The sequence below is a fragment of the Phyllostomus hastatus genome, unplaced genomic scaffold (assembly GCF_019186645.2).
Source record: "Phyllostomus hastatus isolate PE091 unplaced genomic scaffold, TTU_PhHast_1.1 phas_scaffold_1066, whole genome shotgun sequence".
Taxonomy (NCBI): Eukaryota; Metazoa; Chordata; class Mammalia; order Chiroptera; family Phyllostomidae; genus Phyllostomus; species Phyllostomus hastatus.
The window spans coordinates 34,046,990-34,185,707 of NW_025334004.1; the positions used below are offsets into that span (position 1 = coordinate 34,046,990).

A 138,718-nucleotide genomic window follows, 5' to 3' on the forward strand; every position below is an offset into this window, starting at 1 on the left:
CATCATTTAACTGGAAATAAAATAAATACACAAAATGAACTTTAAAAGACTGTAAACTTACATTCGAAAAACATTCAAATACCCCTTTCAAAAATAAATTAAAGTTTCCTGAGTGGAGAGACATCTCCCGTACTTGGGTAGGAGAACTTAAAATTATGAGGAGGCCAGCTCCCTCCGGTTACTGTGTACATTTCCCGGGATATAAATAAAAAGGAGAATAAATTTATTTTTTTCTGAAACCAAACAGGTAGATTCTATGTTTCATATGGAAACTACTACAAAATACTGACAAAAAATTTTTTAAAGGAGAGCAATTAGGGGAGACTTCCTGGGCATTAAAACTATGACAAAGGTCCCACAATTAGGACAGCGGAATATCGGGACATGACCCACAGACCGACAGAAGGAAATGGAAATCTATAAATAATCTCAGCTCCATCCGGGCCCTGAGCACAGGTTAAAGGCAGTGTCCCTCACACTTCTGGGGACAGTGTAAGCTGTTTCAGTGGTGTTCGGGCCGTGGCGGCCACTCGGGAAGCTGGACCACCCCCACGGCCCCCACCACAGCGCAGTGCAGCTGGGTCTGGAGGTAAACACAGGAACTCGAGAATGGCAGAGAAAGCCAGAGCGACTCCAACCCGGGAACAAGAGACGCTTTTCCATTTGGAACGCAAATTCAGAAGCCGTAAAATGAAAGATTGATAAGCAAAATGGCATACTTCTTAAATTGTTTGGTACAAATCACTCTAAATGAATTCAAGATAAATAGCGGGCGGCGAGGAAATATTTACAACTTCATTCGTAAAGAAGAATGGCGAGCTAAAGCGACAGGTGGGTGTGTGCGTCGCCCGGGGGCGGGCACAGACAGCCGCGTGGGGAGGCCAGGGAGGGGGCGGGGGCTGGGCGGAGGGGGCCGAGGGGGCCGCGAGGACATCTGCCGCGGCGTCGACAGTGAAAATGAGGCAAAAGGTGACAGGAGGACCCCCTGCTCACCTTTCAGACGAACAGTTCGTGCGCTTGACCAGGTGGGGGGCAGGTGCCGCAGGAGGCCGGTGGCTGCTCAGAGCCTCTGCCCCACGGGGGGGGGGGGGGGGGACAAAGCACCTCGGACAGTGGCGGGAGCCCACGCTTCCGGCCGAGTGGGGCACTGCCAGCAGTGAGCGCCCCTCGAAGACACAGGCCCCGACCCCGGAGCCGACCTTGGCCCCGCTGGCCGTGCTGGGAACAGAGGAAGCCGCTCAGGGAGGAGGGCCCTGCACCCCAGGGCCCTGAGGGTGGGCGGCCAGGAGGCTGGAAGCAGGATGGGGGTCCCTGTGCGGCAGGAAGGGGCGGGCTGTCCGATTTCAAGTGAAAAAACAAAGCGTGTGCGAAGTGCACGATCACTTGTGTCTTGGGAAGGAGCCCAGAAAGGGGGGGTGGGGGGGCACGGCTCAGACAGAGTGGCTGGAGGGAGGCCCCGCCCACCACTCGGGTTCACGATTTTCCAGTTCAACCGTGTGACTGTTTTCCACATCGAGAGAACACGGTTCAGAAAAAAAAATGAGGAAAAAAACCCCAAGCCATAACATTGACTTCAAACAGAACTACATGGACCCAAGTTCACAGCAAATTTATAATGAAAATCACACAAACAATTCAAATTATCTTTTAAATAGCATACTTTAAGTGTCCACCCGTAGTGCGATCTATTCCGAGGACGGCATGGAAAAACTTTCGAATTCTAATCAGGCGTGTTGGGAAGGCTCACGGCGCGGTGGCCGTGAACTTGTGTGCGGGGCTCGGGAGCCGCAGGTGCCCGGTGTCCCAGCGGCAGTGTTGGGCTGCGGCAGTCCTGGGGGGGGCGGGGGGGATGGGGGTCAAATTCGAGGGGCAGAGGGGCGGAGAAACTGGCGAGGCTGGCTTCGAGTTAGAGCTGTCGCTGCGGCCCGTGATTTCAAAGGCAAAATGTTTAATTGAAAACACGAAATTCCATCTTTCTCCAACGGAATGTGTGTATGTCTGTGTTTTTGTATGCACGCTCCTCTCCCTGTCCACAGAAGGGCATCAGGGCTCCCGGGAGGAACGGCTGACCCCACGCCCCGAGAGGGACCTGCCGGTGGACCCGGGCGCCCCCAGCCCAGGGCCCCGCCCGCCTCAGCCAGCCCTGGCCGTGTGCCCGGCCCCAGCCCACTCTCAGGGGTTCCCGGAAGGCACCGCCTGCCCTCGCCCACGTTCCTCAAAAACACGCCTGCACTGCTGCCCGGCACCGACCCCCTCGCTCGCTCGGCCCCCGTCTGGGCGGCAGCGCCAGGACACACGCGGTTTACGGGCTCACCACGAAGGTGTGTACGGCCCGGGAGCAAGACTCTTTCAAAGGGAGGTGATGCCTTCGATGACTGCCGTGCCCCGGACGGTCTGGCACGGGCCCTTTCCGGCACGCGCAGAAGTGGGGCGCCCGGGGCCCCCCGTTGAGTGAACGCACCCCAGGGCCTGGCGGGGCCGCCTCCTGCAGCCCCCTGCCCCCTGTCCCTACTGCTGTCGCCCCCCCAGGCTGCACTCACTGCGCGCCGCCCGGAGAAGCAGAATAAAGTCACTGGGCTGGTGACTGGCAGCAGCAAGGACCCCAGGGTGACAGGTGACGGAGGACAGAAGGCTCAGACCCTGCAGGAGAGACCCACGCGTGATGTTCCCCAGAGACGCCGCTGCAGGTCCCTGCGGATGCCAGGGTGGGGCGTGTGTCCCCGCCAAGCCACAGGGACCCCTGTGTGCCTGGGGACTGGCACTGGGCTGTCTAGAGCAAGAGGGAAAGAGGCCAGGCCCCCACACTTTCCCCTGCGGCTGGCCCCTCAGGGTGCTCCTCGGGGGACCGGCCAGCCCGGGGTGGGGGCGCAGCTGCCTGTCCCTGTGACCCAGGCCTTCAGACCACGCCCTCCGGCTCCCTGCTCCCCCAGCCAACCCCCAGCCCCGCTCTGCAGAACTCCGAGGCCCCGTCTGGACGGCGATGCCTCCCCCAGCCCCCAGCCCTGTCCCTGGGTGAGCGGGTTCTCGATTCTCAGAGGCCGGGGCTGGACACCTTCACCAGCGCCGTCCCTGCAACCCCAGCCACGGGCCAGCCCCACCCTGAGCTCGGGACCCTGCCTGGCTTCGGCTGCCCCGGGGCAGGCGGCAGGCGGTAGGCGGCAGGCGGCAGGCCCACGTCCTCCAAGGGAGGGGCCTGGTCGTGCCACGGGAGCTCAGCCGATCCGGGCTGCCCCACAATTTGCACCCCCCCCTGCACCCACGCAGAGCCCGAGCTCTCGGGCCACGGCTGCAGGCGGCAGCCTCCCTGGTCCTGGCTTTAGTCTGACCAGGAGGTCTCAACGTTCCTCTTGCAGAAAAAAGAAATCTTTCCATCAATGGATACTTTGTATGCCCTGCTGCAGGCGCTGTCAGTGAGGGCTCCTGGAGACGCAGGTTTGGGCCCCTCCCGTTCCCGGGCCTTCGTCACGGGCTGGTATCCCGAGGCCCTAAACTCGAGGACACAGCAGGAGGCAGGCTGACCCTGGGCAGCGGGGTCGGGCCCTCGGTGACCCAGGACCCAGCGGACCCCCAAGGGCCGAGCCCCGTCTGCAGGTGCTGGCCCGGGCCCTGCTGGGCATGCGCCAGGCTGCGGGCCGGGTCCCACGCTGCATCTCCATGGAAACCGGTCCACCCGGCACAGCGGCAGCTTCCACGACAACCGGGAGAAAATTTGGGAGCAGAACCGTGGGGCCGGCCGGTGCGGAGCGCGTGGGTCCCCCTGGCCGGCAGGAGAGCCGCCTCCCGGGGGACGCAGACGCAGACCGGCCCTCACCCCGTGTCTCTGCCCAGGAAGCCGATCGGCCCCGAGACTGGAAGACGGGGTCGGGGCCCCGGCACCCCCAGCACCCCCGAGCCAGCTCCCAGGGCTGCTCCGAGACCCCACGGCGGCGGCCGAGGGGGCTGAAGGGCCCCCCCACCGGAACCTTCCCTCCTTAGGTCCCACCCACAGGGCCAGGGCTTCCCGCGCTGAGGCGCCCGGGCGCCGGCCACGTGCCAGGCGGGGCCGGGCCTGCTCTGTGGGCACCGGCCCGGGGTGCCGACTGCTGTGGGGTCGGAGGTCGGGAACTGGGTGGGGATGGGGAGCACCCAAGGGACCCAGCTCAAGGTCTTGTTCCGGATAAGCCTCTGGGGTGTTCGGGGGTCGTTGTCCTCTCTCCTCGCCTGCACGGGAAAGCCCCCCCAATGAAAACCAATTTTAAAAGCCTGGCTCCGCCCAGGTCCGCACCGCAGGGGGCGCGGGGAAGCCGGGTTCAGACACGAGGGGGGGCCAACGCCGAGAACCTAGAGGGTCCCTTCAGCCACCTCCCCACCTGTCGGGGCGGACCAGCCGCCGGCCACGTCCCCTCCCGGGCCCCACACCTCCTGGTCGCGGATCCCCACCTGCCCAGCCCTCACTGGCAGGCGGCATGAGCACTGGCCCACGGGTCACCGGCAGGCTCCTCCCCTGAGCTCCCCGGCCCCTGCGAGGAGAGCTGCTCGGAGGAGCCGGCTGGGAGTGCAGCCCCCGGTCTCCAGGGCTGCCCTGGGGCCCCGCCTCTCCGTCTGCTCCGCACCCCCACTGCTGCGGGGACTCTCACAGGAAACCTGCGTGGAGGCAGGCGGGGATCACCCTGTTCCCAGCGTCAGCGAGGCCCCCGGGGACCTCAGTCCCTCCCCAGGAAGCGGCCAACCCCGCACAGCGCCCACTACCTGCCCCCAGGGGCCAGGCCGCCCAGGGACCAATGCCCGGGCACTTTCCAAAGCCTCCACACCAGGAGCTCAGGAGGGGAGGGGCTGGGGGGGGCCGCAGGCGTGGGGCCCTGCCGCGCCCCAACTCTGTCCCGACTGTCCCCCCTCCTCTCTGGCTCCCTCCCCAGAGCGGGGTGCGGATGGGAAGGAAACCAGGTGGGGGAGGGGTTTCCCAGAGGAAGGAGGGGGAGGGCGGCAGCCGGGGTGTGGGCCGCAGGGGCAGGGGCAGGCCCAGGGGTCCTTCCGAGCTGCAGGGGCCCCCGTGCGGGTGGACGACCGGGTGGCAGCCGGCCGGGGTCCGCCCCTGCCCCACCCCGTCCTGGGGAGCAGCAGGAGGGACCGGCCGGCTGCCTCCGGGGCTGGGGAGGGACGCAGGTTGGTCCGGTGATGACCAGTGAGGGGCGGGCCGGGCTCCGGGCCCCCCGAGCGAGGGAGCGAGCGCTGAGCCGCCCCCCGGGAGGGGGGGCTTCTGCCCAGCCCCACACACTCTCGTGGGAACCTGGTCTCCACTCCCACCGCAGCCACGCGTGACGGTGGAGGTGAGCACACAGCTGAGAGGCCGATCTTCTTTCCGGATGTATTTTCATGGTTTGATACGGATTTAAATGGACTTAACTACCTCCCCAGACAGCTCTTCCTAAATGTTTTAATTTTAAGACCTTCCTGGCTCAACACAGCATGTGGTGCGTAACCAGGTTGTAAGTTCTCTCCGCCCTCTCGGCCCCGGTCTGGAGGGGACGGGACTATACAATGGTCACACCCCTGCGGGGTGACGAGGTGCAGCCGCCCGGCCAGGCCGGCCCCCTCCCCGCTCCCACTGGTGGGGGACCGGCCCTCCCTGGGTCCCCGGACGTGCCCCCTCCGTGACCTGTCCCCACCCTTCTGCCCCACGGGCCAGGTGCCGGTCACACCTGGGGCAGCCCCGGCCCAAGCTCCCCTCTCTGGGCTAAGGATGTCACTCACACCCTCTCTGGGGCAGCCACGTCTCACTGGCCCGGCTTCCCATCAGCCCCCACGAGACAGGAGGGGCCGCCCAGGGCCCCCTGCTGGCCACCCCGCTGAAGGCTCCCTGGGCCCAGCCTCGCTGAGCGCGGTCCAGGCCTGGAGAGAAGCGGGGGCCGGGGGTGTGGCAGCTCCGCGCCCCGGAGCCCCAGCAGGCATGAGGATGGGACCCCCAGGGCCTCGTGCGCCCCGGGGTGGGGGGGTCCACCCTGGCTCTCCCCTCCTGGTGTGACTGCTTCGCTGAGCAGCCACCTCCCTGCAGCGCCCCCGTCCGACTGTGACGGGGGCAACCCCTATGGCGGCCTGGGGCTCCCTCTGTGGGTCTCAGGGGTGGGCAGCCTGACACGGTGGGGGGACGTCTGCCAGGCGTCCGCGTGGGGAAACCGAGCCCCCCTTGCCGCCACAGGAGCCCCCCCCCCGGGTCCACGGGGCCCACCTCCCCACCCCACCTCCTCTCCTGGAGTTGCCCCCAGACAGGCGGGCTGTGTCTCTCTACTCCCGCCCCCGACAACCTGGGCTGCGGCCTCGGGGGGACTCGGCGTGGGCCCCGTCCAGGCGCCACACGTGACCCTGTCTCTCTGCCCCCACAGCGCAGACCGGGGGTGTTGGCAGGGACTCGGCCGCAGAGACCCCTCCGGGCAGAGGACGCTCCCCGTCGGTGACCCGGGCTTTGCCGTCCTGGCCTCTGGGCCACCGGGGTCGGGGGGCCTTGGAAGAGCAGGTCTCGTGAGTCAGCCGGGGGAGAGCCCCCCGCCGGCCGCCACGCAGAGCCCCCCACCAGCAGGCAGAGCGGGCCGCGCCCTGCTTCCCGGCACTGGCGGCGTGGACGCGGCGGCCGAGTAGCCGGGCCTTTGTGGGCCGTTCCGGTGCCGAAGCATGGCGCGAGTTGCAAAGTGATGATGCCCAAGGCAGAAACATTTATTATGTGCAGGGCCGGAATAAATATTGCTTTTACATCCCGACAAAACCTAAAATTCTAGGATGTTTTGTGGGCCCCTTTTATGTCTCCCTGTTACGGCTGTCGTCCGGCGATTTGGCCAGAATTTACTGGCAGTCACCGTGAGCCACAGTGACGCACGCGGTCCCCGCCGCTGGACAGAGTCGGCACGCGCCGGCCCCGCTGGCCCAGAGGGCGCCGCTCGGACCACAGCCGCCGACTCGCGGGGGCCACTTCCCGGGAAGCACCGACTTCCGCGAGGGGCCCCGATGAGATGGGGTTCCTCTGCTCACGGCCCGGAGGCCGGGGCGCCCCACAAAGTGGGCGAGTCTGCCAGCGCGTGTGGGGGCGGAGAGCACCCCAACTCGCTCGGCCTGAGCCAGGGAGGTTGGGGCGGGGGCGGGGTGCTGCCCCGGCACCGCTGACGCGAGGGGTCGGAGGTGGTGAAAGTGACTCCGTCCTCCCCACGCTCTGCCGGAAGGCGCCGTGCCGTGCGCAGCACCTGGGACGCCACCTCTCGCGGGCTCACCGGGGGAACTAGGGGAGCACCACGGAGACACCCGTCTTGGACAGATGCGACGAGCCACGCACCACACACCCTCAAGCCAGCGCCGCGCCCTTGCGGGGTGGGGGCCAGAGAGCGGTCTGCCCCCCTCCTGAGAGCAGCCACGCTGCCTCACGCCCCCCATGTCTGTCTGCTGGAGCTCCGGGACACCTCCCAGAGGACGGTCTTCGCTGGGCCCAGATGGGGTCCCCGGGGGCCGGCTCCCGGAGAGGGGCTCACAGAACAGACATCCGGCGAGGGGCACGAGGAGACGCGGGCACGGGGGCCCCCCACCTGCCCACCAGCAGCCCCCGGGGTGGGGGGAGGCTGTCTGAGCAGGGGTGGTGACCGGAGGTGCAGAGAGGGGACTGTTTGCAGCCGTACGGGTGCCCGCCCCAGGCGCTGCCCTGGGCCGTCTGCACACACGCGTGTGCACACACCACACACACGCGTGTGCACACACCACACACACACACACACACACACACACCGTGCTGGCTCCGCACGGTTTCGCTCAGTCCTGGGGCCGTGCTGTCGGGCACGGCCACCCAGAGGGGACGTCCTTCTCCGTGGCCGTCCCACACGGCCCTCCCGCGACGGAAGTGTCCGGAACGCCCACTCACGGCAGCTGGCCCAGGCGGCCTCACTCTGCCCCCCAGAGAGCCCCAGCTACAGGGCCGGGGACGGGACCGGGAGAGAGAGGGCCCTGGGGGCCGGGCCGCCCCCAGGGAGCCCCTCCCTGAGGGGACCGCGTGGGTGGGGGGAGGTGGCGGGACAGCGCAAGCAGACAAACTCGGGCCGGAGCCGAGAGGCGGGGGCGTCCTCCAGGAGACCTGGCGCCGACCGGCCTGCGCCAGCACGGGGGCCGTTTCACGCACGCCTTGGGGGGGGGAGGCCGGTGCCCACGTGGGGGTTCGGGCGGGGGGAGCTGCTCTCCAGAGCACGGCCCCGGGTCCGAGGAGGCCCCGGGGGCAGCAGGCCAGCCTCGGGCTGACCCGCAGCTCAGTGGCGGGACGGGCTCGGTGTCACAAGTGGGCACGCACCTGGGCATGCACCTGGGCATGCACCTGGCCACGCCCCGCACACAAGCTGCACCTGCGTGGGGAGAACTCGCTGACTCGTGGCTCCAGAGCCGTGCAGACCAGGGTGGGGGTGGGGGCGACTATGGTGTCTCCCTGGGTGTGTTTCCGGTCTATGCCCGGCAGGTGGGAGGACAGTCCTGGGTGGGCACTCAGGTCACAGCCACCGGGGGCCCGTCGTGAGCGTGTCAGGAGGCCAGCTGGCCCTTCCGGTGGGTGACAGTGGGGGTGAGGAGGGACCGGCTTCTTGCCGAACGCCAGGGGCCCCCCGAGGCTCCTCACTGCAGCCCCCCGACACCCCCGCCCCTGGGGGACACTTCCCTGAGCCCTGAGTGTGACGGCCGCCCCTGACGTCCACTACCATGACGTCCTCCCGGCGGGCCCTCGCTGGCCGGCCTCCCAGTCTCACCCATCACAGCCGGCACCTCCTCCCACCCAGGGTCCCAGCTCCCTCACCGGGTGGCTCCCGTCCCCGACCCAACCCTGCTGATCGGAGCTGGGTCTGCTTCCCTAGACGCCGCCCCCGCCGCAGGGACACGCCAGGTGCCACCCGGTGGGCCGCGGCCGCACGGAGCCAGGGCCCCCGAGCCCAGGAAGTGACCCGCCGACAGCACTGACACTGAGACCAGGCGCGCCTCCACAGAGAGACAACCCCCCCGGCCCAGCTCCGTCCTGGCACATGGGGCAAACGGGGTCCCATGGGGGGGACCGCACTGAGGCGTCACCGTGCAGGAGGGACAGACAGTGCGTCTACATCATTCGGACACCCCGTCAACCTGGGAATGAGCCAATGGGTGCTCAGAGACTAAGGGGTCAGCCAATCACCTGGGACGTTATTCCACCCAGCACCCGCGAGCCGGAAAGTAAGATTTTCCTGTGATTAGGACTTACCTGTCCCGTAGGCACAATCGTGTGTTTTGTGACTTTTTCAAAATGGAGTGTCTTTAGTTATAACGCAATTTTGCCACTTACGGTTGTGTTGGAAGTGTCAGCCACAGAAGCGCGTTGGTTTAAAATATTTATTACTTAAAAAAATTTAAAATTTTTTTATACAAAGATGATGAGAAAAGTCTCATGCACACTCTGGGCATACAATAAAAATAACTCAAATACCATTTGATGGTTTTGTACAAAATAAATCTTTCTCGGGGGGACCTCGGGCAGACAGACAGCGCGGCCCCTGCTCCGGGCCCGACGCCCGGTGGGGGAGAGCAGGCGACCGCACCTGGGCGGGGTCCGCGGGCCGGGGGTCCTGACGCTCACAGATGTCGCTATGACGATGGCAACGGGCTCTATTGCTACTACTCAGAACCGGACCGAGACGCACGGACACTGGAGTGGGACGCGGGGGCTCCTGAGGACCCAAGGGCACACACGCTCGCTCGCTCGCTGCCCTCGGGGAAGCTCCAGCCCCCCGGCCCCCCAGCCCCCCAGCCCACGCCCGAGAACGCCCCACGGTGGCGTGGCCGGCGCCCCTCCTGCCGAGTCACAGGTCTGCGGCGGGCCGTGATCCGCGTGTAGTACGAGTCATTTGCATAATTAAAACAACGAAGGGGTGGACGGGTCCTGGTGATCAGACACGCGTGGGAGTCTGCACGTCGCACAAAGGAGCTTCAGTGTGAAAGGGCGGCCCGCTGAGGGCTGCGCGCCGGGCCGGCTCCCGCTCCCGCCGGCTCCCGCTCCCACTCGGTCTCACCGCGCCGCCCACGCCCTCATCTCATCTTGCGCAGCCGGAGCCTGTTCTCCTTGTCCCGCCTCTTCAGCGTCAGCACGAACTGGTTGAAGAAGTGCTCCTGGTCCTTCCTCTTCGGCACCAGCCGGAACCTCTGGTCCCGGCCGTGCTTCTCGGCAAACTCCTTGAACGTGGTCCTGGAACACAGGGCGCCCCTGAGTCTCCCGAGAGAGAGCCGGGGGTGGGGAGGAGGGAGGAGGGGGCTGCTGGGGTGGGGAGGGCAGGGCGCTGGGCTGGAGGGGCGGCTCCGGGCCTCCAACCCCAGCCACCCCCCAGCCCTAGGCCGGGCCGCTCCCCCTGCCCCCGGCAGGGCCCTGACCCCTGTGACTGAGGGACCTCCCCCCTCGGCCTGTCTAATCGGACCCTACAAGTTGGCCCGGCCCCCGGCCTCCTCGGCCCCCTCTCGCTCTGAGCCCGCCACTGCCACTCAGGCTGCAGGGGCCCCTTCGGCCCCTCGCTCTTACCCACCTGCCTCCCCGCCTCGGGTCTTCGCACGCCCCTCCCTCTGCCCGGGAGAGCTGTGTGTTGGCTCCGGGCCCACATTCTACCGGTGCGGGGAGAACACTAGTACCAGTTAGTGGGTGGAGAACACCCACCAAAAGTCCAGAACAGTGACAGCGGGGGACAGTGATGAGGAGGGCAGGCACTGCCTCCCCAGGCTCCTCCTGCGCCCAGGCAGCCCCCGCCCCAGCCTGCGAGTCACCCCAGGGGACGCCGCCAAGGGCCCCCGTTCAGAAAATGACACCAAACCTCATGGAAGCCCAAGGCCTCAGCCCTCGGCCAGGGCCAGGCCGTGCCCTGAGGCTGCGGCTCCGGAACTGGCTCCCCGGCCCCACGGTCCTTTGCCCCCCGCCCCCCCCCCCGGTCACCGGGTGAGGGCACCCGGGGAAGCCACAGGGAGACCCCACCCAGCCTCCCATCTCGGGGGCTTCCCCGCAGAGAACCGGGGCTCACGGATCATTGAAAACACGTGCTGTTTGCCATAAGGGACATTCATGCTCATTCCCGCACTCGGAGAGTGTCTGTCCTTCGAATTCTCGAAGGTTTTATGAGGGCTGCGTGACCACGGCCAACCCACACTCCCCAGCTACCGACCGGGCGAATTAACCAATTATCAACGAAATGTGGAAACCTGCATTCACAGAGAGCAAGCATGACTAAGGTCCACTTAAAAACTAATGTTGCATTTATGCATTTTTATATTTAATAAAAGTGCATAAATGTCCATTTAAAGATAATACCCCAATCTAAAAAATGCATCAAAAGCAATCATTTCATATTATTATGGTTTTAAAATTCTAGAAGTAGTGCATGTTCATTATTTTAAATATCAGTCAATTAAAGCTAATTTTAAAGAACAGTTCAGCTTAGGTGCTTTATCCTGGTTACTAATGGCTACTGTCCTACTAATGTGTTGTATTTCACGCCCGGTAATTTGGGATGGGTGTCGGCAACCGGACCGCGGGGGTCCGTCAGCTGCGTGTGGGGTCTTCAGTTCACGCTCAGGCGTCAGGAGCCAGGGAGCTGGGGTCACGCTGCCGTCCTCCATTTTGTATCTTTGCCCCTTAGGTCGGAGGTCAGACCGCCTGCCAGGAGGGCCGCCTACCGGTCAGCTAGCCCAGGGCCGGACGAACCAACAGGCGGTCTGTGCCTTGGGCTCGCCGGCAGGTCCCCGTGCCCGGTGGACGGGGACGGGGTCACTGGCTGACCACACGGGGGAGGCAGGCCTCTCCCCGGGGTCCCTGAGATCACACCCCTGTTGTCTGTGCACAGCTGGGTCCCGTGGTCTAACCGAACACACTGGACAAGGCCCCCCTTACAACAGCCGGGAGTCCCCAGCCCCGGGCACTGCCGGGCGCATTTCTCTCTACCTGGGGGACACTTTCGATTCTTCCAGAAGCTTCTTGAACTCTTCTTTGGCTAGCAGCAATTTACTCTTCTTTTCCTTGTACTCTTCCTTTATCCTCGTCTTGACAAACTGCTCGAATATCTGGAAGCACACAAGAGACCCGCGTGGGGAGGCTGCGGATCAGGACCGAAGCCTCGGTTTTCGAACCTGCGACTCGGCGAGACCCGGGGTGGCCTCTCTCTCATCAGGGGCTGGAGCTGCAAGCCGCCGCCGCCTCCCGAGGTGTCGCTGCCCGGACTCGGCTGGATGCCCCCACCAGGCCAGTCTGCGCCGCGCCGCCCCCCACCCCCACCCCCGACCGCAGGCACCGTCCCAGGACCCCACGGAGCCGGTTTGGGCGTGACCGCCGCCGCCGCCGCCGTGAAGACCGGGCAGCGTGGCGACCGCCGCCGGGGTTCTGCTCCGGAGCCCGAGGGCAGGCCTGCGGTCAGGGCCTGCCCACCCTCCCGTCGGAGAGCCAGCGGCACCAGTCACACGGGGAGGACGGCCTTTGTCCCGGTCAACTCTCACCTCAAAGTCATTGTCATCCCAGTCCACCCAGCGTCCAGCTCTGCCCACGCTGGCCTCCTCCACAAAGACCCACGTGCAAACGTGGGCTCCTGGGGGGCTCAGAGCCTGGCCCTTGGTCACTGCACGCCCCCGTCTGCCAAGTGTGTGCATGGACAGCCCTGCTCCTGCCCAGGAAGGACACGCACACCTGGGCAGGCCCAACCCGCGGCCCCCAGCGCACCGCGACACGGCGTGTCTCTGGCGTGGCGGCTTCGGGAGACCTCCCCGCCTCGTTAGGCCGGGAGGGCCCGCTGTTCTAGTGCCGGGAACGGGGCCCCGGAGACCCTGGAGCCATCGCGGGCGGGGGGGGGGCGGGGAGAGCTGCCCGGCCCCACGCCCGGCGAGCCTGGAGGGCGTGACGAGGGGCGTGACGGGAGACCACCTGAAGGTGCGCAGACGAGAACAGAGGAGTGAAGACCCCGCGTGCGGCCCCGCGGGGCCACGAAGGGGCTGCCTGGTGCCGACCCCGCGGGCGGCTGTGGCGGACGCTGGACTCGGACGAGGGCGCTGGGGGTCTGCCGTGGGGGCTCCCGGCTCTGTCCCTGGGTCCGGAGTGCGTCGGCCGGGGCGCAGCCCCCGGAGGTCGGAAACAAGCCTGCCGGGCGCCTCCCGAGGGCCCAGCAGCGTGGCCGGGCGTGCGCGAGCAGCCCACGCGTGTGTTTAGGTGGGAGCACGATGGGGTGACGGGCGGCTGGCACCTTCAACACGCGTGGTGACGTGGGCCCCCGGCCGCCTCGTGGTGTCACGCGTCTGAAGTGCGAGCGCAGGGCCGCCCTCCCACCTGGCGGGTGTGGCTCCGCTGCCGGTCGGAGTTCCGCTCCATCAATTCCAAACGCGGAGGGAGGCCCCGCCGGCTGGGGCCAGAGCGGAACGGACCGACCTGCTGCCCCCGCGCCCGGACCGCCGCGCCGCCTAATGGGGTTCCGCTGCCCCCTCCCGCTCGGCCCCGCCGTGTCACTGAGGCGGCTGTGACTTCACGTCACAGGTTCGTCCCTCCTCGGCCAGTCTATGCCGGTTTTACTCAAAGTGGAGCGTGACCGTTCAAAAGACGCACTGTGGGCTCTGGTCTCCTGGTGGCCTGCTCTAGTGCGCCGTGTCACCATGGAGACCGGTCTTGCTGCACGCCCTTGACCCCGAGCTCCGTCTGGGCTCATGCGCCTCCCCCCCGCCCCCCAGGAGCCCTCGCCTTCCGGGGCAGCGCGCCGCTGGCAGGAGGCCCTCACAGACGCCGCCTGGGGTGCTTTCACACACGGATCAGCTGCGTTCTTTGAACGGGGGCCAGCGGTTGCTTCCCGCATCAGTCCAGCCTCAGGCCCCACCCTGCCGCTCCCCTCGCTCCCCTCGGGTGGGGCGGCTCCTCCCGCACGCCGGCGTCTGCGGACGGGACTCTCAGGCCTCAGCCGCCCGCTCCCGCCCTTCCTCCTCGGGCCTCGGGGCGAGCTCCCGTCTGCAGACGGCCCGGGGTCCCCCTGGGTGGTTCTCGGGGGCGTCAGACGTCTGTCTCCAAGCAGTGGATTCCGGTGAGAGTTGGCATTCCTGTCTGCCCAGTCCACCCTGTCCGCCCTGTCCGCAGAGCACACACCCAGGGGCAGGCGGGACGTCCCCGCCCCCCAGGAGGCCCCGCCCCGTCCCCCCGTAGCGCTGGCCCCGCCTGGGCACGGCTGGGGAGGCCCAGCCGCTCCGGGCTCCCGTAGTTAGACCGGGATGGCCTTGCCCCCAGGCCTCGGGACGGGGGGGCCCCGCCCCACGCAGGAGCCAGCTGCATTCAGCCAACACACGGAGTCGCAGGCGACACCAGCGTCTGAGAGACGTGACTTCGAGTAACCCCCCGGGGCCTTCTTCGAAGGCTGCGGGGTCTCCCTCCTCAGCTCCCTTTAGCAGGGCTGCGAGCGGCCGAAAACACCGCAGACTGGAGAGAGCTGCGCTGACCAGGACCAACCGGTCGGCGCTCGCAACCCCCACCCCCGGGCTGATGGCCGTTCGGCCCCAGCCAGTCGGCGCGCGGGGACGACGGCACCCAGGGCTCCGTCACCGAAACAGACGGGCTGCCTCTTGCGTGGCCTCATGGCTGAACGGTCGAACTCTCTGAGGTTTAACAGTTCCACAAAAGGGTGGACGACCACCAGCGGTCACGGTCTCCCACTCTCCCACTGTGGAATAGCCCACGAGACCCTGAGCTCACACCGAGCCCGGCCTGGGGGGCTGCTTGGATGCCACGTGCGTGTCGGCCCACAGGGTCCCCACGACCGATGACCAGACTGAAGCAACACCGTGCTCTCCGCCCCCTGCTGTCTGGGGGTCTGAGGGTCCGAAGGTCACCGCACGGCCGTGGCCACGGCGCCCTCCCCAAAGTGGCCTCCTGGCTCCTCGGTTTCCAGGGGTGTCTCCCGGCGAACCACCCTCTTTCTGAGCCCGGAGGGAGAGGAGGAGGAGACACAGCGACCCGGACCCTTCCGGAATGGGTCTCGGGACCCTTCTGGAATGTGCTCCACGGGCCACCAGACCCCGGCTGGGCTGTGCGGCCTCCTCCTTGTGCTGTAGGTCCCGTGGGCACAGGGTCCCTCTGGCCGCCTGCCCCTCTGGGAACCGCTTCTGGCCCGAGACCCGGTCTGTGAGCGAGCCACAGCGGCCCCGCCAGGCCGGACTTTAAAACTGGGCCTGCGACCCCATCCTGGCTTTTCCGGGGACGCCCTTTCCTTCACCTCGGCGGCCGCGGTCCCCCGGGTCCCCTCCTGGTCGGCGCCAGTGCGGCCGAGCTCGGGTCTCTCCAGCACAGTCGGCCGGGACGCGTTCCCCACGCCGTGACCCGGACGACCTTCCCGTGCGCCGCGCAGACCACGGACCCCGGGCCGTAGCGCCCGTCTGCGCCTGCCCACGGACCACACCCCCCGTCCGCCCGCCGCGCTCCCAGGACGCGTCCCTCCCGCTGCGTCCCCGCCAGGCCGCCCCCCCTTACCTGTTTCCGCTCCTCCGAGTTCAGCAGGAGGTAGCGGGGGTCGAACACGATCTTGTGCAGCTCCTTCTCCCAGGTGGAAAAGGCGGACACCTGCGGGGCACATCCCACGGGGCCGCCGTTAACGCCTGTGCTGAGCCCGCACCCTCGGGAACGGTCACTGGGAGGGAGGGAGGGGCCGCACGGCTGGACAGTGTCGCGCACGTCCGGCTTCCGAGAGGTCGTGCAGGGAGCCCGAGGAATCTGCCGCCTGCGCTCGCCACACCGGAGACCAGCCCCCCGGCCCCCCACACACACTTCCCGCCGCTCCCACGCCTCCCTGCGAAAGCAGCCCCGTTGGGAACCGCCCCCTCAACGTGTTTGTCGGAACAAGCAGCGCAGCGGCGACCTCACTGGTGTGGCACTCAGCTGAGGCCACCTCCTGCCTGCGGGGACACCCAGCTGTGGTCTCCCAGCTGCCCCTCCTCCCACGCCGCCTCCCCAGCCACAGCCCCCACCCTCCAGGCAGCTCCCTCTCCGGCCCTCGCACTGCGCCGCCATGCAGCCCGGGCCCCCGGGGCCTGGCCCCGTGCCCTCCCCACCTCGCCGTGGCTGCCACCCAGCCAGCCAAGACGCCTCCAGCCAGCAGGACCCCCTGCCCTGAGCACCCACCCCAGCCAGCAGGAGTCCCACAGATGGCACCCCATGCCCAGGGTGTCCCCCACTCCTCCTTCGATGCACCAGCAAGGGCGGCCCTTCCACAGGGGGCGGGGGGGGCGGCCAGGGTCCCAAGCACAACCAGAGCCAGTCGGAGCCTGAGACGAGGGCCAGGCCCAGCTCCCGGGGGGCCCGTTTCTGGGGGAAACAGATCCCGAGGAAGTAAAGGGGCTGAGCGAGCCCGGTGGGGGCTGCGAGGTGAGACCACGGACGTCCCGTGAGCACCAGCTGCCCACGGCGACGGTCTCCTCTGTCCACTTCCGTCCTCCAGACCGAAGGCCGTCTGGGGCATGTGTGGGCGCTCGGACCCCAGGAAAGGCCGGGGCCGTCCAGGCCAGCGCAAGTGGGTCAGGGGGTCAGGGGGCCAGGGATGGCCCCTGCCGGGCCCTGACCCAGAGGGTCCACGGTCAGCCTCCCCGGGCGGGCACCCGGTTAAAGCTGGGGGCACGGGGCTCCCCTCTGACGCCGCTGGGGCAGCTGGGGACCCCGTCCCGGTCCAGGGCCCCTCTGTGGGGCTGCCTCTCGCACCAGCCTCCTCGCGGCCGCCTGCCTGACGGGACCAGGGGCCCGGCCAGCGCAGCTGCTGGCACAGCAGGGAACATGGAACCCGGGTCCCGGGCGCCGGAGGGGCCTGACTCACAGCCCAGACACAGGTCCGGGTGCTTCAGAAGCTGACGCTTCCCACCAAAGTTGACCCCCAGACCCGCTGCGCTGACGGGGAGCCCACGGGCCAGGGGCTCCGCCTCCCTCCCTCCCTCGGGCGAGTCCCCAGCTCCACCGCCAGGACTCAGGCTGGACCCCCACCGGCAGGGGCCCTGGTCTCTGAGCCGCCCAGTCTGCCTGCCAACTCCGCCATCCCCCGCCCCACCCTGGCCCCGGGACCACGCACCTCCCCCCACGGCTCGGCCCACCCCCCCAGGCCGCCCTCGGACTCCCCCCCCCCCGGGACTCCCCTCCGAGCACCCGCAGCCCCCGACCAGCTGCTGCCAAAGCCGTTTCTGACTTTGACTCGCGGCCTCACGCTCCCTCGAGGCCTCGCCCCTCCCTTCCCCCAGCCCCCCCCACCCCCCCCCCCCCCCCCCCCCGCTCCGGTCGGCAGGAGGCTCGGGCGGATAACAAACACCGTTCTTGGTAATGAGCGCCCGCGCCATCACCCTCTTTGCCCAGTCTCCTGGAACGCCCTGCTGTGCGTCTTCTGGCTCTGGCTCCACAGCTCCCGGCCCCCGAAGGAGCTCCAGGGGGACGCGGCCCAGAAAGCAGGAGCCAGGCTGGTGGGGGGGGCGGGCACTGTGCCCCAGTTTGACCTGGACAGTGAGGCAGCGTTGCCTTCCAGGTCTCCTGGAGGCAGCCCCGAGGCGCGGATGCAGCCAGCGCACCCCGGAGGGGACCCCGGGCACCCCGGGGACTGGCACGTGGAAGGGGAGAGGCCACGAAGGCCCAGGACCCCGGGGAGGGTCACGGGGAACACGCCGGACGGGGCCTGCCTGAGGTTTGCCTCCCTGGGGACAGGGCGCGGGGGTCTACGTCCTGGCCCCCACCCCTCCCGGGACGAGCGTGGCCCCTGGAGACGTGGAATTCCGAACCTAGAGGCGGAGCTGGGTGTCCTGACGGTGGGCGCGCGGGGAGCACGGGCCCGGGACACCCCGACTTCCACCACTCTCCTCCCAGTGCCCACGGTGTGTCTCCGATTTCAGGGTTTTTTTTTTCTATTCTGACGGATAAATAAAATTGTACAGTTGCTCTACGATGCACTTAGCCGGCTTAATTGACTCTGAAGGCCATTCCACACGGGGACCGTTGGAATCCATCCGAGGAATCGGTGCGCCCTCTCCGAGAGCAGACTGTGTCTAACGCTGACGGAGAGGTGCCATTGCCGGAAAGCTGAACCGCCGGGGGCCACGGCGGCCGCCGAGCCGGGAAAGTGGAGAAGCGGGGGGAACATCCATCCCGGGGAAGAGCGGTGAGACTCGAACGGTGAGACTCGAACGGTGACGGAGAGCAGGCGTCCAGCTTCTCACAGATCGGCGCTGGCGGAGGAGCTCTCGGGGCCTGCACGCACGTCGCTGCCGGGAGGGGCCCGGCACGAAACGCCGCCTCCGGCAACAAGCCGGCTGCCGGGGGACAGCCGTGGGCCGCAGGGAGCGGCCCAGCACTGACAAGGAGGGTCGCACGTCGGTGGGACCCCCGGAGTGTCAGCCAGAAGGGCCAAACTGGGGGATACACTGACTAAATGCAGTTGCAGGGCTTTTGAACTGACCATGTATGCCCTCCCCAAAACGTTTTCCAGAAACATTGTATCCACACCTTAAAAAATGCTGGAGAGGGAAAGGGGATACAAGCTTATGAATTAGGTTAAGCCTTATGAAATTGACTATTGTGTATTGAAAAAATTATTGTTCAGCCACATGTAACGATAGTTTAATATTTGTTACGCTACAAGATAAAAATGTTCATTCTGGACTTTTTTTAAAAACTCTGTTATTAAAAAACAAAGACTGGAAGAAAATGAACCCAGTTGATACAATGACTGTCTCTTAGGGCAGCATTTCAGGGGATTTTTTCTTATTTATACTCTTAATATTTTGCAAGTTCTCCATAATAAGCATGCAGCACTTTCGTGCATAATTGTGTGAGCAGTGGTCACATGTGTCTTGTGAGACTTCGAGCAGTTGCCATGGGAACGTGAGGCGGATGAGCTTCCCAAGGGGCAGAGTCACCGTGCGGAGCAGATGCGGTGGGCGCCCGGGGCCTGCGTCACCCGCCCCTCACGTCCCTCAGGTCCAGGGCCACCTGTCCCGCCGTCTGTCGCCTGCACGTGAGGACCGCAGAGCCCTCCCAGCACGTGTCCTGCCCACGTGTCGGGGCAGCCCCAGAGAGGGGACGCGGCTCACCCCTCACTCCCCAGGGGGGGCCCTCTGGCTGCTTGGGGGAAGGTGCCACCCGCCCATTAGCCGCAGGGCCCCAGCAAGGAGCCTCTGCTCCCTTTGCCCCCGCTTTCTGTGACCCCACAACCTCAGGATGGGCTGCCCCTCCTAGCGCCGGTGGAGCCCGGGGGGCCCGGCCAGGCCAGGTGTGCCACACTGGAAGCCAAACTCCAGGGTCTCGCCTCCGCAGCCGGCCACAGGGCCAGCGAGTCCCCTAGGGGCTGCCCGCTGCCGGGACACAGGCCAAGGGTCCCCACGGAGGGGGTGCTGGGGGGACCGGCCGAGTCCCCGAGTGAAGAGCTAGGGTTCTCGGGAGGTCTTTCTGTTCCCGGGCCCCGGGCAAGTCAGACGCACTCCCGGGGGGTGCTTTGCAGGAGGAGGAAGTTCGCAGCGAAGCGTCTGTGGTGCATGTACCTGACCGGCAGGGCCAGACTCACACAGCCCGCCAGTCAGCCAGCCGAGCTGGCCCCTCTGCAGACCGAAGTTTACAGGAGAGCCGTGGCGTGGGTTGCACAGTAAAACAAAAACAGAACAAGCCCCCCCGCGCAGCCCGCAGATGTGCCGCCGGACCGCAACGCCGGGGCCCCTCCTGCAGCCCCGGTGCCCCCGGCATGCGCCGCTCGGGCGCCGCGCCCTCCGAAACGGCTGGACACCCGCAGCACCCAGCCTCCTCGCTCTGTAGCCGCAAGAAGTTCCAAGCTGAGGCCGTAAAAAACCCTGTTAATCTCCCAGTTCATTAAAAAAGTGACCTTTCCGTGCCTCGTTTCTAAGCAGCTAGAAGTCTGGCCGGCTCCACCGCCACCTGCCGTGGGCGGGAGATGCCCATCCAGTCGCTGGCACACCTCATGGAGCCGGGGGGTCGGGGTGGCCGGCGGCCCTGCTCTGTGCCGCCGGCCCCTAGTCCAGGCTGGTCTTCGCGCTCTGTGAGCGGTGCAGGTGGGCTTCTCCTGAGACCCCCCACGGCCTCTCGCCCCTGGCGGAACGCGGCCCACGGCGGGCTGCACGCTCCCAGGCGCCTGGCCGATGCTCGCGGGTAAGGCGGGATGGGAAGGGACGTCAGGACCTGCGGTTCCACCGGTGCCCGGGTGGCACCGTGGGACACGGGGGCTGTGGGCTGGGGCAGCCGGGGCCCGGGCGGCAGGCAGAGGCAGGGGGCCTGGCAGGGGAGCGGCCCCGGGCCGGGAAAGCCAGGAGGGGCAGAGCAGGGCGGCCACACGGTGGTGGCCAGTGGGGACACTGTGTTCGTGTGAACCTCCCAGACCACAGGGCCAGTCTGAGGGCCACAGGACACGCAGCCCCACTGGGCGGCAGGGAGGGCGTCTAAACGGGTCTCGTGGGCTGACACCCTCCGGGACGTCCAGAGAAAGGGCGTCCAGGGCTCAGCAGGGCGTGGCGGGGTGACAGGAGCCCCCTGGCACACCAGCCCCTCCCCGGCTCTTTTCGCCCTGGCTGGCAGTCCGCTCCCCGGGGGTCGGTGGGTTCTCCGCCGTCGAAGGGGGCGAGGCTGCGTGTTGTGGGGACAGAGCTGGGGCCCAGCAGAGGGGGGCACAGGGAGAGGCGGGTGGGGCTCGGCTGCCCCTTCCCACCTGCCCCCCCTCCCTGCCTGCCCCCTGCATCCGCACGCCACGCTGCAGGACGGGCTGGACCGGGTCCTCGCTGCGGCCCGAGAACTGACGTGAGGGCCGGGGGCGGGAGGGGCCACCACAGCACTCTCTAACATGAGAGTTTGACTTAATAGACACGTCTGGTTCCAAAGCCCTGTCTCTGAAAGGAAAAGTGGCCGCCGTCCATCGGGAACTCTGCCTGTGTGTGCTCCCTGCGTCCCCTACTGTCCCCTGCCGTGCACTTCCGCGTGACCCGGCGCCCGAGCTGACTTAGGGGAGCACGCTGACCCGGGGCTTCCAGGGCCCAGGTCCGCCCTCCCTCCCGGGACCAGCAGCCGAGCGACCAGCGCCGCGCCTGCCCCTTCTGGGTGCGTGAGGATCGCAGGTGCGTGGACCGTGGAGGCCACAGGGGAAGCTCCGGCTCTGGGGTCAGGGACCGGGGCAAACCCGCTTCTGACCCACCACAGCCAGGGCCTCTCGGCTGCCCTGCGCCCCCAGGGCCCCGCCCCGTGCAGGGGCGGTGCACTCAGACCCCCGCTCTGGGGGCGCACTCCTCCTGGTGGCCCGCACCCCAGTTCCCGCGGCACCTGCCGGGGTGCTGAGGGCGGGAGCTTGCTTCCGGGCGCCCAGGGCACTGAGCCGCGGGCCCATCCCCACCACCACCACCGCACACGGGGCCCCGTGGCTGCCTCCGCCTTCGGTCTCGCTCTGTGAGGAGGTCCAACTGGGCCAGTCTATCACTTCTGCTCCTTTTACACCCAAAAGCCAAAGCAGGAGATAAAAGTCACTGGAAAGAGATTCGATTATAAAATGTTTTTTCCCCCATTAAGCTCCAAGTGAGATTGAGCAGTCGATTGCAGTTAAGGATCTTAGAAACCAAAACTAGTCGGAGTAACCCAGAGATGGGAGACCCTACTCTGTGAGTGAGGAAACCACAGGGAGGTCCCACTGTGGGGGGAGGGGAGGCGGCTGGAACCTGGCCGGGCGCCCCAGGGGTCTCAGCCCAGGCAGGTCCTGATCCCCGCCCCCCCCCGGCTCTGCCACCGCCCCACGCCTCCACACCCTCTCCCGCGGGACGAGAGGCGGGGGCTCCCCTCCCCCTTCCTCCGGCACCTGAACTCCATGAGGCCTGATCCCGGGAACTCACCGAGGCCACAAGGCGTGTCTGGGCTGTGGGGACAGCCACTCGGTTGCCCCCCCGCCCCCCCCCCCCCCGCAGAGCCCCGCGGCGCCCGGACCCTCACCCCTCTCTCCAGGAGCATGTCTCGGAAGTGCGTCACCCGCTCCTCCAGCGGCGGGAGGATCTGCGGCGGCGGCGGCGTCCTGGGGCCCCGGTCCTTCCTCTCCGCGTCCTCTGGCCCGGGACTCGTGTGACCTTCCGTCCTTGGGGGCACAAGACACACAGAGTCACACACGCACCCCTGGGGACCCCACGGCCTTTCGCAGCAGCCGTCAAACCCCGCTGGGCGACCGACTCCTCACGCGGCGAAGACTGCGGTTCTCTGGAAACTCGACCCCAGCGCGGCCGACCCAGCAGAGGGGCGGCGGCTTCTGCGGGCGGGGGGCTGACGCCGAAGCCCCAGCCGGGGCGGGGGGGGGCGGGGGGCCCCCAGGGGGAGTGGGGCGGGGGAGGCCCCCCCGGGAAGGAAGCCGAGCGTCTCCGTTTCGCTGCCCTGACGCCGCCGTCACCCAAGGCGCCGGGGCGAGCCTTTCGCTGGCACGGACCGCCAGCGTGCACCCCCGACCCCGCTGTTTCGGGGGCAGCCCCGTTTGGTGCGAGAGTGTGGGGACGCTCAGGGGGACAGGACCCCAGCGCCGGGCAGGGTAGGGAGAGCGCCGTCCTGAGTTCTGACCCGAAGTGTGGATTTCAGTGACAACAGGGACGCCGGCCGCGACCCCAGGGCTCGGACGGTCCAAGTCCCTCCCGGACCCTCACGGCCGGGCTGTCTGACGCCCGTCTAGCGCGGTGCTGCCACCAGGGGGCGACGTGGCTCCCGGGGACGTTCGGTCGTGTCCGGAGACACCTGCGGTGGTCGCAGCTGGGGAGGGGCCACCAGCAGCACGCAGGAGCAGAGGCCGGGGTGCTGCCGAACCTGGGACACATGGGACGCCCCCTCGTGTGGGACACGGGGCTGAGGGGCCACCGGGGACTCTCCGGGCTCGGGCGAGGTGGGTGTGGCCGCCGCTGTGTTTGGGCAGGCGGGATGGGACCGCTCAGGGCCACGTGGTCACTCAGACGCCATCAGGGCCAGGGGCGTCCCCTGCCTCCTGCCACCCACGAGGACGTGGCCTGTCCGTCATGGTCTGTGCAGGGCACCGTGGAAACCCACTGGGCCGGGCTGGGCACCTGCCGAGAACACGGGTTCCGTGGGGACCGGCAGCCCTGGCCCCCCAGGGTCTCCCCGCGCACCGGGCCGAGACGTCACACCGGGCTGAGACGCGGGTCAGTCCAGCCCACGACCGCTCGGCCCGCCGGGGAGTCTCGTTTGCGCGCCGACGAGTCGGAGCCGGAGGACTCGGTTCTTCGCCGCTGACGCGCTTCTGCGGAAGTTTGGGAGAAGAAACCCCCCGTGGACCTTCTGTGTGTGTCCCAAAGAGCACAGTTAGGGTTTCTTTGCGATAAATCTTCATCCGTTAAACACAGAAACGCGGGGACCAGACGCGCGTGGTGTAACTGGAAGGAGGCGAACAGGAACGCCCCCACGGGCCCACGGCGGCGGCGGCGGCGTGTTGGCGCTCACGGAACACGGCATTTTGTCCCGAGGCCCCGGGCGCCTTCCGGGCGGTGGCGGGGCGGTCCGTGCGGCGAGAGGCGGCCAGCAGCCAGCGCGACCCCGCTGACCATGTTGCTCACATCCCCCGGTGGGAGGGCTCCGGCGCCGTCAACGAAAAGCCGGTGCGAACACCCCCCATGGAGCCCAGGCGGCCCGAGGGTGGGAGGCAGCACCCCCCCCATCACGCTGTCTGGGCACCCACGTCTCACCGACCTCTCGGGGAGGGGGACGGTCTCCCGGCTCGGCAGAGCCTGCGCAGGCGGGTGCGCCACCGTGGGGGACGTCCCAGCTGCCAGTGCGGGTGGGAAGGGGCTTCGTCCCGTCCAGCCTTCCCCACCCTCGTGGGGCCCCCAAGCCTGGGGCCGCGGGCCGGGGTCCCTTCACCCCGCCCCCCGCGCCCCCTGCCTCTGCCCCCACCGTGCACGGCAGCGAGTTCCAACCCTTGTGCCCTCACAGCACACGCACTGGTCGAGAAACCTCTGCGGCACACCGGAAACACGCCATGTGCGGTGCCGACCTGACCAAACAACAGGTGTGGTCTTCATCCGTCCACACTGGACGGCGATGGTCGTGTTGGCTGCGGTCGCCGTTTCTTCATCTGACACCGGAGGGAAGAGAGGCCGGCGCCCCTGGCTCCGCAGTCGTGGGGGTCCGAGGCCAGCAGGTGACGCCGCCCTCCAGGAAGGGGCGGGGCCTGGAGTCCGGGCGCAAGCGCGTGTCTGGTGTTTAGTCAACCACGCGGGTGCACCCACCTAACTGGCACCCTGGTAATAGCTCTGCACAAGGAGGCTGGGGAGCTTCCTGGCTGGCGAGCATGTTGGGGTACCAGGAGACGGGCACCCCAGCTCCATGGAGACAGAGGCTCCTGCCCCTCCCGGCCCCCCGCCTGGGCGCCCCGCCCTTGGCTGTTCCCGTGTTGCCCCCTTTACGACAGCCCTGGGACTGCCGGTGTGGCACTCGCTGAGCTCTGGGGGCACCCAGTGAGTCAGGGAAATGAAAGGGGGGCCACCCCGAGCACAAGTGCAGGTGGGCTGGTGTCTGAGGGGGGGCGGGCTTGTGGGACGGAGCCCTGACCCCCGGGGTGCGCGACGCTGCCTCCAGGTGGTCAGCGTGAGAACTGAGGGGGCCGTGGGCAGCACAGCCAAGAGCCAGCCCGAGGCCGGGACTGCGGTGGCCGGCCGAGCGTGGGTGCAGGTGTCCCTGTGCCCCCCACGAGGCCGCGGCCGTGGGCCGGGTCAGGCCGCGGCCGGCTCGCGGGTCGACTCCAGCTCAGTTTTCCTTCCACCCGGCGTATCGCAGGCAATTTCCTCCCTAATGCGTTTTATGCCTGATTTCGTTCCGGCATTTACTCTGCGTGACACACTTTCGCTGAACGCCCAAATAATTCCATTCTCCGAAATGAATCCCAAGTTCCCAGCACACAGCACATCGGGGAAGCGGGTCTGAACTCCGCACGGACACGCGGGCCGAGACAGGCCGCACCTCGGGCGCCGCACGGAGGGGGAGACAGCGGCTCCCCCTGCCCCGTCAGCAGTCCCGGGCACGTGGGGCGTCTGCGTCCCGTGCGGGACCCGGCAAACAGCAGACAGCGAGCTGCTGGCACGGCGCTACTGGGCGGCTGACAGTGCTTCAGGCGTGTGGTGGCCCGTCGTCGCGGTGACATGCAGGAAGGTCTCACAGGGGCCCGGGTGGTTTGCACGACTGGCCTCGTTCTGTCTGTGCGAGAATGCCCCCGGTGGGTGGGAGTTGGGGGGGGGACTGGGGGTCGAGGGGCACAGGCGGCACCCCCACAGGCCTTGTTGCCATGGCGCCCGTTTCTCAGATGGCCACGGCTAGTCACATCGGGAGCCTCTGCCGTCTCATTGGGCAGATGAAACCCTGAGGTCAGCGTGGATTTGGCCCAAAATCACAAGGCAAGCGAGACAGGGCTGGGGCGTCCACCAAGAGCTGCCCGACCCCAAACCCACCCCTCGCCCAGGGCGGGCACCTCCTGGACCTGGGGGCCCCGTCTGCTCCCACGGGGCTCCGGAAGCCAGGGCCGCGGAGACACACCTGCCAACCCGCTGGGACTCGGGCGCCCGGAGTCACCGCAGAGACAGACCCCGAGGCCTCCCCCGTCCAGTGAGCCCCGAACCCTGCTTTGTCAGCCAGCAGGGGCTGGAGGACCCTTCTCTCTGCACTCCGCCGAGGGTCCCGCCGAGGACAGGCGGAAGGGGAGGGCGCAGGCACCTACCGGTTCCTCTTGGTTCTCACGGTCGGGTCTTCGCTGCCGTCCTCAGAACCGGAGCCATCGCTGTGGTCGCTGGGGTCGGCTGAAAGAAAGCCGGGTTAGCGCGGGGGCTCGGCCACCCACGGCCGCTGTGGCCAGGCTCCGGGGACCTCCCCGCGGACTCACCGGGGAGCCCAGGACACAGCTGTCCCTTCAACACCTGCCTCGAACCTGCAGCTGAGCCTTCTCCTGGCTCACTGCCTTGCACTGCAGCCCAGGGAGAGCTGGTGCTCCCCAGGGCACGGGGCCGCCCCAGCCGCTGCCCCCCATGAGGCAGCGAGTCCCCCACGGGGGCCGGAGGACGGAGACCTGAGGGGGGCACCCGCCCCATCGCGCCTCGGGACACGGGCCCTGGCTGCGCCCCTCCGAGGGACCCCCAAACCCGGGCCCCCCCTCCGTCCACCCCGCCGCAGAATCAGATTCCTCCCGCGGGCTGCACGCCCCGAGCTGCCGTCTCCGTGTCTACTTCAAAGCGCCAAACAGATAGTGAAGACCGCGCCCCGCCCCCACCCCGAAGAGGCAGCTCTGTGAATGTCTGAGGAGCTCTGGGGCTGAAGGAGTGAGAAGGCGCCTCGGTGTTCCCCGTCCTCGTCTCCCGGGGGGGGGGGGAGGGGAGGGAGGGGGGCGGTGCTACATGGGCCCTGCCCAGCCGGACGGTCTCCGAACGTGTCCCAGCCTCTCGGCGGCCCTCACCCCATGTCCCCAGGGTCGTGTCCCCGCGCAGGCGCAGGGGCAGGGGGCTCGGCACCCGCTCCCCTCTTCCTGGGGAGGCTCTGCCCCGGGAGCGCGGCCGTGACAAAGGTGGGGCTCGGGGAAACGGGGGCGTCAGGCCCAGACTTCGCCCTTTACGAGCCTGCCGACGCCGGCCTCCTGCACCCCCCGCCCGCCCCACCCCCCGAAGCCCCGTGCGCGCAGCTCCCTCTGCGTTTCCTGGCGTCCACGGCCTTTGCACCCGAGTCCTTCGTGTTCGCGCCGTGGGTTCTGGCTTCGGTCGAAGGTCGCCCGTGGGAGGGAAATGGGAAGAATGAGAGACATGCAACACCCCAGGGAGCACCGGGGCTCCTTTGGGTGCAGAAGGCCCAGTGCTCCCCAAGACCAGGGCTCTCCTGGGAGGTCAGGGGGGTCAGGCGGGGCTCCCTGGCCCGGGCGAGAGCCTCTCGTGGCGCTGGGCCGGCAGTGCCAGAGGGTAGGCATGGAGTCTGTGGTCACGGGGGCGCTGGACTGACGGTGCCGTCCGTCACTGTCACCGCAGGGGTCCTGAGCCCCCTGAGTCCTTGTGTTCACGGGCGCTGGCCCAGGCTCGTCCCCTCCCAGCTCAGCCACAGGGGCCAGGCCCCTCCTCAGGGTGCGCCGCAGCCAGCAGTCGGGCCCCTCTGCCCCACCCTGCACTGCCCACCCACCTCTGCTCCCCGAGGGGCCCACGTCCAGTCTGGCTTGTCGCCAGAGTTAACTTCCAGGCCAGTCGCCCCTTCCTCCTTCGCTCCCTCCCTGGGCCAGGAGGGCGGTGGCTGTGCCAGGCCTTTGTTCTGCTCCAGCTTCCCGGGCCCTGAAGGCTCAGAGAGGCGACCCCGCCCCTCTGCCCCGTGCTGTCCTGTCAGCGCTCACTCGGGGACGGATCTAGAGACCGGCGAGGCTCTGCCCCGTGAGTCCTGGCTGACGCAGCACCCCTCCCCCAGGTGGTGAGCACTCCAGGGCATCGGGAAGACCCCGCAGAGCCCACCCACTGCCTTCACGCTCCCCACTTGCTGCCTGGACTGAGTGGGCCTGCTGCCCCTTGGGGGGGTCAGTGCAGACTCTCTGGCGGGGGGCGGGGGGGCCGACTCTCTCACCCGCCTTCTCTGGGGTCACGCCACAGAGACCGGCCAGTGTGGGTGCTGACAGGGAGCTGAGGACGCAAGTCGCCGGGTTCCCTTGCTGTGCAAACCGGCCGCTGAGGCCGGGCGGCTGGGGGGGCCTCTCTCCAACCCTGTTGGCTCTCGGGCCGGCCACTGTGGGGAGCGCGCCCAGCACGTCCGTCCTCCGTGGCCCCCGACCTTGCTGAGCGCGGCCCCTGGCCCCGCCCCAGGTGGAGACCCGTGTGCTCTGTCCCCGGCGAACACAGCGCAGAAAAGCCGCCCTGCCACGGCCACGGCTGCGTGGACCGGTGGGGACCACGTCGGTCCTGCTGGGTGGGGGGGGGGGGGCATGTCGCTGTCACAAGCATTTGTCTTGGGCACAAAAGACTGAGACGTTTGCAGGGCCGGGGAGGCCGGGGAGGCCGGGGCCGCCTCCGTTGGGGAGGGGGCTGGCGACGAGTCCGTGTGAAGGGACCTGGCGGCCGCCCCCGCCCGTCCCCGCCTCAGGCCTGGGGACCCAAGCGCTATCCGGAAGCTTGTCGGGATCACTCGCTCCGGGCGCCGGGCCGGCTGCCCCCATGGAACGTGGGCTCAGGCCCCCCAGGGTGCCAGTCCGTCGTCCCGCACGTGACGCAGGGGGACCCTGGTCCAGGCAGTGAGCCTCCTCTCTTGAACCCCCACCCGCGCGCAGGTGTCCAGGCAGGAGCACACATGCTTGTGTGCACACACACATGCTCGTGTGCACACACATGCTCGTGTGCACATGCATGCAGACACGTGCCCACGGCTGTGCCCACGCACAAACCCAAACCTAACAGCAGCCGAGTGTGGCGTTATTTTGTAGAGTTAATTTATTTTGCTTCCTTTGAAAATGACAGAGTGTCGGCCGAACGCTTGCTGGTTCCGTCCCAGACCAGAGACAGGCGTGACTGCGTTCAGACCCACCCTGGCTGACAAAACAGAGAAATCCCCACTGGTCGCAATCTCCCCTAGAGCTGGCTGGCGCTCACGCTCATTAGGGTCAAATCATTCCCCGGGTCCCAAGGGTGGCCGGCCAGGAGAAAGTGCCACGGGCTGGAGGTCGTCAGCGCTGCCGGTAAGCGCTAATTATCCCCGGAAACACCTCAGGCCCCCGCTGTTCTGCACAACCCAAACCAGTCGAGTGGATCTCGGGACCTTAGAAGTTAGCCTTTAAATAGCAACTCTCCCTGCGACAGGGAAGTGGAGAATCGAGGCCATTAGCATACCTTTCAGATTCAGGTTTTAAAAGGACTGGTTTAAGAAAACCTCTCCTGAGAGAGAAGGCCAGGTTGAAGCCCCGGTCACCGTGTGCCCTGCACACTGTCACCACCCGCGTGTCTCCGGCTGGAGCACGGGCGCCGGCACAGGTGGGCGGGAGACAGAAGCACCACGACGACCAACTCCAAATGCCCTGGGCGTCCCCGGGGTGTCTGAGAGGCTCGGGGCTCCACTCCCCCACTCTGTCGGCACAAAATGAGACTTGGGGGTCGCAGAGGGTCACGGAGCATGGACCCGGGTGACTCAGGTCCCCGTCGCTGCATCAGTTAACCGAGGAGGCCATCAGATGGGGGAGGGGCTCAACCCAGGGCTCCTTCCAGACGCCCACGGGCGTCTCAGCCCGGGTCTGCCTGGGGCTGAGGAAACCGACCAGAATACCCAGAGCGACAGTCACAGCCAGCCAGCGGCTTCGGAGCACAGCCGGCCACCGACCCCCTTCCTTCGGTCAGCACCTGGACGGCCGGGGTCTTCCCTGCGGGCGGGGCACCCCGACCACCTCCAGTGTGGCGCTCCCGGATGAGGGCCGCTTTGCTGAAGTCAGCTCTTGAAATTTGTAATATGCCTCCTTCATCTTTGACCCCTGCCCGCCGCCCAGGGTCCCCCCAGGCCGCAAACCGGCAGGTGACTCGTGGGGAGCCTGCAGGGGCGGCCCCGTGTCCCTGGGGCCCGGCCGGTTTGCTCCAAGGGGGAGAAAAAGGACAGCAAGTGTGGGCATGGGCTGCGAGGCGCTACGGTCCTCCTCACGCCGACCCGGCTGCAGGGAGGTGGACAAACAGGGCAGCACCCAGTCGCCTGCAGGACGCAGGCTGAGCAAGGGGCCCCCCTCCCGCCAGGCAGGCAGCCTGTCGCCCGGCGCACCTGCCCTTTCCCGTGGGCTGCGTGGTCCCCGAAGCCCCCCCCCCCCCGTGCAGGGTCTCTGCCCTGGAGCACGGACCTCGGAGACGGTGTCCTACCAGGGTCAAGCCCTCGTCCGGCACGCAGACGTCCCTCTTAGACAGGGATGGACGCCGGCCAGCTGAAGGAGGAAGCGGCCCCAGCTTCTCCCGCCCGAGCGCTAATCGGGCCGGACCCGCTCGGCTTCCGAGACTGGACGAGATCGGGTGCGTTCCGGGTGGCATGGAAGGAGCCTCACAATCCCAGTTCTATCGTCCCTGCACTCGGCTGAGGGGGAGCAGAGGCTGTCACCCCAAACTAGCCTCTTTCAGATTTGGAGTATTTGGAGCTGGTAATTTTAATGAAACAAGTGACTCACAAAGAACCTTTGACCCTCAGTTGCCGAAAAGCCTGTGGCCAGAGGACCTTGCGGAGGCCAGCTTCACCATGTCCGCGGCGGTCAGCATGGACTGAGGGCCAAGGGCGGACAGAGAGGCCCCACTAGGCCCCAGACTCACCACCAAACGCCAGCTTGTCCACCCCCTGCGAGCGGCCCTGCGGCCCAGGAGGCACCACACCGCAGCCCCTCCCTCCTTAGCTCCGAGCAGCAGGCGGGCCCCCGAGCCTGGCCGTGCTCAGGCCCAGGGTTCTCAGGACCCCGGCGCGTGCACCCTGGGCGCCTGCCTCGGGCTCGTTTGACAGGTCGCCCAGCGAGAACCCGGCGAGGCAGGAGAGGCACCTCCTCTCCCCACGGAGCCGGGAGGGCCCAGCCCGTTGACCACGCACCCGGAGTGCCTCTCCTCTCCCAGCCTCGGCTGACCCCGGCCCTCGGGGGGGCCCCCACGCTCGTCACCTCACGTGACGGAAACACGCGGAACCGCCAGCTTCCCACCTCAGCGCAGGAGCCGCGGCCTCAAAGAGCGGCCTTCTCCCCGTCCCTCAGAGCCGTGATCGGGTCAGGAAAGAGTCGAGAACGCCCCCGCCCCTCGCCCCTTGCCCAGCATGCGCTCCCCCTGAATTCCTGGATCCCGTCGGACGCGCGAGGGACGGTTTCGGGCACGGTGGGGCGGGGGGGGAGACGCTGCCTGTGCCCACGTCTGGCCTCCCGCGTGGGCTTTGGAAGACGGGGGAAACGGGAGCTGCTGGCCCACGGGGGCAGGCGCTGGGGGGGACACCCTGGCATGGCTGAGGGCATGGAAGGCTTTCTTGGAGCTAAAAGCTGCACCGAGAAAAGACAGCCAGCGCCGGCCCTTGGGGACGAGGGATCTCTCTGCGGAGAGCGCCACGGACCTGAGCTACTAAATTCTGCAACAGCAAACGCGACCTCTGAGACGCCAGCCTCCCCCCCCGCCCGGCCACCCACCGCCGGGAAGACCCTGCTCCCGGGCGCGCCATCTGGGCACGGGCCCGGGCCGGCTACCTGCTGCGGCGTCCCGCTTGCGCTTGTGCGGCGGGTCCCTGAGGATCCTGTTGAGGTCGCCGCGGTGTCGCAGGTCCAGGGGCCTCTCCCACACGGACAGCTGCATCGTCGGGTTGAAGAAGAAGACCCGGTCGTCGCCCGTCCAGACCACGCACCTGTGCCGAGGCAGACACGCACCTCAGCCACACTCAGGCCTGCGGCCGGGTGCCGCTGGCCTGCAGGTCCCACCTGGGTCTGTCCGGGGCCCCGGGGCCCAAAGACACGGGACCCCCTCCCGCTGCCGAGGGAACCCGCCACCCCGACGTCCGGGGTCCTCCCTGCCGCCGGCCCGTTCCCTGCAGAGCCGGAGGCACCGAGACACCAGAAACCACGCGCTCCACGAGGTCCCCGGACGGCGAGGCCACCCACGTCCTTCACCGGGGGGCACCCTCGTTTTCTCGCCGCGTCCCTGGGCCATTTTCCCGCCGGTTCGAGGCAGCGCAGGGGACGTTCACCGAACCCTGGAAAGAGGCTCCCCATTGGGGGACAGGTGTACGGGGCCCTGATCTGTCCTGACGCTGGGTCGTCTGTGGTACGTCTGCCTTGTCGGGGACACGCCACTTCTGGGCCCCGGCGCTGGGCCCAGAGACGCCCCCACGACACCCTGCACAGGGACGGGCCGGCGCCGGGAGCCCCCAGGGGCGGGAAAGAGTCTGGGCCCCCTCCCGTCCTCACCGCCCAGCCCCTGAAGCCAGGGGGGGTGCGGCTCATTGGGGGCTTTATGGGGGGGCTCCCGGGGGACAGTGGAGAGACAACGACCAACGTGGCTCATCCCCCACTGGACAGGGGGCGCCCAGTGTCCACGCCGCAGGGACTCGCGCACCTGAGCCAGACTGTGGGGGGCAGAGCAGACGCACGCGGGACCCCCGCAGAGAAGCCCACCCGTCCACTTGCTCCGTCCGCTGGGGCTTCGGCTGGACACGGGCAACGTTGATTCTGCGTGTCGCTTCACGCCCGTCGGAAGGAATGCCCCTGCGTTCCCCTCCCTCGGCCCCACCATGTGCCTCCCGGACGGCGGCGGCCCTTCCTCCGTCCGTCCCCACCCCCGGGCCAGGCTCCTGCGTCTGAGCCACTTCAGTCCGGCACAGGGCGTCCGCAGGCAGCGGCCCCAGTCGGTGATGTCTGCGTTTTCCCAGACGAACGCCGGCCTCGCCGCTTCCTCCCACGAGAGGACACGCCCACGAGAGGACACGTGCAGCTGCCGCCTCCAACGGTGGGGCCAGCGGGTGGGGGTGGGGTCCTGCTTCTCCCCGAGCTTCAGTCTCACCCCTGCAGAGAGGGGGGCAGCGTGCCCCACCCGCCCCACAAAGACGCCCTCTGTGCTTCTCCCGGGCGCCCGGTCCCAGGAGCAGGGCCCCCTGGACGACAGGACCCAGTGTTCCCCGGGCCCCACCCCTGGGCTGAAGTCTCGGGCCTGAGGGGCAGCTGCTCCCTTCCCTCCTGGCCTCGCTGCGCCCACACCTGTCTCCAGGGAGGGGAGGGGCCGGCCCGGCAGGTGCAGCAGCCCCGGGCTGGCCTTCCTAATGAGACTGTGATCGGAAGGGAAGCCCCTTCCTGGTTCTGGGGGTCACTGCGGCGAGCTATGGAACCCGAGGAGGGTAGTGGGGACCCCAGACTTGCAGTCAGCCAGGTCGGGGTGGGGGGGCAGGCAGCCCGAGGGCCCGTGGGTGGCTGGGTCTGAACAGCTATCCCAATGGATCAGGGGTGACCAGCCCCCTTGGCCTGCAGAGTCTGTTGGGGGCCGTGTCGGGATCGAATGGGCTGTAGGGCGCTCATCAGCCCTGCCACGGTGTAGGTGTAAGGAGGCCCTCCCGGGGGGTGGTCCCGGGGTGCAGAGCGGTTCTGGGGGCGGATGGAGGGCGGGGGCTGCCGACGCTCCGGACCACGGACCCAGCAGGGAAGGGGCGGTGCCCGCCGCCGCCGCAGACAAGGAGCGGGTCGTCGGACAGGGCCGCGGGGAAGGACGGACGCCCTGCCTGCTCCTCCAGCGTCGCGGGTCCCCGGCCACCTCGGGGCTGCGGGCTGACCGCACCTCCCGCACCTGCCCCAGCTCCTCCCAGCCACATCCTGGTCCCACAACCACCTCTCCCTGCAATAACCTTTCCATCCGGCGTCCGCAGAAGGACGTTTTGCGACACTGAAGATGGGACCCGAGCACAGCGGGTGATTGGAGGGTGGCATTCTCGGAGGCAAGGCGGCCGGAGAGAGTGGGGTGCCGTCGGTGGTCACAGCCACCGGCCCCTCGTCCTGCTGCAGAGGGCCCCCTGCGGCTTGAGGCCCACCGCGATGTCACAGACCCTGGGTCTGATGCGCAGGCACCAATGTTACTCCTTTAATGAACACTCGCAAATGCGCCGCGGCAGAATCTCGTCCCCTAGACGCCCCCCCGCCCCGCGGACAGGGACGAGGCGCAGAGCCGGGCCTGCCGTGGGCTGCAGCTTGGTCTCGAGTCCCAGCCTCACCTAAGGAGCAGGCATTTCCCCGCGGTGACAAGACAAGGCCATTTCTCACCGCCCCCAGGGTCCAGGGCCTCTTACCAGGGGGAGCCGGGCACCGGGGCGGAGGCCACCGGTCTGCTGCCGCGGGCCGCGCCGTCCTGTCCCGCCACCAGGATCGCCGGAGCCTCCTTTCGACAGAGAGAGAAGGAGAGAGCCTTTATCCCTGCATTGGCACGCTGGTCTTCGTCACAGGCAGCAGAGCGGAAAGGAACAGGCCTCCCGGGACAGACCCGCCCGCGGGCGCCAGGGGACCTGGCCCGCTCAGCGCAGCAAAGCAGAGGGTCCGGCGGGGTCGCGGAGAACGTGAGGTCGGCGGTGCCACAGACCATGGGGTGTGGGGGATGGAGCTCCCGCAAAGGTGTCCCCTAACGACCCCGGACGAGCTAAACCCGGCCCGGACACGGCCTGGGGCCTTAGCGCCCTGGGCACAGGCAGGCCCACGGGCTCTGTCTCCGGAGACAGGCTGGCCCCGGGCTGGAGTCACCACCGTGCCACCAAACACGGCTTCAGTGACGCGGAACCCCAAAGCCTCGAGGGGTCCTGCGTGGGGCTGGGGCTGGCCCGTCCCGGTCCCTCGAAGGCAGGAGGGAGTGACAAGCCCAGGTCCTCGCGGAGCCTGGGTGCACCGGGGACCGCCCCTCCGCCCTGGAGCAGCTCGCTGGGGGCAGAGTTAGTTCAAGGGGCGTGGCAGCCGGCAGGGAATTCTGGGTGCGGCTGGGTTCGGAAACACCGTGTGTCTTCATCTCCGTTTAGGAAATGAAGGGTGGTTGAGCACCCACAGAGAACGGAGGTTCGTTCCCTCAAACTAAAAAGGAAGACAAGAAAGGCCCCCGTGTGTCTACGAGAGCCAAAGGGGAGGTGACCCCCAACAGGTAAACCGGTGGTCTGCGCAGACCGTGGACAGCGGGGGAGGGGGGTGTGGCCTGGAGACACCGTCCCCCCAGCCGAGGACCGAGAGGGCTCCTGCCATCGGCACCGGACGGCCGGGAGGTGGGGCGAGAACCCCTGCGAGGAAAACATTCCCCTGGGGACGTGCCCGCGTGGCCGTGGGGTCGGGCCCGCCGGGCTGGGCGTCTGCGAACCCCAGAAACGAGCGGTCGGTTCACACCTGGGCCGCCGCGGGCTGGGGTCTCCCCATGGCCCTCCATGCACTGTGGCGGGAAGCCGCACCGGGCAAAGGGTCTGCAGTGTGGACGAACACCCCAAGTCCGCGGGTTTCTAAGGGCAAGCTGTTCTAGAAGTTCCGGGCAGTGGAAGCTGTCTCTGCTTCCCGTGGTAAAGCAAGGTCCAGAGGAACAGAGAACAGGACGGGGAGCACCCGGAAAGGCCGGGGTTGAACCCACATCGAGACCGGCGTCGGCATTACAAATCCGGTTAGAAAAACGAGGGGCGTTTTCATCACGGGGCTAATGAACAGTAGCGGCCCCAGGAGGGGCCCCGGACCATGGGTGACCCCGCTGGTTACTCGAGGAGATGTGGGGGGGCTGTGACCTGTGACGGGACAGGCCCTGCGAGCTGGCGACCTGGGCTTCTGAGCCGCCGGTCACGGAGGCCTCTCCCCGAGGCCTCGCGGGCAGGAGGCGGCTTCCCGCTGGTGAAGCGAAGGCTAATGGGGCACCAGCTCCCCTTGCGCCTGCGGCGGGAGAACTGAGTGGGACATGCAGAGACCGGTGACAGGGAACGTGGCTGCGTCCCCGCCACGGAGACCGCGGAGTGACAGACCCGGCCTGGTCTCTCCCGGACGGACCCTCCGTCCGGGAACCCCCTGGACGCGCATGGACACGCAGGGTCAGCCTGCACCGCGCCCTCGACGCGAGATGCAGCGGACGCCCGCGGCGCTGCCGGGAGCATCACGGATGGGGACCCAGCCCGAAACCGTGGGGACGGGGATGCCACGGGGCAGAGACCGGCCGACCGCGGCGAAGGGAGAGGGGACGTCGGCTCGGGCCAGAGGCCTCCGCCCGCGTGACCGATCCCACGTGCTGAGTGCACGCGCGGTGGGCGTTTGCGGCGCCGGCTGGCGCTCGGGCAAACGTCAGGAGGCCCCGGACTAGAACGTACTGAACTCGGAAAACCGACGTTTTCTTCAAAAGTCAACACCAGGCACCGAGCACAGCGTCTGCCCGCAGTCCGGCCACTCTGCGGGCACGGGCTGAAATGTGGGGACAAGGATATGGTGGCCCGGGTGACCCCGAGGTGGTCCGAGCAGAGCACCGCCCGGTGAGCTGTGGGCCCCGGGCCCCGGCGGGAAGGCTGGCTGCCCTGTCCACGCTCTGTGACGCTTCCCTCTCCCCCGGGCGTCCCCTGCGGCCTCTGGCTGGACCGTCTCACCCAGGGACAGCCAGGCGTAGTGCCGCCCACAAGCCACCTGGGAAAGCCGGCGGGAGGGATGCACCCCGGGACCCCCACCCCGGGCCCCGAGTCCCGAACCCCAAACCAACCTTGTGTCCTTCGCCCCGGGCCGGGCTCTTCCTGTCCGCGGGCAGCAGCAGGCCAGGAGGGCAGGGCGTGCGGGCCCCGGCCCTGCCTCTCTCTGCGGGACCAGAACAGAAGCTGTTAGCGCCCACCGGTCACGGCGGTCTGGAACACCAAGGGAGGGCGCAAGCTCAGTCAGTGCGCCAACGCCATGGGCACCTGGGGGGGACGGCACCGTCACGCAGCCTGGAGGGAGGACTCACGACCGGCACCCCCCCCCCACCAGCTCCTCGGGGCCTGCTCGGGCCCGTCTACACGCTGCCAGCCACAGCACGCCACCGGGGGCCCGGCCGTCTCGCCCCCGGTGGGCGTCTGTGCCGGGGGGCTGGGGCCACACAGCGGTGCCAAGGGGACAGTTCTGGACTCGGGCCACGCGTCCAGTTGCCACGGAGGCGCTGCATCTGGACAGACAGAAGCGGGCAGAGCCATGGGGCCCCTCCGGCTGCCAGGTGGAGAGACGGGCAGAGGGTGCTGTGCCCACAGGGAGGCGGGCCGTCCACCCGCTGTCCCTGGAGACCCTGCGGGCTCCCCTGTAGCCCTCTGGCCGGGCCGGCTGCTCGGGAGGCCCTGAGCTCGGGCCGGGGCCACACAGGCCGCTTCTCCACACAGAGGCAGCCCCGGCCACCGAGCTCCGGGGCAGCTGCGGCCGCCTCTGGGAGCCCCACCTCGGGGCCTGGCTGTGCCCATCCCAGCTCTGCCTCGGCGAAGGGGCCGTCCACACGGCGTGGGGCTGCGCAAGCGAGCCCGACTCGGGGACCCGCCCTCGGCTCGGCAGTCACTCGTGCTGCTGGGCAGGGCCTGCAGGAGTTGCCCCCAGAGCCCACCGCTTGTCGAGGCGTCGAGGTCGGGGGCACCTGCCACCCACCGGCTCTCTGCAGGCCCCCTGCGGGGCCAGGCCGTCCCCTCCCCGATTCCCGGGTCTGCAGGACGGAGGCGGCAGGCCCCTCTGCCTCCAGCGGAGAAGGAGCAGTGCCTAGGCGGGCAGGGGCAGGAACCCCGCCGTGTGCTGAGACCCCGGCCGAATGCCGCAGGCATGGAGGCACTGCCGGGAAACGGGGCAAGCAGACCCCCGACCCAGGGGCCTCAGGAGAGTGGGCTCCGTCGGAACTCACAGGACCCCTCCCGCAGGGCCCCTCCCGCAGGTGGGGACCCCCCCTCGGGGACAGATGCCCCGCCCCGCGGCGTCCACGTCCAGGCCGCTCTGGCCTCGCTTCCTCCGCACCTGCCCCCTCGACTTCCGTGCTCAGGAGGCCGCGTGACCGGTGGACACCGGGTGACCCGGCCGCCCGGCCGCCCTCAGCCCCGGTGTCTTCTCCCCCTGTCAGTCACACAGGCCGTGAAGCAGTGGGGGGAGGGGCCAAATCAGACCAACAACAGGCTGTCCAGGTCCCCCGCCCCCGCCCCCTCCTCTGGATGGGCTGGGGTCAGGAGAGCTGTGTCGTGGCCTGAGCTGGGCCCGGGGCCTGGCCACCTGCCACCCACGCCCGAGACGGGGGCACGGCTTGCTCAGGCGCCTGGAGAAGCGTCTGGGGCCCGGCTCTTGGGCACCCGCGGCTGCGGGAACCGGGTGGGGAGGCCCAAGCGGGTCAGGCGGGCCGGGTGGGGCCGTGGAGGGTGGGCGTCTGAGGCCGCCAGTGCGGCTGTTGTGAGAAAGAGGGGGGCACCCGCAGGGTGGGCAGTCAGGGGGACCAGGCCCAGATGGAGGCCGGCTGAGACTCGCAGGCGCCGCAGGAGGGGGGGTGGGGGGGTGACGGGGGCACAGGTTGTCGGCCAGCCCCGCAGAGGAAACCTCTGCTGAGTGAAGCACAGGGCGTCTTCAAACATCCAAAAAGCTGCTTTTTAAAAGTTATTACACGCCCTGGCTGGTGTGGCTCAGTGGGCTGAGCGCGGGCTGTGAACTGAAGGGTGGCCAGTTGATTCCCAGGCAGGGCACGTGCCGGGGTTGGGGGCCAGGTCCCCAGTGGGGGCCACATGAAAGGCAGCCACAGACGGATGTTTCTCTCCTTCCCCTCTATAAATAAATAAAGCTTGTTTAAAAATATTAAAATAAAGAACTTACACAGACAAGCCAAAACAGTCTAACGTGTCAAAAAGGCAGCAGACATGTGTCAGCATCTCCTCGCTCACAGAGTAATTCTGAAACTCAGGCTGTTTTTAATTCACTAAAGATCGTGGTCCTTGGTCCCAGTCTCCTCATCTGTGAAATAACCTCCTAAGTGTCTTCCCAACGACTCCGGACCCCAGCAGTCCGCAGGACCCCGGGCGCCGTCGGGGGTCTGCCCTGGAGAAACACGCAGCGGAAAGAGGGAAGGGGCCAGGGCGGCTGGTGAGAAGGTCTCCTCCCGGCTCCCTGCGGGGGCCCGGGCGCATTGCCGGGACGGGAACAGCCCCACGGAGCCGGCAGGAGAGAGGCTGGGCCCTTTCCGTTCTGAGACGCCAGTCGTGACCCCTGACGGGCTGTTCCTGGGCACCAGCCTGCTCTGAAGATCTTTCATCAGGGGGCACATCGCCTCCTAGCCTGAGAGGACCCCCGACCCCGAGACATCCGCACCTCACGACCCTGCAGGTGCCAGGAGGGGGGAGGGGACAGTGGCGGGACTCGCTCCCGGTGGTTGCAGCCCATGGCTGCTGTGGGAAGGGTCTACAGAGAAGACCCCCGCAGCGACCCCGTGTGCGCACTGGCCTCGGCCCGCAGCCAACGGGAGGGGCCGCAGGGACAAGCTCCGCGGACCCGTCATGCCTGGGGAGCCGTGGCCTGGAGCGGATGGCTCTCCCCAGCGTCCGTCAGCCGCCACCCGGGGGCCCCGTTTCTGGACCGGGGCGCCCTCACTCCCAGAGCAGCCCCCACGCTGTCCGCTTCCGGGAGCGGCCGAAGGAGAGTGACGGACGACGGCATTTGTGCGCCCAGCCTCCCCCCCAGCCCCACCGTGGACCCAGTCCTGCGCCGCTCCGGCCGGCAGGGGCCGCCGGCTCACGGAGCGCGCAGAAAAATAGGCTCGTTGAGCTGTTCTCCAGGTCACACGGCGAACCGCCGGGGAGGGCTCCAACTACTTGTCAGTTTAAGCAGCACTGGGCTCCTCTGAAAAATTTCATAATAAGGGCAAAATGCAATTTATGTTTAAGATAATAAAATCGACACGCTCAGGTGCACCGGACGCGGCTATGAATGAGGCCGGCGGACGCGTCGGTCTGCAGGGCCGCCTCCCCGGCGAGGGCCGGAGCTCGGACTCAGGGGACCCTGGGGGTCGGGGGCTGGGGTGGGTGGGTGTGGGGGAGGCCTGGCTGCCGCCGAGGGAGGGCGCCTGGAGCAGGGAGGAAGCCCCTTCCTTCCCCTCAGGCCTGCCCACCAGGGGGGCCGAGCCCAGGGCATGGGCAGCGCCCCGTCCTTGTGACTCCGTCGCTGCCGGGTCCTGCGGCCGAGCAGTTCTCAGGACAGAGCGGGACCCAGCGGCCACCCTGGGCCCTCGCCCCGCATCCCCCCACCCTGCCTAGGGGAGGGTCCCCAGCCCACGCTGCAGGGAAGCGGGCCCCCCGGCGTGACGGGGCGCAGAGGTGGCAAAGCCTTGAGCGACCTCACCGGGACACGAGCAGCTGCGGGCAGTGCCCACCCTGTCACTCGCCGGTTGTGGGAGCGTCCCCCGGAGAGGCACCCTGGGCCTCCCGCAGCCACCCCTGGTCCCACCGCAGGGAGGCAGCTGCCAGCAGGTCCGGAGGCCCCGGCGACCTCCGTCCTTCCCGGGGGCGGGGAGCTGCAGCCGCTGCCGTCTGCCCCGACGGGGCTGCGCTGGGGGCGATGTCGCCGGACTCGCCCACTCCCCGCCAGGCCCTGGACCGCAGGGCCACCGCGGCCCCCACCCGCCGCCCAGCCCACGGAGGCCACCGCCCCCCCCCCGCGGCACCCCCCCCACCCGGGCCCCCTCCCTGTCGGAACCGCCGTCCCCGCCCGCTGGCTCGGGTTCCCACCTCGGGTTCCCGCCGCAGGGCGGACGGCGCGGCGCGAGCCTCAGCGGCTGAGACCAGCTCGGGCCTGTTTGGAAGCAGCTTCCTTCCGTTCTTCTCCTCCTTCGCCAAAGGGGCGGCCTCCGTCCTTCCATACAAACGGCTTTAATTAGCCGCAGGCGAACTCGGCCTCTCACTGGCGCGGGCCGGGAGGCGGCGTGCGGAGCGGGCGGCGGGGCTCGCTCAGGGCTCGACCTCTGACCTCGGCCGGCGAGCCGCCGGGCCTGGCGCCGGGACGCCGCCTGTCACCCACCGGCACACGCATGCATTTCTGTGACGAGGTCGGGCTCTCCTGCGGCACGAAGGGGAGGGGGGGCCGGTGGGTCTGACTTGTGTTTCTCCGTCTCCGGCTTGGAACACAGCAGAGGTTTTCCGAGGAATGTGCATTTTTCATGACCATTTCTTTTGAAAGGTATTAAAAATTAAAGACAGTCCAGCCCACTCTTGCCACAGAGCGTCTGGGAAAAGGAGACCCTTCGTTCCGGAGGAAAGACGCAGACGGAGGCTCTCGCCCGAGACTGTCCGTCCCCCGGTTCTGCGGGGCCGGCCGCCACTCGGGTCAGCGTGTCGTCAGCCGGAGTCAGAACGTCTGGGCCGCAAGCCGCGCCTCCGCTGCGCCTCGACCTCGGACCCTCCGTGCCCGTCGGTGGCCCCCCCGCCGCACCCCGCAGACGGAGCCGAACCCGTCCTCCGCCATCCGCACCTCGTTCTCCGGGAATCCTCCGGGCCGGCCCCTCCCCAGACCCGCTCTGCTGGAGCACCGTCCGCACCGAGCGAGGCCCGCCCTGAGCTGGGAGGCCCCTCCACCCGCCCGAGGCACCCCCCCCCGACTCCACACTGAGCGGAGGGGCCTCCCGGCCCCGGGCTCCACGCCGTCTGTGTGTCCACACTGCGCAGGCCGCCCTCACGGTTCCGGCGGACGCAACCCCCTTCTTGGAGGGTGAACTCCCGGGAGGCAGGGGCGCTGCCGGCGGCACGCTGTCCGCCGAGTACGCACCCAGCGCTGGTGCCCCGCCAGGGCCGGCGAGCCCCTCAGCCGAAGCCGCTGCCCCACCCGAGGGCCGGTCCTTCCCTCCGCCCCTGGCTGGGCCGAGCAGGGGCTGGCTTTCCCGCCACACCGGCTCCGCAGTGGACGGGGCCGGTTCCGGAATCTGCCTCCCTGCCCGCCCGTCAGGGCCCCTCCCCGCTCCGGGCAGAGCCGGCGCCGGCCCCCCGCAGAGCTGCCCTGGAGCCAGCAGCCCAGGGACCCCCTCGTCCCCGAGGAGGCACTGTGTGCGGGTTTCCGCACGGGCAGAACACAGCCAGCGGCTCATCCTGTGTCTGCGAGCGTCCGGAGGCCAGAAGCCGTGTCTTCTCTCGAGTCTGCTCTGAGCCGGCTGTCCCATCGCCACAGAAGAGACGCCGAGTGCGTGTCGGTGCCAGACTACACGCACACGCGTGAGCGAGCGAGCGAGCGGCCGCCCACCGGAGGACGTCAGGGGGCTCGTCGATCTGTCCCTCCCACGCGTGGGGCGGCCAAACCAAGGAGACACGGACGGGCCCACGGGACCTGGACACCCTGTGTGCGTGGCGAGAGCTGTGGCCTCAGGCGGGACTTCCACCGGGGAGCGAGCAGGGCCCCCCCCACCGGACCGTGCGCCCCCGAGGTCAGAGCCCCCCACGAGGAGGGGCGGGGGCAGCCTACCAGCCGGGAAGCACCTGCGTGCAGACGGTGCCTCTCAGACGGCCTCGGATCCAGAGCGTCCAAGTAACCGTCCCAGTTAGAGAGGAGAAGGGCTCGCAGCCCAGTCACAGGGCGAGCAGAGGCCCTGGGAGCAGACCCTGCTCCCGCGGGCACACGCGGAGGCCGCACACACCTGTGCTCAGCAGCAGGGGCGGCGGGACACGCAGACAAGGCCCCTCGGGGAGGCCACCCCGCCCTCCTGGAAGGGACCCAACTGGAGGAGAAGGCAACCCGAGGGGAGAGAGACGGGAACCCACGGGGCCGCTGGTGGGGACGTCAGACGGTCCCCGGCCACGCAGTCCGGGGTCCCCGGGTCACCGCACGCTCCCAGGCGTGCTCCCCGAGCAGCTGAAGACACGTCCTCGACCCCTGTCCACAGGAGTCACGGTCGCCGAGAGGGGACACAGCCCAGGTGTGCGTCGATGGCCGGCGGGCTGGGAAGACACGACCCCGAGGGAACGAGCCACGGAGAGTTACGCCGCCACGGCCAGGAGTGGGGCGGGTGCTGGCCGGGTCCTGGGCCGGCCTTGGAAACGCGGTGCTCTGGGAGAGACCAGACACCGGAGGGCGCCCGGGCGCGCTGGCGTTCAGATGGGGCATCCAGACGGGGGACGCCCAGGGGATAGGCGAGATCGGCGGCTGCGTGGGGCCGGCTGGGGGGCAGCCGGGGAGAGGGGGGCTCTTCTCGGGGGGCGGAAGGTCATAGAACCAGACGGTCATGCGGTGGTGGACGCACCGCCACACCCGGGGGTGCGGCCCCTCGCCATCCGGCCCCTACCCGCACGGCCACCCAGTCAGCGGCCCTGCTCCCCTCCAGGGTCCTCCCCACCCAGCCCACGCCCACCCCCCCGCCCCACACACAGCTCCGATGCTTAGGACGAGGCGAGACCCCCCGAGCAGATGCCCCAGCCCCAGGGCAACGGAGGAGCCCCGGCCAAAAGCTGACGCAGAGGGCAGAGGCTTGAGACACCAAAGACAGTGACCTCGGTAAGGGCAAGGGTCATAGGTCAAGTTCGCTGTCACCCCACCCCAGCTCCTGGTGCAGCGGGCCTGTGAAGGAGGAGCAATGAATGGGCAGCCTGGGCTGTGCGGCCCCGGGCAGGCCCACGCCCACCCCGGGCTGTCCTGGACCCCCGTGTCACCCAGGACGCAGCGAGGGACTTCCGGGAGGCCCACAGAGGGCTCCCCGCCAGAGGGCACCCCGCCGGAGGGCACTGCGCGGGGCGGGCATTCGGCCCGATGGCCTCACCCAGGACGGACCCCTCCCCCGCGGGGCTGGCCGGTCCTCCTCGTGGGCAGGTGTCTGCTGGGTCCCCTCCTCCTGCCACAAGGTTCCCGCTTCCTCCAGGCCCCTCCCCCAGCCCCCAGACACCAGGCCGCCCTCAAGGGCCGCCTCTGGACCACCGGGCCACCCTGCACAGCTGTCTCACGGGCCGCAGCTGCACCCCACAGAGCGCCCCGGCCGCCCCCTGGCCACAGGGTGGGCTCGAACTTCCGCCCGTGCCCGTCGGAGGGCGACAGTGCGTGCCTCAGAAATGCACCCCACTTTCGGTGCCTCCATTCAGCAGACGCTTACGAAAACCTACCCTGCGCCAGACACGGGTCTCGGCCCGGCACGGCGGGGGGAGGGGGTGTGTGAGGAATGAAACGGACGACGTCCCCAGAGCCCCCCGAGGAACTCAGGTCCCGATGGAGACGCAACCCCGGTCCGGTTGCGCCGAGTCCCTTCCACCTGCTGCCCCCGCCCCCCAACGCCGCAGTCCTGCCTCTGCGCCAGGTCCCTGTGGTCTGAGACTTGCTCGGGCCCCGGGGCGAGGCTGAGACCGGCACGGTGCCGGGGGCCTTCCGACCTCCACTGGGTCTCATGCCCCGAATCGTTATATTTAGGGCGTCACACGGACTGTGCTTTCCCTTTAGGGCCCCCGGGTTTGTGCTGGGTCAGAGGAAAGCCCCCTCACTGTGACGCACCGCGGTTCTGCCCCGATTCTCTCGAGAGCCCCCGGGGCCACATTTCCTCGCGTCCGTCCGTCGGGACTCGTCCCGGCGAGGGTGTGGGGTCTTGCCGCGCCTCCACCGGCACAGGCGGCTCCCCTGCTCCCCCAAGCCGCGGCCCCGGCGACCGGTTCACCTGACGGGACACGCCTTCGCCCCCGCCCCCCCACGGGAGCCTGTTCCCGGACCTGCCGTGCCATAGCGTGCCGTGTGCAACCTGTGCCCAAACGTCTGAGGGACAGATGAGGATGGGCGTTATGCGTGGGTGGTACCAACTCCATGTCTATGTAAACATTTACAACTCTTTCATTTAGGCTTACGTGTTAAAAGGGTAACTCTGGGAAGCAACGACAACATCCGTATGCAAAATAACAGCCTGGAATTCGATCGTTGCTTTTACATAGAAAAAAAACATCAAATTAAAAAATTAGAACAAAAGATCGCTTTCCTGGAAGTGTGGACCAAAATGAGGGTGCACATTGTACTCGGGAGCGCGTCACACCCGGCAGAACAGGTTAGTGGTGGGTGTCGCCTGTCGGTCACTCGGGGCAAAGAGCAAGGAGAGGCAGTGGCTGGGGGGGCCCAGGTGTCCCTGAGTCCAGCCACCCCAGGTTCCCACAGACTGCGGCAGGGACCCCGGAGAGCGGCCCTCCTGGGGCCAGGGGTCCTGGCTCGGCCCCCGCGGCCAGGCCAGCTCGCAGGTCCAGCCACGCCCGGCCCCTCACCCTGATCGGCTCCAGGCCCCCCAGCGAGCGCAGCTGGGAAAGTGCCGCTGCGAACCAGAGCCCATGGCAGCCCGTCTGCCTCGAGGGGTGTGGCTGCCCGCCTCGGTGTGGGTGCCCCTCGGCACAGACCCAGGCCCCACGCCCCGGCAGGAAGGCCCACCGGACTGGGTCCCCTGTCCGGACGCTGAGAACGGGGAGCAGAACCAGAACCCGCTGCTGACCCCAAACTGAGGCTGCAGAGAGGACACCCTGTGGCTCGAGGTTAATCAGTGCCCAGAGCACCTCCCGAAAGGGCCTCGGGGGCCTGGCTTATTCCCGGAGATGCCCCCGGGCCGGCTCCCCTGGTCCCTCCCAGCAGCTCCGGTGGGAGGGCCCCCCTGCCCCAGGAACCCCGGCCCCTCCGGCACCTTCACTTCACAACACGGACACCCCACCGCCCAGGGGCCTGCTGTCCTGCCTTGCTGGAGGGGACAGTGAGTCACCACAGCACAGCCCACGGCGCCTGGGGCAGCAAGCAGGTCGTTTGGGGCCGCAGGGGACAGAGGGGGCAGAGGCCACCCTGCCGGGCGCTCACGCTGCAGCCCCACCTAGGGTTCAGGGGCCGTCGCGAACAGCGGCCCTCAGGCGCTCCGGGCGAGACCCTGCCCAGGTGCGGTGGTGCCCTCGCCAAGCCCTGCCAAACGCCGGGCGACCCACACCTCCCAGACCAGTCACGGACGGAACCACGGACACAGTCGTAGGAGTGAACGTCACCGGGTCCTTTCTGCCTGCAGGAGACGGGGGGGGCCACCTCCCCCGCCACCTCGCACGCTGTGTCGGTGGGCGGAGGGAGAGCCCGGGCCCCGCGGGAGACGGCGGTTGGGACTCCGGCCCGGGGTGACACCCGGCTGGGCCCTCCGACCGGCCCAGGGCCTGGGCCCTGGCCCGCCACTCTCCCTGGGGCCCCTCTGCCAAACCCCAGAGTCGCACCCAGCGGCTCGTTCCGTCCCCGGGCCCACCCCCTCTCGCCCACCCCATCAGACCCGGCCTCACAGCCCCTTTTGTGCCTGGTAAGCGGTTCCGTTCAAGGGGGAGTGGAAATGTTCGTCTCACACTTCCCGCTCCGTCCCAGAAGGCCCCTCCGCGGAACGCCGCGGAATTAAGGAGGCGAGTCCCGAGGCATAAATTAGACGCATCCAGGCGACTGGCTGCATTACCGGCTCCTAAAATGTGAAGCTATGAAATCTGAACAGGTTTTCAATTTCTTCTAATGTCAAAAAATGGCAATAAAATCAAAAAGTGAGAGGCAGGCAAGGGGAGCAGGAGCTGGGCTGGGCGAGCCGCATCCCCGGGAAGCCGCGTTGGGCGGGAATGGGTCCCCGGCGGCCTCTCCCAGGGGCCGCCTCCTGCCGGCCCGGGCCTCGCAGCGGCCGAGCTGCAGCTCGGACAAGGAACGGCACCTTCCCGCGAACCGGCTCCAGCTGCAGGGGCCCCACGCTCCACGGCCTCGCCGGGCCGGCGTGGGCCTGGGAAGGGCCACCCCCCGGGACGGCGCTGCTTCCCCCCCCACCCCAGGGCCCCCAGGCGGAGGACGCCGGCCTGCCCGCCTGGTGTCTCGGAGCCCTGCTGGTCCCTGACACGCACAAGTCGGCCCAAGGCGGGGGGAGGGGCCCCCCGGACACGGAGTCAGGACGAGGGTGACGATGTGCGGCCGACGCCGCCCCCACCGCCCACCTGGGGTCTGCAGACGCCAGGCTCCCCGGGGGGCAGGGTGGGTGCCACCGAAAACCTCAACCCTCCCCAGCGCGGAGCATCAGCTGGTGGCTCTGCGTTCCAGAGTAACGTGCAGGCAGCATTTCAACGACACCCCAGGCACCAACTGACCCCCCACCCGGGTGTCCGGCCAAGGTCGGGGAGCCGGGAGGTCCCCGCCAGAGCGGCGTCTGCTGACCAGGAACGAGTCAGCCCAGGAGAAGGGCAGAGTCGCACCGCGGGCCTCTGGGCAGGCGGCCGGCACCCAGGGAGGCCGACCGTGGGCGCGGGCCAGGGGCGCGGAGGCCACACAGGCGGGCCCCCCGCTGCTGAGCCCGCTGCTACTGGGCAGTGCGGGGGAGGGCAGGCGGTGGCGGCCGTGTCCCTCAGCAGTGACCGCGACGGGGAGCAGGAGAGCCCAGCTCAGCGGGGTGGACGGGGCCCGAGGCAGCCCTGCTCCCAGGAAACGAGACGCCCAGAGGACGGGGCTGCGGACGGGGGCCCCCCGCGGGCGGCTAGAGACGAGGGGCAGGCCGGTGCGTCCAGGGAAGACCAAGGGGCTCCTGGTGGCCAAGCGAGGGCGGGTGGGAGAGGGCCCGGGGGCCAGGAAGGGACAGGGCAGGCGGTCCCCCGGACTCTCCCATCCCTCCCCCGGAGGCCTCAGGCGCGCACCCTGGGACCCGCAGCACGGTCAGCGCCGGGGTCTCCCAGAAGGCGTGCTCCGTCCTGCCTGCGGGCATGGGCAGTGGGCCCTCCCTGTGTGCTGGCCCTCGTCAGAGGCCGGGGGGGGCTGCACGGTGACTCGTGGGGAGGTCCCCACCCCCCGATCTCGCACCTGGGGCCCCACCTGGAGCTGGGCCCCGGGCAGGACAGCGGCCGCTTCTCCGATGGAAGGGCCCTCCAGTGGAGGGGGCGTGGGGACGCCCGAAGTCGCAGAGGGGTCCCTGCCGGAACCCCGAGGAGCGGGCCCTGCACAGGTGCCCATCACAACGGCAGTTCCGTGATCAGAGACTCAGTGTTCTGGGCCGGGGCCGTCGACCTGCAGCCCGCAGGCCGCACGCAGCCCGGCACGGCTGTGAGTGTGGCCCAGCACAAAACCGTCAACTCACTTAAAACACGAGGAGAATTTTCTGTGGTTACGCGGTGCAGTGTATTTAATGTGCGGCCCCAGACAACTCTCCTCCTTCCCGTGTGGCCCAGAGACGCCGGGGGGTTGGACACCCCTGTCTAGACAGACGTGGTGACAAATGGGACGTGTGCGGCCCGCGTCCCCCTCTCTGAAGGGTCGCCCCACTCCCGCAGGCCCCCGCAGCTCAGCAGCCGGCCGGGCGCCCGCCTCCGCGGCCACGCAGCAGGCGCCGCTGCGGCCCTCACCACCGCCATCTAAATACGCGTCCGAGGGCGGCAGGAACCGCTCACAGCTCTCGGAATAAATGCATTTAAATCGTTGTGAGCTGAAAGAAGACTTTAAGGCTCAATATGAATTGTCCAAAAGGTGCTCTTTTCCTAAAGATTGTTGTCCAACATCCCAGAACCTGAACGACGAGGCGACGGAAGCAGCGAGATGACAAATACGTCCGCACCGGCGGGGACCGCGTCCAGGACCAGACTGCGCTCGGGAGATGCCGGAGCCCCCCCCCCCGCCCCCCCGCCCCGGGCTGCTCAGGCCAGCGAGAGGGAGGCCGGCGGGGTCCAGGGGCCCCGTTTCTTCCCCGAGTCCTCAGAGGCTGGAGGCTGAGCGTCCGTGGGGAGGGGGCCTCCGGGGAGCAGGAGTCCTGACCCGAACTTGGGGGGCAACGCCGGACGCTTTTGAGCATCTCCATGTTCCCGCTCTGTCCCCCCCTCGTCGCCCGTAACCCCCAGAAGGACACCAGGGGCTGTCGCTGTGACTGTCCTGCAGATGCGGAGGCTGGTGGGGGGCGGGGAGGGGGGCTGTCCCAGTCCCCACTCCGCAGGGAGCGTCAGCCCCTCCGAGCCCCGACCCTGCAGAGCCCGGAGCCGCCTTCCCTTCCCTCTGAGTTAGCCCCTGCTGTGACCCGAGCCGCCCCTGACCACGGGCTCCCCGCCCCCCCCCTCCGCAGGGACGCAGCCAGATGGCCGTGGCTCGGTGGGCTTGTGGGAGAGTGGCCCCCTGGGAGGCACCTACACGGGGGCGTCCCCTCTGCCGCCCCCTGTGGTGGCAGGCTGCTACATCGGCAAGCCTCCCCACGGTGACCCGGAGCACCGGACAACACGCCTGGGCTGCCACAGCGCCGCCACAGGACGGAGCTCGGGGGCACCGGGGGTGGGGGGGGGTCTCAGGTCTGTCCCGGGTGCCCGGGCGTCTACACCCCCCTGGGTGGCTCCCTCCCGCCGCCCCTCCCCCTCCCCCTCATTACTCCTCTCTCCCGCTTTGCTAACTACCCCATCGTGCCCAGGTTACCAGCATATTCTGTTTATTAGTAATAAATTATAGCTGCAGTCAATAACTCATTTTCCCAAAATTAATTTGGCAGCGGCAGCTCGCGGCTTCCCACGGAAGATCGGGGGGCACCGCAGCCTCCGAGTCATTATTCCACGTCTCCCCTCGTTCCTCATCTCCCTCCGGTAAAGATTTACCATTTCCACGAGGAGCGGCTGTGCACTTTAATGTTTTAATCAAAATAAAACGTCCAGAGCCATTTTGTTCAATCTCGCTCTCTCACGCAGACTCACTTGGGGACCTTCTGAGTGCTTGTTTTTGGGCGGTGCCCAGGGCCCGTGCCCCTGTGCTCTGGGGACGGCAGCGAAGGGTCACGGGGGCGGGGGAGGCAGGTGAGGGGCGCTGCAGGGCGGGCTGGGCATGGTGCGGTCGGGCCCTCCCTGCTGGAGGCCCCCAGCCCTCCTCCTGCAAGGGCAGCACCCAGGCGGGCCTGCAGGGCCCGGGGGCCGCCCCAGGCACACAGGCCGGAGCAGGCAGAGCTGGAGTGAGACCAGACCCCCCAGATCAGGACGGAATCTCACAACCCTGGGGTGAGACGGGGGCACCTACAGGTGCAGCCGCCCCAGGATCCTGCTGCCCAGGTCCCACGCTATGCCAGGGGCTCTGCTCATCACCACAGCATCCCCACCCCCACTGCCACAGAGCCCCCACCACGCCACCGTGGCCACCACCTCCATTACCAGCACCGTCATCACCATCACCATCACCATCATCACCATCACCACCATCCTCACCATCATCATCACCACCACCACCATCATCATCACCACCATCATCACCATCACCATCACCACCATCATCACCATCATCACCATATCCATCATCACCATCACCACCATCCTCACCATCATCACCATCACCTCTATCATCACCATCACCATCATCACCATCACCACCATCCTCACCATCATCATCACCACCACCACCATCATCATCACCATCATCATCACCATCATCACCATCATCATCACCATCATCATCACCATCATCACCATCACCACCATCATCACCATCATCACCATATCCATCATCATCACCATCATCATCACCATCATCATCACCATCATCACCATCACCACCATCATCACCATCATCATCACCATCACCACCATCATCACCATCATCACCATATCCATCATCACCACCATCATCATCACCACCATCGCCACCCCCACGACAACTGCTAACCCTTCTGGAGCCTCACCCAGCCTTTCATTTAATTCTCCCGTCTTCCCTCAGCACTAGACACAGCCCCATGTTTCACCCATGTCTCAGGTGCAGGGGGGCTGAGTGGCTTCCTTAAGATCAGACAGTCTTTACGTGATAAAGCTGATTTTGGACTGGCCCCTGGGCCACAGCTCCGAGCCCCAGGCTGCCGGCAGGGCCCTGACACGGCCCCCGCCCACGGCTCTGCTCCCCTCCCCTCCTCCCACGGAGACGGTTTTCGGGTGAAACCAGCTGACCTGCAAAGCGATGCAGAGAACCATGGGGACTGTTTGCATCTGGACAAGTTAAAACCCGCTGCTGAGAAAAGCCACCCGCTGACGACGTGGCCGTGACGGCCACTCCAGGTCACCGAGTGAGCGAGGACGCTCCTCTCCCCGGCTGCTCAGCACCCAGGGAGCTCCCCTGCGCCTGGAGCTCCAAAAGGGAAAGAGCGGGGTCCTTCCTGAGAAGCCAAAGCTCCCGAGGCCACAGGGGCAGCTCCCCCGCGTGGCGGAGCCCGGCCCTCGCCCACGAGGCACCCTGCAGGGACGGCAACACGTGGTTCAGATCAGACCAGGGAACCGTCAAAGAGGGGACCAGGGCTCTGAGAGCTCCTTTTGCAGGCGGGCCCTCTAAACCAGGACCCAGGGCATGGGGCCGGGTGAGACTAGGCTCGAGGCCCCCGGCACCTCACGAGAGAAGCAGGACAAGGGTGCTCTGCTCACAGACGGTCCCCCACCGCCCAGACCGGGGAGGCGGAGCTGGGCTGCGCCCGACTTTCAGCCAACACAGGACACCTGCCAGACGCCCTCTGTGCGCATGGCTGGCAGTCACGGCTTCGGGCCACACACATGGGCCCACACACATGGGGACGGGGCCTCAGCCTGTGGCCTCAGGGCTGGCGGTGCCTGCAGCCCAAGGAGTCCTGACCGGGCCCCTGGCCGCTGGCCGCGCAGGCGCCTCCTGAGAGCAGTGCGGCTGGCAGACTCTACTTCCCTGCTGGAAAGGGATTATGCGGGAGCTGTGAGATGCCAAAGCAGCTGAGCAAACAGATACTCCCTCTGCCTCAGCCCTGCGCCGAACCAGTGTTCCGTTCACTGCTGCGGAGAAGAGTCAGGAGCCCCGTGGAGGTCCCCTTCCTCCCTGGTCATGAAGCGGTGACGGACGACACCCGGCGTCTCTAAGGTCCTGTGCAGGCGGGTGCACCGCACACCCGGGGACAGGCATGCTCCGCCGCCGCCCGGGCACGGGGCGGAGCGACGCCACCGAGACACCGCTCTGCCCCCAGGGGGGCGGCTGCAGGTGCGGCACCACCTCTGTGGGCCTCAGCCCCGCCCTCTGGAGAGGGAGCCGTACCTGACAGCACCCGCCGCGCCTTCCCCGTGGGGCGCGAGCAGGGAGAAGGTCTGGAACCAGAACCGGTCTCTGTCACTGCCATCACTGTTCCTGGAGGGGCCGCCTTTCCGAGCAAGACCTCGACCACCGCCGGACAGCTGTACGGCGGCGTCCTGATTGGCTGAGTCGTTTTTCCAGGCTGGGAGCACCCGGTTGTGCCCACAGCTGAGATGTCCCCGCTGAGCTGACCTCTGGGTCTCTCCCTCCGTCCAGCAGAGCTCAGGCGCACGGCACAAGCCTTGGGGGCTCACGGGTGGTGCGTCCAGGGCGGGCGAACCTCCCCGGGCGGTCAGAGGCTGCTGGTCTCAGCCCTGGGGGGCCCATGTGTGTGGCCCTTCTGCCGTCCAGCGCCCTCCTCACGCCGACTTGGGGACTGGCCCGGGAAGCCGCCCCAGGCGTGCCGTATCCGCACGGTCTCAGAGTCCTTCTCCGTGTCCGGCCCATGACCCGAGGTGAGAGCGTCCCAGCGGCAGGATGGAAGCATCAGTCATCCACGTGGAAGCATGAAGGGCATGTTCATTCGCCCAGCTAAATGCATGATGGGAAACTTCATCCCCGCAGCCCGAGGCATGATGGGAAACATCACTCCTCGAGCCACGTGCATCGTGGGAAATGCCAACCACCCGACCAAAGGCGTGGTGACACCTGCACAGGCCTTGCTAACTGCACGGTGGGAAGCTCCCTCCCTCCAGCGACGTGGCCGCTGTTCAAGGTCAGAACGGTCAGACGTCACCTCATGAGCCCAGCACGACCTGGAGATTCCGGCGCCTCCAGAGTAAGTGGAGGCCAGGAGGTTCCGGGGGCTTCGACCACCACACGCGGACAAGGCTCGGGAGTCCCTCGGGGCCCTCCAGCCGCAGCCTGCGGCTGTTCCCGCGTCCTCCACGGCACCCGAAGCCACGGACGGGGCCCGTGGGCTCACGGCGCACCCGCCGGCCTGTGAGTGCGTGTGAGCAACCCCAGACGCAGAGCGCAGCTCGTCTTGCGAGGACAGTTGGAAGGAGCCACGGCACCGGCATTGGGGGCGGTTGAAGGCGGGACTGTGGGCCGTGGCCAGGTGACCCGGGCCGCAGCAGCTGCTGGCGGTGCCCAGCAGGGGGCGCACTTCCGGACCCCAATCACAGAAGGTTCCGGATGCGCTGCCCACTCGGGGAGAGTTTGACCGTCCGCCGCATGCTGGATCTGAACACTGCGATCGATCCCCCACCAGCCTGAAAACGCCCCTCTCTGCTCCTGCAACGCACACGACCCGGACACCTGCTCCCCGGTCGGCCTCAGCCAGAGGCTGCGTCGGCAACCACAGGGCGTGTGCCTCCAGCCTCTGCATGATGGGAACCTCGTGGGGCTCAGCCTCAGCTCCCCAGGGGCTGCGTGGGAGCCTCCCGTGGCCCGTGGGGCCCCCAGCACCCGGGAAGACGGGGGGAAGAAGGAACACCCAGACTCGCCGCAGAACCGACACCCGCTCGCCGACCTTCCCACGACCTTGGAGGGCTGGTAACACAGGCGGTCCAGGTGCCAGGCACGAGCACAGAAATGCAAACAGAGGAAACAGATACAATTGCAGCGATGGCCCCAGTGATGAAATCACCCCCTTCACGGGAACCTGAGGTCTGTAACCACTCCCCCCACAAGGTGTTTAAACACCATCTGTCCTTCGAACCCCGAGGAAACTCTCAGCAGGGGAGAGCTCAGGCCCAGGAGCCCCGCCGTCTCCACTTGGACTGCAGCTCCTCTGGGCTGCCACCCCCCGCCCATCTGGCCTGCGGCCCCCCGTCCCTCCGTGTGGAACAGGGCGACAGCCAGACACCGCCGTGGAGGCTCCCTGAGCTCCTGTATGCACTCAGAGCACGCCACACAGCACCTGGCCCCAGGTGAGCCCAGAACAAACGCGAGTCTGCTCATCCTGCTCTCCGCTCTGTTTGCCCAGGCGAGGCCTGATGGAGAGAGCAATTTACGCACAAATGCGAGAATTCAGTTCAGCCGGAGCTTAGGGCTGCCGGCGGGGGTGCCGCCTCTGCCGCTGGCGCTGCGCTGGGAACCCGTCGGGAAGAAACGAGACCCCCACCCGCCCGACACCAGACCCCCGAGGGCCGGCGGGAGAGCTGGGCCTCCCGGGTCCCTGGAAGCGCTGGCTCCTGGCGGCGCCGGTGAGGCTGGCCGGTGCCTGTGCAGCGGAGGTCCCCTGTGTGTCAGGACGAGCACCTGCTTCTGCTTTTAATGTAAAACAAACCAAAGGAACCCAGTCGGCCGCCCGTCAGCTGTGGAGCCGGGCGTGCCTCTGAACCCATGCTCCCCGCAGAGCCCCCCCCCGCCAGCTCCCTGGGGCCCCCCACCCAGGGCTGGGGCGGGACGCCAGGGCCCTTGGGCAGGTCCTGAGCTCCCCCGGTGACGCCCGCCAACCCCGCCCCCCATGTCGGTCCCACCTTCACCGCACACCCTCCGCCTGCCCGGGACCCAGGTGGGACCCGGCCAGCCGCCTGCGGGGACACACAGTGCAGAGGCTGCCCTGGGGCTGCCACCTTCGCTCCTTTCCTTCCCGCGGAACCCGGGGTCACCTGAAGGCGCCTCAGCTCCTCCCCCGTCAGTCTCCAGCACCCCCACCCAAGTTAGGGTCCCTCGTTTTGGAAACTGGAGCTTTCCTGTGTGCACTGTTTAATAAAGGGCTGGTGTCCTGGTCACCAGCGTCTCTGTGCCCTGGACAGGGAGAGTCAGGAGTGAAAGAGGGGCGTCGTGCCCCCCATTTAAGAGTTCCCCGAGGGGTTCCCCACTGCTCTGGGCTCTCGGGGCGTGCCCACTGCTGACTGGGGGGAGAAGGGGGCTTCGGTTCTGCTTACAGAGGAATTTCGGACCCTGGAGATGACTGTCCGAGAGGCAGGACTCACCGGGTGCGGCCCCCCCCACCCCCCCGGCGTCCTCGCCTGGCGCCCACACTCCCCTGGCGTTTCTCAGTGCGACTCAAACCTACGCCAACCTCGGAGCCGCTTCACTCAAAAGCAGTGCAGGTCCCGACCCACTAACGCCTTCTGACTGTGTGGACCCCTCCAGGCCTCGAGTCCGAGCTGCCCTGCCGCACCCCTGATTTCCGTGTGGAGGCCCCGGGGCCCACGGGGGCCCGGAATGAACGGCGGGTCCGAAACGACGGTTTGTAAGCCCTCCGTAGCGTTTTAAGTGGGGGACGCGCCAGGAGGTAAGCATGTGAACCGCTGAGAGAAGACTGCCTTGAAGGGCACCTGCGGGTATCGCCGGGCGTTCTGACCGGGCACGGGAAGGAGTGGACGTGGTGGGCGGAGCCACAGCCTTCAGCCCCCGGGGGGTCTCTGTCTGTTGAGGGGGCGAAGGCTCACCTGCAGGGAGGCTGGAGCCCGGGGGGCACAGACCCGCCCGAGGGGACCGTGCTGGGAGGGACCCCTGCGGGGACACAGGCTCCGGGCGGCCGCTGCAGCCGTGGGCAGTGCTGGCTGCGGTCAGAGGGGCCCAGGACAGTCCGGGGGGAGGACGCGAGGCCCGGGCTCCCGAGGCCGGGAAGGGGGAGCTCGAGGCCCCCAGGCCCACTCCAGCGGCCGGCCGGCCGGCAGCCCCCACGCGGCAGCGCGGCCTTCACTCCGGCCGGCCTCGCGCCTCCCCGCGGCTTGTTCTGAGAACCGGGACAAACGGGCGTGCACCCACTCGGGGAACCCTCGGCGGGTTTTCTCCTGCCGTCCTCACGGGTCACGGAGGAGGGAGCAGAGAGCCCCAGCCACAGGCTGGGCGGGGGCCGGCCTCCCTGACACCGAGAGTTCTCCCCGCTGCCCTGGGGCTCCGGCGGGGACAGCGGGACGGTGACCGGCACATGGACTGGGGAACGGCCTGCCAGTCAGCCCGGACACCGGCTTTCACCTCCGCTGACCGCGGCGAACAAGTCCACACTGATGGCTTTTCTGAAAAGATGTGCCTCGTGCCGCGGGAGCTGAGACTCGTGCACCAGACTCGCCCACTCCCTCCCGGAAGAGGAACCCCGGCCAGGGTCGCTAAGGGAGTGCCGGGGGCAGCCGTCGCTCAGGTGAACGCTGTAGCCGGAACACTGCCCGCCGCCCGCCTCACCCACCCCCCCGGGATGTGGGGTGTGCTTGGAACCCCCGCCCGCCCGCGGGTCCCGCTGGCCCTGCTCCCCCTTCCCGTGCTCTCTGGGCCCGGCGTGGAGCTCAGAGCAGAGGGGCCCCTCCCAGACGGCCGGGCTCCTGGGAGGTGGGTGGCACGGAGGACCGACTAGCCGGCCGCAGACGGCTCCGCCGGGCTCCCGTGGGGCTGGGACAGGGCTCCGGGCCTGGACGCAGGACAGAGCTCGGGGCCGGGCTCCCCCGCTCACGTGTGGCCTGTTACCGCCTCTGAGCCGGCACGTGGTCATGCGTCCCGTCTGCTGACCCTTACCTGCGGGCCTGGGCCACTCGGAGAATGGACAGACCAGGGCACTTGGGGAGACAGCCTTCTGCTTGCAGAGAAAACCAGTGCCCAAGCCTCAGCACGGCTGGGGGCGAGGCCACACACTGGCAGACCACCTCGGACACACGCATGGCTCCCAGCCCCCCCGCCCCCCCCAGTATCCAGGCAACGGGTGAGGACGGAGACCCCGGCCGCCCCGGGAGAGGGGGAGGTGAATTAGAAAGTGGGCCCCTCTCTGTGCCTGAGCCCCAGGTGACCCTCTCACTCTGGAGAGTGTCTACAGCTCAGGACAGTGCCGTTTCCAGCACTGTCACCTGGTTTCGGAGAAGGAGCCCAGCTCTCAGACCTACGCGTTTCAGAGGCAATTTGAACAGAATGCATCTTAAGATTTTATCAAGGAAATCATCGTTGGTAATGGTAATTGGACATTTATTTGCTTTTAATTTATATAGATTCTCAGAAGGCACATTTCTTGTTCATTTTTTAAAAATCTAACCACGTCTCTTCTGCGTCAAACGAGTCGAGTCCTGCAGACGCAGAGCTGCTTCTGGCCTGAGAAACACACTGCTGATTGTTAGGGGGTCGGAGCGCCATCTCGACTCGGCGCCCAGAGGAGCCCCCTCCAAACAGGTGAGGACTCTTCTCTGCCAAGAGGCGCCCCGGGGGTGGGGACGCAGGAGACCCCGCCCAGGTGTCGGTCAGCTCACCCCCCCGGAAACCCACCCCCGCCCGCCCATGGACGGCCACCCAGGGCACACAGCCCCCCTCCCCGTGGCCTGCGTCTCCAGTGGGGAATTTCCGAGAGACTGCAACAGGGGTGTCGCCCGCGAAAGGAACACATGTCTGAAACACGCCACACAATACACGCCACACACCCGTTAAAACCACATCTGCTGTTACCGCTCATTAAAAACACATTAGAGTTCCTCGCAAAATAAACTTGTTTGGCACTGTTTTTCGGAGCCGGCGAGCCCCCCGCGGCGCTGTGTGTGGGTGTGCCGAGCTCAGACGGGAGGACGCACCCCACCCACACGGGCGGCCTGGACCCGCCTCCAGCCGTGCTGTGACCCTCGTGGAGGAAGGCATGTGTCTCTCTGCAGATGGCTCGCCGCAGGGACCCCCGCCACGCCCACACCCGAGCACCCGCGAGGCCGCCCCAGCTGACGTCCCCGCAACCCTCGGCCAACGGGAGAGGCCGTGGGGTCACGGGGCGGCCTCGTGTCTCCCCGTCTCTGGCGGCGTGCCGCGCTCTGCAGTCCGTTCCTCCGGGGAAGGCGCAGACACTCGCAACCCCCCAGCTCCCGGGAGAAGTCACGGTCGTCGACAAGGCAAACCCGCGAGAAAGCCACCTCCCTCGGTGCGGGGCGCAGCCGGGTGACAATCAGTAGGGCCCGGCCTTCGGGGTCCGGGCCACGGGGACGGCCACTCCCCTGCAGGGCACCAGCACCAGTCCTCAGCTCGATGAATGATGGGCGACATGCAACCAGGCGCCCTGAGCGCCCCGTGCCTGACAGGCACTCCAGAGTTGTCGCACAGGGTGTTTCTGGGTGGACAGTGGCGGCTGGATTTTGAACGATGCTTGATTCACGTGGGAACTGGCAGTATTGTAACGGGCACAGGTCTGAAGTGTGTCGGCTGCATCCCACGGCACCCCCGTGCTCTCTGCATCCACCCTCACACGCCAACTGCCAACGTGCCCCCGGGACCCCCAGCCCCGCCCGACCCTCTGAGGGTGACGTGGGTGGCGGCTTGTTAAGGGCCGAGATGCAGCTCTTGGCCTGAAGCCCGGGCACTGTGGGCTGGCCCCGCTCACACCTCCGCCGCCGCCCTGCGGACCTGGCGGGCGGGCGGGGCAGCGGGTGAGGCGAGTGCAGAGCGAGGCTGAAACCACCACTGCACCCGTGGCTGGCCCGGCCCCACGACCGCCGGCCACCCCCTCGGCCTGCAGGGGCCCCGCCAAGGCAAGCAGCTCCCGGCGCACCCGGGGCGGACCACACGGACATTCGTGGTGCCTGCTGCCGAGGCTCCCTGTGGGCCACACGCGCTACTGGGGCGTCGGGGGGCCACGCGCCCGCACAGGCGCACGGCACCGAGGCAGCTTTGGGATCGCCCGTCACCGCCTGGCGCCCAGGCGCTTTGCTCCCTGGCCCAGTTTGGTTCCCAAAAAGTGAGTAAGAGGGTTTGTTGAATTCTGAAACAAAGTTTTAAAGTAGTTGTTCTTTCTTTTCAAAATTGTCGTTTGCAGAGAAAGCTCCCAGCGGTGCCGCCCTGCACACGTATGGGGTCCCCCTGCGCTGAGACGTCCCCGTGAGTCCCGCCTGTCCCCCTGCCACCGCCCCGCCGGTCCCCAGTCCTGCCACGCTCTCTCCTGACTTCGTCTTCCCATCGGCCCTTCCCCGGCCGGGATGTTCCCTCCCCGGGCAGCCCCGCGGCGGAACCCCTCACCCCCTTCCAGCTTTGCCAAGAGGCCGTCCCCCCAGTGAGCCTGCCCCCTCGTGCTGCAGAAGCTGCGGCAGCCCCTTCCAGCGCGCCCCAGTCCCCTCTCCTTGTCTGCCATGTCTGTTCCCATCACGCGGGCCACTCCCTCACACCCGCCCCATTCACTGGCGCAGCCGGTCTTCGAAGGTGTGGATGGTCCCCAGACTGAAGACTCGCCGCCTCTCTGGGCAGAGCTGAAGCCGTGGTGGTGGCGTGGGGCAGGGGGCGGCTCAGGGAGTGTCATTATTCACAGAACCGTGTGCTCGGCAAGGCCAGGGACCGTGCACCACACAGTGCCACGTCCCCGGCGCTGACTCGAGGCCACCAGGCAGGCGGTCTTGGTGGACTGGGGGGAGGGGCACTAAAAGTGCTACCACGTGCCGCCTGGCTGAGCCCCAGTCTGAGCAGAACCTGTGGGTGTCAGGTCTCGTGGGCCGAGGGCCACGTGGGTGAGTCACTGACTCGCAGCACACGCAGCACTCGCTCTGCCACCGAAACCCACGAGGCCTGCGGCTCGGGCAGCCCCGAGAAAAAGGTGTCTGGGGACCGCAGGCGACTGAGGGAGGGGAGTCACCCCCCCGAGTGACGTGGGAAGCCACCCGCACCTGCTCGAGCCACGAGTCCACGAGTCCACGAGTCAGCTGGGGAGACAACGTCCCTTCTGCAGCCCAGCGGTCCCACTGCTCCTCTCCGCGTGTCCCCTGCAGGGGGAGGGCTCCCCCCGGGGACACCGCGATGGGCGTCCGCCCCGGGTACCGCGAGGCTCGAGATGCCTCGGCCGCCTGTGCTCTTCCCTGTGAGCCGATCGACTCTGGAGCTGGAGCTATTTACTTATTTATTTATTTATTCATTTATTCATTTCAGATACAGAGGGGAAGGGAGGGAGAAAGCGAGGGAGAGAAACATCAGTGTGTGGCTGCCTCTCAAGTGCCCCCCTACTGGGGACCTCGCCTGCAGCCCAGGCATGTGCCCTGACTGGGAATCGAACCGGTGACCCTTTGGTTTGCAGCCCGCGCTCAATCCACTGAGCCACATTAGCCAGGACGGAGTTGGAATATTCTGGAAAACCTTCCCACCTCCTACCTCCCACCCCAAAGTCCTTGCTGCGGTCTCCCCTAACTCAGCAGCATGTAGGAACCTGCTTTATTTTCATCAGGACCCACTTTTAGACTTCAAAACATGAAGGCACCGTTAGAGACGTCAGGGTTGTCCGATTTCCTGCCCTTGGAGTTTGCCCACGGCCCTGGCACCTGTCCAAGGTGGTCCCACCGGCTCCCGCCAGGAAGGCTGGGCCAGAGGGGCGGGCTCTGGCTGCAGCCTCGGCTCTGCCCTGGGGCGCCCGGAGCCCTCTGCCTGGTGGTCCTGGAGCCAGCGTGCGGGCAGGCGCGAGCCTTCGTTCCCGGTCACAGGGGGGTCCTGGCAGAGCCCACACACCTGGTGCGGGTGTTTCCTGAGCTCCCGGAGACACGGACCCTGAGGACACGAAAGCAGACCCCACGGAGCATCGGCCATGACCGGGCAGGGTGCCCCTCCCAGAGGACAGCCCCCCACGGGCTGCGGCGGCCCCCGGGAAGCTGGGACGCAGGGAGCCCAGAGCTGAGCGCGGACGCTGGACACGGCCTGCCACTGTCCCCAGCGCAGGAGTCACACCCGCAGCTGCCGTCTGAGGGGCAGTTTTGTGCCTCCACTTGGGCACGACCTTCCCTGGACTCGGGAAAGCGAGCAACAGCCCGGCACGGCGTGCCGACACGGGCGCCGAGGACCGGCGGGTGGCACGGGCCCGCGCGGGGGGGGTGCGGGGGGGTGACATGAGCGCACACGTCAGCAGACGCCTCACCTCCCAGAGCAAAGGCCTGTCGAACGTGCTTATCATTCATCATCTGGAGGGAAAGCTCCCTGCAGAGTGGGGCAGGTGGTCGAACAGGGGGAACAACCAGGCGTCTGCAGACGCCACGCTCAGCGGCTTCCGTGTGCCGGGACCGCCCAACCGCGGCTCTGCCAGAACCACGCGCGTGGATGACGGGGAGGGGAGGGCGCCGAGCGGCACCTGCCCGGGGTTGCCAGGCGACCTGGCTCTGGACCTGGGCCCGGCGGCCGGAGGGACTCAGCCTCCGGCTCCCCCTTGGGGGCTCCCCGGGTGCGGCCCCACCTTGAGCGGCACATGGAACCACGGCCCAGAAGCCCAGACCAGTTTCCACAGAACTAGTGTTTCTCCGTGGGCAGACACCACTAGGAAACCAGAGCAAAGATAAGGGGAGATCCGTTCCCACCGCCTGTCCCCAAGAAGAAGACACCCGCCACCTGTGAGCTCAGGGACTGGAGCGGCCTTTCCCTCTGCACGATCGGATTTCAGAAGACGACGCGGCAGCCGTTTCTCGAGAGGAGATTCAAGCAGACGTCCTGCAACTTGACAGCGATCAGTCGCCTCTGAAGGCGCGTGAGAATGTTAAACACCCAGGAAACCGGAAACTTCTTTCACCCCGACGTTGCTGTCCGATGCGCCCCAGGCCGGTGCGACTGTGAAGCCGGAAGGGGGGGCGGCCCTGAGCCCGAGGCAGCCGCGTCCCGGCGCAGGTGGCGCAGCCGAAGCAACGTCGACACCCGGGGACAGAGGCTCCGAGGAAGGGGCCCCACCCCACCCCCGCCCCCCATACTCCCATCTGCTCGTTTTTGCTTCTGCTGCTCCGGCCCGAGGGGACACCCCCAAGGAGAGATCTCGAGGACCGATGTCCGAGGTTCGCCGCCTCCGTCTCCTCCCAGAAGTTCCGTGGATTCCGGTCTTCCACGGGGTCCCCGGTCCACTTGGAGTTTAGCCTTGAAGATGGCGCAGGAGAAGGTCCAGCTTCCTTTGTTTTTCTCTGCGCGTCATCTGGCGATCACATCACAGGGTGCACGAATGTGGAATTACTATGCTGCACGGCTGAAACTAATATAACACCGCATGCCAACTACCCTTTAATAAAGAAACATTTCCAGTCAAATAAAATAAGCGTAATAAGGTTTTTAGAAAAATCCATAAAACTAGCAGCCATCAGAGGAGCGGGCGGGGGGTGGGGGTTCCAGGGCCCCCTCACAGAGGCACCGAGGCACAGGGGCCAGGACGGGTGCGGGAGGGGGCTGCCAGGGGGCGCCCAGCACGGGAGTGGGTGCGGGCTCCATGCGACAGGCCCCGGCCCTGGCTCGGATGCAGACGCACGTCTGTGAGTCAGGAGTTTCAAGTTCAGAGCGGGCAAGTCCGGCCCAGGGAGGGAACCACACAGAGTGGGCGGGGCTCCAGGCAGATGGCAAACGTTACTGACCGTGGGGTGTGGGGAGGTACTGGAAGAGTCGTGGCAGCAAGACTCGCAGTGCTGGGGGGCGAGGGGGCAGATAAATTTAAATCTGGCTCGAGAGGAGACGGCAGCCAGCTCACCTGTGATGCGCCCCCTTCCCGCCCAGCCGGGACTCTGTCCGGGGACGTCCTTGGGTGTGTTGGGGTGTCCTGGACAGGTCTGGTCCATGTGGCCAGCTGGGGAGGGCACAGTTCTTCCCCAGCTCACGGCCACTGAAGTCACGTCCCAGTCGGAGGTAGCTGTCCCTCTGCACCAAGCGTCAGCGTGACGCACGGATGCGCGGGCTCTCGGACCCAGGTGGCCCCGGCCTGCTCTGCCGCCGTCCCCCCTCCCCCGCCACCCCCTCCCCGTGAGCAGGGGACCACGAGAGGCCTGGCCCTGCAGGGACCAGGGTGGGGAGGGCTGGCAGGCTGGGGGCAGAGAGGACCCCATCCAGGCCTGGTTTCTGGGCTCCAGCCGAGAGAGAGAGAGAGAGAGAGAGAGAGAGACAAGGACACTGTGCCGGTATCACCGCCCACGACACCCGGGGCCACGCCAGGAAACAAGCCTGATGTGGTCACACCTCCTCACGGAAGGACCCGAGTTTCTCCGCACGCATCTGCCCGCAGGAGGGCGGCAGGCCCCGCACGCCGACGGAGGGGTATCACCGGTGCCGCCGCCGCCGCCAGCGTGCGGAGCAGGGCCCACGACCCCGCGCACACTGAAAAGCGCGCCGGCGAGACGTAATTACAGGGTCTGGAGCCCAGGGACCGCGGGAACAGTGCTCGCTGCCAGGTTCAGCCCGCGTGGCAGTCCTGCTGAGCTTAACCTCTCTCAGCTCTTTGGCTTCGCCTCTGATTAATTATTTTTGGAAATAACAGCCGGCATCACAGCCTGTTAGCAGGCTTAGCTAACGGATTGGGAAAACACCGAGAGGCCAAGTGTCTCCAGCAACCTCCCTGGGTGGGCGAGCCTTCCCTCTCCTCCCCTCCGTGCGGGTCCTCACCCCAGGGCCCCCGCCCCGCCGCTCCGCAGGTCAGCCGGCCGCCGCCCTGCCCGGAGGACCACACACCTCGGGGCGACCTCAGGCCACGAACAGGGGCCAGCGGGCGAGACGCTCTGGCCCCGAGTTAACCCTGGTGTCCAGACCACGGGCAGGCCGAGGGCCACCTTGGCAGAAGGGAGGCAGCGTGCGCGTTATCAAGTCTGGGAGGCGTGCCTGGCTGTCCCAGGGCGAGAGGGGGCTGCGGGGGCTGCGGGGGGGCGGGGCTGCGAGGGGCGGGGCCGCGAGGGGCGTCGGAGGCTGCTCCGGTCCATCCAGCGGACCGCCTGGGAGCGGAGGTCCCCGTGGCGGGCGGTGTGAGGACCGAGGTCCCTCGGCGCGGCTGGTCCAAACACACACAGCAACCGGCACGGCTTCCCTCCAGGAAGCACCTGGCTGCACGTCTCTGAAACTGCGCTTGTTCGGGCAGGTGCAGCGCGGAGGCCGCCCAGAACTGACCCATCAGTGCCACCCACGGCCCCGACCCCGGACCCCCAACCTTCACCTTGACGGAGAGCCGTCAGGAGTCCGGGCGCTAAGCCACAGCTCCCCATGCTTCCTGCGCGGCGTCCCCCCGGGGAGCGGCCCCGGTTTCTCCGCCGCGAGCTCGGCGCGCAGGGTTTGGCCCTGCTGCGCGCCCACTTGGCCGGTCCCCCCCCCCCCCCGCGGCCCCGCTGCCCGGGGTTGCCGCGGGGAGGTCGGCGAGGAGCGGCCGGTCTGCGCGGACGCGGGGAGGAGGGCCTTCCTAGGCGGGGGAGGGGGACCGGACGCCCCTGCGGGCAGCGATGCGGCCGCGCGCTCCGCGTGCGCTCGCACGAGTCTGCACCTTCCGCGCCCCCCCCCCACCGTGCTCAGCCCGCTCGGCCACGTGGGGCCTGCGCCCTGCAGACGCGGCCACCTGTGGGTGACGAGCTACGGAGAGCCTTTTTTCCCCTTTTGCTTGTTTAAATCCAGTGTCTCCCCCCACAAAGCTGCTCAGTCCCTGTATCGGGAACGCACGTCCTCCTCACAGGAGCCCGCGGAGTCTCCGGCCCGGTGGAGTGTAAGCAATTATGCGGTTCCGGTGTTTTTGTCTCCGAAAACCCCTGAAACGTTAATGTGTATTGTGACATTTTTCATTACCGCGGAGGAGAAAACAGTTCGCAGACGAGGAGGGGAAAGACCGCGTCCCCGCGCGCCTGGGCTGCGGCTGCGAGGAGCCGGTTTCCCTCCGCGGATTTCTCTAACGAGGCTGCGCTCGCCCCCCCCCGCCCCCCTCCCGCCCCCGCGTGGGGACTTTCCCGACCGGCTCTGTCGCTCCGCGGGGGGGGGGGGGCGCTTCCCAGCTGCTCGGCGGCGGCGGGGCAGAAACGTGAGACCCAAACCGCTCAGCGGCCCGGGGAGCACAGGACAGGTGGCGAATGGCTTCCCGGGCAGACGGCCCTTCCCGAGCGCAGCGCTGGGTGCGAGTTCGCTCTGCCCGTGGCCAGGACTCGCCCCGCGTCCTGCCTTTTCCTCCTGAATGCTTACGAGACGGCGGGCAGAGGGTTAAAAGCCGTTGCCACCGTTCTCACAACGAGTCACCTCATGTAGGTCCTCGGGCAGCGGCAGACGCCCTTCCGTGCGGGTGGGCGCCCACCCCGCGCCGGGGCCGTGACCCCCGCGGGCAGTCTAGATGCGGTGGAGGCCCCGCCTCGAGATCCGCGAGCAGTCCGGGCTCCGTGGCAGACCCTCCCGCATGCGGGTCTTCCGTCCTCCCCCCACGACCGCCAGGCTGTCCTTGCAGACTGAGCAGCGCAGGGGACGCAGGTACACGTCCACCCCTGAGCGTTCCTTCTCGGACCTGAGCTTCCAAGGCTCAGAGGAACGGTGGGAACGGGGGTCGTGGCTGAAGCTCTGGGCCGGGGGGCCTGGCTGCCACGGCCAAAACCTGCAGGCAACCCCACCACGCCCCTCCCCCACCCTGCCATGGCACCTCTGGTTCCGGAGCGGACCTGCGGAGGGAGGCCGCGGGCGTGGACGGACCAGGCGAGCGGGAGGCCGGCGGCACCCGGGAGCGCCCGGGGCCCTGGGAGGAACGGCAGCAAGGACCGGCTCGGTGACTCGGCCCGCGGCACTCTGACAGCGGACACCCACCTGGGCAGCGGGGCCTGGGCTCCCCGGACACGCGTCTCCTCTGACACCCTGAGCCTCGGCAAAGGCAGAGCTGTTAGCACGACCCGTGGCCGACCTGCCCGGCCCCGAGCTGTTTCCGCCCAAGCCCCTCGGAGACCGGCGCGCCGACCCCGCCAAGTGTCGGCAGACGGCCACACACCGATACGGCCCCGCGGTTTAAGCAGAAATCCGGAATGTGCACTGGGGCTTCTCGGCAGGGGCCCCGCTGACACTGCGGGACCAGCTCACTCTTCACCCCCGGGGGGCTGTCCCGGGCGCGGCGGGACCCCGGGTCTCTCCCCCCTAGAGCTGGATCCCAGCAGCAAGTCCCCCAACGTGTCTCCGGCCGTCGCCAAATACGCACCAGGGCAGACCGGCCCCCAGTTGGGAACCACGACGCTACACCCCCTGGCCCAGGAGGGGTGCTTCCCGCCCCTCCTCCCCCCCCTCCCCTGGCTGAGCCCACCCACCCGGGGGTGTCAGGGACTCCCCCGCAGGCGGCCGGGGGCCCCTCTGAGAATGCTCCTCAGGGGCGCCCACTGTGCTTCGGAGCAGCCCCGACGGACGCAGCGTCCCCCTCGGTCCCCTCCAAGCCCCGGTTTTCGGGAATCTCACAGAGCAGCTCTGCGGAGCTCCCGGCCGAGAGCCCGGCCCGTCTCGGGCACACACCGTCTGCGGGGGTCGGGGGGGGCAGCCAGGAAGTCCCTACCGGAGGCTGCGTCGCCCACGGCCCCTCACCGGGGACGCAGGGCAGCAGCCCCCCCTTTGCCTGGCACAGACGCCTGGGACCGGCCACCCACCAGGCTCAGGGGCCACCCCCCGGGCTGGGGCATTGGCCCGGCCCCAGCCTCCGGCCCGTGTTCCAGCGTCAACCCCGTGCCTCCACGGTAAAGCGAGGCTTCCGGCGCAAATGGACTGCGGCCGACACCGTCAAGGCAATTTCAGAAGTGGCCTCCGGAGCCCGCCCCTCCCACCTCCCCGACCGTGTCTGGGCAGCTCCCAGAGATGGACACAGAAGACGGGACGCTGCCCGACCTCTCTCTGCCCGGGCGCACAGAGCAGCGCACGCGGTCACGGAGCCTCAGACGCCGCCGACGTGGAGAGGCGCCCAGTCAGGGTGTCGCCTCATGGGTCCTGCGGAGACGCGCGAGGGGAAGCCACCCCCAGGCCCCACGGTGTTCGGCTCTTTCTGAGATTAATTTTCTTGGGAACCAGCAAGTCATCCTTCGTAAACGCCAGCGGATTGATGGATCTGAACCACGATCTTGACACGGCTGTAAATTACGTTCCACGCAAGAGATCATCTCTGCGGCTCATTCGTCCCCCTGTCGCGCCCTGAATGCGTGTGCGTGCGGGGGCGGGGGCGGGGAAAAGAGTCTGTTCCCGAGGATACAGCGTCCTGCCGCCTGCCACCCGGCTCATTCTTCAGCCCCGCAGACGAACGCGGGGGCCAGGGGGCCGGTGTCGGGGAGACGCACTGGGCTCACCCGACTCGAGGGGCACAAGCAGAAACGCCCCACCTGGACGCACCTGGGTCATTCCTCTCTCCGCCACGAACCTGTGTCTGCGGGCACCCGCCCGGCGCTGTGTCCTGCTGCGGGCAGCGGAGCCGATGGCGGCTCTAATGCTGGGGCTGGAATTCTGGCATCCGCTCCGGGGTCAACCGAGGGCTGGAATCCCGCGGGACTTGTGTTCGAGTCCGCGCATCGCACGAAACGCGAGAGCCAGAGTGCGAGCACTGGCCCCCGAGACTCGAGTCCTTGCTGAGCGTCACGCCCGGTCAACACGGCTGCTGCTGCGTGCCGGGGAGGGGACCGAACACGTGTTCATGGCTTGGACACGGGACGCGCTGGTTACAGTCCACAGACACCGGTGGGCGGCGGCGAACACGTGGACCGTGGAGGTGCCACGATCCAGGGCCTGGGGCCCTCCTGAGCCCCAGCTCACCCGGCTCCGTCCAGGACGCCAGGACGGCCGCCTGCCCCATGCCGCCCTGGGGACCGTCAGAGGGCCCACCCACAGCGCTAGGACTCGGTCACCTCCACGGCCATCTGCCCTCTGCGACCACAGGCTCCAGCGGGCTCCCACGGGGGCCCCGCCCAGCCGAGGGGCCCAGCTGACAGGCCCAGGTGGGCGTCTTAGCGATTTCTCCCCAACACCCACGGCCCACGTTTCCGTCTCCTGTTGGCCGAGACCACCCTCGGTCTCCCAGCACGCTGCCTGTGCTTGCCCCCCCCCCCCCGCACGGGAAGGCGCCTCGGACTTCTCGGCCGCCCTACTGCGCCCCACCCCAACTAACGCGTCAGTGAGGGAGTGGCGCTTCTCCAGCGGGGACCGTCGGCTTTGCTGTCCGGAAGGAAACGCCCCACGGACTCGACGAGACCCTGTGTGTGGGCTGACGCCATGCACACCGGGGGTCCCTCCCGCCCCTGCTGCACCGCCCCCCCGACCCAGCGGAGCCGGCCCGGCCCGGCACCTGCGGCCGGCTGGTCCCTCCTCGCTCCCCACACGGTGGGTCGGTGGGTCCGGGGCCAGCTCAGGCTCTGAGAGCCGTGCTCTCGCTTACCAGAGAAGGGGGTGGTCCGCAGGGGTATTCTGATGGGCGCCAGCGTCAGGAAGTGGCAGGGGTGCTCGTGGGAGGGGGACGGTCCCCCACGTCCCTCGGGGTCCACGGAGACCATGGCAGCGGCAGCGGCGGCGATGGCGATGGCGGGGCTGGTGCCGACGGGCTTAAGGCTGTTGTGGCAACCTCCTGCGGAAGAGGGACACCAGGGTCAGCTGGGGGCCACCGGGGCCACAGGGGACGATGATGCCACTTCGCTGTACAACACGTGAGCTCAGGGAGCAGGCAGGAGCAAGGAGCCAGCCCCCTTTCTGGGATGTGCAGACCACGGGCCGCTCTCCCAGCGATAAGAGTGGAGAGTTTTCCCAACGTCGGGGGTGCATGGAGCACGCACCCCATGTGACGGTCAGTGAGTCCCAGCGCCGACCGCCACCCGGTCCTTAAAGAGACGGGCCTGGGCTGCAGGGTGCATGTGTGCACCGCCCCGACGGCTCCCGGCGGGCCCTACGGAGTCAGGACAATGGGGGAGTGTGCGGGCACTGGGGGCAGGGGCTGCTGAGGCCCAGGGACAAGGCCGTGAGGGAGGGGACCAGGGGGGAGGGGCTGTGCTCCAGCGGACAGGGCCCCGGAGCCGTGGCTGCCACCTGGCCGGCCACGGCAGCGGGGAGCCCCAGCCCCGGCTGAGCGCCTGGCAAGGGCGCAGGCCCCACACGCAGACTCCAGCTGGGACTTCGGGCGTTCGTTATTAGAGGGATCTGGAAGTCCACCCGTGTCTCTGCTGCTTCTGTGAAACTTTAAAGAAACGGAATCCTCAGTCCCTGAAATAACGGCTTCTAAGACATATTTGGTAGGTGCCAGCTTATACTGAGGGTGGAAATCTCGTTTGCCCAGCTGTGGAAAACAATTTAGAAATTTTTTTTTAATCGTAACACGGTGCACGACTTTTCACGTGGCATTTCCCTTCCTGCGACTCCTCCGCCCGCCCCGGGCCCCCAGGGGTGGTTTGCAGAGAGAAGCCAGGATCCCTGGCAGAAGGCACGCGGTCGCCCGCAGGGGCCGTGTCCACGCGGCCAGACCTCGGCAGCCGGTCCCTCCGCGTCGGGAGGGACGTCCAGGGCCCGGGACGGCTCCCGGCGGGCGCAGCGAACAAGCCGACCACGAACCCACCTCCCTGCCCACGCTGCGTGTCCACTCGGCCGGCAGCACCGCTCCCTCTGGTCGGCTCCAGGCCACGCAGGTTTCCCTCGCAGGGACACGGTGCAGCTCACGGAAGGCCGCCCTCGGGAGCACGCCCACCGGTGGGGCCACGCGGGCCACGCTCTCCTCGCTGGGCCCCTGTGTGTGAGGCCGGTGCGCGGTGGAGACGACTAAAGTGGGGGAGGGGGCTGGGAAGCGGCAGGTGGGCTTCAGCGCCCAGCGGGGGGGTCGTCGTCGGGGAGCCCCTGTCCTGAGCTGTCACAACATCAACACGTCCCCGTGTCATCAAACGGCCTCCTCAGGCCCCACGGCGGGTCGGAGCCCAGGAGCCCAGGCCAGGGGCCGGCCGCACGGATGCACCACGTTCCCCCAGCCAGCCCCACCTCGCTCGGTGGTGTCTACGATAAAGACCACGACCTACACAACTGGGCTGGGGGAAAAGTTAACTTCCACATTCGTCGCTCCAGAACAGGTGTCCCGGGTCACACGGCGCGGCCGTTTGGGCATGCGTGTGCCGACTGAGGCAGCGCGTGGGTGAACATCAGCTCCCAGCGACACCCCGTGCAAACACGTCTGTCCCACCTGGCTTCGCTCCCTCCGCACTGTCCGCACGGGTGTCACTGCCCCGAGGCTGTCCCCACGGGGCCCCACCCACTCGCGCGCCCGCCTCAGCCAGGTCCGCAGGTGGGGCCCGGTGGGGGGGTCAGAGTTCCCCAGCCCGAGCCCTCGGGGAGCGCTGCCCGGAGAACCCCTTCAACACATGTCACCCCCGTTCCAAGCGGGGGTCTGCTGGTGACTGAGACACCGTCGGCGTTCCCCGAGAAACGGCTGCGAAGGCGGAGGCTGCTGTGTGAGGGGAAGTGTGGGGACAGCGTTGTCCCCCCGTGACGGTCCCGCTGTCAGGAGTGCACGTGTCTGCCGGTCAGAGGAAAGCACGTGGCGGGGGGCGGGGGGCAGTTTTTAACTCGGGCTCGTCTGGTTATAAATGCAAATGTGCCGTCTCCGGTGCACACACGGAATCGACGGAGTGTCATCAGGGGAAGAGACGGGAAGCTGATAACCGGTGCTGACGAGTGTTTTCCTGGCCGGTGGGTGCGCTGGACAGAGGCCCGGAGTGCCGGCCCCGGAACCGGGCGCCTGGGGAGGGGGCGGAGCCTCCAGCCCACGGAGAGCACATGGGAGCTCCCACGCGTGTGCACGCTGTCAGGGGCTGCGTGCACGGGGGGCGGGGGGTGCTGAGGATCTCCCGCGCTGGGCGTGCACAGGTAAGCTGGGGTCTGGTGTCTTCCCGCTGATCTCTCCCCTGCCCCCCCCGCCCCCCCACCCCCCGGTCAGGCATCCACCCAGGGCCTCCACACGCTCGACTGCACACGCCTGGGAGGGAGAGGAGATGCTGGGAGGCGCCGCAGACAGCTGGACGCCACAGGGACGAGCCGTCCGCAGAGCCGGAGGCCGCCCAGGACACCGGCTGCTTCCCGGGAGGGCCCCTCGGCTCACCCTCGGACGGGTGCGGGTGCTCCGCGAACCCTGCTGGCTGATAAATAATTACCATAACACCCGTCCCTGAGGGCCGAGAGAATCCCTGAGTTCAGTAAATAACAGAGAGATAAGAGAGGTCCAGCCAAAAAGAAAAAAAAACTGCTAAGCCAGCTACGAGATAAGCCAGAGATGCTATCCCACAAGGATTACTTATAAAAATCAATGGTTTCAGCAAAACAGTAATTAACCATGAGCCTGCCTTGGAGGGGGCGGAGGGGGCCGCCGGCCACCGCCACAGCCCTGCACCCCCCTCGCTGACCTTTATGGTGGCTGACCATCGCCGTCCACCTCCCGCGACCACCCCACCTGCCCAGAGCTGTCTGCACCTTCCACCCTGAGGAACCCCCGGCAGCTGCTGGTCCCCGGGCGCCACCAGAGCCGGCGGGTTCAGGGAGGTTCACGGACCTGCAGCAAGGCCGTGGACGAGGGTGGCGCCAGAGCTCTGCCGGCAGGTGGGCCCTCCCGTCCGGGGCGCCCGGGCCCCCGGAGAGTCTGGGAGGCTCTCTGCTTGGCACCCGTCCAGGGCCCTGTGTGCAGGGGCCTCTGCCAGCAGCTGGCAGGCCAATTCGTGTAACCTCCACCATCCTCAGCAACAGGGTGGGGGGGGGCAGGGGGGGAGGGAAGGGCGGGGAGGGGCTTCTGTCGCCCGCCATGCTCACAGGCACCCTGGTGGCGCCGGACGCCGGACGCCAGACGCCCTCCTACCACGGGAACCCAGGCAGAGCCCCATTTCTTTTCCCAGGATTCAACAGAGAGGAAGAAAGACAGGGGCTGGTGGCCACGGGGACTGGGACAGTGGGACACTCAGAGGCCCCAGAACCTTCTAGCAGGAGGCCGAGCACAAAGCAAGTTCCAGAGCACCACTCAGAGCCCCCACTCCAGGTTCCCGCTCAGGGTGCCGCTTAGTGGCTGGGGGCTCTGCCCGTCCCCACGCCCTCTGCCCCGGGCATGCCCCGGGGGACAGCCCAGAGGGTCCCTGCTGCGCTGTGCAGAGGACGAGCCGAGCTGGGGGGACCCCTGCCCCGCCCAGGTCCCCGTGCTGAGCCCAGGGACGCGGTGGCCCTGGGGAGTCACCCCACACTAAGGTGAGGTCGCAGCGCAGATGAAAGACTCGACGTCGGCATCTGGGTCCTCACGCGGGACGGGGGAGGACTCCGGGGTCCCCGTGCCTGAGGTTGCCGTGGCGAGGGGAGGACCCCAGAGCCCCGGGTCGGCCGAGGGGGGTGGGGGGCCAACGACGGGGCGGCCAGAGGGGCTGCTGCGGTGGCGGAGACCCTGCCCGACGCACGCTCGCCCCACCGAACCCCAGATTCAGAACCTCGGACCGTGGCTGCCTCGCCGCGGCCTGGGCTCCGGTGGAAGCTGCCGTGTGGCCGACGTGTCCCCCGCCGGACGGAAGCCGTCTCAGCAGGAGCAGCGGTGCCCAGGACAGGCCCGGGGGACGAGGAAGCCAGCACGCTTGACCGGCCCTTTCCGGAGACTCGTGAGGGGTCCTCGCGTCTCAGGGACCGCCCGACGCGGGTCCCCACAAGCGCGTTTGTTGCTGGACGAGGCAACCCGGTCCTCGCCTGCTGCTCCAGGCGTCTGTGTTTCCGGCTGATTCCGGGAGGAGACGCCGCGTCCTGGTCTCGTTGGTTTCCAGGGAGCTGGGCTCCCTCCGACGTGGCCGGCTCCAGGAGCCCCCTGGGTTGTCCTCTCGGCCACTGCACACGTACACAAAGCCCACGTGGGCGAGGCGTGGGCGACCCTGGCCTGGCTCCGCCTCCCAGCCCGGTCCGTGCACTGTGTCCGCTCACGGGGGAGGGTGGCCCTCAGCCCATCCCCCACTGGCCGTGACGCATCCTGGGTGGGGGCGCCCACTCAGGGCGGTCCACCGTGGGACACTCCCTGTCTGGCGAGGTGGGCACTGCCACCTCAGCTGGAGCCCAAGGACCCAGGGTTCAGCCTGCAAAGACGGAGTGGAAGACGCCGCCCGGCGCCGTGGTGAAGCCGCCCCTTGCCGAGATGCGGCGCGTGGTGGCCTGACACCGTCACCTCCCGGTCGGCGTCACGGGCGGACCAGGGCTCCAGCAGCGGTGACAGACACTCCTGTTTTCAACGGCATGAGGAGGAGAGAAGCACCTGCCTGCTTTTTATGGCTTTTTCCCTGACTATAAAAGTGATGCACGCCCATTAAAAAAGAAAGTAGAAGCTACCCTAGAGTCGAAAACAAAAGCACCCCTCACCCCGGCAGCCAGGAAGGACCTCGGCGGCGGCAGCACCTCGGGGTGGGGGGGCAGGTGTCCTCCCGTCTGTCCCCAGGGCGCCTCGTGGGCGTGAGGGCGTGCCCGGTGCTCGGAGACTGTGGACCGTTCCGTCCGGACAGGGTGCCGCTGCCTTTATGAGCTCACTGGAGTGAAACAGGAGCACGCTCTTTGGTCTGAAGAATCTTCCATATGTGACTTCACGAACAGTCAGACTGTCCATGTTTAGGGGCGAGGTGTCACCCCTCACCTGACCGGTCATTTCCTCGGGGATGTGCGCGGTTCCGTTTCCCCCTCGGGGCCGTAGGTGGCTGCGGGACCGGCCACAGATGGAGCACCACCGAGCAAAACCGTATTCACACTTCAAAGGGCCCGAAGGCCGACGGCACGCCCGTCACACACGCCTTCCAGCAGGCGTGCAAGAACACACACACACGCCCTGTTCCCGCCTGCAAACAGTGAGTGGGACCGAGGGCTTCTGAAAGGCGATGCTAATGCAATAGGAGAACGTTACGTCTGCTGGTGCTGCATTCCCCGAATTCCTTGGGAGCAAACCACATTCCGCACAGCAATCGTAATTACAAATAATGCATAGTTTCCTGTGAATCGTCTGTTTATGTGTGTTTTATTACGGTATTAGAATATTGCCCTCCATAACAATTCTTTTAAAACTTATTACATTAAACCATATGGAGATGACTACATCAGTACCTCATTTTAAAAACTGGTGTAACTTTAGAATAAGTCCGATCCCTCTCATGAATTTTTTAAGGCACATATTTATTTATCTCAGGTACAGATGCCACGACTAGCACTTATAAGTGATGTCCTTGCCTAGCCGGGAAGTCATGCACACAGCACTGTGTTACGCCCACACGTTAGTTTGAAGAGAATTGAACCTCACCGAGCTCCATTTTCCCGTCCAGGCCCATCACGCGCCTCTCCAGCTGAGAGATAACTCAGCGGGTTCTCAGTGTCCTCCTCGTTCAACGTTCAAGCAGAGGCGACGGTGGTGGTGCTCCATCTCCCCAAGCTGGTGGTCGCGGCCGGGGACCCGATCGCTGCCCGTGCCCCGGCCGAGGTTGGCGCGCCCCGCGCCGCGGCGTCTGAGCGGCTGTTAATATGCAGGAAACACACTGTCTTCTGAACATCCGTATTCTGTCACCCATTGTGCCAAACTGGCCCCTAAATTCTGAGGGTTACCAAGCTGAACGCCACGACTTTCGAAAATATAAAAGGTAAACCCGTCACGTGGCATTTCCTTCTGTGTTTCATGTCTTATTTTGTGGCTCAAACTCCCAGCACGCCGTCCGAGTGAAGGATACGCAGCGGGTGGTGGCGGTGAGACAGCCCGGACGTGGCGGACGGCGGCCACGTCTCACGCACCACGTTGGGGGACCACCTTCCTGCAGTTAGCGTCACGTCAGCCTGCAGTCCGAGGAAGGGATGCGTGTTTTCTTGTGAAACCCCCCTGTCCTCGTCGGTGCCTTTCTTGTCTTTACACCATCTCTGCCGCCACGAAACGCACGCCCGCCACTGAGTCCCGATGAGTGTCACTGTCACCTCGAGGTCCCTCCGGGGTTACTGTCACCTCGCAGTCCCATGGGCGTGTCTGTCACCACGAGGTCCCTCGGGTGTCACTGTCACCTCGAGGTCCCTCCGGGGTTACTGTCACCACTACGTTTCCAGCAACACTGGCGGGGTTGTTACAGCTCCCTTCGTGGGTGAAACCTGACCACATCATTGACTCGTTTTGATTTTTTCTGTTTTTTTATAAACATCAGGAATGCAGGTGAACAACTTCACAAGGGTCCTCCTTGGAGTGGGCAGACTCTACCAGTGACACCCGAGGAGGGTCAGGGTGTGGGGGGACGCGGGTGGGGGGGGGCGGGGAGGAAGGGGTGGCGCACGCAGGCCCAAGCAGAACGGCCGGAGACGGCGGGTTCAGTGTACGCCGGCGCCCGCCTCCATCCAAGGGGAACAGCTCACCCCTCGCAGACAACAGCTCGTCTCGTTATAACATGAAAACTCACGAGTGTTGAGCAGAGGTGTGTCTCCGTGTACTGCATTTCTTCCTGGCCCTGGGTGAGGAGAGCATTCTTCCTCGATCTCGTTTATTGTTGAGTTTAATTAAGTCTAAACGTCTGCCCCCGTTTGGACTGCGCTCCCTCGAGTCTTCCTTGGCTGCCTCTCTCTCCCGACGCCTGGAATCACTTGGACCCGCACCGCTCACCCGCTCTCGCCGCGGTCCACACCGCCACCCTCCGAGCTCCCAGGGACTCGCTCCCCGGCGCAGCTGCCCACGCCTGCCCACGCCTGCCCACACCTCGCGTGCGGCTCTCTCGTGGGAGCGCCTGTGGCCTTGAGGTGCCGCGTCGGTTGGTTCCGGTCCGTCTCTCGCCGTCCAGGCTGCTGCGCGCAACCTGGCGGTCCGTCTCCACGTTCAGCTTCGCTGCACCGAGGCCGGTGAGAGCCCCTCGGTCGCTCTGTCACTTTTTGGACGTGTGCTTCACGGTGTTATTTTTACCCTTTTTCCTTCCATTGTCCTTGTGGACACGTCCCACAGTCACGTGACAGAGGACCGTGCGAGGAGCCCCACGCCCGCGCCCGCCACCTGCCACCACCGCCCGCTGGAGACCCAGCAGGTCCGGTCACCGCCCTCACCCGCCCAGCCCCACGCTGGACTCGGGCGCGCTGGGTCATGCCTCCACCGCATCCTCCTGAGCTCCCGAGGCTGTCTCCGCAGCACCTGGGCTGTCCTAAAAAGCAGCCTCAGCATGGGACTCCCGTCGCACCCGCAGTAGCGGGATTCCCAGAGTGTGTCCTCTGCCAGGCAGTGGGAGCCCGGGATTCCCCAGTCCTCTTCCAGGTTCTCCCTTCCAACTGGGGTCGCACAAGATCCACACGCCCCCCTGGGCGTGGCTCTCGGGTCTCTCTTTAGGGTGCGTTCGGGTAAAGTTTACATCCAGCGAAATTTCCTCTTTGGGGGCGTCCAGCTCTCCGAGTTTCCACACGCACCAACACTCACGTCACCACCACAGTCCTGCAGCTGTCGGGCCCCCCCCAACCCTCCCCCTCCTTCCCCATCACCAGGACGCCCCCGGCCCCAGCCCCGGAAGCCGAGGAGCGGTGAGTGGTCTCAGGTCGCCAACAGGGCAGCCCGCAGGACGGGGGTATCCGTCCCGGATCATCCCACCAACCTCCACGCTGTCGGGACCCAGCCCCTCGCTGCGTGTGCAAACATTTCCCTTTCGTATTGGGTGTTTCTTTTCGTTTCATTGAAAGTGCTCTCCAAGAAAAACAGTATTTAATGTCGACGAAGTCTAACTTGTGGACGCGTTTTCTTTTCCGGTTTGTGACCTTGGTGTCGTGTCTAAGAAATCTCTGCCTAATTCCGGATCCCAAGTGTTCCTTTTACGTTTCCTTCCAGAGGCCCCGGCGTTTTTTATCCTAGAACCACACCTGTAGTCCATCTTGAGTCGACTTTTGCGTAGGACACACGGTGGCGGGCAAGATTTGTTTGTTTGTTTCAAAGGCAAGGGCTGGACTGTTTCCAGACCGCTGACTTATGGGGAAGCAATCGCCCTCACGCCTTCGTCCAAAACCCACTGAGCTTGTGCGTGCGCGTCTGTGTCTGGAGGGTCCGCTGTTACTTCTGTCGATCGTTGTTCTTGCGCTTCCGCCGCTTCCACGAGACCCGTGTTCTTGCAGCTTCGTCGCGAGCGCTCAGATCCGTTATTAGTGAGCCCTCCGCACGGGGTTTCTTTTCCGGCGGGTGGGCCCTCTGCTCGCTGTGGCTTTCCTCACCAGGGACGGGCGGGCGGGTGACGCGGGGGTTTCATTCGGGATCAGCCGGGGTGCGCGGGCCACGCCCAGCGCCGCGGCGTCTCTCCGCCCACCAGCGCGCGGAGCTGTCTGTCTGTCGCCGTCTGGTTTCTGCACGGACGTTTCCCAGTTCTCCGGGCACGTGTATCTTGTTAGCCTCATCTGTGAGCGGGTCATGTGTCCGGTGCGCCACGGCACCACGGCTGTGCACTTGCATTGCCGGCGGCCCACCGGAGCCGCCCAGACACGCGGCAGGAGGTCCCCGCGGCCCCCGGCCCCGCCCCCTCGCTGCGCGCACCTGCCCGAGCCAGCGGCGGTCTCTGCGGCCTCACCTTCTCCGCGCAGTTCCAGGTCTTCCGCCCCAGTCGGTGTGCTCTTTGCGTTTCCACCCCACCCCCCCACCCCCCCCACCCCCGCTGCAAGGGCTAGGCCTTCGCGCACGCGTCCACGCCGGACGCCGAGAGCGCCAACGCCCGCCGTGTTCTCCGCCTCGGAGACCAGCCGCGTCCCCAGGGCGCGGCTCCTCCGCAGACGCCCCCCTTCTGTCTGAGGAGGCGCCCCTTGATCCCGAGTGGAATTAGAGGTTGGCTCGTTCTTTCAGAGATCTGACCAGACTCGGGGCTTCACAGATGAATTTATTCTCTGCGTCTATTGAAATGATCACGTGTTTTTCCTTCTTTGTTGTTTCGACAACATGAGTGTCGCGTTTTCTAAGGCTGAGCCGGCATCGCGTTCCCAGAAAAGGCCCCGCCTGGCCACGGTGTGCTCGGAATTCGGCACAGGACCAGTCTCGGGTTGAGGATTTTTGCATTTGTGTCTGTGAAGTATTATCCGTCTGCAATTGTCTTTTGTGTAACGCCTCTCGGGCTCTCGTATCTGAGAGATGATGCTGCAAAAAAAGAACTCGGGAAACGTCACCCCTGCTTCCATTTCCTGCAGACGGCTGCCTCACCGTGGTGTGGGCTGCCCCCCCGGGTGGCCGGGAGAGGCGTGAGGAAGCCGCTGGAGCTGGGCGCGGACCCCGTTGGAAGGGGCGGACCGAGAACCCCAGACGTTCAGCAGACAGGGCGCTGGGCCTGCTTCCCGTGTCTTCCCGCGTGAGCACGGGGGCTGGGGACCGCCCGCGCGCTGGCGACGTCCGGGCCGTGCACTCCGCTGCCCCGCGGCCGCTGACACCACCTTCCTCCCGCGTGTCCCGTGCCGCGCTGCACGGCGGAGCCTTCCTCCCCTTCGGGGCGTCCGTCGTCTGCGGTGCTTTTTCTTTTTTTTATTCTCCGTAGCCGGGGCGGTTTGGGCCGCGCTGGTCATTCTTTAAAACAGAAACAAAAAAAAAGCTTGTGGTTTCATTGATTTTCCTTATATTCTTCTAGTTTCGGGTTCTTTGGTTTCCGCTCTTGCCTTCGCTGTTTCCTGCCTTCAGCTTCCCGCCGGTTAACTACTCCTCCTTTGCTAGGTTCTTAAGGTGGAAGTGTAGATGCTTGAGGTTGGAGGACTTTCTTGGTTTTCGTTCCTCTCTTTGGCGAGAACACTGGAGACCTGGTGTCTTGGCAGCGTCGGGGCAGACAGCCACATGCTGAGATGAGCCCCAGAGAGAAGCCCTCTCCTGACCGCACGCCTGGGCCTTCCCCGGCCCCGGTGACCACGCTGCTGTCCGCCCTGTGGGATCCCACACGCAAGCGAGGTCGCACGGCACGTGTCCTTCTGTGCCTGGCTCATGTCGTTCCGTGTGGCGCCCTCAGGGCTCGCCCGCCCTGTCGCCAGCGGCAGGGTTCCTGGCTGTCTCGGGCCGGAGGACACGGCTGCGTCACATGCACTGCGTCTCCCTGCTCGTTCACTCACAGGGGGGCCCCGGGGGGGTCCCCGTGTCCTGGCCTCGAGACCGATGCCGCAGTGAACGTGGAGACGCAGACAGCTTCCCGGTGTCCTGTGTGCACCTCCTCCCGATACGTGCTCAGCAGAGGCGTCGCCGGGTCACAGGGCAGTCCCGTGCCGCTCTCCTCGACGATCGGGCCGATCCCCACCCCGGCCACAGTGCACCGGGCTCCCTTTGCTCCCAGTCCTCGCCAGCCCTGCCGCCGCCCCCCCCAGAACACCGGTCTCCTCGGTCACGCCCGTTCCGGCAGGTGGGAGGCGACGTCTCCCCGCGGGGCTGGCCTGCGTCTCCGTGACGACAGGTGATGCTGAGCACCTTCTCACGCACCTGGCGGCCCTCTGTATGTCTTCACAGACACTTACAGGAATGTTCACGACGCTTCTCTGCCCATTTCTCAGTCAGATCTTCTTCTTTGCTTGTTTGGGGGCGGGGTTGTTGTTGAGCTGTGCGTGCTCCTTGTACATTTTGGGTACTAACCCCTTACCGGACGCACGGTTTACAAACATTCTCTCCTGTCCCACAGGTCGCCGGTCACGGTCTGGATTGCTTCCGCTCCTGTGCAGACGCCTTTTAACTCGACGTGACCCCACGTGTCGGTTCGCGCTGAGTTTTGAGACACGTCTGGAGAACTGTTGTTGCCAAGACCAGCGTCCAGGAGGCTCTCCTTCGTGTTTTGTTTCAGCAACTTGATGACTTCAGGTCTTGTGTTCAAGTCTCTCGTTCCCTTCGGGTTAAGTGTCGTAAGCGGGGACGACGGGTCTGACGTCATCCCCCCCCCCGCACTGGCTCTCCAGTTTTCCCGGCGCCACTCCCCACAGAGACCACCCCCTCGTCAGACAGCCCCCAGCTGTGCAGGCAGGAGTTGGCTTCTGGGCTGTCCCCTGCTCTGCTCCGGGGCCTGTGCGTCTGTGTCTAGGCCGGCGCCACGCTGTTTTGATTGCGATGGCTTTGCCGTATAGTTTGAATCAGGGCGGTGCGACGCCTCTGGCTTTGTTATTTCTCGGGACCGCTTTGGCCATTCAGGATCATTTACGGTTCCAGAAGCATTTCAGGGTTCTTTTTTCCATTTCTGTGAAGAACGCCATTGAAATCCGATGGGGATTGCGTTGACTCTACAGGTGGCTTTCGGCAGTGTGACTGTTTCAACCAAGTCCATTCTTCTGGCCCATGAGCCCGGGTATCTTTCCCCCTGTGCGTGGCTCCTTCCATTTCTCTTGTCAACGTCTTGTAGTTGACATTGTATCAGTCTCGTCCTTCCTTGGTTTAGTGTACTCCTAAGTGTTTTCACTGTTCTTGACGCTACTGTGAACGGGTTTATTCTTTATTTCTTTTTCGGGTATTTTGTTGTTGCCGTATAGAAACTCAACTAATTTCTGAATGCCGGTTTTGTATCTTGCAACTTCATTGAATTTGTTGATTAATTCCAACGATGTTTGGCGGGAGTCTCTAGGATTTCCTACATATAACATCGTATCACCCGCACATAAAGACTTTACTCCCTCCTTTCTGATGTAACTCGCCTGACCACTTCGCCTGGGATCCCCACCGCCGTGCTGAACAGGGGTGGCGAGGGTCCCTGTTCCCAATCTTAGAGAAAAGCCGACACCACACACCACTGAGTGTGCGTCCCCTGTGGCCTGTATGATGAGGTGTGCGTGTTTCTTTCCCACCGGATTTGTTGAGGGCGTCTTTTTAAATCGTGAAAGGATGTTCCCCCTGAGAGAGGGGCCCGTGCCTTGGGCAGCCTCATGGTTCGGGTGCGGGGTCCAGCAGATCCTCCCTGGCCCTTGCTCGGGTGTCCTTGGGGGACCTGGGCTCTCCATCCCCCTCGAGGGCCTGAAGCAGCTCCGTCGGGGTCTCCCCCACCTTCGGCTCCTCGGCCCCCCTGAGTCGCACACACAGAGGTGGGCTGGGAAACCGTGTCCTGGAGGCCGACAAGCCCCGCCCACGACGGTCAGCCCTCCACGGACACCCAGCGGCCGAGGTGAGGACGCGTGGACTCTCCCCGGTCAGTCTTTCTGCATGAGCACAACGCTGGCTACGACACTGGGAGGGGAGGTCTGACGCCTCTCGGAAACCTCGGCACCTGGAGGGACCGCTCCGCAGCGTCTCGGCAGGGCCCCGGGTGCGCCAGAGGTTCTGTCTGTGTGTTGAGTCCCACGGGGACCATGGGGACCTCAGTGTCCAGGGCACACTGTGTGGGTCGACCACGGCTCAGAGGTAGCGGACTGGCCGGGGTCATGGGAGACCCAAGACAGCCGCGCGGCTCTCCCCGGGGCTCCCAGCAGGCCCCGTCTCCCCGGAGCACTTACACTGCACGTGGACGAAGGGACTCCGACATGATTGAAAGGGGACATCTCAGCCAGTGTCAAGGTGGGAGGCAGTCACCTCGAGAAAATGCCGCCCAGGGAACCACTTCCCCTCATGGGGAGCTCTCGGGAGACTCCGGCCTTGGAGCTCACCGACTGCTGCCTGGAGACTCCGTTCACTGGAAAGGACAGCGAATAAAAGACGCTCTCCAGTCTCGCTGGAAGGGACCTTATCGGGCGCCTAACCGTGAATGGACACCTGCCCTCCTCCCTGACACGCACCCCCCCCAGCAGACACCCGAGACTCCGGGGGAGGGAGACGCTGCCAGCGCCGGAGGCAGGCAGCCACCCCACCCGGGGCACCGGCAAGGCCCGCGGGCCTGCCGCCTGCCGCCTGCCGCTGGACACGAGAGACAACGGACTGTCTGTCTTCACCCGTCGGCCAGCGACCTCAGTCCCCCCCCAGCAGTCCCCCTCTTCCTTCTGTGACTTTTCCTGCGGAGCCGACTGGTCGCGACCCCTGAACCTGCGTCAGAGAGCTGTTACCGCTGCCTTTCGTGGCCGGCAAAAACGTCGTGCCAGACACCACATGCAGAAAATGGGAGGCCAAGGGGGAAACTCACGCCGTGAGAGTTCACAGGACGGAGGAGACCAGAGCGATGCCTTCCGCTCGCCTGCCCTTCCCTTTGGGGGGACGTTCGGCCGCACGCCCCTGGGCTCGGCGTTGCCCATCCCCAGCGGAACAGCGTGTCTGCAGCAGGGCGTCAGCCCTGAGGCTTCCCAGAGCTGAGCCCGCCCAGCCCCGCGAGACCGGCCTACCCGAACGAAAGGCGGGTGGTCGTGGGCGCGTCCCTGAGGTTGATTCACAGTCGAGAGGGCACCTGGGAACGACCTGAAGCTACACTGGAAGCAACCACGCGGGGCGGTCCCACCGCAGACTCCTAACGGGCCCGTCACGGTGGGCAGTCACGCCCACAGCTTCTCGTTCTCTCTGACCGGCCGTGTGGGGGGGGAAGGGGTTCATCAAGCCCTGTGGGTGTCCAGGGTCCGACTCAGTGGCACTCGTCTGATCCCGCATCCTGTGCTCACCAGCGAGGTCAAGTCTCTTTCCATCACCACCCACCCGCCCCCTCTCTGCCCTCTCCTTCTGCGAGGGGCTCTGGCCCGGCCCTGGGCCTGCACTGGTGCGCCTGGGTTCACATGCCTTCCAGAGGAGGAAAGGCAACCCCTCCCGGAAGGTGCGGCCACCCTCCAGAGAACCCGTAATCTTATTAACTGTCTTGTAATCCGATCTCCCCCTCCCCGCCCCCGCCGCTGCCTCCAATCTCCTCAGGTTCCCTCCTTAATTTCAAATGCATAAAAGAAACTGCGAAACCATTATCCTCTGGAGCATCCGAGATCCTGCTTCCTGGCAACCAGCGCCAGTTTGGCTCAAATCAACTCTCATTAAAAATCCTCTGCAGGTTCGGACGCTCCTCGCGTCGATGGCTTCTTCAGCTAAATAGATATTTAGCGTGTTCATCGGGTGGGTTTTCTGAGAAGAGGATTAAGGTGCCCTTCGTCCTGCGAAACGTCCACATGACATTCAAGGAGGAGCCGAGAGGCAGAAAGTTCACTCGAAGAATTTGTCTAAACAGTTTAACTAATCTCTGTGTGTTCAAACCAAATGCCTCATTATTTTGCCAACAGTTATTGACAGCGCATTGGGACACTGAAATACTGTCCTTACACCCATGCGAAGAGCCATTCACAGCCGCGGCGCCCTCGGGCGACGCCGGCCCGCCACCCGCCTTGCACCGCAGCTGCAGGAAAGAGGGGACGCGGCGCTCTGGGCCCAGCACGTGTACACAGGGGCGTGCGGGCGGAGCGCACGCACAAGTTAGGAACCCCGTGATGCCCGATGACAGGGACAGAGGCCAGTTCCAGCCGAGAAGCGTCGAGGCTCGTAAAAAAAAAAAAAAAAAAAAAAAGACAGCGGAACCGTTCTTCCGACTTGCGGCCGCGCGGGGCGCACCGCACGGTAGGGGGCGTCCGGTGCGCGCACGCAGGAGCTCAGAGAGCCGTCTCCTCGGCCGCGGGCGCTCACGTCAGCCCCGCGGGGGCGCGCCCTGGTTCCCGAATCCTAGAGACACACGTGGAGACCGGCGGGCGGGCAGGGAACCGCGGGAAGCCGGCGGGATTCTGCAGCCGCAAAAAACCCCGCGGGGGACGGTGCTGCGGGGCGACTGTGGCGCGGGCAGCGATCGCTTCTACGGCACGATCGTCTGTGAAGGCGACTTTGAAAACCGATTTAAAGATTCACAGGGTGACTTCACCCTCCTGGCTCTGTGCGGGTTCATCACCCAACCTCTCATCCGGGGGCTATCTCACGGGAGTTTACTCCGGGACAGACGGGCTTTCGGGTCACGAGGCCCCCGAGGCAGAACCAAACCCATCTCCCACACGAGTGTGCTATTACAGACCGTAGCCAGGACCACCCTCCGCGTGAAGGCAAAACCCACCCAAGCCCCACGCGTCCCGCAGACCAGGAGACCCCCCTTCCCACCAGATCGAGTTTAAGGGAGTTTCCAAAGTGTTCAGTGCCCCCAGTGAGGGCCACCGGCAGCAGATTTAGTCCGCCCCTGAAAGCAAAGCACCAAAAATACGCTCTGGGCAAATCCCTTAGCCACCTGTTCATCTTAAAGCACACCCACACCCCAAAAACACAGCGGAGAAGTCACCCCAAACTCAAGTCCTTCGTCAAAAGGAATCACGCCCGTGATAAGAAATATATTACTGAAAGAGTTTTTTAAAAACTGTTTCATTGAAGTGACAGACCCAGTTTCCGTAGCTAAAACGAACTTGTGGCCGAAACAAAAAGAAGGAGAAAAGCACCTGTTCGCCGCTCTGGGCACCTACCTGGCAGGGGCTGCGGCGCCAACACCACGGCGGGCAGCGGCCGGCGGGCAGGAGCTGGCCCGGACAGAGGCAGGGCCACGGGGCTGGCCAGGAAGGGGGGCTTCTCATACACGTGGAACACGCGTGAGTCCTCGGGGCAGACCCACGCTGAGTCCAGGGCCAAGGCGTTGTCCACCAAGACCTGTCCGCGAAGGAAGCAAGGAAAGCAGTTCAGGCCACACGCACGGGGCAGGCTGACTGGGTCTGAGCGTGTCTGTCCTGTCTCCCATCAATCAAACGTCAGAGGGTCTGGAGGTGGGGGCTCTATGAAGGCGTCGTCTCCACCCTGAAGACCCAATCACAGTCGCTGTCTGGTCGGAGCTGTCTGCCCGGGGCGGCCTCGACGGCTGACTCGGCCCCGAAGCCCGTTTCCGGGCTGAAGAGGCACCTGGGGAGTTGTGTGTGTGTGTGTAGACACGGTGCCGCCCTAATTTCTTTGTCTAGTTTTCAATTAAACCAAGTGTGGTCCGTACGTCTGACCGCACAATCCAAAATAAACCATCAGAAACTGATGGACACTGCAAGCAGTCACAGCAAGAAAAGCTCGCTGTTCAAACTCCTGTTGGAATTACAGAATAATAGGTAAGGCTGCCGTTTGATCAACTGGTACAGATGGAATTGAAACTGAAAACTGTAAAAACTGGATTTGGATTCGCAATTGAAAAAATGCATATTGCTCTATGGGGCCCAAATGTTTTGCGCAGAAACAGCCCGGGCCCCACCATCTGCTGGTGTTTTGGAGCAGACAGATCTCATTCCGAAAAGAGCCCTCTCCACCCCTAGACGGTCAGCGCGGTGCGGCCAGCAAGCAGAAACGCACGGTCTCCCGTTGGTATGGGGGTGCCCAGCGACTGAGTAACGCCCGCCCCTTCGCCCGATGAGGCCGCGTGCGTCGTCACCTTACAACTGGGCATCCGTTTGTGCGGCCAGCTTTTCCCGACGGCGGGCGGCAGCGCAGCCAGGCAGGCGTGCGGGAAGAGGGGCACCAGCTCCGCGGCGGAGGCGGGGGACAGTCCCACGGACAGAGCGGGGCCGCCGAAGAGCCACTGGAACACGAGAGGGGAGAAGGGGTGCTCGTTAGCCCGGACCGATCACCTCCACCTCCCGCCAGGAGACGCTGGGATGGTGCTTTCTTCACAAACGGAACTGGAAAACATACGTATTTGATTACGAGAAAAATTCCCTTTTTCCCCAGTCAAAAAAAAAACAAACCCACAACATTTCCACGAATTTTAAAAACGTATGTTTTCCCATCAGCATCACGACCATGCACAGCCCACACCGCATCCTTCAAGACTGAGAAGGAACTTCTGGGCCCAACCCCAGGGGGCGAGGGGAGAAGCGGACTTCTGCCCCGACGGGGTGAGAGCCCCGAGGGAGGGGGGATGCCGGGCATCCCCTCGGTGACTCTCGGCCGGCGGAGAGCGGCGTGCCGGGCCGGCCCCTCCAGGACAGCCCCTGGTGTGCACCGAGCTCGTCACTGGGAAGACACTCACGAACCGCGTTTTCAGGACACAGCGGGCCGAGGGGTCAGGGCGTAAAGTTGCCCTCAGCTCCCCGGGCACACGGACCCCAAGGCACAGACAATGCAGGTGGGCCGCCGGAGGTCCCCGAGCACAAGGTGAGAGAGCAGGTGCCGCGGGAGCCAGGCCCTCCGGGAGGCCGTCTCCCTGATTAAAATAATCGGGTCTCCATCAGGCAACGACGAATGAAATCACCGCTCGGTCAGGTGCAAGGCTTCAACATCCAGTTCTTGTCCAACCGCGTAAGAGCATTTGTGCAACTCTCCTGTCACGCGAAAATGTCCTTTTGGCTCTAAATATGGTCCCTGAACAGAAAACATGTGGCAAAAAAATACTTAAAAGATGAATCCGGTTTTCAAATGTTTCCCTTTTAAATTACACAGGAAAAAAGGGGGGCGGGGGGCAGCGTTCTCCACCGGAGGGAAAATTGCAGCTCCCGGGCCTCACGCGCCCCTAGCGGCGGCGCTCGGCACAGCAGCCCCTGGAACAGGCTGAACCCGCTGCCAGCGTCGGTTCAATAAAAGCCGATGCGAACTGCATCACACACCGAGACGCGTCTCCAGGACCGCCTGGGCGAGGGAGCCCCGGGTCTGGAGGCCAGGGGAGGAGTTTTCCGTCTTTCAGACGAGCTCGGCGGACAGCGTCGGAACACAGGGGGCTCGGCGGCGCACCCCAGCACACCGCTCCCCGGCGCAGGCTAACCAAGACGCTCCCCGGGATGAAGCGCGCGCCATCCCCCGGTTAAACGTATCTGCATAGTTCGAGAGCAAACAATGGATCTCGCCAGAGCCAGCCGGCCTCGCTCGGGCGCACCACGAGCCGAAGGTACGGCCACTTTCCCTCCCTGCCCCAGGTCTCCAGGGCCCGAGCGCCCCGAAGCGCAGCGGGGCCTGAGCGGGCTAATGGGGTGGGCTCAGGGGGGTCTGGGGGGGGGCGCGGGACGGGGGCAGTTTGCCACCAGGAACACCAGGATTAAAGGCAGGATCTCCCTGCCGGCTTCCACGGGTTTGAATTCTCTTAAGCGTTGTCCCGAGTCTATTTCACATGGAAAAAAAAAAAAAAAAACCCCAACCAGATCAGAATCAGAAATAGCTATTGATTCCCAGCTCGCTTTTCAAGTCTGGCGAAGACTGTAAAAGTATTAACTTCTCTGCGATAAGTCGCCACGGTGCGCCGCGGCCGCGGGCGGCCCCGGCGGGCGGCTCCAGCACCGCGCTCCGGACAGCGACCCCGGCCCGGGCGCGAGCCGGTCCCCCGCGGGGCCCCGGGGTGCGAGTCCCTACAAGGCTCAGCTGAGAGACCGAGAAAGATACCGGAAAAGGCTGCCTGGCGGCAGAGCGGGACGGCGGAGCATGAACTTTGCCGCCGGAGCCCGGCTGCCTCTGCTGCGTCCTGGGGTTTGGGGAGCCAGGACGCCGGGGACGGGGCAGCGCGAGCCGGGGGCCAGGGCAGCCGGGACCCGCGAGGGCCGCACCCAGGAGCAGAGGGGACGCGGGACGCGGAGCCCCGGCGCCCGGGGCCGGGGACAGGGGCACGTTACCTGCCCGTGGAGCAGGGGGAGGTGGTGCGCAGCGGCGGCGGCGTGGTCTGGCGCAGAGGGCAGCGGCAGCAGCGGCGGCAGCGGCTCGCCGGGCGCCTGCCAGCCGGGCGGCCCCCGGAGCAGCGGGGCGGCGGGGGGCTGGGCTGTAGCGAGTAGCAAGGGCTGGGGCGCGACCCCGGCGCCCAGACGGAGCAGCCCGGCCGAGCCGGGGACCACCCAGACCCAGGGCGGAGGCGGCGGGTCTGCATTCATCGGCCACAGGAGAGGCTGCCGCCGCCGCTGGAGCCCGGCGCTCACCAGCATCCTGCATCCCCGCGCGGGCGGCGGCGGCGGCGGCGGCGGGGGCGCGGGGGCGGCGGGCTCCGAAGCGAACTCACTTGGTTCCGCGGCGGCCGCTCGCTCCGCCCCTGCCCCGCGCCGGGAGCCCCTCCTCCCGCCTGCCGCCCTCCCCTCCCGGAGAGGCCGCTGCGCCGCCGCCCCCGCCGAGCTCGGCCGGGCCCGCCTGCGCCCGGGACCTCAGCCCAGGCCCCGCCCGCCTGCGCCCCCACCCCCCATCCCCCGCTCCTGGCCCCTCCCGCCCGTCCGCACCCTCCCCGGGGCTGCGCGCCCGCGCCTGCGGGCCCCTGGGCAGGCGGGGCGGGCGGGTGCGCGAGGAGCTGAGGGCGCGCTTGGCCGGGATCCCGCGGATCGCGCCCCCGGACTACCGGGAGGCCGCTGGAGGCCGCCGGCCCTGGCGGACGGTGCGCACGGCGCGGCGAGGGAGGCACACTTGGTAGCCCGGGAGCCAGAATCCACGCGCGGCGGCGAGCGGAGGCCCAGGTGGCCGTGCACGAGCCGGGCACGTCCTGCCGCCGGGAGGGGCTGGGGGCGCCGCCGGGACCGCGCTAGGTCCTCTCTTGGCCCGGCTGGACTCCGGTCAAGGGCGCGGGGCCACCGAGGGGATGCTGGTTGCAGACCCCGACGCTAGGAGGCACTGTTGGCCGCTGGGGACGGGGAGCCCTCTCTCGGGAGGACCTGCCACACACTTTCCTAAGCCCCCAGCGGGCCCTCTTTCCCGCGGCACCTACCCCACGCCCCACTAGCTCCGGTGCAACGCACCAGACAGGTCTCCTCCGAGCCTCTGCGTGGGACGTCCCAACTGCCCCGTGGAAGGGCCCCATGAACTGGTCCTGAGGTCCCGCAAGCGCAGCCCTGTGCTCCCCTTTACCCGCCGCGCGCCACCTACGCGGCGCACCACCGGCTGCCTGGGGCCGAGGACCGACCCTTCCTCCGAGGACCCTCGGCCCAGAGCCTGGCTCAGCGAGCAGTCACCGCCAGGCGGCGCGCGCCCCGGCCGCTCCCACGACCTCCCTCCTGCCACAGACCCGCGTCCCTGGGAAGACCAGGCTCCTCCTAGGGATCCCCTGCCCGCAGCGGCAGTGCGAAGGCCGAGCCCAGCTGTGGGCACTGCGTGCTGGGGGGCGGGACGGAGGCTCCTCTGTGCTAGAGGAGACTTCAGGTCGCTTGGTGGGGAAGCCGGAGCATCCAGCCTGCGGCGCGAGCCCAGGGCGTCTCCGGAGGGTTTGATGAAGGGGCCTCCCGCCGCTCCAGGCCACGGCGCCGTCGTGAGGCTCGCGTTCCAGAGCTCGTACGTAGGAAAAGCTCGCCCCGACCCTGCGGGACGGCGAGCACCGACCCACCTGCACCCACAGACACAGCTGGGGCTCTCCAAAACGGGGTCTCCATCACCTCTGGACTGGTCCGCACCACCCTCCCGAGATCAAGCAAGACAGTTGAGCGCTTTCAACGGGCTTCTAGGGCTGTTTCCTCACGCCCTGATTTGCCTGACCCCCTCCTGCTCTGGCAGCGCTGCTTTCCGAGCTGGGCGTATGGTAATTTGCATAGCTGGCATCTCCATATTTTCTCCACGCAAACCATTTTTTTCAATTAGCAAACTCCTCTCTCTGTGACGCACAAGTCCTGGCAAGACCTTGTTTTTCTCACCTAAAATCAAACAGCTCCCCAGACGTGGGGCTTGTTACTATTCAGCTCGAGCTTCTGTTCATGTGCCTCTGTCCGTGGGTGCCCGCGAACGTGGTGGTGCCTTCCCCCTGGTTGTCACAGCCAGGCTGCGGGGCCTGGCCAGCCACCCTGAGGCGGGTGACACGGGCCCCCGAGCGGGCCCTGCGTGAGCACAAGCTGTGACCCTTCTCCACCATTTGGAAGCTGGTCCTGGGGGCCCGTCGTGGCGGAGCCGGGCACTCACCTGCTCTCTGCAAAAACGAGGTGCCGTGCGCACTCACCCCATGCCCCCAGAAAGGCAGGCTTCGGCCACCCTCTGCGGGCGCCTCCGCGGGCACAGGGGGGTCTCTCCCCGTCCCAGGCGGCACTGTCCTTGGGGTGGTTCTGCTGGAGTCGGCCTCTGTCCGCTGCTGACACTGGGTCCCTCCCTGGCCCCCTGCGTCCCGAGGCCGAGACGCCTTGGGCCACTGCTGGATTCTGAACGGAAGCTGGAAATCGCTGTCCACGCAAAGACCCTCAGAGCACCGGCCGCCCTGTGTCCACTCAACACAGCGCTCGGGGCCCTTTGCTGCACCCTGGGGAGGGCTCCACTGCAGGGGCACAGCCAGGACACCACGGGTGCAGGACGGCTCCCGGGGGTGACTCACAGGCACGATGGGGCACCTGGGACGAGGGCTCCCCGTATCCACACCCCCCCTCGACCCAGGACCAGCCCTGCTCCCCACGGACAGGAGACTCGCACTCCAGTGGGGGTTTCGGTGACTCTCAGCGCAGGGAGCCGTGCCCTCCCTGAGCACAGGAACCGGGGCAGGGCCCGGCGGTGGGCAGGGCTCCGTGCCAGGCGGACCTGCCGCTGGCCCGCAGGTCTACAGACCCGTCAGCGCCCCGAGGGGCCAGACCTGGGCCAGGCCCGTGGCTGGCGTCACATAAACTCAGGCCCTTTGTCCACCTGTAAAACACGATGAGAACATGCGATCTCTATGCCACCTGGCCTTGAGCTCTCCTCACCAACGGGAACAGCCCTCAGTCTGTCCGTGCGAAACTGGCAGAACCGCCCGGCCACGGGGAGACAGGACAACATCTGAGCAAGAGCAGGTCCACGCCACGAGAAACACGCAAATGCCCGCTCACGCTAATTACCTTTACCTTCAGGAGAAAATGGCGTTGGGTGTCAGGGAGACATCGACGAAATAAGATTTTGCAGCTTGCAGAAGGGTTTTTTTTTTTTCAAGTTACACTACTCTGTTGTTTTAAATAAAATATCAGAATCCAAAAGAGAGGAAGATGAAAACGCTCGTTACTTCCAGGCCTGCAGAGTTGAAAGGAACCCAGTGGAATGGGGGGGGCCTGGGGGCCCGCATGCGGCCTCAGCGGCACACGGCCCCGCCCACTCCCCAGAACACCCCACTGAGCAAACGCTCACCCGCCTGGGTTCTCCCCTCCCTGGCGCCCGCCAGCTGCGGGCCCGGGAGCCGGTGCAGCCAGAGTGGCGGCCCCACAGCGGACGGCGCGCTCCGGAGAAGTGGTGTTGGGTGCCCGGCTCAGCAGAGTGGGGAGGGGGCCGGTAAACGCGACCCCCGTGGCCTGCTCGGCCAGGGAGGGTGTGTGGCAAGCAGCTCTCCCCCGGGAGGGGCCTGTGGGGGCCAGCGGGGAGGAGAGGGAGGCATCGGCGAGGCGAAGCCTCCGGGGCCCCTGGGAAGACCCGTGTGGGTCGCAGCTGCCAGCCTCAGTCTGGGGTCGGGACACAGTCTCGGGTGGGAGCACCGAACGGGGAGCCGTGTGACAGCGGAGAGGGACAGCCGTCCCTGGTCCCTGAGACCCAGGTGTGGACGGGGTCAGCGGGCCCGCAGAGCAGGGCAGGACAGGCCACGTGTGGGGTCAGGGGGTGGGGACACAGAAAGGTAAACCGAGGCAGACAGTGGCCGTGAAACCGCCCTGGACAGACAAGAACAAGTTTGTGCCGGTCTGAGAGCACAGAGGGGCCCCACGGACCCGCCCGCCCGGGAAACGGGCTGGGTCTTCCCGCCCCGCCCGCCCTCCACGGCAGTCTGTCCCTCCCTCCCTCCCTCCCCCCAAGTGTAAGGTGACTATGTGCGCTGCAGGTCACCACGTGCCGTCACCTCCTCACACCGCACTTCATGATGAGTACTTGTCACTCCGCAGGTACCACACGTAACGTTAGCTCTGCTTATTCACCCCGTGCCACGGCCTGGGTGCTCCTCCTCCTTCTCATTGATTCTCAGAGCCCACCCCCCCTTACTGACAGCAGGGCAGTCCCTCCCTCCCCGGGGCTGTTGGGGGGTTTTGGTAAGTGTGGCCCTTGTGGGGGGGACTCAGTGCCGACTGTGGGACAGACCACGGGACACCCCCTCAACAGCCTGCCACTCAGCTGCAGTGTCTACCTGTCCAGCTACCCCCCTGTCTGTCTCTCCAAGCCGTGCACAGACAGAAGCCCCCCGAGCTGGGCTGCGCGGCAGCCGTGCAGGGAGGGTGGGGTCGCCATCAAACCCCACCCTCAGGCAGGGGCCAGGCTCCGGGCTCCAGGTCAGGATGGGCCGGGCTGGGCTGGGAACCAGGGTCCCACCTCCTCTTCCCTCCCGGGACGCCTGGTAGGAAACCAAAGGCCAAGGGGACGGACGGCAGAGCACCCCCCCCAGAGCCCCCCACCCCCCATGCAAGGGCAGAGCTGCTGAGTGACCACGTCGTGTCCGAGAGGGCTTTGCAGGTGGTGTCCAAACAAGGGGGGTGGGGACGGGGGTCCGGCCACACGGAGGCCCCGAACGTGTCCCCCCCGAGGGCCCCCCCCCAGGTCCACACGGCGGCAGCCTGGGAGCGGGGCCTAGAGAGTGGCAGCGAGGAGACCGATGTCCCCGTGAAGCTCACAGTCTGGGAGGTGACCACACCGACTAGGAGGCCCCAAGAGCCTCGGCCCTGTCTGTCTGGAGCTCCGGGTCCCCGGGGAGAGGCGGGGGCAGGGGCTGGCCCTGCGTCTGCTCTGCACCCACCGCCCCCCCCACCCTGATCCTGCTCCGCAGGCCCAGAAGCCCTGGGAGGAAGGAGGTCGGGCTGGGAGGAGCTGGGCCCTGGGACTGGCTTCCCACCGTGGGGTGTCCACAGCCCGCCCCCCCCCCCGCCCCGAGCGCAGCCCCCCCCCCCGCAGCCTCTCCTGTCTTGAGACCGCCTGGCAGCCCCAGTGGCGGGGGAGGGGACGGGCCTGTCACCCAATCAGGCCGCGATTCACGGGGCCCTCACCACCAGGGGGGGAGAGGGGGGCCACGCCAGGCGTCCTCGGAAGCCAGACGATGTACCTGCCTGTTGTCGGCACCCGCTCCCGGCGGGTGATCTGCGGGTGATCTGTGGGACGGTCTGCGCTTTCTCCAGCGCCCGGCCAGGCCGCTGGGGTCACCCGCTGCCTCTGCCAGCCTGGAGACACCCGGCCCCTGTTCGGACACAAACGCTAGGACTTGCGTATGGTTCCACTTTGTTTTTTTAAAAAGACGTTTATTTTTAGAGAGAGGCGGTAAAGAAGGAGAAAGAGAGGGACAGAAACATCGGTGTGTGGTTGCCTCTCACACGCACCCTACTGGGGACCTGGCCCGCAACCCAGGCATTCGCCCTGACTGGGAATCGAACCTGTGACCCTTTGGTTCACAGGTTGGCGCTCAAACCACTGAGCCACAGCAGCCAGGGCCTCTCGTTTCACTTTATTCCGTCCAAGTGTGTCGATGTGAAGCCCCTGGATGAAGCCACCATGTCAGCCGGCTCCTGCCATCCCAGACAAAGCGCCCTTGCCCGGGCGTGACTACGGGGGAGGGGTGGGAGTCGCCCTTGTTCACGACTGGACACGTGTAACCACAAACCCGCCACCGGGCCGTCAGTCGGGGCAGTGGCCGGTCCGAGCTGGGGAAGAGCGTCTGTGACCGACGGGGCTAGAAGGCGCCCTCTCGCTGGGACAAGGGAACAGGAGGTCGGGGGCGGCCCCGTGAGCCCCCCCGCCCAGCGGCTGGGACCCTGGCAGTGGGCCCTGAGGGCACCCGGTTCTCTCGCGGCTCCTCAGCCTCCTCTGGGTGCCGGCTACACTTCGAAGGTTCCAACCAGGTTCAAATTCGCACCAGCTGTGGAGGGCGGTGACGGTGGAGAAGTGCCCGTCTGGGGGCGAGGCGGCGGCAGACCTGGCACAGCATCGGAGGGGCTGACCACCCACCCCTGGGCAGGTCCCGGCGGCGCTGCCCAATGGCAGTCCCCACGCAGGTGTGGGGTGACGTGACTGTCCACACCTGGGTGGGCCAGCGCCCAAGCCAGCGGAGCTCAGGGCACTGAGGACAGGGGGGAGTGGGTCCCTGTCCAGAGCCACCTGCCAAGCGCTCGGACCGGGTGGACGTCCAGCCGGGGCCTCCGCCTGACCAGCCCTTTCCTCCTCCCCGGGGGGCCCGCCCGACCAGCCTCCCCTCCCACGGCGACAGCTCCGACCTCGGCCATCCTGATCCTCTCCATCCAAAGTCTCTGCTCGTGATTGCAGATGATTTTTATAGGGAAAAAAACAAGGCAAGGACTAACCAAGCACCGTTGATTGTCTTTTAATATTTCTCACCTTGATAAAATATTCTCAGGGCACGAAAAACAACGGAATTTATTAGAAGATCGTCTGTGCTTTCCTCCCTGAACAGCTAACTACACAATTCCGCGGGCTCAGCAACCCTCCCACTTAACCTCTCCCCCGAACCCCGGCTCATGAACAAACACACCATCTTCGGGCCCCGTCTCCGGGGTGCCCGGCGTCTGCCCCTTTTCCGAGTTCAGAGTTGGACAGGCCAGCAGTCTTCATTACCTAAGGGGCCCCATGGTAAAACGGGGCTGCTGTTGTGGGGCTGGGGGCCCCAGGGGTGCGGTTGTTGAGGGGACGCTGGCGGAGGGATAGCCGGCCCCGCCGGCGGGGAGTCCGGCGCTGTGAGCTCCTGGGCCGCCCAAGACCGGACGGGCGAGGTGACTCGGCACAGCGGCGGGCTCTGTCTCCACGAGGGCCACGTCGGAAGGCCCCACACGTGGGGGGGGAGGGGGCAGGCGCCCCCTGGCCTGACCTCTGAGCCTTATGGCGGGGGGGTCATCAGATTCCGTCCCTTCCAGGTGTCCTCCTGGCCAAGGTCCTGACATCACTGGGCCTGAAGCGCCCGCAAGCGACAGAAGTTTGGCCAAACCAGTGGGTGTCGCACGCAGTGGGGGGGCACCTCGGAAGCGCGGTCCCAGCCCTGCTCCAGACGTCCTGCCGCCTCCGTGGCCCCGTCTCCCCGAAAGGAAGCCAGCGGAGGGCCGCACCCCATTGGCAGGGAGCCCAGGGCTGGGGGCCAGGCCGCCCCTGAGGTCGATGGGGTTCGTGCGGCCAGTGTTGGCCCGTTCCTCTGCTCAGCGGCCCGCCCGTGGCCCCACAGCTGTGTCCCCCTGGCTAGAGCCGCGCCTGGGACCTGGTAGCTCCGAGGAAGAGCATCCGGCGTCCTGGGCCCCCCCGGCTTCCACACCAGAACAGCACAGACGGGTGCACACACACACTCCCCCCACCATTACCGCCCGGAGCACCTCGGGCCGGCCAGCCCAGGATCCAGGGGCGGGCGGCGGCGGCGAGGAGCACTCCCCGGTCCCAGGCAGCTGCCGTCTCGCTGTGTCCTCCTCAGGTGGCCGGGAGCAGAGGGAGCGCCAGCTCTCTGGGACCTCAGGAGGGCACCAGTGCAGCCCCCCGACCTCATCGGACCCTGAGCGCCTCCAAGGGCCTCGCCTCCACACGCCACCCCGAGGTGGGGGGGGGGGCTGGCGTCCACATGGGAATGGGGTGGGGGTGGGGGGCAAACACGGACGCCCCGACAGGCGCACACGCGGAGTTTCCCGGCGCCGTCCCGGAACGCGCCACACGCAGTGTGCGAGGCGCCCGAGGGGCCTGCGTGGCCAGAGCCCCCCGCTCGGGGAGACGGTCGGAACCGTGCTGGTCGCACGCCTGACCCCGCGCGGGGGCCTCCTCTGGGCGTGGACGGCCCCAGACCGGCCCGGGGAGCCGTGAGCCGCAATCCACGCGGCCTCTGCGGCAGAGAGAGTGTTCGAGGCCGCCCCTGAAGGGAGGGGCGCCCGGCGCGCGGCCGCGGAAGACCAGGCGCCCCCGGGAGGCAGACACGGCGGACAGCCCGGTCCCGGAGGCGGGCAGCGGAGGAAGGGCGCGGGGGTGGGGGGTGTGCACGAAAGCCGGGGAGGAAAGGTGCCTGCGGTTTGTGGGGAAAATTTATGACGGAAGATTCAAACCCCGAAAGACGGCAAGCGGTGGAACCACGGCGCAGGCACCGTAAAATACGGGTGCTTGATCTATTCAAACACAATCTCGGCATTTCAGTGCGCTCTTTAGAACGTGTTTTAAAACACCGCGCGGAGGCTGCAGCGGAGCGACGGGAGGGCGCAAACACAACCGGTGAATGCTAAGCTGGTTGGATAAGCCCGCTGTGCATGGAAGGCAGCGCCTGAGGTTCGCACGCGCGCGGACTCGGAAAGGCGGCGGCGGCCCCGCTGAGGAGCGGACACGCACGCGGGCGAGGACGGGAAGGGGTCACCCAGGACAGGCCGCCCCGAGGGAGGGCGAGAGGCGGCGGGGAGTGAGGATGAGGAAGGGGGCCGACTGCAGTCGAGCGGGAGTCCCAGAGAGAGACACAAGCGGGGAGGGAAGCCGGGGAGAGGCCGAACTCGGGTGGACGCCGGCCGACGCCTTCCGGAATCCGCGGAAAGGAGGCTCCCACGAGCTCCCAAGGAGACGGGCGTGGGGGGCCGGGGCGTCACCAAGGAGGCCCAGGGCCACCCTCTGAGGGGCCCACCGCGCGCCAGGGGTCGCGGAGCCTTGCTCACGGTGTCAGGTCGGGGCGAGAAGACTGGGTCCCCGGGCGCACGGGTTCCCGGGGGCCACCCACCGAGGGTCCGGGCAGCTCAGCCGTCCGTTTCTCACGCGGAGAGAGAGGGACTGTCCGGGAATGGCGCGTCCGGCAACAGACAGGGAGGAGAGAGGGCTCCGGGGCCTGGCCAGGGAGGGGGGCCCTGCCCACCGCCGGGGGTCTGCCTGTGTGTGACCCGAGAGCCCCCACTGCGCGTCCCTCGGCTCCGCCTGCTGTGCCAGAAGTTCTCGGGCGACTCGTGGCATCGCACGCGGACCCGCAGGCTTTCTCATCCGTGGTTGGGTCAGACCCTTTCTCTGGGCAGGGCCTCGCGTGAGACTAGGGCCCGGGACAAGCCCTGGGGCAGCCCGGGGCCAACGCGAGACACAGGGACACTCGCGTGGGTGCCCTGGTGTGCAAGGACCCCTCGGGACAAGAAACACGGTTAGACGTGGGAGGGGGGCGGCGTGGAACCGAGTGACCGACAAGACGACGCGACGGCTCGGAACGCGCGGGGGTTTTCGCACGCCTCCCTCAGTAGTAACGGGGGCGGGCCGGGCGGGTGCAGCGTCAGCTCGGGCCCCGGAGAGGGAGACCCGAGGACACTCAGCCCCCTTCTCCGAGGGGCACAGGGACGGGGCGAGGCGGAGGCTGGGAGGACGGAGGATACCCCGGGGCCGGCTGCAGCCTGTGCCGGCGAGGGGGCGTGTCCCGAGGGGCGTGTCGGCGAGGGGGCGTGTCCCGAGGGGCGTGTCCCCGAGGGGCGTGTCCCCGAGGGGGCGTGCCGGCGAAGGGGCATGTTGTCGGCCCCAGAGACGGGGTGCGCGATCCAGGAGGGGTCAGGACGCCAGCGGGGGGGGGACCAGGTGCATCATGCGGGTGACATGCGCCCCCCCCCACGGCCCAGCCACGGGTGGAAACGAGATCCAGCTGCCCGTCCCGTGCGCACCGGCCCACGAGCCAGACCCCAGCAGCGGGCGGATCCAGAGCGCCGTGAAGACACGGTTACGTTTCAGCCTGGCCACGTTCACCCTGCGTGTGAGGGTTTCTACACAGGATACCTGAAAATTGAAATACAGTTTGACAAGTTTTTTAAAAATCAATATATGGAAGTTATTTGCATTTCCATAATAACACAGGCAAGAGGAACACATACCATATTTTGCTGTGTATAATGCGCACTTTTTTGCCCAAGTTTTTAGGGGAAAATAAGGGTGTGTGTTATAGATGGGTACTACTAATTCCCTATCTATGTGAACGTATTTAATTCTTTTATTTATGCTTATGCGTTGAAAGTGTAGCTCTAGACACCATATGCAAATACGCAGATGTCCGAATGCAAAACACTACCCTGGAATACGACCATCAGTTTGTTTCTAAATGTAAATAAATAAAACATTGAATTAAAAAATTAGCTCTGGCTGGCGTAGCTCAGTGGACTGAGCGCGGGCTGCAAACCAAAGCATCGCAGGTTCGATTCCCAGCCAGGGCACATGCCTGGGTTGCAGGCCACGGCCCCCAGCGACCGCACATTCATGTTTCTCTCTCTCTCTCTTTCTCCCTCCCTTCCCTCTCTCTAAAAATAAATAAATAAATCTTTAAAAAAATTAAAACGAAAGCCTCTTTTCCTGAAAGTCTGGACAGACATGTGGGGGCACATGATACACGGGACGCACACGGCGGGGGGGCTCACCTCCACGCAGTCAAATCTGGGTGTGACCCGAGACTCCCCCACGCGTCACTGCCGGAAACCCCTGCCTGCTGCCCGGGAGCCTCCATCGCCGGCAGCACCAGCGGTCGGCGGACACACCCCCGGGTGGGACTTGTGTCCCACGCGGCGCCCGCACGGCAGAGGAAGGGGGCGGCGTCCCAGACGGTCACGAGAAGGGGACACGTCCACGGGGCTTCTTGGAGAACACCTGCGTGGGGGGGGCCCACACAGTGCAGCCCCCTGCAGTTCGAGGGCCGATGGTGTTTAAAACAGCAGCAAAAACGAGTAATCCCGTAGAAAGGAGTGTGATTTCTTCACGCGTAACCCCCCCCACCTCGTCAGGCGTGCTTTAAAACCCCTGGAAGGGGGAAAGGCCACCCGTGTGCACAGGAGGACTCGGCATTTGAAGGGCCGTCCTCCCCCAACCCGCGAGTCATGTTACTGCGGCCAGAGCCTCGGCCTGCCCACACGTGATCACACGGAAGTAACACGGAGCCCGCTCCTCCGGGGGCCAGACCCCAGGGCAGCGTCGCGGCCAGGGCGCCGGCGGTGAAGGCGAGGGTCCCCGCTGTCCTGTCCCTGCGGCACCCACGCCAACGCCGCCCCCACCTCCCCTGCAGCCGCCGGCCGGCCGGCCCACCCCCATCTGCACGGTTGTGTCCCTCCAGGAAAGGGAAGCCGACAGGACGCGCCGCACCCACAGTCCACGGCCGACGACCGCTCCCGGTGGCGTGACCCCCGGAGCCCCCTCCAGCTGCCGCCCGACCCGGCTGTCTGTCCTTCCTCCCTGCAGAGTGGTGTCTCCCGGGCAAGGTGCCGCGGTCGGCTGCACCCTCCTCCGTGGGAGGGCTCCGGGCTGCTCCCACTTGGGGGGGCTTCGGGGAAAGAAGCGTCTGTAACGGCCCCTGCACCGGCTTCGGTGTGACCGTGCTCGCAGCTCCCGGGCCGCACGACAGGGCCCCTTTCAGAGAAACCATCTGGTCGCCTCCACGCGCCCTTTGCCACCTGCGCCTCCTCCCCGGCCGACGCCTCTCTGCGTCTGCACCCGCCTGCCGGTGGGGCTGGGCTGGGGTCTCGGTGCTGAGCTCTGAGCATGTTTCGCACATCTTTAGTAACCTCCCTTTGCTGGACGGGTGACTGGCAAACGCTTTCTTCCGGCATTCGCCTGGTCTTCTCACCCTCCTACCAAGGGTGTTCATAGATGAAAATATTTTAATTCCCAGGTTCCCATTTTGCATGAAGCCCGGGATTCGTTCTGACTCATTTGTGAGCAGCACACGAGACTCGGGTCCAGGCACCTCCTGCAGCTGGTCGCACCCGGGGCGCGGGGCGCGGGGCTCCCTCCCGTCCGCCACGGCGCAGGCCCTGCCCGCCCAGCTCTGACGGCGCCGGCCCCGGGCCTCCTGCCCACCCCCCTGGCTGAGCCGTGGGTGACCCCCCTCCCGGCAACCTCGGGCAGCGGCCCCACCGCGGCGGGAGGACCCTCTCCGGGACGACGTCCAGCCCCAAGTCCTCACGGAGGAGCGATGAGTCCACATGCACGGGGCCACCAGGATGCCGCTCCTGCTGTTCCGTTCAAACTTGACCTTCCTCGGGAAAGCGCATTAAAAAGCCATATTTACAGATTGATGAGCTGTTCTACAAGAATAATTCCACTTCTGCTATCAAGTGGCACAACGCTTTTAAACGCCATCACTCATGCTGCGGTGGCCGTCCCCGGGGAGCCGGCTGGGAGCCGGCCTATGAATTAAAGATGCGGCCCAGGTCCTCCCTGGGCGGGGCGGGAGCTGGGGGAGGGAGAGGGAGGGGGCGGAGCCTCTCGCAGGTAGCCTGGGCACCTTCCCAACCCGGGGATGGATGCGGCCACGCCCAAGGTCAACCGCAGAGCTGTGCCCCTGCCCTGGAGCCGCCGCTGTGGAAGGACCGGTGCCCTGGGCCAAGCCGTGCTGACCCTGGCAGGGGGTCGGGCCAGGGGCTCCAGGGGACTGAGCCCCCACCTGTTGGGGGGAAGCAGGACGCGGCCCCTGAGGAAGACGGGGGACCCTCCAGGGGCTCGCGGGGAGGCGTGCCATGTGGCCCCACACGTGTGCACGCGTGCCGGGGAAGCCACGGAGAGGACACGGTTTGAGTGGCGCTGTGGTTCCCCCTCTTCTGGACGACCCTCCATGGGACGAGGCCTTCTCCCCTCGGCTGGGAGAGGGGGACAGACCCCGAGTAAGAGGCCAGCAGAGGGCGGGTGTCCTTCTAGGGGGCTGGTGGGCCTCGAGGGCGGGGACTCGGGAGGGCAGAGGGCGGCGTGGCCCACCACGGGAGAGACAGTGGCACTCTGGGGGCGAGCTCTCCATCCTGGGCCCTGGGCTGAGTGGGGCCTCGCTGTCCATCCCCGGGTGAACCCTTTCCCCCCCACACGCCCGCCCTGTCTCTCCAGCGCCCACCTCGCAGTCACTCCCGTGGGCTGGCCCTCCCAGGCCGGCCGGCCGCAGAGCAGGGTGCCGGTGCAGGCAGCCCCGGATGTCCTCGTGTCGGCCTTTCCGCCCGGAACACGGGGCCTGCGGTTTGCCGGGACCTCCCGCTCGCGGCTGCGCCGGCACAGCCGAGGGGCGACCGGGACGAGGGAACGGAGGGAGCGACTTTGTTCTGCCCGCCAAACCCCGAGACACACGGCCGCTCGCTGAGCACCGCCGTGCCCTTCCCAGGCATCTCCTCCACCAGGCGCGAGACGCGCAGAAGCGCCTGGAGGAAAGGCAGCCACCTCCGACCAAGCCCGCGCCCGGCCCGCTCCTCTCCCAGCCCGTCAGCCCGCGCGCCGGCTCCTCTGCAGCGACGAGACCGGCGAGCTCAGAACCAGACCGCAGCCCGGCTGCCGGGGGAGGTGGGGGGACAGGTGGGAGGCGTCCGGGGCTCCGCTGAGGCCCGCCCGCCCGGACACTCAGCCAGCGCCAGCACAGCTCGCCCACGCCCGCGCCCTGGTGGGAGCGGATCTGCTCACCGCCGGGAGGGGCCGCCCCGGGAGCCTCCGCACGGGGGAGGGTGGGCCCGCCGTCGCTGGGTGGCGGGGTGGGGGGTGCAGAATACTCGCGGGGGCGGGTGGTGGGGCGGGGAGGCCCTGGAAACGGTCCGGGCGCCGATGGCGTGTCCTTTCTGCGGTTCCGCCCGTCCACCCCGCGGCCATCGCCGCCCAGGCGGACGCGTCTGGCGTCTGGCGCTTTCACAGCGAGCGCTTGGCCCCTCCCTCCCCTTCTCTTTCTGGATCTTTCCACAGGGAGCTGCCCGGCGCAGAGCCTCACGGAGCTCCACCCCTGGTGGCTGCTGTAACCTTTTTCCACTGTGGTGACACACACGACACGGCCTCCCGCCCTCCCGGGCCTCCCTGCGCGCCCGCTCCGCCGCACGGGGCGCACCCAGGCCGCGGGGCCGCCGTCAGGCCGTCCGTCCGTCCACTCCGTCCGTCTTGCCGCACTGGAGCTCTCTGCCCACTGCACACGCACACCCCCCGCCCCCTGGCCCCTCCCCGCACACCCTCCACCCCCGCTCCATGACTGGGGCTCCTCCAGGGACCTCGTGCGGGGCGGGGGGACTCACATCGCACCCCCCCTTCTCTGTCTGCTCGTCTCACTCAGTGTAACGTGTGGCTGGTCCATTCGGGCCGGAACCGGAACGGCCAGAATTCCCTTCTTTCTACGGCCCAGGGACACTTTGTTGCGGTGTCTCCCGCCGTGTGTTTATCCGCTGCTCCGCGGGAACTGGAATCGCTTCCGCTCTCGGGCTCATGGCGAATCGGATCGTGTTGCTGTGTACGAATACCTCGTTGAGACTTGCTGTTCATTAGTCTGGATCAATACCCAGAAGTAAGATTGTGGCTCAAATGGTGATGGTGGTTTTGATTTTTTGAGGAACCTCCACCGTGTGCATCCACCGAGGCTGCACCCCCTTTCTCTCCCACCCCGAGGGCTCCAGGTGCTCCGCCCCCACGCCGCCGGCACTCGCGGGCCGGTCCACAGGTCGCTGACGCAGCCCCCGGGTGTGACAGGGGTCTCACCGCCGCTTCGCCCTGCGCTGCACTGTTGCCACTGATGCCGGCGTCTCCTCCTGCCTCCCGCACGTCGTCTTTGGAGGGTTACCGGTTCAAGTCCTTTGTCCAAGTTCCGACTGGGTCACTTGTTTTCCGTGGCTGGAGTGCAGGGGTCACTTTTACTTCTGGACTGGAACCCCATACCAGACACGTGAGCTGCAGAGGTCCCCTCCCCCCCCCCCAGTGGCCTTTCCCGCCAGGACACCACCCTCTGGTGCTCAGCGGTTGCTCCGGCCGATACAGCCCGAGCAAGTGATCTTGTCTCTGTGACCTCCCCGCCCCCTGGTGCCCTCCTCCACTCCCTCTCCTCTGCCGCCCCCTCCCTCGTCCCCAGCGAGCGGGTGGCCCCAGGAGGCGCTGGGCTGGAGAGCCAGGCACCGCCCGTGGCGAGAATCCTTGCGGCACACCGGCCAAAAATCACTGTCTTAGAATATGGGGAAACACATGGTGCTCTTCCCGTTGAAGTTCTTGAGTAGGTGAATTTGTTCTAAGGAAACACTAGTTATTTTGATTTTTCTATATAAAGGTTTGGGGGTTTTACTTCCTACATAAACTTTCCCGAGGTCCAGGCCAGAGGTCACAGAGTGCATCTGCTTTCAGTGCCTTATCAGTGTAAACAGCACCACGTCCCAGGTCCAGCCCGGGGCCACCCCCCAAAGTGACCTTTGAACCCCGTCCCCCCAGCCCGCCCCGGGATGCCGGCAGCCACCGGCGTGTTCTGTGTCCTGTGAATTCATGGGTCTGTCCCAGAATTTCACGGGAAAGCATTTTTGCAAAATCCACACATTAGTATTTTGATTCTTTGGCTCAGCACAACGTCTTTGGGACGTAAGCACATTTTCGGGGCGAGTGGAAGAGCATCCCATGATTAATAAGCAGTTTTCCACTGAGCAAACGAGCCCGGACCTTGTTATCACTTCATCTGCGGCGGGACGGAGCGGCGTCGCCAGTTTATGACAAACAGGCCGGGTGATAAATCTCCGAGCCGCCTTCCGAAGTGATGATATCACAGTTAATCTCCCCGGGAAACGCACGAGGGTTTCCGTCGCGTCTGCCGCCCAGCTGAAGTTGCTACTTTCCAGTTCCGTCCACGCCGTGTGTCCTCGCCCACGGGCCTTCGCTTTGCCTGCCCAGGGTCCCCAAAAGGCCATCGGTCTTACTGGTCACTCCTCGCCTGGTCGCGCGCCTGCGCAGGCGTTTTGCTGAGTTTTTAGCGCTAACATCTGAAGTCGATTCCACCGAGATTTCATTTCCACGGAGTGTGACGCGCTGAGTTGAACTGTGTGATTCAGTGGATGTAACGAGACTGCCTTCGTTGCCGTGTCCGTGCATATCTTCACCCCGTTTTTACTGGCATGTCTGTCTTTGTGTTGAGGTGTGCGAATTATTCACGTTTTGGGTACAGCTCCCAGAGGCAGCCGCTTGTCTTGAATGAGTGCCCCTCGGAGGGCTGCAGTCCTGGGTGGACTCACAGACCCTGAACCCCCACGGGGCGCGACCCAGTCTTCCCAGCGCCCCCGCCCCCCGATCGTGGGGAGTGGGGTGGTCAGAGGCCCCGGTCCCCCAAGTTCCGGGTGTGGCTCCTGAGAAGGGTGTTCATTCTCCAGCAAACGACCTTGGCCTTATTGCATCCCGTTCACGGGATCCGTTCACCTGCCCTGCACATTTTCTTGATTAAGGCAGCGTTCTCGTAAGTTTTCAAATCAGACTGTGTGATCATATGAAATTCAAAATAACAAGAAGAGCCAAAATAACTCCAGAAGCGAAGACGAAGCCCTGAGAACTGCCGGCAAATTAAGGTCCCTCGCCCGCGGGGGCCCCTCCGGTCACGCACGTGGACACGGCCCTTCGGGGCCGGCGCTGCCTTCCACCCAAGGCATTCATTTCCCACGAGCACTGAGGCCACTTTTATAAAAAAAATTTCTCTTAATACGGTAAATTAAAATTGATTTTTAATGTAAAATCACTCTTGCATTCTGAGAATAATCACCGCTCAATAATGTTATTCTCTTATATATTGCTTGATTTGAATTGCTAATACTTAGCTAAATTTTCCCATCTATATTCATGAGGAATAGCGGTCCATCGCTTTCTTTCCTTGGTATTTTTTTTCATGAGCGAGTGGGAAATTGTCCCCTCCTCCCCCCTTTTCGGAGGGAGATGAGGTACCACGGGGAGCAGGTCGTTCCTCGACTTCTGAGAGAACTCGCCATTAGCTCGGTTTCCTGCGCGGCTGGGTGTTCAACACACACTCAAATGCCCTCGTAGACAACGTACTCAGGTGTGTCGTTTCTGTGCGCTGCCGTCTTCCGGGGCCTGCCGCTCCACTCACACTGTTGAGTGTGTCGGAACCCTGCCGTCCCCCTGACCCGCCGTGTCCGCGGGGTTCAGGGGGTGCCGCCTCTCTCAGTCCTGACGTCCGCATTTTTCCAGTTTTGGAAAACAAGTCTAGGTAGAGACTCATCAATGTCGCTGATCTTTTTAAGTGTCACTTTTCATTTCTTTCCTCTGGGTCTTGTTTATTGTGTTTTCACTGTGTTGGTCCCTCCTCTTCGTTATCTCGTTTCTCCCACATCCCCCGGGTTGATGTTGTCCTCTTCTCTGTCCTTAATGCACATGTTTTGATGATTAATTTTAAAATGTCCTTATTCCCGGGTGTAAGCATTTAAAACTCTAAATTTATCTCTATGCCAGTCTGATCTATACCTTGCAAATTTTGATATGATGTGCATCATTGAAAGCAAAATATTTTGAATTTCCAAGTATTTTGATATTTTCTAGATATTTTTCTTAATGGGTTCTGACTTAATTTCAGTTTGTTCAGAGCAGATACCCCGTGTGACTTCAGTCCTTTTAAGTTTACGTTGAGTTGCTTGGGCCCGATACGCAGTATATCTGGGCAAAGTTTTACGTGTCCTGGAGGGGGCGGGCATGTGCTCAGCTGCTGCTGCTGGGGCTGGGGGTGAGGGTGGGCGGTCAGCGAGCCCCGAGCCCGCCGGCTGTCCGGGCCCGCAGGTCTCCTCTGTGTTTCCTGCCTTCCCACCCACCTGCTCTCAGGTAGCCAAGGGGGACGTCGAGACCCTCTGACTGTAATTGTTGACTTCTCCCTGTCTTGACGAAATTCTCCGTGCTCCCTCCTCCAGAGCCTGAGGCTTTGTCATCTGGTGCGCCTACACTTAAAACTGTGTCTTCTCGGTGAATCGATCCATGTGTCCTTGTAAACGTTTCTTTATCTCTGATGACAGCCCTCTTTCCAGAACCTTTATCTGGTCCTTTTACAGCCGTTCTGGCTCTTCTGCCATTAAGAGTTACGTGGCCTGCCTCGTCATCGGTCTCCTGTTTGAATACTTCTCCCTCCTTGTCCTGAGCGTACACTCCCTGCAGACGGCCCGGACTCGCGTCGTGTTTTCCCGGTCTAACGGTCGCTGCCCTTTCATGGTGACCGAGACCGTTCCCGTCCGATGTGCCTGCTGATAGAGCTGCGTCCACCGCTTTGTCCTTCCTTTTCCATTCCCGAACCTTCAGTACTGTTCCTCGTCTTCGCCATCGTTTGGGATCGACGGGGAAATTCTCGTGGTCGTTTTCTCTCTCCCGCTGGTGTATCAGCAACCACCCCCCCTTTCCGTCTGTTTTCCAGCAGAGGCTGCTGGGACGCACGCGGGACTGGAACACCCCAGCCGGCCGTCAGCCGGCATGCAGCTGCACGGTGGCCGAGAGAGCGCCCCGAGGTCCCCCCACTGCCCGGCCCCCCAAGTCGTCTGTGATCCTGTCACTCCGCACGGCATGGTGGACTCCGAGACCACTGTCATCCTGTTGCTGTGTGTCCCCACGGCTCTGACGAACGATGTGGTGCTCCGTGAGGCCTCGCTGCTCCGCCAGCCAGGACTCAGCCGTCCTCTTGTCGCGTGACCAGAGGACGTTGCTCACTGCACAGCCACGCAGCAGGTCCCTTCACTGACTCCAGGAGGCTGTACTCGGGGGACACGAAGCCGAGCCTCCTGCCGAATGCACGACGGACCCCTGTGGCGGTTTCCGGAGCTCCTCCTCCGCTGGGCTCCCTCCTCCCTGGTGACCTGCTCTGCGGGGCCCCGCCACGTCCCCTCGCTGGACTCCGACCCGTGTCCTCGGCTCGGCTGGGGTCTCACGCACGCCGGGACCCCTGTCTGGACAATGCCCCCCGGGACACAGGGTGAGTCGGTCCCTGGGCTCCCCTCATTTGCCTGCCGCCCCTCCGGTACCGCAGTCGCCGGCCGCCCGTTAATGGGAGACTCGGAACGCCCGTTTCGCAGACTTCACCCACTCGGTGCCTCCCCCGGAGTGAGGGGGGTCCGCGAGCACTGACCTGCCGTGAGTGCCCGTGGGACGCGGTGAACCGGTGACGTCACTTTCTGTTGTTCGTTGCCGCGTGCTCGTGTTATTTACATGTTTTCCACTTAAAGTGACCTGCTATCACTTCCCATCGTCACGTTTTAGAGCCGTGGCCGCCCAGCGTCTGCACGGGCTGTCTGTCGCCAAGTGTTGATCGCGTGCTCCTGCTTCCACCTTTCGCTTCTCTCCAAACGCCGGCTTCCTGTTCCCAGGTCTTCCTTTGCCTGTGATTGGGGGAATAAACTACTTCCTTCCTTCACTCCCTGTGCGTCTCCCTTTGGCAGCTGGTCTCGGCAGCGATGGCCCTCGCCCCCTCCTGATCTCCCCTCCCGCCCCCCCCTCTGCGGACGTCCCTGAACGGAGACCCCGAGTCTCATCTCAGCGACTTAAGGTCGGCGGCAGGGACGTGCCTCGCTGACCTCTGGTGCAAGGCTTCTCACGGTGGCTCGTCACGGGCCATCCACGCAAATCTCACACGTGCTCAAACTTCTTCACACAAGTGCTTATCGTTTTCTAACTATCTTTCCCTCGTTCCCTGACTTGCCAGTAGACACACGTGATGAGGAATGTGTGTAAAGGTTCAGGTGCATGACGAAGAAAATGAAACTCGATCCTAACCCAATGACCTAGGGGCAGCCACTGAGAAACCGTTGGTGCCCTTTTTCTCCCCTCCAAAGCTGTCCCGGGAGATCTGTCTGTCCTCCCTGCGGCCGGAGGTCCTCTGCTCCCAGTCCAGCTGGCAGAGTGCTTGGCCTGTCCAGATACGAGGTGGCGATGTGCCTGGGGAACGTGGCTCTTCCCCCCCATCGGAAAGTGAATGTCAGCCTTGTCCCGCCCACTCGCGTCACCAGAGACTAGGGTTGGCGTGGTGGCCTGTTGAACCATGGTCAGCAGAACCAACGTAAGGGCCAGTCTACCAGGGACTTACGTGTGAGATGCTGGATGGGTGGATGGTGGATGGTGGTGGACGGACGCATGGACGGTGGATGGATGGATACAGAGATGGACAGCGAGAGAGCCAGATAAGATGGGTAGACAGATACATCTGGGTGTTGGTTTTCCGCTGTTGTTAACGCCATGACATGGTCGTGAGTCCAGGATCCTGGTGGTCACCTGGTGCGGCAGGAGGGGCCGGGACAGACACAGTGGTGGACAGGAAAGACCAGAGTGCCATGTCTTTAGAAGGGCCCTGGACTGATCCTGGAGCCGCCTGTGTCCAAGCGTCTGGTTACGGATGACAGGAAGCTCCGTATTGCGTCAGACGCTCTCAGCCACAGACGGCCACTCACACCTGAGAGCGCCGCCAGCACATACTCTCGGTGGCCGTGACACTGTGGTGCGGTTCCATGACACGGATCTCACTTACGCCATCTCCGCTTTTCCAGCTCACGGCTGTAAGCCGACACGTGAGAATCCGTGTGAGAGTATCCGTCCCCGTGTTGAGTATCCAGGGCTCCCCAATTTGCGGACACGTGCAGCACCGTGTGACCGTCACTGTGTACAAGCCTTTGTCTTCAGGTCACAGGAGGCCCCAGGGGACGGACCCCCCAGGGACCCCCATGGCTTCGCTTCATCGGTCGTGTGGGAGGGCTCTCGGGGGGTTACCACTTTTAACCCTTTGGCTCTGGCTGGCCCCAATAACTCCTTTTCGTAGTTTTAACACACGTGGACTGCATCCCTACTGAGGAGGAGTCATTTTTAATAGACGTCTGTTCGCTCGCCCAGGCGCACGTCTTGAGCTGTGAATTACTGGCTGATGTCACTTCTCGTCATTCCACGGCACCAAAGCCCCTTTCCTGCATGGACCCTGCCTGAGAAGCCACCCACCGTCTGCTTCCCCCCACACGCTCCAGGCCTGCGAACGGCATTTCATCACCTCCACGCCATTGCCCGCCCCACACCTTACCTACTCCTTTACCTACTCCCGTGGCTCATTGTAGGTCTTGATTAGACTACTGCACCTTCTTTTATATTTTTCTCAAGAACAGGAGTTCTGCCTCATCTGTTTGTGCACAGGACACTTCAATGAATGCTGCCTAGATGAACGGATGCGTGGATGGATGGATGGACAAATGAATGGATTGATGATGAGTGGATGGATGGATGGATAGGTGGATGGATGGGTAGATGGATGGATGAGTGGATGGGTGGGTGGATGAGTGGATGGAAGAAGTATGGATGGATGGATGGATGGTGAATGAATGAATGAATGAATGTATGAATAGATGGATGGAAGGAGTGTGGATGGATGGATGGATGGATGGTGAATGAATGAATGGATGGATGGATGAGTGGATGGATGGGTGGGTGGGTGGGTGGATGGATGGATGAGTGAATTTTGCTGCTACTCTCATGACAGGGCGGCTCTCCCTCGGTGCTCACAGGCCTGAGGCAGGGACACTTGGTTCTTCACCCAAGGAGGAGCTGGAAAAACTGGCCAAATCTGAGGCCAAGTGGGAGGACTGGCCCTAGGCAGGGGCAGAGGCAGAAACTCGGGCCCGAACATCCCCTGAGCGGAAAACGCGGTTGGACGGGGACCCCCACAGCAGGTCGGGCTGAGTCCCACGGGCAGCCCACAGCCGGGACCCCATCACACTCCCCAGCGGAGCCGCAGTCGGTGTGCCGGCCGACAGTGGGCGGGTGACCGGGGCCAGGCAAGCCGCCCACACTGCCGGCCTCCTTGGCCTTTACGGCTCAGGCCCCGCTGTCCAAGGTCCTGAGCGCCCATCCCAGGCTGCTCAACAACCCTACTGGGAAGGAGAGGGTGTTTGTCCTCCCTGGGAACTGGGACGCGGTGCTCCGTGACCAGCGGGCACCCACCCTGTCCCCTGTTGCTCTTCCCAATGGAGCCACATGCAGGGACAGGGTCGCAGGGTTGGGGGCTGGCTTTGTGCCCCCTTGACCAGAAATGGCCACTTACTCGTCCTCTGGACCATGGGGAAGCGGGATCAATGTGGTGATTCCTCTCGATTCCGGGAAGCGCTGGCCAATGTCACCGCACAAAAGGGAAGCGGCACCTCGGACCTCACGGTGAGCGGCGTCTCCTGCAGGGCCGGGGTCCCCGCAAGGTCACGAGCAACGGGAAAGTTCGCTCAATAAGAGAGTCCTTTTAATGTGTTTCTTTGGCACTGAATGGTTAAAAGAAAGCCGTTTTAAATTGCCAGCTTGTCTCATTTTCAAGAGTAATCGAGATCCAGGAATAACGGGATGAAATCTTTTTAAAAAATGTTTACAGAAACGAATTTTTCCGCAGCCCAGATAATGGGGGCCGGTGCCTGTTCCCGGTTCAGACTTTTGTTTAATTTAATTCCACCAATCCCGTCCTCCGCGGGTTCATCACTGTCCAAATACATCATTTTATCTTTTCAGTGTGATTATTGTATCGCCGCGCCTGGGAGCGGGCCGGACCCTGCGGCTGCGTTTGCGCGGAGACAGACACTCCGTCTGGGGGAGGCAGCGCGGGCTGGCCCCCCGGGGGGTGTCTCGGTGGGGAGGACTTGCACCCTGGATGGGCTTCCCCCACCGAGCCCTCGGGCGACCTCTCTGTTTCTGGCGCGGGCCCCCACCCGTGTGTTTCCAGCAGACACAGCTCAGAAGTGGCTGCCTGTCTCTCTAGCTGTGTCCCCGGGGCTTTGTCCTGGGCCCAGGTGGACGACGCAGGTCCCTGCCCCGCAGGTCTCCGACCTCTCGGCTCTCCTGTCCTGGCCGGAGGCCCCTTGGGCTGGTGTCTGCAGCTGCTGTGAGGCCACCCTGGGTCCCGGTCACCCTCTGCCAGCGCATCCGCTGCTCTGACGAGCCACCTCCACCCTCGGTGGCTTGAAACCGTGGACGTTCTCCGGCTCCCAGCCCCACGGGGCGGCCCTGCCTCTGTGCTCTCGGGGGGCTCACTCGCCCGTCTGGTGGCCGGGCAGCTGGCTGCAGGGCCTTCCTCCCATGCGTCCCGTCCTCCCACCGGCAGCGGTGGGGAACCGCTACTCCGGCCCCAGAGGGGGACACACTGGGACGCCCAGCCCTCAAGACCTTCCCCGCCTTGGCTCACACCCGGTTTGCTTGTCACGGAGCCCACCTGGCTGCTCTGGAGTCAGCGAGGGAGGACTCCACCGGGCGGGGCGGGGGGGCGATGACCCAGGCAGCGTCAGAAACCTGTCACTGCCTGTCACTGCAGCGTTCTCTTCTGGTGGCACGGCGGCCCCCACACGGACTCCATCCTTCCCACCTGCAGGGCGGGCTGGGTCTGATGGGGTCCAGCAGGGGGCGGGGGGAGAGGGGGAGCCTCACCGTGTGTGGTCCCTGAGGCACTCACCGGCTGCGGGGGCACACAGCAGCCGCCGCCCTGCCCCCCATGGGCCTGTCTCGTGGGCCAGAAGGCCCAGCCCCGGCACGTGGCCACCACACCTCCGTGTCCCACAGGAGGAGCGGTGGGGCCAGCAGACCCTTGGGGGGTGGGGGTGGGGACGAGGACGAGAAGATGGAAGCGTGGAATGACGGGCGTCCCAGGCCCAAGGAGGGGTCTCCTCGGGGGGTGGGGAGCCCTGGGTGGTCTCTTCCTCGGTGCCCCCTGCTGTGCCGCGTGGACGACACCCTCAGGCCCCTGTGAAGGCCCCTCCCCCGGCCTGGCTCTGTTGGGGGGGGACTCGGCGTCTGTCCTCCAGCTTGTTCCCGGGTCACAGCCTCTGTCATTACCGGGAGACGCTCCCTTTGGGTTCGACCCCCAGTCTTTTCTCCACCGGTCACCTGGCCTGCGGCCCCTCTGCCCGGTCCCCCCACGGCAGACGGACGGCCTGCTCCGTAGGGTCACTGTGGGAAATGGAGACCTAGCGTGTGTGCGAACTCGAGATTCTGGGCACACAGAGAGAGATGCACACGGATGCTCAAAGTGTCGCCGGTAACACGCCGACGGCACAGCACTGGGACTCCCCACGCCGCAGGGTCCTGTGGTGCCCGGGCTGGGCATGTGTCCCACACTTGGGGTGTCCCTGTGCTCCGGCTTCACTGTCACTGTCTAGTGATTCTGGGGTCCAGAGACGCCCCGAGGAGACAGCACTTGGGACGAGCACCGTGCCCTGAGACAGCCCCCAGGGTGGCCGCTCTCCCCCACACCCGGCCCGCCCGTGTCGGGACCTCCTTAAGGAGTGTCACCGGGGTCCCACCAGCTGTCCGGACGGGAGGGCAGAGCCTGCTGGCAAGGCCGGGTCTCCTCGTACCGAAGGGAGCCTGGGGGGGCACCGTGGGGTGGGGGGTTGTCTGCCCTCACAGGCCAGCAGCAGGTGCTGAGCTATGCAGAGAGAAGCCAATTAATAAATATTTGCTGAACAATCTGAACAGTCCGTTCAACAGCTGCTCGCTGAGCACCAGCTGGACCCCCCGCCACGGTGCAGGTTAGAATCCTGGAGCACCGATGTCCCCGCGGCCGCTCGCAGGAGCTCGGAGGGCTGGCTGCCGCGAGGACGGTGAGCCGACCTCCTCCTGCCCTCCCCTCTGCCCCCGCCCCCCCTCCCCCCTCCCCTCACAGCCAGCCCGTCATCTCCCCACCCCCAGCCTCCGGGGCACGGCCACTCATCCGCCCCCTTCACTGTGGCCTCTGGTCCACCCCAGAGGACTGTCATTGCGGCCACCCCAGCCCTCAGCAGCCCGGCTTTTCCTGCGGATTCTCAGAGCCCAGCCCCCGGCCTTGGTGCTCCCACTGGGAGGCAGCACTTGGACTCCGGGGAAGGGGACATGGAGGAGACGGTCCCCTCACCCCCCCACGAGGCAGCGTTGTCGCAGGGTGTCCTCGGCCCATGGCCTCAGAGCCCCTGCAATGCGTATTGCTGCCCCCCGCAATGTTGGGGGGCAGGGTCTGCACTGGGACTCCGCCGGTGACGCAACGTGGGTGCTCCGAGTCCCCGTTCCCTTGGAAACACCCCTTTCACACCCAGAGTGGCGGGGGCTCTAGGCCTAGGCGGCCGGGGACACAGGGACGCGCGTGAACACGCGGTGCGGGTGGCACTGGGCCAGGTGCGTGGGGCTACAGCCGCATGAAGACCCCCAACCCGGCGCTGGTTGGGGGAAGTCGGTCTCATTTCAGAATAAGCGACGCAGGTCACCGCGCGGGGAGCCCGCGCGCTCGGCCCTTACCCCCAGGACCACTGGCGACCCGGGGTGAGGCGCGCTGCGCACCACCCATCCGCGGGCGCCGCAGCTGAGCCGGTTCTCGCCGGTTCCCCCCGGTTCTCGCCGGTTCCCCCCGGCTCCCCCGGAGCCCCGGCCAGCACCGCGCTGAACGTGACGTCAGCGTCCCGGTCTCGCCGTAGGTGCGGCCGCACGCCGGGAGGTGAGACCGCAGCGGGGGCACTCAGCACCGTCCGCCCGGGGAGCCTCCCCCGGGCTGCGCTCCGCCGCGGGGCACGCGGCGTTTCTTCGCAAACGTGGGACTCGTCACTGGCCGCACATCACGCTGCTGGTGTCCTTGCGGGAAGGGAAGGCTCTCCCGGCGAAGCCTCGCCGTCCCTGGAGGCAGCGGCTCTCCCCAGACGCCAGAGAGCGAGGTGGGCTGTGCGGGCTGGAGGGCCGCCTTTCCCCTACGCGCCTGCGCACCCCAGGGCCCTGGTGGGAGCGTGGCCGCCTGCCGACGGGGACCCCTGGGTCGCACGGACCAAGCGGGGCCGCCTGTCTGGCTGAGGGTGAAGACGAGGCCTTCACACCGGCCGGCCCTCGTCCCTCCCCCGCACACCCCCTGGCGCCAGTCCAGCTGCCCACGGGCCGTGTCACCAGGCACAGGCTCCCCGGGGGCTGCGCCCTTGCCGCCGCGTGCAGGAGGCCGGCGCCCAGCCCCTGCCCATCTGCTCGGCTTGCCCCGGAGCTCGTGCGGCCCGGGGGCCACAGCTTCCCCTCACTGCTGCCCACTGCCGGGGTCTAGGCCCGGGACGGGGAGCCGCGCGATCTAGGAGGACGGGGGCTTTGCTGCCGTGGGGTCCTCGGCCCTCGGACACCCCGCCCCTGGTGTCCCCCGGGAGTCCCAGGTTGGCCTGCGGCTCTGTGACCTGGGCCAGGCCCGGCTGCTTTCGGTGGGACTCCCTCAGGCCCCTCGGGTGGGCCGCGGCGTTCGACCGGCCCCCCTTCCCCGCTGCGTCTTCAGCACCGGGGACAGCGCCGAGCTCCGGAAGGACCCGGCTCCGCCCGGAGCTGCCCCCGCCAGCGTTTTCCACTGCGGCCCAGCTCAGCCCCAAGTCTGGGCCGCGGCTCCCTCCTGCCACCGCACCACCTGACGCTGAGGAGGAACTCGAAGGGACTGTCGGCCCGGGACTCGCTCCTCACTGGCTCCTGTCCCGGGCCGGCAGGAGACGGTCCGGGGCCTCTCGGCGCAGGGGGACCCAGGGAGACCCAGGGAGCCTCGGTCCATAACCAGAACCCTTCCCCTGACGTTCGGACCCATTTCTATCGCTGGAAATATCTGAAGGGATTTCGTTTTCCGGGTTCTAGGAAACGTGGGGTGTTATTTTCAATGTCACCCTATTAAAGCAGAAGCTGGCAGTGCGGGGAAGCGGGGTGCAGTGAGGACCCCTTTACTGGGGCTTCTCTCAGAGCCTCTCCTCGCCCTCTGCCGGGCAGGGGGCCACCGGCCTCCTCCCTGTTCGCTGGTCCCTGCCCACGGCCGCTGGCAGCTGGGTGTCAGGAACGGCAGCCCGCCCCCCGGAAGGGACTCAGCGTGGAGCCTCGAGTGCCAGCCGGCAGGGAGAATGGGGTCCGAGCGGCCGCAGCCAGTGCCGACCTGGTGGGCCTGTCCCCGTCACAGACCTCTCTGCGGAGTGACAGGCCAGGCCCCACGCCGGGGGACGCCTGCGATGCACCCACGCTGGCTCCACCCGGAGCTCAAGCCCCACGGGACTCGAGTCACCACCCCCACCGGGGCCGTTCACGCTCGCCCGGGGGCCTGTTCCCTCCAGGATGAGCGCCCCCGCCCCAGAAGGACTGAGCGCCCCCACCCCAGAACGACTGAGCGCCCCCGCCCCAGAAGGACTGAGCGCCCCCACCCCAGAACGACTGAGCGCCCCCACCCCAGAAGGACTCGCTCGGAACAGGAAATGCCGTGAGCCCGGAGTCCTGGGCTGTGACGGCCCCTCCCCCATGGGCTGCTGTGTACACCCCCCCATCCCCCCAGCACCAGGTTTTGACGAATGGGAGTTTGACGAAGGTCGAGAGAAAGGGCACGGGGTCCCCGGGAGACTGACAACAGGATCCCGAAGCTGGAAACCAGCGCACGAATCCCACCGGCACTGCAGTTACCGGGCACCGTTAAACATTTACACCGAGACGGGGCAATGCGGCGGCACGGGGTTCCTGCTCCCGCAGCGGGCGCTTCCTGAGGACACGCAGGTCCAGCGAACACGCGAGGTGACGTCTCCCACTGGGAAGATGCGGCTCTTTCGCCCTTCCCCCCACGTCCACGAGGTCGGTCGTGTGCGCCCAGACGTGTCACTCACCCAACCACCCAGTGGGGCCCCCGGTGCGGGAGGCAGGCCCTGTCCCTGCCACGCGGGCCCCCGGGACCCGGGCACAGGCTCGCTACCTGTGGGTGCTGCCCCTGCATGGATGGCGGTGACCCAAGATGACAGCACTGTCCCGCTGCCTCACACACGCGCCGTTAGAGAAGCCACCGCTGCCCACATCTCGATAAGGGGACCCCCCGGAATCACCCGAGTCCCCCTGGGCCGCAGTCACAGGGCTCAGTGTGGAATCCTGACACCTCTCAGACCGACTGGGTCGCCCCAGGTCTCAGTTCCCGGTGACCCCACTCTGTGAGAGGCCGCAGGAGAGCAGAGCTGGCCCCCCCTCCCCCGGCAACTAGCCATGGGGGGGCTGGGCGGGTGGTGGGAAACCTCTCGCTGTGGGAAGAAGGCCTCAGTCCCGCCTCAGCCCCGCTCTGGGGGGCCCGCCGCTGGCAAGCAGAGCTTGGGGTGGAGAGAGACGAGGGCCCACCCTGGCGAAAGACTCCGACCAAATCATCACCGCGGAGAAGTGTGAGCAGACGGATCAGAACGTGCGTGCCCGAAACTGTGCTTTAACAACAGGGAGACGCATGGGAAAGATCCTGTTTCTCCAGGAGCTTTGAAAATCAGTTACGGCGGCTTTGCCGGGGGACTGTGTCTGCTCAGCACCGTGCTTCCGTCCCCACGTTCACGGGAGACGCCCCGCCGCTCACACCGCGCACGCCGGCTCGGGGAGACCTGTTGGCCCCACGGGCGGAGGTGGAGGGCCCCCACCACCACCTCTGTACCTGGAGCTCGGCACTTCACCCTGAGGGCCTCGGGCTCTGCGCCAGCCCGTCCCCTTGTCCCAGCTGCTGCTGGGCAGGGGGAGGCGGGGGACACAAGGCAGGCCGTGGGACAATGTGCTTGGCGACCTCCACACCCTCGTGACGCCCCTTCTGTCCTTGTCACCGATTATTTGTGGTTTGGGGGAGAAAGAAGAATGTCACCCTTGGGCCAGGGCCAGAGCCCAGAGCCCGGTGTGTCTCGGGCTCCAGTTAGAGGGTTCTCCTCGGTTTTTTCACGTCCTCCGCTATGAAAACCGTGATGTACTGTCTCATCATAAAGCTGTCCGCGCCCATTCCCGCCGGAAAGCTTTAAACGAGCAAAATGAAAGGCACCCCCATCAATTTCAGAAGCAAGGCCACGGCCTCCTCCGGCTTCTCACGTGCTGGTAGTTAAGTCCATGCCGAGGGCGTGAGGGTGGCTGGCAGGTGGGCTGGGCAGGGCAGGGCAGTTTCCATGGGAGCTCACAGGCCCACCCGCAGGCTCTGCCTCAGCCCGTCACCCCTGGGAGGCAGGTGACGGTCTGCCCATGGGGTCTGCAGGCCGTCCGAGTCTCCTTTGGAAGCTGAGAAGGATAAACCTTTGGCAAGGTTCCCCAGAGCAGATAGCGTCCTTCCGTCCAGTGACGATCCCCGTGACAGTGCAGGGAAACCCGTCCTCGCGTGGCGGTCACAGAGCGCGCCTGCACGCACTTAAAACAGCTCATGGTCGCCGTGGCTGCTCGGAAGGTGAGCGCAGGAACCGCCACAGGCTCCGCCTCCAGGAGCAGCTCCAGCGGCTCTCCGCAGCCAGGGCACCTGGGCGGGGCAGCCTGCCCCCACTGAGCCCTGGGTCTGAGCCATGCACGTGTGCATGAAACGGCTCCTGCGTGGGCATGTTCTTTCATGTGCATGCACATGTGCATGTGTGCAGCTGCATGTTGCACTCAGGTGTGTCTGCGTGTATACATGTGTGTGTCCATACCTGTGCATGTATGTATGTGGGTGGGCGTGTGCACACATGTGTGCTCTGTGGGGCAGGGCTGCAGGTAGGCCGGCTGAGCACTGGGGCCCGCAGGAGGGGACTCGAAGCTCTGTGGTGACGGGGGCTGGGCCTCGTCCGTCACGGATCCCGGATGCTGGCCCACGCAGGCCAACAGGTGAATCAGGGAGTGACCACCCCGGAAAGAGCAGCTGACCAGCCAGAGGAAGACCCTGCACAGGACGCTGCCTGCGGCCCACCTGTCACGTGCAGCCGCAGGTGAGAGGCACCCCACCTGCCTGCTCCCCAGCCCACCCAGCCGGCCCGGCACCTGCGAGGAGAACCGCCGTGGAGACAGGTGTGCGTTCACCTGTCTGAGCCGACCCCCCAGGAGCAAAGGCGGAGACCTCCCGACGGAAGCCAGGCCGAGTGCTTGCAGGAAAGACAGCCACAGGCAGAGTCACGCCTCAACAGTGGGCCGCACTGAAAGGTCAAACCAAAAGCGACTGCAGCCCGAGTGTCCGCTTAATTAGAAATAATTCCAGCAGCCGCATGATGTGTGGCCCCATTTAAAAGAAGCCCAACACAAACTACTCCTGATTTACATAAACAACAACTTAGCAAGCAGTTATTTGCATGATGTAATTCTTTCCCCTTCGCAAAGCTTCATTCATCCATTTGTCCCCAAACATCCCTGAACACACACAGGGGCCGCACAACGCCGTCCTCGGGAGGCAGACGAGCGCACACGCGGCTGCCACGGAGCGTGACAAAGTGCCTCGTGCGGGCTGGGCCCCAGGGACGGCGGGAGCCCCGCGGAGCAGGTGCGGGCCTGGCAGTGGGGTGGGGGCAGGGTGCAGAGGACAGACGGCGGGGTTGGGCTCACAGGGACAGGTGTGAGTGTCGGGGCAGGTGCATCCGTCCGCGCCGGGGAGGTCACGCCGCAGGGGCGGACGAGCATCCCCGTGCCTCTGCACCTCACTGCGAAGTGCGCCGCGGCTCTGGGAGCCCTCCGGGGTCAGAGGGGAAGGCGCTCGGCTTCCTCCCTCGGCCACAGGGTGTCACGCTGGTGACGGCGCGCTTGCTCTGGCGGTGACCTCCGCCTCGCGGTTCCGCCCCCGCCAGCCCTGCGGCCCCACCTCGGAGCGGGTGTGGCGGGGGCTCCTCTGTGCGCCCAGAAGGACGAGAGGACCGCGCCCTGGTGCAGAGCACGGGCGCCCCCTGGGGGCCGGCGTTCCCGCAGCGGACACCGCACAACCCACCCGCGGTGCCGCGGGGCCTGGGGGAGGGGAGCGCACGCGGGCGTCGGGCGTCCTGTCGGTGACGCGCAGAATGCACCGTGAGCCCAGGATCCCAGCTCGGACAGGAGGCCCTGGCAGACACCCCCACGTGGCGCCCCCACCGCCCCGTCTGACGGTCCCAGCCTGAGCTCTGCCCAGCACAGCGCCGGGGACCCACGGCTGCGAGGGGTGTCACCGATTCACCCAACAGCCACCTTCTCCCCTTTGGCACCAGCTGCGCGTCATCCCGTGCCCGGCGGCAGTGCGTGGAGGGCAGGTCGTTGCTGTGCGCAGTGCGGGTGTGGGCACACGCGTGTGCGGGTCTGCGAGTGGGTGTGTGAGGACGCTCCCTGCTCACGTCTGGGGTGAGGTGGGCTAGGGCCTCTGCCGAGCATGTGGCAACCTGGATAAAAGCGAAACACCCAACGACAGCGTACTGCTGTGCCGGGTAATTGTGACGTTTGAAAAATAAAGACCAAAGTCTTAAAAAAAAAAACAGCAGGACGCAGAGGCAGGCCCTCGGGGATTGGAGTGACACGCAGGTGTGGCGGGGTCCGCATTAGCTCCGTGGCTCAGCTGAGTGACTTTACTTCTTTGACCCCCAACTTCTTCCTGTCAGACACACCCTGGAGGACTTCCGGCCACGAGGGGGCCACAGGTGGACACACTGTGCCTCCTCGCACAACCGAAAGAAGGACAACAAATTTGAAAACAAAAAACAACCAGAACTGCCAGAAAATCGAACTGTATGGAAGTCCGACACCTAAGACTCTGCTCCTTATAGGTAACAGGTGCTCAGAGACAACAACAACAAAACAACAACAGCAAAATAAAACACCCAAATGAAAGAGCAAATCAAAGCTCAAAAAAAAAAATACAACTAAGCGATGAAGAGATAGCCAACCTATCAGATGCACAGTTCAAAACACTGGTGATCAGGATGCTCACAGAAATGGTTGAGAATGGTCACAAAATAGAGGAAGACGTGAAGGCTAGGAAAAGTGAAATAAAGAAAAATGTACAGGGAACCAACAGTGACCGGAAGGAAACCAGGACTCAGATCAACGGTTTGGACCACAAGGAAGAAAGAAACATTCAACCAGAACAGAATGAAGAAACAAGAATTCAAAAAAGAAAAAATGAGGAGAGGCTTAGGAACCTCCAGGACATCTTTAAACATTCCAACATCCAAATCACAGGGCTGATAGAAGGAGAAGAGGGAAAACAAGAAATTGAAAATTTATTTGAACAAATAATGAAGGAGAACTTCCCCAATTTGGCAAAGGAAATAGACTTCCAGGAAGTCCAGGAAGCTCAGAGAGTCTCAAACAAGTGGGACCCAAGGAAGCACACACCAAGGCACATCATAATTACATTACCCAAGATTAAAGATATGGAGAGAGTTCTAGAAGCAGCAAGAGGAAAGGAGACAGTTACCTACAAAGGAGTTCCCATCAGACTGTCAGCTAATTTCTCAAAAGAGACCTTGCAGGCAAGAAGGGGCTGGAAAGAAGTATTCCAAGTCATGAAAGACAAGGACCTACATCCAAGATGACTCTATCCAGCAAAGCTATCATTTGGAATGGAAGGGCAGATAAAGTGTTTGTCAGATAAGGTCAAGTTCAAGGAGTTCGTCATCACCAAACACTTAATATATGAAATGTTAAAGGGACTTATCTAAGAAAAAGAAGATCAAAACTATGAACAGTAAAATGACAACAAATTCAGTTGTTAACAACCACACCTAAACAAAAACAAAAACAGACTAAGCAAACAACTAGAACATGAACAGAATCACAGAAATGGAGATCACATGGAGGGTTATCAGTGGGGGAGTGTGTAGGGAGAAAGGGGAAAAAGGTACAGAGAATAAGTAGCATAGATGGTAGGTAGAAAATAGACGGGGGGAGGGTAAGAATAGTACGGGAAATGTAGAAGCCAAAGAACTTATAGGTATGACACATGGACATGAACTAGGGGGGGAATGTAGGTGGGAGGGGGTGTGCAGGGCAGAGGGGAATAAAGGGGGGAAATGGGACAAATGTAACAGCATAATCAATAAAATACATTTAAAATAAATAAATAAATTTTTTAAAAATTAAAATAAAAACAAATAAAATGGGCTAGAACCACCAAAAAAAAAAGAACAAAAAGAAAGAAAAAGAAAAGAGACACCTGGGGTAAGTCAGGTTGCTGACATGAAACACCTGGACCAGCTGTCTCTCCCCTTCCAATCGGGCGTTGAGTCGCCTCGAACAGGGGATATAAACCCGCAGAAGGAAGCTTAGTCCGGATGGGGTGCTCGGGGATCCCTCCTCACTGCACCCCGACCACCGACCGGGGCCACCAGGGTGCGCGACGCTGCCTCCCCGGAAATGACAGGGCGGCGCCAGGGTCCCCACGCCCCCAGTGTCTCCCACCGAGAGGGGCCGTCCTTCCCACTGAACAGGGTTCTGCGTGGTGGATGTGGAACCGGGGTGCACCTCCCCGGGATGTGCTGCCTGAGTGCCCCTGTCCTCCCAGGCGTCTCTCTCTGGGTAGTGTTCCTGACCAACAAGCCCCCCTCCCTAGCGCACAGGGTCCCGGAGGAGCTGCCAAGGGGCCGGCCGCACCGAGGGGCAGGTGCTGCCTTGGGGGCACAGCAGAGACCACTCTGTCCGGCCGGTGCCCGCCGGGCCTCCTCTCCCCCTCGGTCTGCGGTCCGCCCCGAACGCCGCTCCCAGGCCCCCGTCGGGTGAGATGTGACCCCGTCACGGACGGGCTCTGTCTTTCTGCCGCTATCTCCGTGGAACTCACGGACAGCCGTGCACCTGGGGGGCGGCTGTGTGCCCACCCCTGTGCTGAACCGTTCAGCTTATTGCAAACGAGCAGACCAAGGGGCTGGGGAAGTCCTTCGCATCCGCCGGGGACTATTCTCCATGCACGAGGGCGCACAGGAGCACCGCAGACCCTTCCACCACAGAAACGCCGGCGGTCAGACCCCGTGGCCACCGGGGCCCTGGAGTGTCCGGTCGCCAACCTGGACCCCGGTTCCCTCCGCACGACGTGTCTCTCCCCCACATCCACTGCCCTGACACCCTGTCAGCCCCTTCTGTGTTTCTTGGATTCCCGTAAAATATTTGTTCGCTACTCTGCTGGGGGATTTATATTTCTCTCTCTTTTTTCTAGCACCGCATGTGAACGTTTTACTAAGCGATTAAACACGCAGAGCGCCGCACGCCGGTGGAGGGGCGCGTGGCGAACAGTCAGAAGGCGGCAATCCCCGTGACAGCCCTGCCCGCCCGTGCAGGGGTCCCGAGTCCTCCCTCCTGCACCCCTCCCCCTCCCCCTCCACGTCCCCGGGAGCCGCTGCGGTGTTTCACACGGTTTCAGGGCGGCGCCCGCACCGGTGTGGACCCGGCCCGGCCTGTCTCGCCCCTTCGCTTTGCTCCCCTGGCGCCGTCCTCTGAGGACACCTCCCTCAGTCGGCTTCGTGGGTGAAACCCTGCCGCCCCAGCCCTTCCTGGGGGCCCCCTCCCTCCCCGAGCCCAGAGAGGGGTGGGCGCCGGACACCCCCGAGGGCCGGTGCCCCCCAAAGCTGGGTCTGCCCCGGGGTCCTTCGGGGTTTTGTCTGAGGGCCTGTCTGCACCGCAGCGCCCTCCACCAGCTCATGACAATAAAACTAATTTTTTCAGAGGCTTTCTGAAGACATTTGTGGTTTTCAGCTCAGAACCGGCCAGCTCTTGTGCAGGACCGAGCCCAGTTCTCGAGGGGTCCCCCGGTTCGCCCACACACCACCACTGTTTCGGGGCCCAGCTGCGCCCCTGCCTGGCCCCGAGTGGCCACCGCCCCCTAAACCGATGGCTCCCAAGTCGGCCCCGCCCCCAGCGTGCGCCCGCGCCCACCGCCCCGTCCGCAGGCAGACGGGCTCTTTACTCCCACTTTTCTGCCCGGAGGGCGGCCCCCGCCCGCTCTCCGCGCCCCCGGAACCTGTAGGGCTGCCGTCCCGGCGCCCCCCACCCGCCACCACACCACACCGCACCGACTGGGGCTCAGCCCAGCGGCCTCCCCCCCGCCCCCCCCCCGCACCGGAGGCGCACCTGCAACGGCCGGTCCTGGTTTCACCCGGGCCGCCCCGGCGCCTCTCCCGCGTGGAGCAGGTGCAGCCCAGCGAAGTCCCGTCCCTTTTTCGCGGACGGAGAGCGGGCTGCCCCGAGACTCCGCTGAATGGCCCGCCCCACCCCCACCCCGTGCCCGAACCCCGCCCTTGCCCGCCACGCCCCGGCGCTCCGCCCGCCGCGGGGCTGCCCCCGACTCTGCCGCCAGTCACGCGCTGGGAGAGGCGCTGCCGCCGGCTCGCGCATTTGGAATTTTGAGTTTTCTCTGTTCTCTCTCCAGCCAAGGTTTAGACTCAGTAACCGTGTTCCTCAAAAAAGTACTATTAATGTTTTAACAGAAATGACATTAAATTATAGAGTAATAATGGGAAGACTGACACTTTAATAATTTTAAATACTCATTGTCAAGAATAAAATTTTCAATGCCAACTCACCAAGTAACAACCTGAGAGTGTAGACTAAAATGTTGAGGGCAGTCCCAGAAACTTAGCCTTTTCGTGTCTTCGGCCTGGAAGAGAAATAGTCGCTGGGAATTTTCCCCCCCGGGCACACGCCAGGTAGCCACTCTCTCCTGGGTCTGCACCGCACTCTGTTGGCAGTGTTCAGGGTTTGGGTGGGCCAGTGGGGGGCGCTGTGAGCCCCCCACTCCCTCCTTTAGGACAAAGAGACCCTCTTCCCAGGCCCCAGGGGTGGGGGCAGAGCTCACGGCCTCATCCCGTCCGCAGGGGTGACCCTCCGATCCGGACCAGCCAGTCCTGGGGTCAGCCCGCTCTCCGCCGGCTGCAGGTCCAGGGCTTAAAACCCAGACCTCTCCAAGCTTCTAAGGTAGAAAGCAGTGTGGTTTATAGCTTTGTTCCTCCTCTATCACCTTAGGAACCACAAAGGGTTTCGGGGGGTCTTGGGGGGCGGGGGAATGTTCAGAGGGCCAACGTTGCTTCTCTTTCTGCCCCGAGAAGCGCACCCCGGGCCCGGGTCTCAGCAGCCCCCAGCGCCTGGGATGGGGGGGCCTTCTGAGTCGGGCTGTGGTCTTCGGGGGAGCCTCGCTCTGGGAAACCGGGCGGCCACTGAGTCCCGAGGGGAGAGAACGGTCTTTTCCACGGTCTCTGGTGACACGTCCCCAAGCATCAGACACGCATGTGCCACCACAATAAAGGTTTAAAAGTGGAGCCCTGGCTGGCGTGGCTCAGTGGACTGAGCGCGGGCTGCGAACCAAAGCATCGCAGGTTCGATTCCCAGTCAGGGCACGTGCCTGGGTTGCAGGCCACGGCCCCCAACAACCACACATTGATGTTTCTCTCTCTCTCTCTCTTTCTCCCTCCCTTCCCCCTCTAAAAATAAATAAATATTTTTTAAAAATTTTAAGGTGCCCCAAACCGGGTGCTGATTACGCCCTTGTAGTTAGTTACTGGATACTCTTCCTCGGTGCTACCACAGCTGGGTCTTGTAAGCGAGTTTTCCCATCCGCTGGAGCAGCGCCAGAGGCAGGGGTTTCAAATAGTCGAGTTCCTCCGCGGTTTGTTGGAACCCTCCCGCAGGGCACCGCGCACGCAAACGGGAAAGTGGAACTACTTCCAAACCGCCACTGCGTCTGAGGTTCCCGTCCGCGAGCCGATCCGGGCACTGGGTCAGCGTCTGCACTCATGCAGAACGCAGAGAGGGGGGTCGACAGCGGTGGCCGTCAGCCAGGTCCCGGGCTGCAGGACTGGTCTCCGTGGGCCACGTGCAAAGGGCAGCGCCGTGGCCCACCCTGCCGCGTGTGGTTGGCAGGCACTGGTCGATCTGTCTGCGGCCTGCTTGTCTCCCTGTCCCCCCGAGGGCCCATGGGAGCCCCCGTGCCCCTGTATTTAGATGCTTCCTACAGGCCAGGGGTCCCGAATGCGTTCTCACCGGGGCCACATCGGCCTGGTGGTTGCCTTCCAAGGGCCGGCTGTAACTTCAGCTCCATGACTGTCACGGAGCAGTTACACTTACACAGTCCTAAAATCACTTCGGCCCCAGGCGGGGCACAGGCCTGGGGTGCGGCCAGGTCCCCACTTGGGGGCACACAGAGGCAACCACACACTGATGCTACTCTCCTTCCCTTCCTTGCTCTCTAAATATAAATAAAAATAAAATCCTAAAAGAAGTCATTTCAACCTTTGAAGGCATCCACGAGGCTGCTGTGGCCCCGGCGAAAACCAGTGTGACGCCCTGCTCTGGGCCGTCCCCAAGGACAGTCTGCCCTCAGCCAGGACCACCACACACAGAAGCAGCTGCTTCCTTGAAGGGGCGATTTGCGTCCTCTGCTCTCTGTGGCTGGACGTGGGGCTGAGCCACAAGTCCAGGACTCTGCGGCCTGGGCCTGAGCCCCCTGGACCCCGGCGCCTGCCCGTGCACTTCCTCCGGGTCTTCCCGGCCGTCCCGGCCTCTGCCCCGGGTCCCGGACGCCGGAGGCTGGAGCGCGTCCGGCTGGAAGACGAGCCACCTGGGTAGAAGAAGTCGTGTGGGCCCCGAGGGGAGGTGAGCCGGTGCAGGCAGCACGAAGGGAGAAGGCAGGTGCGTGAACTGAAAGCCCAGACTAACGTGCAAGTATTGAAAGGTTTGGAAAATTCAGCTGTTAAAAGGTTTGGAAACTTCCATTCCATCCATTTAAAAATCCCGTGCAAGGGGAGAGGGTGGCACCTTCAGCTGGGGTCACGGCCGACGTCGTTCATGAGCAAAGATCCGCAGCCGCCACCCCCCTCGGCCCTTCCGCGCCCCCCCCGGGGCCAGGGGACGCGTCGTCCCTCACGGACAGGAGGGCAGCGGCGCTGCATCGGCGCGACCTCAGCTGAGTCTCGCCGAGGTCCCCGCCGGCGGCAGCCGGGGCGGCGCAGCTGTCGGCACAGAGTTGGGACGCCTGCTGGAGGCGATGAAGGCGCTCCGTGGGGAGACCCCGCCCCTCAGGCCCGGGGTCCACTCACCGGCGTTGGCTGTGCGTGTCCCCCACGACACACCAGGCGCCTCGCTGGGCGTCCTGCTTTCCTTCTGCTGATGGTTAGAAGTGGAAACACAGACACACAGACGCCCGTGCACACACACAAGTACATACACGTACACGCTCAAGGACCTAAAGTCCTGGCAAACGGAGTACTCCATTTTAAATATGGTTTTGAGCCCCCAAATAAAGATAAACCCTTACCTTATTCTTGTTTTCTCTCAAATGCTAAAAGGCATGTAATGCCCTTTGCAATGAGTATATCAAACTTTTTATTTAAAAGATCAAATTTTAACTTGCGTCTCTCTGATGGCACCTCTGGGCGGTGACGCTCGTGTTTCTGTCCCTGCGGCCGATGGCCGTCGAGACGTGGGCCTGGTGCCGCCTCACGAGAGCCACTCAGGGACCCAGACGCCGCCGGCGCGGGGCCGCGAGCGCCCAGACTGGGCGACCAGCCGTCGTCTTGCAGATCAGATGGGTCCGTCGCTGGGTCCCTGCGATTTATTGGGATGCGGGAAGAGCGACAACACTGGTAACTTCTATTCATGACGGCCCTCCCCGCACACGCCCCATCAGCAAACACGCGGTGCCTGGAGCCCAAGCTGAACGCCCGCTTCGAGAGCACACGCCCCAGACGGCGGCGCCGGGCGGGGACCCCGCTGTGGGTGGGTGCACCCCGCCTTCGCCTGGGCGGCCGCCCCCAATGCCAAGGACCTGGAGCGACCGGTGGGAAGACGGTCCCCAGGGCCCTCCCACTCGGGGGCTCCGTGGGCTGGCAGCAGTGGTGGCTCTAAGCCCCCCGGACGCCAGGTTTCTGAGCGAGGCCACCTGGGCCTGAGCGCCAGCTCAGCGCGTCTTCCGCCGGGCGTCCTGGCGTTTGAGCCACACGAGCGATTCCCTTTGGGATCCACTGGTCCAAGTTTTCGAGGGTGCTTTGGGGACGGGAGGGATTTAATACGCAACACAGAGCACTAGCGCCCTACGTTTGTTCAGAGTGCGAGGACTCTCGGAGAGCTTCCACACCCGTCCACGGGTGCCGGCCCCACCCGTGGGATCCGGCCTTGGGGAAACAGAGGTCACTCACTCAGCGCTGGAGCCCAGGGAGAGGCCACACCCCTGAGAGCCCAGACGACAGCTCCCCCACACAGAGCCGTCGCTGGAGCGCAGGTCCTGGGCGTCGAGGCCGGAGGGGCAGGAGCGAGCGGGAGGCCATCAGACGTCCAGGCGGGCAGGGAGGTCCGCGGTGAGAGCCGACCAGGACGGGCCCGGGTCCCGGACGCCCCCTGAGGGCCCTCACACGGCTCCGAGGCAGAGGGAGCCCCAGGTGGGAGCGGGACGCCGTGAGCAGCAGACGGTGGACCCGAGAGGGTGCGAGTCCTGCCACCCGGGGCTGGTTTCTCGGACAAGAGGCCGCCCGGGGCCCCGACGCCCACCCACAGAGTCCCGTTCGCTGGGGCACAGACGGAGCTTCCGCCGGACAGAGGCTCAGGTGCCCCGTACCAGCCTCACCCTCACACCCACAGGTGACGAGGGACGGTTGCCACGGCCCCCGTGGGCCTCGCCAAGGGCAACACAGCCAGGCCGCCTGAGCCCAGGTGGTTCCCTCCAGGTGGCCGAGGGGGGGCTCCAGCACCCACACTCCCTCGGAAAGGTGACCGGGGGTCCCGGCGAGCAGGCCCACGGCTGTCGGTGCCGAGTGAGCGCTCCCTGGGGGCGTGGGGACCCCACGTGCCCCGGGCGTGTAAGGTGACTGCAGTGTAATTAAACCCTGAGTCGCTCCGACGACATCATTGATTACGCTCAGCTTCGATCTCGGCCTCTGATTGATCCCGGTCCGTGCCCGGAGGGCTCGGTGGCACGGGGGCAGAGCAGGCGGCCCGACCCGCTGCCACCCGCTCGCGTTCAGGAGTCAAGTGGGGACACGTTCCGTCTGTCGGCAGGCCACTGCGGGCCACACGCCACCTCTGTGCCCACGGTGCTGGGCGGGGGTGGGGTGGTGCGGGGCGCCGGGGAGGCAGAGACGCGGCCGTGGAATGGCAAGTGGGGAAACAGGCAATGTCGCAGGGCTCCCACCCCCGAGCGTCCGAGGGGACCCCCGTGGTGCAAAGGCTCCGAAGGGCCCGGCAGTCGTGGGGTCAGGGGGTGTGCACTCACGTCCGCACCCGCCAGCCGGGGCCACCACCTCCACCGGGAGCCCGAGCCTTGTGCCAGAACTCAGAACGGGAACCGCGGCAGGGGCCCCGGGTGGAGGGGTGACGAGGGAGCGGGGGAGGAGCAGGTGAGCCGCCTCGGGGAGGGGCCATGGACGTCCTCCTGCCCTGGGCCGCACCCTGTCCCACAGCTGCTGTCCGATGGGACCGCTGTGCGTCCCTTCATCTGTCCCCCCGCATGGTGCCACGGCCTCGGGTGCGTCTCCTGACTGGTGTCCTCGCTTCTGTCCTGCCGCCTGGCATCAGCGCCCCCGGCATCAGCGCCCCCGGGACACTCCGCGGGGCTTGCTGACCGCTCCCAGCTTGGCAGACGCCAGCCCGCAGGCCACGCCTGCATCCCAGTCCCCCCAGCATCCTTCCCAGCCTGCAGTGGTCCCTGGAATCCACACCCCAGGCCTCTGCTGCCGGAAACGGCAAGTTCGCAAGACGACGGCCACTCAGTGCTGACTGCGCAGACACGGGACTTATTTGTGACTGGGCGACGTTCGGTCACCTCGAAGCCTCGGTGCCCAGCAGCCTCCTGTGTGGCTCCTCCGCTGTCGTTCAGTGCGGCCGCCCCCGCAGGCCCCCAAAGACATGTCTCAGGGCCGATGGCCTGGGGCGGGGGAGGCTGCGTACTCCGCCCCTGGGCCCCTCAGGTACAGGAGCAAAGGCAGCGAGGGAGCGTGCACCCCCGGCACAGCCACAGGGTGGGAGAGGCGGAGGGGGCATCCTCCACTCTGTGCCGTCACTTGGAGTGGGTGCAATGGGCACACAGACACAGGACCCAGGAACATGGCACAGGAGCCAGCAAGGACGGTGCTCGCACGTGACTGGAGAGCCAGGGAGAGCCAGGGAGAGCCGTGGAGAGTCGGGGAGAGCCAGGGAGAGCCGTGGAGAGCCGTGGAGAGCCGTGGAGAGACGTGGAGAGCCGGGGATAGCGGTGGAGAGCCGGGGAGAGCCGTGGAGAGCCGGGGAGAGCCGGGGAGAGCCGGGGAGAGCCGGGGAGAGTCGTGGAGAGCCGGGGAGAGACGTGGAGAGCCGGGGAGAGTCGTGGAGAGCCGGGGAGAGCCGGGGAGAGCCAGGGAGAGCCAGGGAGAGCCGTGGAGAGCCGGGGAGAGCCGTGAAGAGCCGGGGAGAGCCGTGGAGAGACGTGGAGAGCCGGGGAGAGTCGTGGAGAGCCGTGGAGAGCCGGGGAGAGCCGTGAAGAGCCGGGGAGAGCCGTGGAGAGCCGTGGAGAGCCGGGGAGAGCCGTGGAGAGCCGGGGAGAGACGTGGAGAGCCGGGGAGAGTCGTGGAGAGCCGGGGAGAGCCGGGGAGAGCCAGGGAGAGCCAGGGAGAGCCGTGGAGAGCCGGGGAGAGCCGTGAAGAGCCAGGGAGAGCCGTGGAGAGCCGTGGAGAGCCGGGGAGAGCCGGGGAAAGCCGGGGAGAGTCGTGGAGAGCCGGGGAGAGCCGGGGAGAGACGTGGAGAGCCGGGGAGAGCCAGGGAGAGACGTGGAGAGCCGGGGAGAGTCGTGGAGAGTCGGGGAGAGCCGGGGAGAGCCGGGGAGAGCCGGGGAGAGTGGTGGAGAGCCGGGGAGAGCCGGGGAGAGTGGTGGAGAGTCGGGGACAGCCACGCAGAGACACGGAGGGCCGGGGGATCCACGCACAGCGGTCGAGAGCCCCAGGGCCACAGGACAGTGAAGGTCTGCCAGAGACCTTCTACGTGAACGTCGCGTAGTTCTCCGCTGCGATTTCCAAACCGCTGCCTCAGCTCGCCTTTCCGGAGACAGGGACGCCCGTGGCTCCCACTGGCAAAGTCATTCTGGGGGCCGCACCCCGGCCACCCGGCGAAGGTGACCGCCTCTCAGACTGGGGCCGGTCACGACGACGAGCCTGCTCCCCGAAAGCACTTCCCAGCGGGGGGCGGGGACCACCCACAGCTCGGCCCGTCTCTTCTGGAGGACGGCGGGACGCCCAGCCGGCGCAGGGAGGGTGCGCCTGCCAGGGGTGAGGGACGTGGGAGGCGGCTCTGGGAGGACGGAGAACCTCATTCTCTCTCGTCTTGTCCCCCCACGTGTCACCAGCGGCCTGTGAAGGGGGAAGGGGAGAGGCCACCGAAACCTTTCTCACTGAGCTAAAAGGATTAGGGACAAGGTGACGGAGCTCCCGGCGTGTTTTTTCCTCGGGACTGGACTCGGGAGTGGACTGAGCAAACCGTCGCACGTCCGCACTGGCCACAGAAAGGGCGCAGAGCCCGTGCCCGGGTGACAGCCAGGAACCGGGGCCTCCGTGCCCCGGCGCGGGCGGGTGCCGCTGGGCGCTGCGGAGGAGCCGGAGACGGGAGGGACGTGGCTCGAGGGCCCGTTCCCCCAACGGCAGCCGGCGCCGCTGCCCAGGGTGGGGGCCCCTGTGCCCGCCGGGGACGAGGACCCGGTGTCTTTCTGCTGGTGCCACCCGTGTGCGCGACCTTGGAGGACTGTCCAAGCTGCCTCGTCTGTGGAACAGACACCGTGTCTGCCGCGGACCAGGCGCCCACACGCACGGTTGGCTTCTGGCTCTCTCTGTGGCCCGGTCCCTGCAGACCTGGTTCCCACAGCCGCTTCCTTAACCCCCGGGAAGCTGGAGCCGATCGCAGGGAAATCAGATCCCTCGCTGCTTTCTTCCCCTTCACTGGGGCCTTGACCCTCTGAGGGCCTTCGCATTTCCATGTGAATTTTAGAATTTGCTTGTTAACGTATTTAAAAACCAGCAAAATAGCAAACGAACGGACGCTGTGGGCCTCCGGTGTGGTGCTGCCGGGCCGCGGCGGGCAAACCAGGGGGCGACCAGCGGCTTTACAGCGTCGAGCATTTGGCTTCCGCCCGTCACGCACCCCCCTCCGCCCCGTGGAGGGTCCTCCTGGCCCCCGCCCCTGGCGCTCTTGGAGGCGGCGAGGATCTCGTGCAGCGGCCCTCACACACCGAGGAACACGCGTGTGTCATCTCGATGCCGCTGCCCAGCACGCCGTGGGCGGCACTGCTGTGTCTGTTCACGCACCGAACCCCGGAGTCCCCGTGGAGACACAGACACCTCCTTTATCGCTTCTCTCCGCTGCGCCGTCACCAGCCCCGTCCCCAACCTGTAAGGGAAGCTTCCAAAGCAAGAGACTCAAACTCGAGGTAAGAACGGATGAGGACACGGCGTCCCCAGCGGGAGCCGCACGGGGGGCACGAGAACAAACACCCGACCCCCCAGGGAGCGACGAACCGCAGGGACACGCAGCACCGGCCGCCGCCTCCCCGTCAGGCCGGTGAGGGCGAGAAATCCACGCCACCCGGCCCAGCGAGGCGGGAGAGGAGCCGCCCACCGCCCACCGCCCACCGCTGGGAGCTGGGGGTCAGCCTGTGACCGCCCAGCCGGGGGACAGGCGTGCGTTCCCCTCGAGGGGGTTTACTGTCCTCTCGATGCCCCCCCCCACAGAGCAGCCTCCGCGCCCACACGCAAGCCCCTCGCGGGACCTTCCCGGGCGCTGGGTTGGACAGAAGGGCCTGTCCGTCAGCGACGGCTGGACGCTCAAGGTCTCAGCCGCGCACACACGTGGTGGAGTTTGCAGCCGTCAGAACACAGGAACCCTGACGTGTGAGGAGGCTGAGACAGACGGGTTTTGGAAGCGCAAGCGTGTCACAGCCGGTGGGGGACAATGACAGCACATGGTGCGGGGACCAGGGGCTCCTGTGTCTCGTCACCCGAGCTGACCCGGGCGACGCCGGGCAAGTGTCACCACACCCCCGAGTCCCATGAACAAGCCCACAAACACCAGGCACCTCAAAGTGACGCGTGAACGTCCTCGTTCATCGCACACGCGTGTGCAACGAGCGGCGACCGTGCCCGAGTGGGGGCAGGGTCTGGACGAGCACGCGCAGCGTCCGCAGGCAGTGGCCTCTGGCTTGTGTTTCTGTGTCACCCGCGGCTGTGGTCTGGGGGCCCCAAAACGCACACTCACTCTTCGGTCTTTCATCGCTGGCGACCACAGTACAGATAGGACGGCACGCTTCTCCGAAGAGGAGCAGCGCTGCGGGTCTCGTTCTCGGTGCCGGACCCCTGCCACGACGCCTCGGTTTCAGCCCGCAGAGGGACACGCCGCCCTGGGGACCCCGTGGTCCCACGGAAATGACAGACAAATACTGTGGCATCAGTCACCTGTCACCCCAGCCCCTGCAGACAGTGGCTTCAACGGGGGAGCCGTGGGCTGCAGGCAGAGAGGGGCAAACTCAGACAAAGCAGATCCGTCTCTGCAGTCACTCTCCCTCTCCTTGCATTAACTCTTAAAGGCTGTCATGCATTGTCTTCCCATTAAGAAGCTGGATAAATACTGTCACAATGCACCTGACATTAAAATTAGCAAATTCCATTGTAAACCTCAACAATGGACGCCTTTCAGCTGCTCCGGCAAAGGACTTAAAATCCCGTGTTTAACAGCTCGCAGGACACGTGCGTGAGGCTACTTTAAGGAGGACGTGCGGAAGCAGAGGCGAGGCCGCGGCAGAACCCCTCGCCGCTCCCTCGGAGGTCTCGGGGGGCGGGCCCCACACCCAGGCGTCACTGGGACCCAGGCCCAGGCCCAGACCCGGGGGCCTCAAACAGAAGGGGCTGCTCCGGTCCGGACCCCCGTGGGACGGCCCGCCTCGGGCGGTGCCTCTCAGGAGGGGGAAGGTGGAGGGGCAGACAGACAGGGGGCGTTAGGTGACGACACACAGGGGGTCGGGCCATCGGGGTTCCAGCGGGAAAGACACGGACTTGCTCTGCACGGTGGAGCGGCCGGTGCGGGCAGCGGCCCAGGGTTCTGCCAGAACCTCAGGTCGCAGCCACCCCCAGCGCCCGGAGCCGTCCCTGTTCACGACGCCCGCCCGTCACTCAGTTTAGCCGAGTTTTCTCAGACCGCAGCGGGGCCAGGGCCCACGGGGAGGGAGCTACGGACAAGGTCGAGGGCACGGAGGCGTCTCTGCAGCCGCCCCCGGTCGGCACGCCCAGGAGGCGCGTGGCCTCACACTGACGTGTGCCCAGGGACCCTCCGGTGCTTGGGTGACACTCTGCAGGGGGCGACCCACGCAGCCCCGCCTGCCCACGGCTCATCAGGACGGCAAACGGCGGGCTCAGCGGGGCCACAGACGCCTTTGCAGGTGAAGGAGCTGCGCTCGGCATGGGTGGGTGGACACATCGGAACCCGGCGATCAGACCAGCGTGTTTAATTAGCGTTTGTTTGAAACAAACCGACGTTACTTCGGACACGCTCAGGTCTGCTCCCCGTGATGTAGTGCCCGCCATTACCAGGCAATTTCCTCGCCAGATCCCGTTCCCGTTTCGCCACACTCCGCTTAGCGCTCCATCTGTCTTCTCCCCGGAGGACGGGTGGCGCCCTGTCGTCGTCCCTGCGGCGCATTACCTGGCAATGCGCAGGTGCTGCGGCCGACAGGAGGGGCCGGCCGCCTGCGCTGGTCCGCAGTGCGGGCCCCGGGTCCCACAGCCCCACACCCCGGGTCCGGGCTCAGCTGGTGACCCGCCATCGGCCCCGGTCAGGCAGGGACAGAGCCCGCGATCGCTGGCTGGAGCCGTAGGAAGTGACACACCGGAGGCCCCGCCCCCGGGCCCCCAGGTGCAAAGGGTCTGCGGTGACGCCGGAGCCCTCCCGCACCGGGACCCCTGGGCTCTGCGGAGCCCCGGCTCACGTCACCCGCGTGTCACCCGCGTGTCACACTTTGGAGCGACACAGTCACTTCGGGCCTCGGCTTCTGCCCGCCGCCGCTTTCTCCCGAGAGAGGGAGACACCGCCCAAAGGAGGTCTCCGAGACCAGTCGTCAGAACACGAGACCGCGCTCAGCAGTCAGCTCCGCTTCCGTGGGTGAGGGTCACCCCGTCGTTCCGGAAGGGTTGGAAATCGAAGGTGGGGGCGTCAGCCCAGGGGGCACGATGGGGTCGGGGGGGGGGGCGGCAGGGGACAGACGCAGCGGCAGAGGGGCCTCCCGGAGCCCCTGGGCCTTTCCTGCGCTTTGGACCCAAGGCTGCAGGGAGGAGGGCGGAGGCGGGGGACCCACCTGGTCGGGAGCAGCGGCCCGGCTGCCCCAGGCTCAGCCCGGCGGCCTCGGGGTCCCCACGGGGGTCCGTCCTCAGCCTCCGTGAACTGAGCAACTTTGACCTGAGTGACCTGGGCGGCCAGGTTCGGTTTGGTGTGAGTTTCACTCAAAGGGCTGCCCCCGCGGGCCAGCCACCTGCCGCGGAGGAACCGCGGCCCTGGTGGCGGAGCTGGACCGTCCACCACCGGCCCTTCGGCTCAGGCCGTGCCCCTCTGGGCGCGGGCCTGCGGTTTCCCCACCGGTGTCTCCGGACGCTGCCCTCCCTCGCTCCCCACGCCCCGGCCCCCCTCGGGTCTCTGCTCCCCCCCCCAAGTCCCACGGCCCGGTCCGGCCTCCCCGCCCCGGGGCGCTCCCCCATCGCCTGCGGCCCGTCAGCACTCTGGACAGCGCCCCCACAGCGCCTCCTAGGGGCAGCTCCGGGTCCAGCGCGGCTGGCGAGGTGGGAGCCACTGGAAAACAGGGGTGACGGGGCCCCGGGTGGAGGGCGGTCCGTGGACTCTCTGGGGGTGTCGTCTTCTCTTCGGACGCACGGGGTCTCTGCGGCCCCAAGCCCCAGCCTCGGGGCAGCAGGCTCTGACCTGAGCCGGGCGCGTGATTCTGAAGTTCGTTCTCATCGCGGGGAGACGAACCCCCGTGGTCGCGGGGAGAGGGGGGGCATGCGTGTGGTGGGAAGCTGACCGCTCGGGTGCGTTGCGGGGCCTGGACCGTGGCCTGAGGCTGGGCCGCTGGGAGGGCGGGAGGCGCAGGGCGGCAGGAAGGGGAGGAGGCCAGGGTCCCAGCGGGGTCGCAGGGAGCCGGCGGGTCAGCCTCGTGGGCGTGGTTCCTGGCTGCGTCCCGAGGGCGTGGTTCCCCTGCACCGGCCGACCTGCTGGCAAGGTGTGGGGCGGAGGGGCCCTCCGCTCTACCCTCTGTCTGGCCCTGAGGGCAGGCTAGGTGGTCAGGCGGACCTGCCTCTCCCGGGGGGAAGGGCGGCAGTGGACACAGCCACGCGGCCGAGTCATTAGCTCTGGGTCTGCGGCCAGGTGGGCGGGGCCCAGCTCAGCCCCCCACTCAGCCCGCAGCAGGGGGCCCCGGGAGAGTGGGGGCTCCGTCTGAATGTCCCTTGTCCGTCCTCCACGTGTCCCCGCGACCTTGAGTTGGTCCTTGGGAATCGACTCAACCAAACCCCGTCCTGCCGAGCTGGCCGCTGGAACACGCGTGACCGCCCACAGAGAACGGCCCGTTCCCCACCCAAACGGCCGCCCAGATCAAACAGGCGGAAACCGGAAAAGGTAAAATGATCCAAATTGTCCGACGCGTCACGGGTTTCTTTCCCGTTTGTCATTCTGAGCTGTTGTCTCTCGCCTCTTCCCAGAAGAATGGCCTCTGATTCGCAGGCGAGTCCAGCCGGCCCCGGGCAGCCGTCCGCCCCGCGGCGGCGGTCTGTCCAATTTCGGGGCATTGTTCTCACCGCGTCCCCAGCTTCATGCAGAGAGGCTCCTCGCACCGGGAGTTGAGGCGTGCATTTTGCTGCGGAAGGAAAGAAGTGTCGGAAGCACTGGAGCTGGGTGTCTGGCGAGCAGACGCTTGGCCAGGGTGGCGGAAGCTCCTGTTTGTCTCCAGGGCAGGTGGCCGGTGGTAGGTGGCCTCCTCTGGAGGCTTCTCACGGGACACTCGCTGTCCCTGCTTCGTGGTGACGCCCTGAGGTCCCACAGTCGGAGCCCAGTCTGGCCTGGTGGGCTGCCCCTGGGACTCTCACCGTGGGCCTGGCGAGCACAGCCGCGGGGCAACGGAGACACAGACATGGAGAGGGCACCCTGTGGCCTCGCCTGCCGGAACCCCCGAGCCTGTGCGGGAACGTGGCCCGTGAGCCGTGGGCGTCTGATGCCGGCCGCGTGCCCCTCGTCCCCGGGGAGGAGACGCCACTGACGCTGCTGCGGGTGGTCAGCCCCTGGACTGCAAAGAGATGCCCAGGGCGTGTGTGCCCTGCGCCGTCCCCACGTGGCATGGAGTTGTAAATCCTGCAGCTGCCCCAAGGTCGCCCCTCAGAGAGGAGGGGGCAGCTGGCACGTCACGCTGGCCCCTCTGCCGTCTCACCGGGGATGGCCGTGTGTGCCCCGAGGCCCATTGGTGCCCCCACGCCCTCCCCACGGCCCGACCCCAAGCCCAGACGAGCCGGCAGCGCATTCTCGCTGACGGGCTCTCGGTGTCACGACGCACACCTTGGCGGCAGCCCCCGGCCACGCGGCCGAGGCCCAGCACAGGAGCACGGGGCTCCGTGGGGGACGGTCTGGGCACCACGCCTGTGCTGCAGCGGCCAGACTCCGAGGCCAGAGGGTCCCCGCCCTCCCGCCGTGGGCCGTGTCCCCTTAACAGCCGGCACCGATTTCCGTCTGTCCACTCACCGCCGGTTTGGGAGCTCTGCGGTATGGGGTTGGTGCAAGGACTTTTTCCTCATCACACCTGACTTTGGAAATGGCCCCAGCCACAGGCAGGCTCCAGGTAACCGGACGGGGAGCGTGGGCGGGCTGAGATCTCCCCGCCGGGGCCTTCCTGGTGAGCACCGGCCGGCCCAGGGGAGGGGCTGAGGGTGGGGGGCCTGACTCAGTGTCCAAGAGCTGCTCAGCCTGGGGCCCTGGGCGGCTGCACCCACGCGGACAGAGTGAGACCTGGAATCGCGGGGTCCCCACTCTCCGAGGACGGTGACGAACAAGGAAATAAACGTCAGTTCGTGACACGGGAGGCAGAGCTGGGAGGCGTCAGTCACCTGTTCTACAGAGAAAGGCAGGACCCAGGCAAACTGACTCCTCCAATGAGAGACTCCGAGGGGGTCGGGGTCGCCGCTCTGCCCCAGCCCAGCGCCTGGGAGCCAGACCCAAACAGCGGCCACCGCCACCGCCACCTCGCCTGGGGAACCGTGCCCTCGTCTGCAGCCCCCCGTGGACCGAGGACCCTGTCCCTGTCTGAGACAGGCCCCGAGTCAGGCACTCTCGGCCTCCCCCAGACCTCAGAGCCCATCCTCCAGCCTCGTCGGTGCCCCCCCCAAGGGTGAGGACCCCCGCAGGGCCAAGGACCCCCGGGTGGGACTGGGCTGCTGGTTCCCTGGGGGGAGGGGGTCTTCTCCAGGGCCCCGTGGGCTGTGTGCACATGTGCGTGGCGTCCAGAGCCTCGCTGGCCCCCCACTCCCTCTCCAGGGACGGCTCCGAACCCCGGGTCGATGGCTGACCTGCGGACAGAAATCCCCGGCCGTGAAGGCCCCGTGCGTGCGCAGTGGGGCCCAACTCCCAGTGGACCCGTCAGAGCCCCAAAAGGCGCTGATCGTGGGAGACGCACCCCACAGGCCCGGGACAGTGGGAGCCACGCCACCCGGCCGGCCGTTCTCGCCGGGGCAGCCGTGGGCATTTGAACGCCCGGGCTGCGGTGACGCGGAGTTGCCCGATTCCGGCCACAGGGAGAAAACGTGTGTTTGCACAGACGTGTCCACTTTAACTCCCACGCGAGGGTGCGCCAGGGGCCGCCGCGTGAATTCAGATGACACAGCGGCCCTGGCCCCCGAATCGGGAGTGTCCGATCTTCGGCCAGAGTCTCCGCCACGTACCCGCTCCCGCCCTGTGCCGCTGGACCTCGGTGTTTAATTCCCCGTGGTCGCGAGGGGCGTCGGGAAGACGGTTGGAGGCGGCTGTCTCAGGGAGGAAGGGGCTCACACGCCGGGTCCCATTAAAGGAGCACGACCCGTGCAGCCTGGACGCAGACTCCTCGGCGCTCTGTGACCTCAGCCGGCAAGCCAACAAAACCAGCCAACGGGCCTCCCCCCACCCCCAGGACCCAGCCATGCAGAGGGGCTGGGGCTCTCCGTCTCCGCAGCCCTAAGACGCCCCCGTCCACGCACCGCACGGTTCCTGTCCGTCTCCAGGGCACGGTCAACCTCGGCTGTGGCCGAACCCTGGGGCCTGGACACCACCTGGTAGCTCGGGCGGTGCGGCTGTCTCACAGCTGTCACTGGGCTCTCTGTGCGGAGAGGGACCCGCAGGGCTGCCGTCCCGTGCACTGTCCCAGGAGGGCGCCCCTGAGCCTGTCCGCAGGGTTACCCGGGTGCCCCCGTCCTCTGGGGCCCCAGAGAGACCCCGGCCTCATGGCCAGTGCACGCCCCTCCCCAGCCACCTTCTTCCTTCCAGCTTCGCATGCCCGGCTCCAGGCAAAGGCTCGGGGGCTGTGGGGGGCTGCTGCCCTGCCGGGAAGAGGGGCTCTGCTCTGGGTGTGGGCCCCCTGAACCCCACCACTGATGGCCCAAACGCAGCTGAGCGCTGGCCCAGCAGAGGGTTCTGGCCCCTAAACTCGAACACACACTTCTCGCTGGTGAGGGAGGGAGCCTCCTGGGCCAGCGCGGTGAGGGCCCCGGGGCCACACGGCCAAGGGCTCCTCAGCCGGGGAGGAGCCCCCTCGGGGGCGCTGCCTGGAGCGGGCCTGGGCACAGCTGAGGGGTGCTGGGCGCCAGCTGCCACTGTGCCTGGAGCGGTGCACCGCAGAGCACAGCTTCTGGAATGTTCTCCGGGTGAGCACGGCAGCTGCTGCAGCCTAGGTGCCAACTCCTTTTCTCCCCCGAGTCACAGCTCAGAGCAGCAGAAAGTCACGACACGGGAAACCTCTGACCCGAGAGGAGGGTCCCCGGGTCCACCCTGGTCACACGGCGTCCAGTGACAGGGTCAGCAGAAAGGCCCAAGCCAGCTGGGCACCCTGCTGTCCGCCCCAGAGCTCCCTCTGCCGCGTGTCCTGCCGCTGAGGCCGCGGGCAAGGGCCCCGTTGGTGCTGCTGCGGGAGAGCTGGCCGAGCCCCCTCCCGTCGCCCCCGGAGCTGGAGCCGCCCGCAGCGGTCAGTCCAGGGCACTAGGACCACGCAGCCGCTCTCGGTCTGCGACTTCGCCGGAGCGAGAGGCTGACAAGGTGTTTCTGATCCGACGGCATCTGAGTGCGCCCACGTGTCTGCGAGGAAGAGAGGGAACGGCCCTCCAAGTGCGCAGCAGGCACGAACACGCGTGGGTCACGTGTGAAACCCGCAATCCGTGGGCTCCACCCCCAGACAGACGTGGCCGGGCGGAGACGCGCAGGAGAACCGCGCTCCCCGCCGCCGGAGTGAACTGCCAGGGGCCCGGCGGGGGCGATGCACTTAAATGTCAGCGCCGTTCGTCTCCAACGAGAAAACAAAGCCTGCGGCCTTGTCAGTCTCCGGGATCCCAGAGCACGTTTGGAATCCCGTCGTTTCTGAAGCCGAACGAGGAAGGGGCTCCAGGCAACCGCGTGAGCTGTCACCGGCCGGCCCAGGTCTCCAGGAACGCCCCACCACCGCCCCTCGCTGCTGCCGGGAAGTGAGGGGCGGCGTCACCGCCATGACGGGCGGCTGGGCGATGCCACCCCCCACCCGGGGACTCGGGCCCCAGAACTCCGATCGCAGCGATTATCGAGGCAGAGAGCATGGGAGGGAGGGGGGGAGGGGCGAGTCTTTGGAGAGACGCTGGGGACCCGGCGTTCTGTGTTGCTGCTGCTTCTCCAAGGGGCCAGCGCCGGGGGGAGGGGCAGAACAGCGGGCAAGGTCGCTGCCGGCATCCGGGGGCCGGACCTGGGCCGCCCGGTCCTCCCACGGGCCGCAGCCCCGCCCTCTCCCCGAGCCCCAGCCTGGATTTCCTCACTGGAGGGCGCCGGCTCGCCCCAGGGGCCTGGGCTTTGCCGGGAACTGTGCCCAGGCGGCCAGGGCCCCGGAACGCTGTCTCCACAGCTTGCCCCTCCCCCCCTCCACGACGTCGTAAATCCACCCAGAAGGGGGGGTCCCCCAAGTTCCAAGGAGAGAGCCAAACCTGGCCCACGAGCGGGCCCCGCACCCCGAAATCCACGGCACCACCTCAGGACGTGTGAGGCTGTGCCCATCACGGGTGTGTGTTCTGGGTCAGAGGCGCTTGTGAGGTGACGCTGGTGACTCATGCGAACGCCACGGGTGGCGGGCAGTCAGCGAGCTGGCTCAGGACGGAGACGCCCGCGCGCACTCTGTGAGGGGCCGTGAGCCGCGGCTGGGAGCCGGGCACGGCGTCGGCAGCAGAATACTGCCCCCCGGAGGGAGGAGGAGAAACAAAATCGTTCCTGACGGCCGGGCATAAACTGCTGTCCTTTTCGAATAAATTTTTATAGTTAACAGCATGCAGTGGTTTCACAGGCAGTCACAGACGTACAGTTTTAATGCAAGCGTGTGTAACCCTAACCGTACAGATCACCGCGTGGCATCACACGTACTTTACACTGGACTTCCGCGATCTGCTGGTGCGCCCCGGGCTCCGAGGGCAGTTGTCGGTGGACCCGCTGCGCTCGGTCCCCGTCCCGGCAAGGGACACAGACCGCCCCCCCCCCGGTTCCGAGGCGTCTGAGCCCGCACCCTCGGGGGTCTCGCACCTCCTGTGAGCAGCCCTCACCCCCACCTCCAGGAGACGCGTCAGCCGCC

General features: G+C 66.0%; 1 protein-coding gene across 1 annotated transcript; it reads right to left on the bottom strand.

Moving 5' to 3' along the window:
* Window positions 1-10,041: 10,041 nt before the first annotated feature.
* On the bottom strand, window positions 10,042-86,609 carry TCERG1L (transcription elongation regulator 1 like). The gene is made up of 12 exons (XM_045854608.1): window positions 86,343-86,609; window positions 84,179-84,325; window positions 83,241-83,421; window positions 67,360-67,545; window positions 36,145-36,236; window positions 33,743-33,831; window positions 31,167-31,321; window positions 25,704-25,782; window positions 21,941-22,079; window positions 15,476-15,565; window positions 11,933-12,051; window positions 10,042-10,198 (listed from the first exon to the last, which is right to left on the bottom strand). Exons 1-12 carry the CDS (start codon window positions 86,592-86,594, stop codon window positions 10,042-10,044), a joined length of 1,686 nt encoding a protein of 561 aa, XP_045710564.1. The 5' UTR covers window positions 86,595-86,609.
* Between the last annotated feature and the right edge of the window lie 52,109 nt (window positions 86,610-138,718).

Bases quoted from the DNA above. Each gene is read 5' to 3' on its own strand.
- TCERG1L (XM_045854608.1), bottom strand. From the start codon at position 86,594: ATGAATGCAGACCCGCCGCCTCCGCCCTGGGTCTGGGTGGTCCCCGGC. The intron at 83,422-84,178 runs GTGACGACGCAC...CTTCGCGGACAG, and splicing joins AACGGATGCCCAGTTGTAAG to GTCTTGGTGGACAACGCCTT. The intron at 33,832-36,144 runs GTTGGTTTGGGG...CTCTGTCGAAAG, and splicing joins CCCGGGGCGAAGGACACAAG to GAGGCTCCGGCGATCCTGGT.